Source organism: Gopherus evgoodei, chromosome 2, assembly GCF_007399415.2.
Source record: "Gopherus evgoodei ecotype Sinaloan lineage chromosome 2, rGopEvg1_v1.p, whole genome shotgun sequence".
Classification (NCBI taxonomy): domain Eukaryota; kingdom Metazoa; phylum Chordata; order Testudines; family Testudinidae; genus Gopherus; species Gopherus evgoodei.
The window spans coordinates 152,363,285-152,507,463 of NC_044323.1; the positions used below are offsets into that span (position 1 = coordinate 152,363,285).

At 45.4% G+C, this 144,179-nt stretch overlaps 3 protein-coding genes across 3 annotated transcripts; 2 read left to right on the forward strand and 1 right to left on the reverse strand.

Moving 5' to 3' along the window:
* Positions 1–2,568: 2,568 nt before the first annotated feature.
* On the forward strand, positions 2,569–30,091 carry NFU1 (NFU1 iron-sulfur cluster scaffold). Its single transcript, XM_030551976.1, has 8 exons — positions 2,569–2,647; positions 5,125–5,231; positions 9,554–9,689; positions 12,766–12,832; positions 14,190–14,304; positions 16,519–16,582; positions 23,240–23,414; positions 24,631–30,091. Exons 1-8 carry the CDS (start codon positions 2,598–2,600, stop codon positions 24,676–24,678), a joined length of 762 nt encoding a protein of 253 aa, XP_030407836.1. The 5' UTR covers positions 2,569–2,597; the 3' UTR covers positions 24,679–30,091.
* LOC115646301 (histone H3-like) lies at positions 8,515–9,544 on the reverse strand. The gene has a single exon (XM_030551977.1). The coding sequence runs from the start codon at positions 9,024–9,026 to the stop codon at positions 8,616–8,618; it is 411 nt and encodes a 136-aa protein (XP_030407837.1). The 5' UTR covers positions 9,027–9,544; the 3' UTR covers positions 8,515–8,615.
* Positions 30,092–32,862: 2,771 nt separating the features above from the next.
* Positions 32,863–110,603, forward strand: GFPT1 (glutamine--fructose-6-phosphate transaminase 1). The gene is given in 21 exon segments (XM_030551978.1): positions 32,863–32,952; positions 60,391–60,498; positions 60,817–60,924; positions 69,652–69,758; positions 69,760–69,778; positions 77,913–77,971; positions 79,693–79,827; positions 81,370–81,431; positions 84,732–84,811; positions 84,921–84,974; positions 88,757–88,862; positions 89,933–90,096; positions 90,513–90,608; positions 91,121–91,218; positions 92,689–92,809; positions 101,135–101,292; positions 105,126–105,240; positions 105,627–105,754; positions 106,530–106,697; positions 107,387–107,548; positions 108,862–110,603. Coding segments are annotated over 21 exon segments (2,100 nt in total). The 5' UTR covers positions 32,863–32,945; the 3' UTR covers positions 108,907–110,603.
* The last annotated feature ends 33,576 nt before the right edge of the window (positions 110,604–144,179 follow it).

Genomic DNA, 144,179 nt, shown 5'->3' on the forward strand with positions numbered 1-144,179 from the left:
TACTACCTCACATATATCTCTTTCAGGTCCTTCCCTCAGGGCAGAGTTGTTGAACTCAAACACAAAATTCACAAAGGAACACAAAACAAAGCTATTCCCCTGTTAGACAGGGGCCCAGAGACCTTTTCTTCTGCTCCAGGGCCAATACCTTCAAACCAACCCCTCTTGCAGTTCCCCTCCCTTACTCAACCACATGCAGGCTTTTATACTGTAATTGATCCTTTCCCAAGTGCGTCTGATAATGGGAGAGGGTGGCCTGGTCCCAGGCCCATAAAGGGACAGACGACTCTGTTACAGGCAGGCTTCAGTGAAGCTTACAGGGTGGACTTACTCTGTCAGCACAAATGGTGGCCAAAGAACAACAAAGCAAGCAGAACAACAAATAAGAAATTCAAGTGATGGGTAAATGAAACGCTCTCCAGTGGACGAAGGAAAGTCTGATAGGTAGTTTATTTGCTTTTTGTGCCACTGAATTGCTGCTTTCTTCTGAGAAGTCTGAAGCAGAAAAAACAGATGTGACCAGCCCAACCCTACGTGCTATTCAGTTCACATTTGGCAGGAATACCGTATATTTAAGAGGCCAAGTTTTACAGTAATGCCCTTTAAATTAATCACAGGTGTATAGACTGCTAATCTCGGTGAGATTATTTAGGATTCAGATGCTCCCCTTGAAACAAACACACGCATGTGCGCGCACACACGTCTTTATTCATCAGGATAGCTGTACACAGTACTGCCCAAGGGGTGAAATCTGCACAACAGACCCTCTGTGTCAAAGACTCTGCAATTTAAATGAATAGGTTAATGTAATACGCTATTCTCAGACCAAATAGGTCTCTGGCAACCTAGCTGGAGGAGAGTTAAGGCTGCCAAAGTCTTGATGATGAAATCTAGTCATAGATTTGTGCAACGTCTATTCTCCTGGGCTACTGCCAAAGGACAGTTACCCCTTTTTGATCAGAGTAGTTAGCCAAAGTGCAGGACCTTGCAGGTTGCTTCCATTAGGGGAAGACCTTGATGGTGGAGTCAGTTATCTCTGAAGTGTTCCTGTTTGTTTACAAAGAATGTACAAAGTTCTGTTTGCCAGAACACAACAGGAACCAAATAGCAGGAGGCCATTCCTGTGCTCACAGTGTCTAGCTTATTTCAGCCAGCACTCAGCCCAAAAACCTCTCTGTAGCTATTCAAAGGGCTGCGTTTGCAGTGCTGGTGCTTCCTTGCTGTCCACTCTCTATGTTCACTGGTCTTTCTGCTGTTTCGTACACACATACCTCCACAAAACAGTGTGAGCCAGCAGCACCCTCCTCCCTTGTCATTTCTCTAAGACACAGGTTTTATGTATTTTAATGATAGAGTCTAGCAGCAGGGGCCTGGGTTCTCTAGGCACTACTGCACTGCAAGTGCTATGTCTATTGTAGTCCCAGTTTGAGAGGGCAGTGTGCAATGCAGAGGTGAAGGGCTGCACTTTCTAAAATGGCCACTGATCATACTGAAACAAAATATGTAACCAAGCAAGAGTGAGGCAAAAACAAAAAGGATCAGTTCTCTGGAATAGACACTCTCTGAGCATTTGACCAGCACTCAGCCCAGTGGAATGAATCCTGATCATGGCTGGAGTCCAAGGGTACTGTTTTAACAGAACTAATGAATACAGTGTTTGTCCCAATGGGGTTTTGTTAGTTCTTTCAAAGCCAGAGCTTCTGGAATGATGTAACTCTTACATTACAGTTTTAATTAAAAAAAAAAGTTAATTTCTAGCCCTCAGCAGGGCTGGAGAAGTATAAACACTAAAAGCGCAAAATCTAGAGGGTACATAAAAAAGAAAACCAAAAAGTTTTTGCATTTTTTAAACCCTACTCCTTTTAAACCAACCTTATGATCTTTGGGGAGCAGCAGCCTAATTTTTGAACACTGAGTGTTGGAAATATTGCAAATAAATAATGGAGTTTTTCCACCCTAAATAGGAAATGTTTTGTTCCACTATGTTACCCTACGGTATAAAATGCTACTCTTTTTTTTAAATGGATAGGGCCTGCAAACATTTCTAAGCCAACCACTGGGTGCCTGGTGGGGCACATGGGAGCACGGTAGCAGTGGGTTTTGCAGAAGCATTGGGGTTGCTCCTTCTGTAGTGCTAATAAAAGAGAGAGAAGCCTGGGCCCATAAAACTGGACAGGTGGCAGCGTGTAGGGAGCCCCTTGATGGCTCTCCCAGGCCCGGTACCCGAGCAAGGGGCAACCTGGACAGGTGGGAGCCCCTGCCCCTACTGGCACCTGGGAGCCCCTTTCCCCACGGTGTGGGTGTAGCCATGTAGCAATGCTGCTCCCCAAGGCTGCAGCGGGAGGAAGCTGGATGCCCTGGGCCAGGCTGTGGGGTGCGCGCGCCCCATTTCGTGGCCTCTGCTGCCCCTGAACTCCCCCCATCCCCACCCCTGCCACTAGCAGGCCTGGCCGCCAGCGGAGCGCTCGCTGCAGTTCCCCCTGCGGCCGGCAGAGGCCGCCGCGGCGCCGCCGACTCCTTCCTAAGCAGGCGGCTGGGCCTGGCAGCCCCGCGCCAGGGGTCCTGAGTCCGGCCGCCGGCGCCTCGGGAGAGCCAAGATGGCGGCAGCGGCGCGGTGGCTGCGGGCGGCGGCTGGGCTGGGAGGCCGGTAGGTGACCTCGGCCCGTCGCAGCCCCGGCCGGGGGGAAGGAGGGTCCCCCCCAACTTCTTCCCCCGCTGGTCACCGCCTTCTCCCTCCCCCCCCGCGGGCCACCTCCTTCATCTTCCACCCCCCAACCCCCCCCCCCAGCGGGTCACCGCCCGCATCTTCCCCCCAACCCCCCATTATCTTCCCCACCCTCGCGGGTCACCCCTCATCTCCTCCCTCCCCCCGCTCTGGCGTGTTGGGGGCTAATTCCGCCCCCCTCCCCGTGCAGTGGAGAAGCAGAGGAAGAATAACTGATCACAGTGGTGTCCTCTGGCGTGAACTATTGACCTGATCCGCAAACCCCACCCAGCGTGTGACTGGGAAGATGATTTTATTGTTTTTCTGCGGAGGAGCCTTAGTCATGGGTCAGGACCCCGTTGTGCTAGGCAGGGCGCAAACACAGCATAAAAAGATGGCCTCTGTCTCAGAGAGCCTGCTGGGGCGCAGGGGGTGGGAATTGTTTCCCTCCAGCCCTCTGTGCAGGTTGGCAACTCCACCATCAGTATATGGGAGAGAGAAAGAAGCAGCTCAACAGATGCATGAGGGAGGAGGGTGCTACCGGAAGCAGGATGCAGTTGTCTACTCACCCCACTTTGTGCTTGTGAGACATGAGACCATAGTGCTAAAATTAGTTAAGGTTATCACTCACCCTTAACATTAAGTCCTAAAATACCTTAAAGACATCTGGACTTCCCTCAGCATCCATGCCCTTCCCCACTGTATGGGGGAAGTGGGCGAAAGGGATACTACAGCAGGTCACCTTATGCTCCCAACCCTGGTGTGTGTTGCTGTGTTTGAGGGGGACACACCATGAGAATGAACTGCTACTGCTAATGGTGTGTTAAGTCTACTGGGTTTGTATGTTCTAGGGGTGTAAAATGTTTACTCTTTAATTGGTAAGCATTAGTCTTACCGGTTAACTCACCTTAATAGTTAAGTGTCAGGCTGGCCAGCCAGCCCAGTGGCCCCACACTGGCTGGAGCAACACTGTCCACTAAGAGCGCCCCCAGTAGTGGCCATGCCCCCGGCTGGATCAGCCCTTTAATGAGTTAACTGTTTAAATGAAATACTTTAAATCGTTTAAATGGTTAACTTTTTTATTTATATCCCTAGTGTGTTTCCTGTGAACTATAACTGAAAGGCTGGGTAACTTCTACCTCTCTACAGTGATGAAAGAGTTAAAAGGACCCTAGTAACTCAAAATTATCCCAATTGCTAAAATTTTGTAAACAAACTCATACAAAAGTTGTTTAAAAAGATCAATAACCTCCTGCTGAGATCTGAAAGCAAAACTGACTCTAAGTATGAAACTGACCATCTGTTTTCATTGTCTAAACCCAGAGAAAGGGAAGCAAAGAGTAAGCAGCGTGAAGAAAGAAATCTGGATTAAATCTTAAAATATTTTTGCTGTAATAATTCATGGTGCTTGTTAGTAACAGATCAAGAGATCTGTCACCATATAATTACAACATCCATTGTCTGAAGACTCTTGGAAGTTAGAAGTCATAGCTCAGATTTTCTAACTGTAGATATTTTCATGCCAAGTTTGTGCATGTGATTATAGTGATTGCACAAAACAGGTATTTGCATGTCAAAATGAACAGTTTTTTGTGTTCCTGTTTATTACCTATATAATCATGGTAATTATTGAGTACAAATATGCACCTAAACTTTTGAAAATCAGTTTAGTTCATCTTTTCACCTCTTCAAGTTTGTTCTTCTCAGCATATTCTTCACTGTTTTGTCCACTCAAAGTCTGTGTGTCTCAACAAGATGGGTGATGTGGTTTACCTGACCAGCATCAACAAGAATTTTTTGTTATAGCTAGCCTGGTTCCACTCCAGGGCCCTGGTCTCCTGCTGCTGGATACGAATACACTTCTACCCTGATATAACGCGACCCGATATAACATGAATTCAGATATAACGTGGTAAAGCAGCGCTCCAGGGGGCGAGGAGGGGAGGCGGGTCTGCGCACTCCGGTGGATCAAAGCAAGTTCGATATAACGTGGTTTCACCTATAATGCAGTAAGATATTTTGGCTCCCAAGGACAGTGTTATATCGGGGTAGAGGTGTAGCTCTGTTGACACACTGCTTCAGTGGAGCTGCTGTCCTTTCTCCACAGCAGTGGCCTGGTGAATTTTTTAAATCAAGGTAATTGCTGTGTAATGATTACTTGGCCATCTGGAAATTGAGGGAGAAGGGATTGAAACCCCATTTTCCCTTCTCCCCCAACAACTATGTGGGGAGGAGGGGAAAATAAGCCTATAGCTGATAGCTAGTCTACATTACCTGTTCTCCTTCAAGAGGGAGGAAACTGGTTAAGCAACTTGCTGAAATCCAGAGATATTAGGTGCATACAAAAGTCTCTTTCCTTGAGATATGGGAAAAGCTAAATTCTTAATTGAGATGTTGTTAAAATCTGTATCTTTTTTTAGGTTCTGTCGCATGACATTAAAAAACGTTAATTTAACAACTGAACAGCCTCTCTGCCAATTCGTACGAAGGAAACCGTTTCTTCCATCCACCGTAGCACATAATACAGGTAAATTTTATTTTGTCATTAAGTAAAGTGCTCATGAGATTTTTCTCAAGATGGTGAAAGAATAAATTCTCCTTTTTACTGAAATCTCAAATTATGCAATATTCTAGGTGATTTTTTGTTAGTAGAAAGGTAGTTAAGTCATCATGTGGTCAGAGTTTAGAACCAGGATTTAGAGACTGTATTCCAGATTCTAGTCATTGTATGACGTTGGGTAAGTCCATTATACTCTGCACTTCAGTTTCCGCATCTGTATAATAATGGAGATATTTCATTTGGTTGCTGAGGCTTGTAAAGAGTTTTGAAGATGTAAAGCGCTATATTTGTGCTCATATGTATTAGTTTAACTCCTTCTTAGTGTAAGATCATTCTGAGACCACCAGCTATCCAGTGTCCTGTTCAACAGCTGAAATCAGCAAGACTGGAACTGCTGACCATCCCAAGATGTAATCTTGCAAGGGTGGAGGCATAGTGCCTTTACCGGAGGGAGGGAGGGATAGCTCAGTGGTTTGAGCATTGGCCTGCTAAACCCAGGGTTGTGAGGAGGCCATTTAGGGATCTGGGGCAAAAATCTGTCTGGGAATTGGTCCTGCTTTGAGCAGGGAGTTGGAATAGATGGTCTCCTGAGGTCCCTATGATTCTATGATCAGGAGCAGTCTGCTCCTTAATATATCCTTCTGTACGTCTCTGGCCATCTTTGGGGCAGAAATTTAAAAGCTTTGTTTTAATTTTGAGTTGTCTGATTAATTGTAGATGTTGGGGAGATTTGAGGCTTGAAGTGATTTTACTCTTCCTATCTGTCAGTTTGTTAGGCATGTTGCCCAATTCTTTTTTAATTTGTCTAATGCCGTATTGAGGCACTGAGAAATTAAAATGGACTGAAATTACTATTTTGCAGTTTTTAATATTAACCTAGAAATTCACCTCTTACATTAGTTTGTCTGAAAAGCACTTCAGCTGCTAAAACTTGTAGTTAGGCAGCTCATGGGATTGTAGTAACATATATAGATTTTCAGCTTTGGATTTCTGGTTCAAAGCCAGTCTTTGTTAGTGATAATTTTTAGTTTCTTGTGTCTCTTCAGTGATCTGTATAAAGTTAGTTTTGTCACAGAAAAGGGTTTGTAATACACGTTCACCATAATTGGCACTAACCATTAAGCAGTTTCAGGAGAGAGGCTAAGGATGATTGGATTATGAGGATGGAGAGGGCTCCTTCTTTTGGACAGATCTGCGGAACATTGGAAGGGCAACCCAGAGAGGTTTGAACTGCCACTGCAAATGTTGTATGTGTGTGTGGACAGATGACTTCAATAGCCAGGTCTGTCAATCCAGCACCTTTCACTAACACTAAAATTCCCACGCACCAGGCACAATTAATATCGTCTGCAAATGTAATCTGAAAACATGAAGGTTGGAACTCCAATTTACTGTATCTGCGCCTACTATATTTTGTGCAACTCTGTGCTCAGCAAAAAAAAAAAAAAAAAAAGAGATTCAGTTGCCTTTTGTGCTGCTGAAAATTGCAGATCAGCTTCTGCAGCTGCCTGGTGGATTGAACAACTCTGCCATGCCGTGAAGAAAGAGATGTGTATATATATACATTTTTAATTATGCAGGTGCCTGTTGTATAGAACCAACCACAAGTGGAAATATTATTTAAATGAGTGTCTCAGTGCCCACTGCAGCAAATGCTTTTTGATGCAAATTCCAGAGGGCCTCAGACCTACCCAACTCAGAAATGAATTTTGTTAAAATTCAGATTTAATCAAGCAGTTGACTCTGAGGGTTCTAGTCAGCTGCATACTGATCTAGAAATGTCCTTTAAATTCTGTCTTTTTTCTGTCTTTATTTTTCACATTAAATAAATGATCAAACAGAAGAAAGTACATGGTATAGTGGTCAGATAATTGAAAGAAGCAATGTGTTTATTGTGTGTGCATGATGCTACTTAGAAACTGTAGATGATGATAAACTTGGTTATTCACAGTATATACAAAGAGTTCCAGTTTGGCTCATGAGAAAGAAACATTGTTTTTTGAAAATTATCTGTTTTCTTAACTTCAGAAGATCCTGGGTGCAATAGCTACCCTCATCTAATCAGGAAGATGTTTCTAGCCCTTGTGGATGGAGTTCTGTGACAGAACAGAGAATGTCTGTTAGTTGCTAAGTCAGGACTATTTCTAGCATGTTAGCACTGAGTGTCTCCGTGCTAATTCTTTTATTCTTTCTCTCAAAACTTAAGAGCTTGCGTGTGTGGTGTTGGTGTGGGTTAAAGACAAATGAGATGTTGTCATGACAGACACCTGCAGAGGAAATTTGGCAATTTATAAATAGCCTGGTTTGTCATCTAATACTAGGAGTCATGATCAAAATTACTGTTTAGGAAGTGAAAGCTTCAGCTCTTTTTTGTTGCTTTAAAAATAACAAAAATAATTTTCCCTAAGCCATATGTTTCTGAAGTTAAATAAGCTTGCTTCCCAAATATTATGTGCTCAGAATTTATACGTATTTTTAAAGTTTTCTAATTTAAAAAAATCAGTGTCCCTTTGCTGAAGGTGATGTACTGTTTTGAGAATCCTAATCATGCAATGAATTATGGCAGTGAAGGGATAGGAGAGTGATCTAGTGGTTAATGTAGAGAATAAGGAGGTAGGGTTCTATATCCAACTCTGACATTTACTTTCTGTGTGACGTCACGTGTCCTTTAACCTCCCTGTACCTCACATTTCCAGTCTGTAAAATGATTATTGTAATACCAACTGCACAGCTCCATTGTGAATCTTAAATAATGTTTGCAAAGCACTTTGATATTCTTGGGTAAAAGAATATACCATTTCTTTTTATTAAGGTTTGGCCGGTCCAGCAAAATCCCATTCAAATAATATTATCTGAGTAAACAACTAAATACTTTTTTCATAAATGTTGGTTATATTTTTACCAGCTTTTATAAATGATTTTAATATCAACTGTTAATATAAAATGTTTGCTGAAAGTCAATAAGCACGATATCAGAGCCAGCTTAGTTAAACTGATTGAGCTGTCCATTCAGATAAGATAGTTTGGGTGATTACAAATAATACAATGCTTGCTCTGAAAGGCTATGCAGGTTTCCAGATTACTGCAATTTCTTGTCCACACCAAAATGTCAGAAACACTCCTTACCAGGCTGCGTGTTCATTTTTTACAGTTATTTTCTGTGATACTTTTTTCCTTTTTGATAATGCTGGAAAAGGAACAAAAAGATCTTAATATTAGAATATCTACAACAGAGCGTTAGTACATCTGCCCAAATCCTGCATTTGGAATGTTCTCCGCAGGAGGGTGATGATGGTGGATCTTTGGTAATAGTTTTCTAGTTGCCAAAAACTGGTGGGTGTAAGGAAGCTTTTAAGCTCTCTCACCTCGGATATGCCGGGCTAACTTAATGTCCTTGGGCATGATAGCGACTCTCTTGGTGTGAATAGCGCACAGGTTGGTATCCTCAAAGAGCCCCACCAAGTAGGCTTTGCTGGCCTCTTGCAGGGCCATAACGCCCGAGCTCTGGAAGCGCAAGTCGGTCTTGAAGTCCTGGGCGATTTCACGCACCAGGCACTGGAAGGGCAGCTTGCGGATGAGCAGCTCAGTGGATTTCTGGTAGTGGCGGATCTCTTGCAGGGCAACAGTGCCGGGCCGGTAACGATAAAGCTTCTTAACTCCCCCGGTTGCAGGAGCGCTCTTCTGGGCAGCTTTAGTGGCCAGCTGCTTACAGGGGGCTTTGCCACCGGTGGATTTACGGGCGGTCTGCTTGGTCCTGGCCATTCTCAGCAACCCTCACTCACAACCCCGGGACAAACAGCACAGAAGAACAAAGTAAGTGGAGACCCCACATAATGCTCAGGTACCAAAGTGGTGAGCATGGAATAGCAACCTGAATAGAAAAGAGAAGGGGCACAAATCTTATCTCAGTGTGGATGTTAAAAAGAGAGCCTCTGAAAAAGGATGGGGAGAGTATTAGCTCTGTTCAGATAAACACAGAGAATGTGAGCAGCAAGTTGCTCAGGGAATAAAGCTGAGATTAAAACTAGCTAGGACAGGGTTTCATTAAGATTTTCATCTGTGTCTTAAATTTAGTGAGTGACTTTGTTGATCTTCATGTTAATATGGGTACTTTGATGGAACTCATTGAGCCATGCTTGATAAATTTCAGTTTTCCACAGTCCTCTGTTTTTAATAAATCTGTGTTGTGCAAACAAAACCTTGCCTGGCTAAATAAACAGGATCTCTGTTATTCCTTATATGAGCCACTTCTCTTTTTTGAACTTTTATTTCCTTCTTTCTCTTTTCAGTAAGATGCATGTTTATTCAGACTCAGGACACTCCAAATCCAAATAGTTTGAAGTTTATTCCAGGAAGAGAAGTACTGGAGTCGAGGACCATGGATTTTTCTACACCAGCTGCAGCGTTTTGCTCACCTTTAGCGAGGTATGTTCAAACATTACATACTTTGTTCAAGGGACTATCTATGTTAGTTACTGAAACACATGTATATACAAGTGTCATCATCAATGCAGCTGAATGTTAAAGAGCAGATTTGTTGCATTTCCATTGTGGATCCTGCTTTTTCTCATAAAGTAAATTGAATGCCTAGAGAGATTACTTTGGCTATCGAGATTTTTATACTGTGCATGTCAGTGTGATAACTAAGTTCCTGGTCATCTATTTTATTGTTCTGAATCAAATCATGATAACATTCATTATTCCTGAAAAGGAAATATGCTGCTGTTCATGCCTGTGTTCTGGATCCTGCAAAACTTTACTCAGGTGAATAGTTCTTATGCTAGTAGTCACATTAAAATCATGCCAACTCACAGTGTAATGAAACAATTTACTAATTTTGGCACAGTTAATAACTTTTAACATTAGCTTCGAAGCCATTGAGTTTTTCTTCCTTTAAAATATGGGTGTGTTAGAAACAGTACAGGGGAAAAATTAAAATTACTCAAGTTTGTAATGAACCCTTTTTTCTAGTCTTATTCATGTATAATCTTTTGCAAAGGTCCTCAGTGCCATAGATCTGGAATATCCATAGTGAAATTTACTTGGACTAATACATTTCAATCCACTTGGACTATGAATCATTATTACAGTTTATTTTCCATCTAATACTTTCCTATATTTTCATTGGGTAAAAAAGGGCTGGGACACCATTAAAGGTCTGTCTGAAAGTGGGGACTGGGATGGGAAGGAGTCATAGGAGTCTTTTGCCTGCTGATGGTGATGAGATGCATTGGAGAACTTTTGCAAACTTGCTTCCTGGGGAAAGTGGGTGTGAGCACTGCTTCTGGTATCTGCTATTGCATCAATAGCAGCCTCTGGAAATAATGCTCCTTATACCTGCTGTGTATGTGGGTGGAGAGGCTGCAGTGGGAGGGTGAGATATGGAAATGCCATAATGTTACTTTCCCAAGATCATAGTTTAATTTGTTCTTATACGTGATGGAAATACTGCACACAAGTGAAAGCAGCTTAATGCAGCCCTCTCTCCAGGAAACATAGTGTTATCCAGTGTATTGCTATAATATTTCCAAAATGCTATAGGAGATTTGTAACCAAACAGGAACTTTTCATTTTAAGTTCTTTAGCTCAAAGGTAGTATAAATGCCCATATGTCTAGAACAGCAGATGCAGTGTGAAAGGTATTTTCATGCATCCAGTAGAGATTGTTTACAACCCAAGATCCCATTAGCAGAGTGCTGAAATACCGAGATGTGTATAAGCCAAATTATATTAGACTGCAGAACACACATAACTGGAGGAAAATGATTTCTTTGCAATATGTCTGAAAATGAACTTCTATATAGGAAACCAAGAACAGTACATGCTTAGGAAGTATAAGGAATACTCATATCTTGTGATTCTGTGTTTAATGCTGCCCTGCCTACTGGCACAGTTAAAGTGTTTACTGCAATACCATTAAAATCTTAGTTTTCATGCCTTGTAATTGGGATGCCCATTTGTTTTGGCATGAGAATATAAATCTTCCAAAGAAATAATATCAGCTATGCTAGCTTTGGATGATTTGGATTGCACGTGTAACTCCAAAATATTTTTTTAAGTAAAATTTTGGCACCGTTAGTCCATCAAGCAAATTAGAGTGTGGTGATATTTAAAACATACACACAACATGCACAGCTACATTTTTAACATTTAAAAAAATTGTTACATGTGTAGGAAAGTTCCTCTTTGCCATACATAAACTGTGGTAAAGTATCTGCTTTGTGCATCTCGAGTTGTATAGATTTTCCCTTTAAGATAGTCTATTTTTCAGCTATTAGTACTACTGAAAATGTATTCTGTCTCTGTTTTTAAGATTAGGGTTTCCTACAGTGTTTTGTATGAAAATGCCAGATTTAACTTCTGTTTGTTCTAGATATTCTTTATCATATCGCTGTGGGTGACAACAGACAGTCATTTAATCTGTGGTCTAGGTATTAAGATTGCATAGATTTGAAATCACTGACTCCTGTGGCCACACAAACAAAACTGAGCATTTGTTGAGCTTGCCTTTAAAACTCTTATTCTATTATTTTATCGTTAGAATAGTTTGTAATCAAAGTGTGTTCTTGTTTCTTGTCTGGTTCTAAAGTTTTAGTGTGTTGGTCTGAATTTGTGTGATGATTGTTTAAATATGGTATACCGAGGTAGTGAGGAATGAAGTATCAAGCTTAGATCTCTGAATATTTAGTTTTAGAATTTTAATAGTGTTTTAATTGCACTAAGCAGCTGAAGGTAGCAAAATTAAGTGAAACGGATATTTCTATAAACTCTGATGTCCTTGCTTTCCGAGTAACCGCAACTTCAAATTCACCAACGTCACCATGGCGTCATTCACATACCATAACAATGAATAAAGATTTGAAGATGCCTTACACATTAAGCTGGCCTGTTAAAACATTGTGAGCTACTCTGCACTGAAAAGTTATTTCAATGAACAGCAAGTGTCGCCAGAGTCCTAGTTCAATTCATTTTGGGGGAGTCTCTATGGAAGGAACAAAATTCAGAACAGCTTTTAGTAAAATAGATTATATTTAAAAGTTTTCAGCAACCTAATCTACTATTCTAAAGAAGAGTCCCTGTCCTTTCACAGTTGCATGCCAGGAATGTTGGTGTGTGTGTGTGTTGGTCATCCTTGATGCTGATCCAGTAGTTTTATGGATAAAGAATAGCCTCTTGGCTTCAAACAGGAGCAAGAGACATGAGCATTAACTCTTTCATTCTTAACAGGAAAAAGTAACATGCTGTATGTTCAGTATCACACTCCATGATATGATGTTTTCTACTTATGACAAGCTGCAGAATTCCATTGCCATGGATAAAAAATAGAAGCACTTAAACTGTAGAAGAACCCTTTGCCAATCTCCTTTAATGGTTTTATTTTCTTACATGATGATTGTCCTCTAGAAATGTATTCTTGTAGGAAAGCAAGAAATACAGTAGAATATGATTGATAAAAACTTTTAATTTAGAGGGTTTTTTTGTGGTTAACTTTCTTTTGCAGGCAGTTGTTCAGGATTGAAGGAGTTAAAAGTGTCTTCTTTGGGCCAGACTTCATCACAGTCACAAAGGTAAGCAGAAAAGAGATTCTAATGGTCTCAGTATGAGCTGATGCTCGCCCATTCTACAGGGAGAGGTGGAAGGAACAGATCCTTCCCTGGCTTGCATAACATACACTAGAAATCTTACCTTTCTTTAGAATGTCCTCAAAATATTCACTACAAGGATTTAATTTAGTTCGTCAACATAATCTCTGTACAAAGTGAAATACAGTTACCATAAAGCTGTGAAGGCACACTGTTGTTCTACTTATGGCTTCTGAGAATACTGTCTCTTGAATCTGATTTTCAGAGCCGTCGAATGTCACGACTTCCCTTGACGTGAATTATTGAGTAAGTGCTCAGCACTTTTTCAGTTCTAATCAAAATGCTAAAAGTCAGCGGAGTAAACTTTTAATATAACATTTTGCCACTTCTGTGTTCCCTTTCCTCTAAATTTGAATAAAAGAAGCTTCACATTTTACAGATGTGCGTATTTACTATGGCATACTTAGTTAAGTCAGTTTCTGTAGCCATATATAGTGAGCTAATGGCCGAGCCAGAAATAGATCTTGGGAATCCAAATGGATGATGATAAAGGCATCACTGTTGTCTGATCTAGAATGCACATGGCATTATGAATAGAGCTTGGAACCATCTGCTCCAGAAATAGACCTTTACTACTTGAGCTAAAAGAGAAGTTCCATTAAATATTAAGTAGTAGTAAGGTTCATATCCTTTTAGGCTAGATAATAGTAGGTAACAAAATTACAAACACATGATGGTGAAAGTCTATCCAACAAAGAACAGTGATGCACATAAATGCAAGCAAGTGCATTACATATTGCCTCCATATCCCTCCTTTGCCCCCAGTGGCAAAGCTTATTCATCTGGGACTCAGGAGTTCACCCAATCCAGGAGGTATTGTGTAATAAATCCATAGCTGCATAAATACTATATAGTTGCTATGCCATTTAGTGGGCAGCACGTGAGATGTCAGTAATAGAGCACACAACCAAAACATAAACAGACTTCAAAAACAGTTTGTCGGTAGCAATAAATCTTAGCAGAATATCTGTGATTTTAGTTTCTTTTCATCTTATGTTGTTTGTTTTTATACGCTAATATTTTATACAGCAGTTGGCTTGCAAACATTGCAGGCAACTGCTTAAATCCAAACAACTAGACCTCTTTACTGAATATTTAAAATATAATTTTATGAAAACTTTTCTATTTCATATTGGATTTGGTAAAACCGTTGAATAATATTTAAATTTCAGGCCTAAATGCCCAGCAAGGTGCCTTTTAAAATGGACAAAGGGCCATGTATAAGATTCATCTTTGGAATGAGGCAGAAACACTATATTTGTCTTTTTAATTTTTTTTATAGGTGAGCGAAGATTGGGATTGGAATTTACTGAAACCAGATATTTATGCAACCATAATGGATTTCTTTGCCTCTGGTTTACCTGTAATTACTGAAGGGGCACCTCGTACAGATACAGGTAAATGAAACTCTTCATGACTGGCTTATGCCTGTATATGGTCTTAGTCCTCTCTTAAGTTGATATGTTTGATAGATCATGTTCAGGGGAAATGAACTTGCCCCACAGAAAAGATGTGAGAAGAGAATAACAGAAACAGTATAAATGGCTAAAATTAACACACAAGATTCAGTTATCTGCATAAGATGCAATTAAACTAATAATACACAAACAGTTCAAAGCAGTTGTGTGGCCATGAATATGGGACCAGATTCTCAGATAGTGCAATGCTGAGGCCAAATTTTATAAACTCATTGATTCCAAGGCCGGAAGGGACCATTGTGAATATTGAGTCTGACCTGTATAACACAGGCCATAGAACTTCCCCCAGATAATTCTGAGAGCAGATCTTTTAGAACAGTGGTTTTCAATCTGTGGTCTGCTGACCCCTGGAGTCCACAGACTAAGTCTAAGATTTCCAATGGGGTCTTCAGCCTCATTTGACATTTTTTAGGGGTCTGCAAATGAAAAAAGGTTGAAAACCATTGTTTTAGAAAAACATCCAACCTTCAGTGGCACTGACTTTACACCAGCAAAGGATTCGGCCAAGGCTGTTCTAGCTTTTTTTGGTTTGAAACATATTTTAAAAGTGTTTGGGTTTCTATGTGAAGAAAAATATTGGAGGTTGCTACAGAGTCTGCTTTTTACAAGCTCGCTATAAAGATCACTTTTCTCCTTTATAAAGTGTTGAAATGCCCCGTGTTAATGGATTAATTGTAAAATTGCAGTAGTGTTACAACAAGAATGCAGAGAAGAGTTGCTAAACTGAGCTGGAGGGAAACGCTGCCTGTGTTGAGATGTCTGGGTAGCCCATCTGTTGCTGTCAGCTGTTCTTTCAGCATCTTATCAAGAGAACTACCTGGAGTTTCATTTTGAAAGTAATGACTTCTGTTAAGTAATTTAGGAGTTTTGAGGTTTATAAGTCTCAGTTCCACTGAAAAGATGCCTCAAAAGGAAAAACAACCATCTTTATAACTGCTTTTCAGCCCTGTGGCTGGAAACAGTAGCCATTTGTCCTTCAAATAAAATTTAAAATGCTTTAATGAAGGTTACTAAGACAGTTGGTCAGTCAAGTAACTAATGTAGGTCTTGATACTCTAATAAACTTTGCAGTTGATAGGAATCTGGAGACAATTTATATATCTGTAATAAACCCTAGACAGAAGGAGAATTGTATAGCAGAACCCTGATGATCCTCCATTTCTCCCCCCACCTACCCACCCCCAATTCCTGTTATCTGATTCATGGCTGAACCTATAGAAAGAGAAGTGACATATAGCCATTGAGGAAATCTATATTGGTGTAACTTATGTGCTGAGGAGCCAGAGGGAGAAGTAGGTTGTAATACAGGGATGCCTGTGTTAGCCCACAGACCTGTGTCCCATGCTGTTAGTGGCTTTTCTTGCTACTCTGTGCTTCGAGAAGAACTGTGGTTATACTTGTGTGAGTAAAAGAGAGAATACTGAGGAAAATCTGAAAAGGTCTCATGTACGTACTGTAAATTACACCACTTTAGATTGAGCTGTGAGTTTAGCTCTCAGAATTGTCCTTTGGTGATGTATTGTTGGGGAGTAGTGGGGGCAAAAGACATATCTGGCTTAAAGATTAAGCTTGATAAGTTTATGGAAGGGATGGTATGATGGGAGAGCCTAATTTTGGCAATTGATCTTTGATTATCGCCAGATAGGTATGCCCAGTGGTTGGTGATGGGATGTTGGATGGGATGGGATCTGAGTTACTGCAGAGAATTCTTTTCTGAGTGCTGGCTGGTGAGTCTTGCCCACATGCTCAGGGTTTAGCTGATCGCCATATGTGGGGTCGGGAGGGAATTTTCCTCCAGGGCAGATTGGCAGAGGCCCTGGAGGTTTTTCGCCTTCCCCTGCAGCGTGGGGCATGGGTCACTTGCTGGTGGATTCTCTGCAGCTTGAGGTCTTCAAACCACAATTTGAAGACTTCAATAACTCAGGCATAGGTTAGGGGTTTGTTATAGAAGTGGATGGGTAGGGTTCTGTGGCCTGCTTTGTGCAGGGGGTCGGACTAGATGATCACATTGGTCCCTTCTGACCCTAGAATCTATGGATCTATGAATATTTTTTACAAGTATTTTACCACAGTAGTATTAATCATAATAAGTCCTTGTCAACATTTTTCTTTGCATGTGTTTTTCCCCTAAAGCTGCATCAGAAGATGACGATGAAGTTGTGTTAATGATTAAGGAACTTCTGGATACCAGAATAAGGTATCTTTAAACATTGCTAGTTTAAAGCATTGTCACACAGTAGGCACGTTTTGAATTATTTCAGAGTGATGCAATTCTAAATATTTTTAGGATTGCACAAATTAAATGGGTAACATGGCATATTTCAGCTTGGTGCATGGAGAAACCAGATTTGTTCATATTGTCTCTAATTCAAAATTGCACCTTGAGATTCCCTGTGAAAACTAGCTTTGTGCTGAACAGTGTTCAGTTCAGTGAGGGATCTGACTGAATCAAACTGACCCCTTTGAATCAAACTGCACTTTCCCAGATGCTTTTAGAAGACAGTAGGATCCTGCAACCCACAATAGAGTGTGGTTTTTTTAAAAATGAGTTCATTGGGACTAACCTGGTTATAGCTTTAGGTGCTACTGCAGTCTAAATCTCTAATAATAATAAAAATAACATGACAGATCTTCGATTTTGTGGTAAGCACTCTTTTTTTTTTCCCCCTTCATGTATTCCTCTCCCTTGTTTTTCACATTTTGCTGTTCTCAGTTGAGTTTCAAATCGTTTATCATTTCATTAAAGTAAAACTCTCTCATCTCAAATTTATCTCTCAGAAATTCACTCACAGAGGTAATCTGAGCTTCAATCAACTTTTATCCTTAAATTTTTTTTGCAACTGTTATATTCGGGTTTTGACACCGCTCAAAATTAGAATCTGGTAGTCAGTAATGTAGTGTTTAGAGCAGTTAAGAGATGTTTTTCAGTTCTTGTCATAAGGCAGCGCCACCTGGAGCATCCTTCTGCTGCAAGCTGTGGCATGACAGGCACACCTGCCTCAGTTTCCCTCCTTCATAGTCCTCCAAAGTAGTCCAAAGATTATTTGAGTGTAAATAGCCCTTGTGGGTTTAATTTATTACAAAAGAAAGTCCCATGCGCATAAATCCCAACACCATAATCCAGGCAATACACCTCTACCTCGATATAATGTGACCCGATATAACACGACTTCGGATATAACGCGGTAAAGCAGTGCTCCGGGAGGGGCGCATGGATCAAAGCAAGTTCAATATAACACGGTTTCACCTATAATGCAGTAAGATTTTTTGGCTCCTGAGGACAGCGTTGTATCGGGGTAGAGGTGTACATTGAATACAGCCCCAGCATGCCCTTGCTCTCCAGCACAACCCTCTCTGGCTCCAGCATTCTGATTCCAAGAGCCAGCTGGCATCTCCTTCTGTTGCTCTCAACCTTCTCTGGCCTTGGCACTCTTTGGCTCAGGAAGAACAGTTTTGGCTCGCCTCTCCGCTGGCTCCCTAGTCCTCTGCCCTTTTCAGCCTTGTGGCACCGGCTTTGGTACTTGAAAGTCAGCAAACTAGAACTTCCATTGTCTCGTAGCTCTCAGCCTTTTTCAGCCTCCCAGCACTGGCTCTTCAGCCCCGGAAGGTCAGCCGGCCAGCCCCTCCACTGGCTCTGTGATAATTTGTCCCTCTTTCGAGGGCGGGCCTGCAGCGAGTTTTCTGCTCTCTGCAGATTTTTCCAGAGACCTCTAGTGTCCTGACTATTCCTGAATGGTCTCTCTCTCCCTAATCTTGTATAGCACCTAGGTGCTGCTCCACCCTCTTAAATGACCAAACTGGGACTACCAGAGTGAACAGAAACAAATAAGAAATACAGAAACGTGGATGTGGGGAAATGCCTAATGTATTTCAGAAGTCCTCTTGTTCCGACGATGGCTTCTTCACAAATCACACATTCCAGGAGCAAACACACTTACATACGGTGTAAGTGAATAGAATTAATTCGCATTTTTCAAGAAAATGCACCAACTTGGGCTTTTTTATTTATAATTTCTATAAAATTCTGAAAGCTCTTATAAAAATAAATTATAAGGGGTATTTTTCAGCTGAAATATAGTGACAGTAAACTCATCCCTCAAAGATGAGGAAGGGATATAGAGGGGAGGAGAAAAATCTTATCTAATTATATGGATCTATGTATTGTGTGGGTATATATAGAAGTTTTCAAACTGTAGGGTGCATCCCCCTTTGTCTTCCCCACTATCCCCTTGGGGCATGCCAAGTTTTATCATGGGAGGCAGAGGACGTGACAGGGCTGGGCTGAGGGGCTGGGGTCAGGAGGAGGCTTTGTCTGGAAGGGGGAAGCACACAGGACTCTGAGCTGATGGTCTTGCCTGCTTTAACCAGGCTTTTTACCCATCTTACTCCCTCACAGCTGCAGCTGTGTCCACGAACTGGCAGGAGAGACTGTTGGGAGTTCTGTGAGTGGGAAGTTAGACTGTACTCCAGGGGTACTGGCACTCCCTTCCCCCAGCCACACAGAGCCTCCTCTTGATCCCAGCCTTTCAGCGCAGCCCCAAGGCTAAGAACGCTGTCTCTTTCCCCTGCCGGACAGAGAATGGGGTCATGCTGAAGTGCCAAGGTCGGGAGTGGGCTGTGTCTGGCAGGGAGGTCAGTACTCAAGGAGTGCAGCCTTTGGCAGTCCTTCAGCTCAGCCCATCTGCTTCCCCTGAGTGGGGTAATGGAGCAAGGCAGGGAGCCAAGTCCTAGTAGCTGCAGGGAGCGGAAGGCTTCCTCAACTACCATGTGGTGAGTACTCCCTCTCCAGCTGGCCCACCGCAGGTACCAAGTGTGATGCACATGGCAATCTTCTGCGTATCCTTGGGAGACCAGGTTGAATGAAATTTAAGTATCTTTGGGGTCCGTTGTGTTAAAAGCAGCATGTGTGGATTGGGATGGTATGTCACTCTCAAGGACAGAGATGGGATGTGAGGCATGAGAGTTCAAAGAACGATACTGAAAATGTGCTAGACGGGAATAGACTTTTGGGGACAATAAGTGTGAAGTGTATTTCCTGGGGGATACCTAGGGAGAGCTTAATGCAAATTCCCCACCTCTGGTTATGCAAAAAGCGAGCCTTTGGCGCTGCAACCTGAGGAATGACTTGTACCAGTTCGTGGACAGTGGCGATCAAAGGCCTAAGCTGCGTAAAGAAACAGCTGAACTGCCTAACCTGGGTTTGGGTTCTGGTTCTGAATCGAGACTGTTACAAACTTGTAACCACAAGGGAAAAACAAGTTGTGGGTTTTGAAAGAGTAATCACCCACTGGAACCTGAGGTTGGAGTTGGGGGTGACCTCTGGTAAGCTTTTTAGCATGCATGTAGGTTCTTTTCTTGTTTTAACATGTTTTCTTTGTAATGCTTTCACCTTAATAAATGTGCTTGCTTAGAAAACGCTGAGTGGCAACTTATATTGTGGCCAATATGCTGGTCAGAGTCTCTGGAGAGAAAGCCAAGTGCAGTCGCTGGCCTTTTAGGCCGCTGGAGATATCACATTGTAGGCAGAGAACTGTGCAGCCTTACTAATCCCCTGGGCAGGAAGGAGTGAGATGCAGGTCTCTGCCCAAGAGAGGTGATGGCTGAGGAGCTAAGAACCTAGAGTGTTGCCCTTGCTGGATCACGAGTGGGGAACACACTGTGTTGCCCTGAAACTGTGACACCAGGCACTCCTCCCCTCATTGCTTAGAAAAAGAGAGGTGTGCCTGGGACGTGAGGGTGGCTCATCAGAAAAAAGTTTGGGCGCCTCTGGTATGTAGTTATGATTTGAAAGACAGCATTAAGTAAGCGTTGCTGTCGTGGTTTATGGGGTTGCCTAAATCCCCTGTGCTACATTAGCCTTAATATTCACAGTTGCCTCTTTTATATTCCACAGAAGTTCTGTTAAAATTGTTTGTCCTCCTTCTCAGATGGCCAGGAGGCTGTTGAACAGACCTTTTGCAGTAGTCTATGTTGTTGTGTCAATATCATTACTGAATAGCTTCCAAGAGTTCTATATAAGCCCAGTGATAAATACAGAGCATTCATTGTTTACACTGAAGAACATCAAAAATAAAAGCCAAGAAATCAGAAACCTTATGACAGTATGTCTACACTGCAGTTAAGCACCTGTGGCTGGCCCATGTCAGCTGATTTGGATTTATGGGGCTTGGGCTACATGGCTGTAAAATTGTGGTGAAGACATTTGGGTTCAGGTTGGAGCCAAGCTCTGGGATCTGGATTGCTCAGGCTCCAGCCTGAGCCCGAACATCTACACCACAATTTTACAGCCCTTAGCCCGAGCCCCACAAACCTGAGTCAGCTAACGCTCTGGGAGGGAAAAAAGGAAGACTGGAATTGTGCTGTAACATGTTAAAATCTTGTTGTCAAATAAAGGAAGAATGAATTCTCAATCAGATGCTTTTTGTTTGTTGGCTTCCAGGAATTAAGGTGATTTGTTTAGAACAAGTTGTTGATGCTGATGTTAATAAATGTGACCAGATCCTAAATGATTCCAGCAGGGGTGAAGTTTTCAAGTGTTTTTCTGGGAATTGGTATAAAGAGCTTCTGTTCAAGTAACATGACGCTTTTTAGTTTGGCATCTGGAAAAATGTTGCTATGGGGATGCATTTATAAAGTTAGTCATTTGTTAGTTGTGACAGGAGACTAGATTGAGGAAATGTCAATAGCTCTGGGGTCCAATCCTGTGAGATGCTGGGCGCCTCATCAACTAACCAGATCAGGCCCATACATACGTTGTTTTCTTCCATACATTGAGTATACAAAGCACAACAAGCATTCAGAACCCTCTAGAATATGTCATAATTATTCCCCATACTACTACATTCAGTTTGTAACAAGCTCCAATACACAGAAGACAATTTTAGGAAGGAAAGTCCACCAGTTCTTCAGCTTACTGATGATTCTGCCTTAATACAGTACAGAGAGGAGGATGAATTGGTGACAATTAAAATTGATGCCTGTTGGAAAGTTTCCGGATGTTGCTGTGGGGATGGAAGTGAAGGCTGTTTATCATGGGAGTTAATTGTAACTTAGTTGTCTTGATAGGTTGTATAATATAAAGAAATGTGATTACTCAGTTGTTTTTGGTTGTGAAAAACCAGACAAATGTTTTACAAGCTTGTAGCTCTCTATTTCCATATTAACTTGTCAATTACAAAAATACTAGTTCAGAACTTAAAACTGACTCTTGCTCTCTTCCTTCACTAAGTATTTGCTACTAATTTTTTTTACTAATGGAACACATCATGGAATTCTCAAACTTTGTATAGGAATGGATGGCTAGGGAGTTGTAGAGCCTTTGTCTCTGTCACTAGCCCACATCAGAGTTGTCAACAGTTGGTGCTGTCTGATGGCTAACTCTTAGTTCTGTGTGACAGGGTTTAGGAGGGATTGCAGGCCATCTCCCAGTCACAAAACCCATCAAAGGAAACCCATCAAACCCATTGGCCAAGGAATAAATAGGCCTTAGGCTATGTGTACACTATAGAGCAGAGGTGGGCAAACTACAGCCCGCAGGCCAAATCAGGCCCATGGGACCGTCCTGCCCGACCCCTGAGCTCCTGGTCCAGGAGGCTTCCCCCAGCCCCTCCCCTGTTGCCTCCTCCCCCCCCCCCCCCCCCCCAGCCTCAGCTCACTTGCTCCGCCCCCGGTGCAATACTCTGGGTGGTGGGGCTGTGAGCTCCTGGGGCAGCGCAGCTGCAGAGCCCAGCCTGACCCGGTCTCTGTGCTGTGTGGTGGTGGGGGCATGGCCCGTCTGTAGCACTGCCAGCCACTGGTGCTCCAGGCAGCGCGGTAAGGGGGCAAGGAGTTTGGGGGAAGGGGTGGATAGAGGGCAGGGGAATTCGGGGTGGTGGGCAGGGGTGTGGGTCAGGATGGGGAAAGGGGTTGAATGTGGGCAGAGGTCCTGGGGAGGCAGTCAGGAAGAAGGGTGGGTTTGGATGGGGTGGCAGGGGGCAGTCAGTGGCAGGGGTTCCAGGAGCAGTCAGGGACAGGGAGAAGTGTGTGGATGGGGCAAGGAGTCTTAGAGGGGCTGTCAGGGAACAGGGGAGGTTGGAGGGGCAGGAGTCCCAAGGCTGGGGATATAGATAGGAGGTGGTTGCTGGGCCACAACCGCCTCCCCTAACTGGCCCTCCATACAATTTACGAAACCTGATGCGGCCCTCAGGCCAAAAAGTTTGTCTGCCCCTGCTATAGAGCTTACAGTAACATTGGTACAGCTGTGCAAGATCTCTTGTGAGCTGCTTTATGTCAACAGGAGAGAGCTCTCCCCTCAACATAATTAAACCACGCCCAGTGAGTGGCGGTAGCTATTTTGGGATGAGATGCCCTCCTGCCAGCATAGTGCTGCGCATGCTACCACTTATGTTGCTCAGGGGTGTATTTTTCACATCCCTGAGCAACATAAGTTTTGCCGACATAAGTGGTAATGTAGATATGGCCCCAGAGAAAGAACTTTGGTCCCTTCAGATCAGGGTTGGGGAATGTTGACCTGGAGCGCTCTAAGGAGACACTTCGTGTTAGTCTGTATCAGCAAAAAGAACAAGGAGTACTTGTGGCACCTTAGAGACTAACACATTTATTTGGGCATAAGCTATCGTTAGCCCATGAAAGCTTATGCCCAAATAAATTTGTTAGTCTCTAAGGTACCACAAATACTTCTCGTTCCTTTTTTGTAAGGAGACATTTGTCCTGTCATTGCCTATGTTGGACCAATGTAAAAAGAAAGGGCTAGAACTAACTCTTACATAAGCATTAAATGAACTCTTACAAATTTTTAGAACAAAAATTACCTGCAGTAATATTTTCTATTATAATAAATATTCTGTTTCCTCAGGCCAACAGTTCAGGAGGACGGAGGTGATGTCATATATAAAGGCTTTGAAGATGGGATTGTACAGTTAAAGTTGCAGGGTTCATGCACTAGCTGTCCCAGTTCTATCATAACGCTGAAGAATGGGATACAGAACATGCTGCAGTTCTATATTCCAGAAGTAGAAGGCGTGGAACAGGTATGTGAACATGAGGGTATGTTTTTGATTTATGGGGAAGGACGTCTTCCCCCTCAGAGGCATGTAGAGTTCTGCTCAAGTAATTTAAAACACAATTTTTTAAAAGTACATAATTTTGCAAGTCCGATGATACAGCATTTTAAGCAAATGGATACAGGGCAATATAAAAGGAATAACAGTATTTAACTCAGAAATGTCCATGCCATTGTGACTTACTGATACTTACAACAGGTTATGTCTGGTTTTTGTTTTTGTTTTTAATTTACCAAAGAAAAGCTTCATCTCCATGGGGACTGGACGCTGTTAAATGCCTCTGCTTCCTGCAGAACTTCCATTCTTAGAAGCTGCAACCTGCATGGGTCTCGGACCACAAATCAACTTTGAATGGGAAAACTTCTTTAATGAATTATAGGGAGAGTAGTCAGATTAAATCCCTAGAATCCACCTTCTTCTAGCATGGCTTGGCAGATCAAATAAGGTGGGGCAAAAAGCCCAACACGTTTTGTTCCTTGCACAGTTACAGCTGTTTTTATTTTTCCTCATCCTTGCATTTGTACTGTATACTCTAAATTTGGTAGTGTTATTTTGTTCCAATAACACAGCACATGAAGTTTTAGTTTTCCCTTTTTTATTGACTCTGTTTCAAATATATTGCTTTGCATTAGTCTCAGAAACATGGGATGGATTTTATAACTGGAAATTTTTTTGGAAAAACATTTTGGTTTTTTGGTCAGTGAACAATATTTTAGTGTTTTGGGGACATTCTTCTGATACGTATAATTAACCAGGAACAATTTTTTGCTCTCTATATACTAAGATAAGTCTGTGTCCGCAAAAATACAATTTCAGATATATTTTCCAATTAAACATCTGGTATGTGTCAGTGAATGTTCTTAATGCTTTTGTAACCACTTGGTCTGCTTCTTAGCATTACACAACCTTCTTATTTCAGTCAAATCTCCTCATGTCATTTTGATTGAAGTGAGTGGCTCACCTCTTTCATGTGACCATCATCATATAATGGCACTGAACAATTGCTACTCCCATTGCTTTCTCTGGGAATTACGTAGCTCTTAAGATCGGGTTTGATGTAATTAACTGTGTGAACAACAAATGTTGTCATTTATACTTATGGCTCTTCCTTGAGCTCTTGTGTTGTCCTAGTGAAGCAAAGTTGAAAATGATTACTTAAACAATGTTTGGGTTTGGGTTTTAGGTTGTTGATGATGAAGATGGAGTGGAGAAAGAAGCAAACTCTACCTGAGCTAACAGCATGTGTGAGACTCTAAATAGAAAAGTGTTCCTGGGGGTGTGTATAACTTAACCATGTCCTGAGGAACAACGAAAATTGCCATTCTCTACTTTAGAAAAATAGTTAAATTTTCATCTTTTAAAATGCTGCCCCTATTTAAAGATAATACACTGCTTTTTCCAGGGACTTACTATATGGTCTGCTTTCAAAAGAGAACTTGTTCCTTCTCCTGTAGACTTCATAACTGTTACGCGTGGTTAAGAAACAAATGAAAAAGGCATTTTTAAACAGTGATTTGTCGGTCTATTTCTATTTCACACACACAGGCTTAAGAATAAAAGTGGGAAGTGAAAAAAGTAAGTGAAATTGTTTAGAATAAATTCTAAAAGTTGTGCATTTTATATAATATCTGTATCAAATATTCTCCCTGTTCTGGCTTATGGGCTTTTGGAATGACTTGCAATCGTATTCTGAAGCTCTGAGATGTAGAGTTTATTTTTATGAAGTAAATTATTTTTGTTCTTGATTACTGTGTGAGAGAGTTGACTAAAAGTTAACCTGGTCACTTCAAATGTTTGTTGATTATACCCAGTTGTTAAATATAATAATATTGACTAGTTTTGTGATTTGTTATTTCCTTCCTTCCAAAATTGTATAGACAATGGCAACAAAATCAGATACAATTAGTTACAGATGTGAATCAGCTCTCTAAGAAAATAAAACCATTTTTAAAAAAGAGTTCATTAGATGATCCTTATCAGCCATGATAGTTGGAGAGACTAATGCACTTTTTTATAACTAAAGATTATCCAGCATATATTATTAATCTGTTTAAATTTGCAATAGGTCCAACCCTTAACATACTATTTCTGGGTGAGGAAAAACGTGGCAGGAGAGAACAGGTCAGTTTTTAAATGTTTGTAAAACTATGGAAAGGGAAGAAGTTGACTTTTTGAAACTGAAATCTGTCACTCGTGCATTTCAAGAGCAAAACATCTATTTCATGGGTACTTAGAGGCATAACCTGTTTCCAGTGCCCAGTCTGAGTAGATGACTTGGGTATTAGAGATTCTGCTTTCCAAATGAGTTGCTGTATGGCCATGACTTGGGCTTGTGGCTGGAAGAGTTCCTACAGTTTTTGTGCTCCCTCCCCTACATGCAGGAGTTGATTACCTGCTGCACATGCCCTATCTCCCTTCAAGAGCCACGGCTATGCAGGAAGCTTCCACAGAACTAGACTCCATGGTGAGTGAGCAGTACATAACTCCTGAAATTCTGCCTCCCTCCCATCCCATGCCCAATGGAACCAGAGAAGGTCTGTTGCAAGAAGAGCCCTTCATATCAATAGACAGGGTTTGGGGCAACACAGTGGTCGTCACTGAATAAGAAAAACAGCCTTAGAAATCCCTGCTCAGAGCAGTCTTGAGTGATCATTTTTGAAGAGCTGGGATTCCTTTAGAAAATTCAAGATCTGGTTTACTCTTCCAGATTTTTCAGTAATTATAAGTGTGCTACTTACAGCCTAATCACAACTGAGTATCAAATAGGGCACTGTAAGTACACAGTGTGAGGTAGTAAGGACCACATTTTCGGTTGGTTTAACTCCACCAATTTCCCGGATCTCATGAATTAAACCAGCAGAGAATTGTGCCCACAGGTCACAAAGCAGCATGTGGTAACAATGGACTTTATGCGCTCTCTCTTCAGTTTCAGGATAAATATTTATTTTAATAAAACAGCTGTTGGAACTCTGATTTGGAGTCATAATGCAGTGTCCTATAAATAAGAACCAGGATTTGGAGTTTGGAACTCCTGTGTGTTTTTGTCCGCCTCCCTCTTACAAAGTAAACAATGTCTAATCTTGCTAATGTATTTATAACAAAATTACCCCTAAGGCATACGTGTGCTCTTCAAAGGACCAGCTTGTGCACAGGCTAACGCCATGCTTCTTGCTTTCAGCAGCAAAGTACAAAATGGCTGGTAATGTTTCTGTTGTCTTAAAAATTGAGCTTTTTTGGCCTGATTTCAGGTCAGTTTCCTGACTACCTTTATATACTCATAGACTCTAGGACTGGAAGGGACCTCGAGAGGTCATCGAGTCCAGTCCCCTGCCCTCATTTGAGTATTTATAAACCACTAAATACTCAAATGTGAAATAGGTATATTGTGAATTAAATAAATCCTCTCCATTTGTCTGTCAGTGTGCTTTGTCTCTTTTGGTCAGTATTTTTATTAGCATGGGTAGGCAACATTAACTCATCTACACACTAAGGGCTCAATTCTGCCTCTGCTATGGATGCGTAATCAGTGCTGATTTCTGTGGGAATGGTATGTACACAGACGAGGGCTGAATTTGGCCTATTTTACACTTGAAGTTGAAGATTAATGAAGACACATTAAATCCCTGTTAGCTTTGTGGTTAAAGCACGGGGCTGGGACTCAGTACATTGGAATTTCAGTTCCAGCTGTGCCATAGACTTCTTTGTGACCTTGGCCAACTCACTCAGTTTCTCTGTCTGTCTTTTTTTCCTCTGTGAAATGGGCATAATACTTGCTTTCTCCCTGTTTTTATCTGTCTTGTCTATTTAGATAGCAAGCTCATTAGGGCAAGGATTGTCTGACTATATGTGCAGGACCCAGCACAATGGGGGCCCCTAGGTGCTACTGTAATACAAGTAAATATTCTACTGTTTACCCCTGGATAAACTAGGGGTATAGGGAGGCAGTTACTTGCCCAAGTTCACGCAGCAAGTCAATAAGAGAGCTTGGCACTGCAAATCAATCCTGATTCACAGCACCCTGCTGTAACCATTGGACAACATTTCCCAATAAAGGCTTCCCAGACAAAAGTAACTGAGGTCACTGTATTATTTGCTACTTGAAAAAACGTGTGTGCATATGTGGAAAAATTTACTTATGAAACACTACTTCAACCATTTAAAAAGTAATTGGTGGCTGTCCGTTCATATTCTAACTTTCTGTTAGTATGTAAATATAATAGTATCAAAGTGATGCTTACAAATGAATCTTTTAGCAAACAAACAAACAAAAGTACAATCACTGTTAAATTTATGTGAAAAAGGCATTGGTTCATTAAACTGAATAAAACAAAAGTTAGATGACAGTATAACAATGACATTATTACCTGTATTGCAGTGGCACCTAGAAGCCCCAGTTTTGAACCATTGCTCTAGGAGCTGTATAAACAGAATAAAAAGATGGTCTTTGCCCCCTAGAATTTACAATGCAAGTAAATTATACATTAATATAAATCTTTAACAGTAAATTCTGATTTTTATGATAGCCAAAAGTTGGTAACATTATCAGTTCAGATCACTGGGAATTTTACTCTGGATGTGCAAAGTTCTGCATGAAAGACATCAAGCTCCTTCAGAAGAGCCCTGCTTCTGCAACTTTCCAACAGTAGGAGTGCCAAACCCTGAAGACTGGTTTCTGAAATGGGTCTACTACAGTCTGCTGTAAGTACAATTCCAGGTGCCAAAACTGACGGTCACTTAAGCTGTATTTTGAATTGCTGGAGTTTGAAAAATCAAATTGGTACTATGGGATAGCGCTTGGATTAAATATATATTTAAAACGCTTATTACAAATTAAAATAGGATTCTGCTAGCAAATCTGTAATAAGAATATCGTACATCAGTACATTTATTATTCTGTGGAAAAATACAAGGGTTGTCACTGACACATCCAAAATATTCCTCAAGATTAAAAGAAAAAAAAAATCCACACATGCAAACTAAGCTAATACAGCTCTCCTCTTTTATAGACAGTCAGTTACAGCTGTCTAAATTCTTGCCATCTTGAAACTGTTCACAGGAGATAGAATACCTGTTTTTTCACAGGATGTGATTCATTCCAAGCCTCTGGAGGAAACTAGCTAATGTCTTTTTATATGACAGTATATCTGATAATATAACTGCTTGATGTGAAGCAATCAGCAAATATAACCCTCTGTGATTGGATTCATGAGGCAGGTATTTTCAGCCCAGCAACAGGAGGAAATAGCTCAGATTTCCTAATGGTCGCTTATTCAAAATGTATGTCATCAAAGATTGCAAAAGACTATATTGCTTTGGGGTTTTTTCTTTTGTGTAGCAGGTGCGTAGATAGCAATCTGAAGCTCAGGACTGTAGCCAAAATTTATATGCCAAGTAAGATTACTCCATTCAGGGTTTTACCCAGAGCACTGCAGTTAATGTTATATTTCCAAAGTCTGCATTTGTCCGACAGGTATATAAATGTTTTCATTTGCTTTTTTCCTGCTGGTAATACACTTGGGCCATATCTCCACTAGAAAGTTATACTACTTAAACCATATCGGTTCCTGTACAGGAATAAGCTATGCTAGTATCAAACATCTTCATATTGGTATGACTGCATTCATAGTAGGTGATACTTATATTTTGGTCAAAAATCAGACTCCCTAGCTGAAATAGTTATACTGGTTTAAAAGAAGTGTACAGAGCAGGGCTTGGAATAAGAACAAAAACCTTGTGGCCTAATTTTGGCCATTGAGGGGGGAAATGATGTAGCCATTTCAAGAATGAGTACACAAACAGCTTGCAAAAGCACAGTCGGCAGAAGTGGCTAAGCAGGGAGAGGTGGAAACGAGTCAAAACATTCAAATGGCGCAGCTGTACAGTGCCTCCTGGACGCTGGCACCCACGATGACTGCCCTTCTTGCCCTTGGACCCGGACCCTCAGTGTCGTCGTATGTGTATACTGTATTTAGGTAACCCAGTCTACAAAGTTATATGTACCATTAAGGATCCACACAAGGGTTGGTGTATGAAGGCCATTACTAGTTCCTGGGGTGTACACACCTAGAACCATGGCCTATGCCTTCTACCTATTCAGTTTCAGCTTAGAATACGCTTGGCAAGACATCTGTCTATAGTTTTTCTAAAGTACCTATGTGGGTAGCATTTTAGCAATAAGTACACTCAGGATCTACGGTGGTACTAATGAACACAGTATGCATTTCGTGGGTGCTTTAGTCCTGCCCCTGCTCCCACTCAAGTTGACAAAACTCCCATTGACATCACTGAAAGCAGGATCCAGGTCCTTCATGCCCAATAAATCTAGGCACCTCTCAATTCATTGTTGCCATTGGCTTGTACTAAATTCAGCAGTGAGTTTCAGCATGGAGAACTGCAAGTCTCAGCCTAAGTCAGCACGGAACAGCAAAAAAAAGCACAACTGTGAAAGAAGTGGATGGATTGAGTCTGTTTCACACAGTGTGAAAATGTGGATGGTGGTGCTTTGAGGTTAATGGAGATGACATTCTTGTATCATTGGCCAAATAGATCATACGTCAGTGAGTTAGGTGACGGAAGGACAGTTTATTTCTATTTGTTCTCAGTTGTGCTATAATGATAAATTGGTAGATTCCTTGCGCCCCCCCCACCCCAAAAAACAAACAAACAAACAAACCAAAAACAAAAACCTCGGTTCTTTCATTGTCAGGAACTACTCAATCTTGTAGTCTGTCCACTCAGAATCTGGATTATTGCTCTGTCAAAGGGCACACCATTTCTGTTGTCCCTTAGTTAAAATCTGTTGTTAAGGTAGGATCATATAGAGTCACAGAAAAAAGTGAGTAAAATAAAAATTTAAGGTCAACATTCCACCTTTAGAAGGAGTGGGGAAGGGGAACTAAACAGCTTTATTTTAAATAAATACTCTACTGAAAAGTCATGTTGTAAAAATGTGTTAATTTAGTTAGATTACTTGTTGCACCATACTCGATGAATGATTATGGAATTTACTTGTTGCTATGTATCCTGGGTGTTTACTTTTGTATTTTTCAAGTCAGGTTCAACTTAGAGCTGCAAGGCTGGTTTTCAAAATCGGAATGGGGTATTTTTTTTTAATAAAACTGCTGTCACTGGAATTTTTTAAATTGTAGGAAATTTCCTTTACTTTTGTACTTGCTAAAAGCTTGCTTTTTCAGGATTTATACATAGGAACACATGTTGCCTGTCTTTTTCAAGAATGGCTTCTTCAGCTTTTTGCAGTGTACGGTCTCCATTTACTGCTGTTTAAACAGTTCTTTTGTATAGTATTTGATAAAGATTATTTAATTTTTAGATGCATATGGTTTATTCTTTTATATGTTTAATATTTTGTCACTATACTAGAGCTCTTCTGCCAGCAATATACGTCTTATTTTCAACTTTGTCATTATTTTACAGTGTTATCTAGGGGTTAGAATGGGGGAACTGGCAGTTAGGAGTTCCAGTCACTTTGTGAATTTAAGCAAATCACATAACTTTTCAGTACCTTAGTTTAACCATCTGTAAAATGGGATAATACAAATAATAAATGCTGAGGCTTAATTAATGCTAATGAAGTGATTTGTGATGCCTAGATGAAGCACCACCATTAACACCATCACTGACTTAAAAAACAAACATACCCTTCCCTTACTGTTATAGGTGGCCTCCTGCCATACTCACCTGCCACTCAGTGTGTTTGGACTTGTTTCATTCCCTGCTGTCTAGTCAAAGTTCCTCCCCACTAATGGTGGTAAATTGGGTAGTCTGTGTCAAGCTTTGGCTCAGAGCTAATTACCAAGCCTGAGTTCTAAACTCCAATCCCCAGGGAATGCAAAAAGTGTGATGGGTTGCTAGGGTTGTGCCTGAGTGCACAGAAATCTAATTGTGACTTTCTAGCAGTCACATGACTTTTCTTTTAATCATGTATGTCAAGTCCTTCATTTAGGATGGGCAGGGCCAGATCATCTGAGTTACTTATGTGATTTCAGTTTATAGTACAGCATGGCCCTTAGCCATATTCTATAATCAACCAAAAGCTTTGATCAGTCCAGGACTTCATTAATAATCTAACCAAGCCCCTTCTCCCCCTCCCCTCCCATGATGTCTTGGTCCTGCCTATCCTTGATCATGTGGTGTATAATATGGCTTAAGTGTTATCTATCCAGGGTTTTTAGACTATAATTTCCTACAGGCAGGGATTGTATCTTCTTTGGTATTTGTACTGTGCTTTGCCTGGCAAGTTCCAAAGAGCTTTTCTTCAGCTGACCTGAAAAAAAGCTCTATGTAGCTTGGAAGCTTGTCTCTTTCACCAACAGAAATTGGCCCAGTAAAAGGTATTCCCTCACACAGATTGTGGTTAAATAACATTAATAATAAGGTGGTGTCTAAATGAAACTCATTTTCTAGGTTTCATAGTTCAGACCCGGAAATTGGATGAGGCCCAATTAATATCCCCTTACTTCCTCCACACCGTCTGCCTCCTGTTCTCTCTTCCCCGCCACCCCCTGGATGTTTGCTGTAACAGAATAGTTCCTGGCTTTTGTGGGGGGCACTGACACTGTTCCCTTGCAACAGAGGGCATGCTTGGGCATAGCTTAGTGTGCCCACCAAGTCACAGGCTTCCACAAGGCCTGGTTAAAGGTAGAGCTTTTCTTAGGTGAGGACATGCAGTGTTAGTAGAGGCTAGGAGCAGACTTTTCCCATGCTGCCCTCTAAGCCTTGTTGTAAAGTGCTGAGGGGAGTTTGTAAGGGAGAGGTAGCTGTGTTACTCTGTAGCCACACAAAAAAAACAACACGTGTCCAGTAGCGCCTTAAAGACTTGCATTTATTTGAGCATACGCTTTCATGAGTAAAAAACCCACTTCTTCATCTACAAGAGGGGAGTTTTGTTTCCAGGCCGGGTCAGACCTGTCCTCAGTAGGGTGACCAGATGTCCTAATTTTATAGGGACAGTCCTGATGTTGGGGTCTTTTTTTTATATAGGCTTCTATTACCCTCCTCCCCCCGATTTTTCACATTTGCTGTCTGGTCACGCAAGGTGACAGTTAGTGCCAAGTGTGGCCCTTCCACTGATGCGGGAAGTGGCCCGAGACCCGCCAAACTCATCTCAGGTGGGCCAGGGGCTCGGTTCATTTCTGTCAGGGGCTGGTCCCACGTTTCTGCTGATGCTTTTCCTCTCCCCAGCCCCTATCCCCAACCCCCCCTCCCCACAGCCTCTCCTCTCTCTGCTCCCCTTGTTTCCCCCCACCCCTTCCCATCCCGGGGCGGATGCGGATCCGGCCTGCCACGTCCCAAGCGCCACGGCACCGCTGTGGGCGGGGCGGAGCGCGCCGCGGCGCGGCCCGGACCCAATGGCGGGAAGCGCGGGGAGCCTGCGTCCCTGGGCCCCGGCCTGCCCCGCCCCCGGCCGCTGCCCCGCCAGGAAGAGCGGCTCCCGCCGGCCCGCAGAGCAGAACTGGGCTGTCCCCGGGCGTAGGCACCATGTGCGGTAGGGACCCTGCGGGGAAGTGGGGGCTGTACGGGGTTACGGGGGGGCGGATATACACGGGGTGTGGAGGGATAAGGGGGGTCGGAATACATAGGGGGTGTGGGGGATATACACGGAGTGTGAAGGGGGCGGAGGGATATATGGTGTGGGGATATACAGGGGGTCTGGGGGCTATATGGGGGTGTGGAGGGATATGGGGAATATACAAAGGGAGGTCAGGGGGATATACAGGAGATGTAGAGCATATAGAGGGTAAGGGGCGGGATTGGGGGATATGTAATGGGAGCAAAGGGGTGGGGTATGTGGTGGACACGGCAGATATTTTGGGGAGCAGTGGGTGGGGGACATGGGGATATATGGGGAGCTGGGGTGCAGGGTGGGGGGGAACTTGGGGAACATGAGGGATATATTGGGGATGGTGGGGGATCTCGGGCAAATTAAGGGAGAGCAAGGGTGGGGATTTAGAGGGAAATGAGTAGGGGTGGGGGAGTGGGAGGTAGGGGTCTGGGAAGGCTAGACTGAAACATTGGGAGAAACATGGAGAGCAGGGGATGATTGATATGGGGAAAGTACTGTGGGCAGGTGTTAGTAATGATGAAGGAGGACATAGACAGTTTAAGGAGTAAATGTGGGGGGAGCCCAGAAATGATTAGTATAGGATGAAACACTGCATGTTTGTGACTGTGCATGTTTGTGACTGTGAGACTTATTAGGAAGTTGGTGGATGATGATAGTTGGGGACTCTTGGGGGCACGGCAGATATACATGATCTTTAAATGAATATGTTTTCCCCACACAGTAACTTTTTCAAATCTGGCCGCTTAATGTTCATGTGCAAGTCTCCTGCTTCAGGGTATATGTATGTTTCCTTTATATGCTTCTTTGTGGGTAAAGCATGGGATAGTGGGCGGAGTCAGTGTTGGCAACTAGATTAGAAAGTGTGTGTTTGGCTTATCACTGATGCATCCCAATTTCCTTGCGGCCGGGATAGGGTCCTTTGCATGGCAGTTCTTTGTGTCTGAGAGGTACAGGAAATTTCCAGTTGATCCTTGCTGGAAAGAGATGTCCTTGCAAGTCTGTTGAAGTGAAATAGAGCTAATAGGCAGATGATACAGGCAAAATTTTACACTCACAATTAAAATAATCATTCCCTAGTTGGAGTGTGTGCAGCTAATTTTAGTATAAAATGAAGGTGATGAATTATACATTGACTGAATGTTCCTCACTTATTTTAAGATTGGGAGACATGTCTATTTATTTGAGAGATGACCATAAATACATGTACAACAGTTTCCTCCCAGATCAGAAATTATTTAACCATCTCTGTCTTTAAATGACTTTGTTGGCATGAAATGCTATACAATGCTTTCCAGAAGTATAAAAAGGCTGAGACGTTAAGCAGTAGTTGTGGAACAAGCATGTGCACAAGAGGACTACACCTTGTGACCGTTTGTTGGTTTTGTTGATATCTGACTCAGCGACAAGTTGTATGAAGGGTGATGCTACTTTTGTCCTCTGTCTCATCCAGGGGGTAAGGTGGGATTTTAAAAAGCTAGAAGCACAGTGAAAGTCAGTGGAACTAGGGTTTTCAAAAGCACCTAAGGCCTGGTCTAAACACACAGTTGCACATGTTTAGCTAAAAGTGTGATTTTTGAATTGGTGCAAACACAAACACAAAACACAAACACAGGGATTTGCACCAGCTCAACTAAACCAGTTTTTTAACCTGTGCAGCTCTGCTGTGTAGACAAGACTTACGGTGTTTCTGTACTGCATTGTAAATCCCGGTCTGTGGGACCGGGCTTCTGGACTTGGTGCTTCCGAGTCCACACTTGCGTGTCACACTGCACTGTAACCCTGTGTTTACAGTTGCTGAACCTGGGTGTCTCAGTCACGTTAATGCGTCCAGCAGACCTTCTGATTAGGGGCTGCATCTTGGGCTGCGTCCACACCGCAAAACAACAGGGCTTGAACAGCTCGGGCTCTGACCTCATCTAGCAGGATCCTAGGACCCTGGTCCTGAATTCGTCCTGACGCAAGTCAGACTGATTTGTGTGTGAGTCAGAGCCTGGGCTTAGAGTGCAGTACAGACATATGCTTAGAGTACAAGTCATTCCCTGCACACCCACCCTCATTTGCTGTGGAGCTGTCGAAGCTCATCTCCAGTTGGCCCTCAATGCCAGCCTCCACTGCCCACTTGTTACATTTGAAAACAAAGACCTTCAAGCTTTCTCCTGTGCTGTTCTGTGGGCTTCTGAGGTGCTTTCCGTAAACATCTGCAAAGCTAGCTCATTATCCACTTTGAAGTACCTCCTCAAAACTCTCCTTGCCCATGATGCCTACAAAACATCTGAGAACTGTTAGGAAGCTGGCGTGCTGATGTTACTGCCTTCTAGGATGATCAGTATTGTCTCATTGTTTTCTTTTGTTCCCCCAGCCATTTGTATCAATCTGTTGTCTCTTGTCTTATACTTGGATTGTAAGTTCTTTGGGGGCATGGATTGTCTTTTTGATCCGTGTTGCTATAGTCAAAGTGCCTAGTACAATATGGTCTTGGTCTATACCTATGGCTTCTAGGTGCTATGGTTAGAGCCCTGCGCAGATACAAATTTGTATCCATGGACATAGATGGATATCAGCGGAACCGCAGGGCTCTCCCAGGAACTGCAGCAGCAAAAGGAGCAGAACATGGGGCTGCTACTCCCAGAAGCCTGTGCCCCATGCTAGCAGCTTCTCCAGTGAAGCTGTACTGACTCCAGACAGGAAACACATACAGCTGCGTGGAAGGGCTGAGATGGTTCAGCCTTGCCAGAGGAGCTGCTGGCCCCGGTGGGGCCCCACATTCTGCTCATTTCACCGCTGTGGTTCCCGGGAGAGCCCTGTGGTTCCGTGGATACTGATTTATATCCACAGAGGGCTCTAGCTATGGTAATACAAATAATACATAATAAGTCAATGGGGCTTAAGTGCTCTTAAGACACTTAGACACTTTCCAAAATCCCATCTATAGTCAGATTTCCCTTATCGATGAGATGATATTTGAAAACATCTTTCTTGTCCTGGTCCCCATAGTTTGGACACTGGAGTAGAAAAAAGTCCCTCTGTTCCAATTTTTCTTTTGTTACATTAGTTTCACAGTTGCGTCTCTCTGGAGATTCATGCTGTATTTTTTGCTTTCTGGTTTCCACCTTTTAGTTTTTCTACATCTTTATTTTTAAATTAAATCCTGTTGTTGAACTAAATTAGTTTTTATATATTTTATATCTGCTTTGCATGCCTTCACAATTTCTTCATCCTGTTTGGGAATAGAGGATTTTGAATTTTTAATGAATTGTTGTCACAAAGGTTACTAGGTATCTTAAAGGGAGTATAAGGGGTATGAAGGGCTACAGTCAGTAATGTGTGTTCCATCTTAAATTATGCTAATTTTGTCTCAAAGTGGAAAGTGGGACAATGCTAAGAATAGACTAGATAATTATTACTATAAATGGTTTGCTGCAAGTATGGTGCTAGTTTTGGTGCAGTGGGAGTCTCTCTCCTGGGAAATCCAGCCTTTGAGATGTGCAGTATTTTGCTATATTTTAAAATTGTTGTGACCCTTAAAATTCTGTGGGTCAGTGTTTAGCGTGTGCCCTTTGGATCTGGATACCTGCACAAATATTTCCCTCCTGTTTCAGTACAAGCAAAACTGTTCCTGGATGTTGGAATGTCTTTTTCAGTAATATGAAAAGTGTCAGAGATTTGGCTTTGCATCTTGTTCCTGGTGAAGCAAAGAGATTTCCGAAGAAATGAAAACAGAGTACAGAAGAAGCATTAGCGTAGTTGTAAAGTAACGTACAGTAAAGTGAAAATATAAGCATAGTAGGATCTTCCTCCCTCCCTCTATGCAAACGTTGAAGCAAAGATCAGAAGCAATCTACAAATTGGCCCTCTGTGAGAAAACTATGTTGAATTCCAAAAGAAACAGTTAGATTGCAGATTATCATCAGAGCCAGAATTAAAGGTGAGGGAGTGTTTGGCCGCAGGGAATGCATAAAGGTAGAAAGAATTGGTTTGCTTTTGTGGACAATTCTCCTCTGTTGGATGGAATCTGAACTATTTAGTTGCATGTTCTTGGTCCTGTACTAACAACAGTAGTCAGCTTCTCCTGTAGGTCAAGTGGCAGGGGCCTTTGCTTTTGTAGCAGGAGGGCCTGAGTTCTATTCCTGCTGTCACTATGCAGTTCTGAGTAGAGCTGGTTGGAAATGTCATTGAATAAGACTTTTAGATTCCCAGCTTGTTAGCAAGAAATTTGAAAGCACCGACTCTTTGTATCTAGCCTCCAATCCTGCAGCCTGGAAATCTTTGGGGAGGGGGAGAGGGAGAGGGCTCAGAGCTTTCAAGCTTACTGACACAGTGCTGGGAGCCTGAAGGTCCTGGGACAGGTTTCCAGTGTCTGTGGATCTGGTAACAGCCCTGGGCCAGGGAACCCCAGCGTTTCCAGACCCTTGAGCCAGCTTGCTCCCCAGGCTACCAGCTTGTGAGCTGGCTAGCCTGAATAGCTAGCTGGCCTGGGAGACTGAGGCCTCAGGATAGTCTTTGAGGAGGAGCTGCCCCTGAGCCATAAACCCTAGGAACTTGGGTAGCTCCTGAGTGAAATTGAAATCCTGTGTTTCAGCCCTCTCTAGTTTGGAGTGGTCGTGTTATTCAACATAGCAACATCTGTAAAGTTCTACAGTGCCACTGATTTATTGTAAAAATTAAGGGTAGCTAAAAGTTCTAAGTTCTTACAGGTTGTACATTTATCTACTTTAATATCTCGTCTCTGACTTCTTAAACTAGTTTAATTCACTAAATGTTTTAGAAGGCATTTTTATATTAGGACAGTGTGAATAAGAACCTAAATAGAGCATAACAGTTGCTGTTAACTTTACATTCCCCCGTTTAGCTCTGCTCTCTTGGAAGTGATGGTTCTGAAATCTCAATGCACTGATGACTTAAAGTTCAAATACCTTAAGGCAAGTACTGTGTGAGGAAGTCTGCACCTGTTTGATTGCAGCCATAGCAGTGATCTAGTCTTTGTAATGCTATTCCCCTCTTGCCTGGGGCAAGTAAGATTTTTGGTTTTTGTTAAGAATAAAATATTATACTTGCCCATCACAATCACCATGGCAAGGGGCAGATGTGTGGATTTGGTGGTTGGACAGGTAAGGTTTGGTTATACAAGGCTTCTATAATGCAGTATTCGCAGGGCAAATCAGTTTGCTGGCTGTTATCTGGATGGATGAAGTGAGTCTGTGGTGTGGATGCATTTAACCAGTTCAGGCTGACCTCAGAAATAGTTTGAAAACAGGTTTTGGAAGGTGATCTGGCCTAATTGTCTGTAAATAATCAAACCAGTCAGATACTACAGCTGGATTTTTTTAAAGGCTGAATAATTTTAGGTCTAATATTATTTGTAGTTATTCAGGCTGTAATCTGACTGATTGCTGTAAGAGTCAGGAAAGAGGGTTTGTTTGTTTTTTTTTCATCCCATTAACACCATTGCACAACTAGTTAGATGCTTTTCTCTGAGGATCAGCTAATGGCAACTACTTGAGGTGGGATGCTAGATTTGATGGAATAATAATCTCCTCTAATTTGGAAAAATCTTGTCTTTCATATATAAGGATACTTACATGTATTTGAGCAGTAAAGAAACCATCCGGTGCACAAGTATTGTTCCTCCACAAAATGGATGTTTTTCCTGCTGTCTTTCTTAGTTACTTTGAAAAGCTGATGATATCAAAGTAAGGCCTTGGCTACACTTGGAGGTGTGCAGCGCTGGGAGTTACAGCTCTCTTCGTACAGCTGTGTAGGGACAGCGCTGCAGTGTGGCCACACTGACAGCTACCAGCGCTGCAGTGTGGCCACATTTGCAGCATTTGCAGCGCTTTTGGGAGTGGTGCATTGTGGGCAGCTATCCCACAAAGCACCTCGTCCCATTTTGGCGCCGTGGGTTGTGGGAAGGGGACGGAAGGGTGCGGGTCATTCCGCTTTCTGTCCCAACGCCCCGTGGTGCATCGCTTCACATCCCAGCAGTCACTATTTTTCTGTCCACGTTTGGCGCCATCGTGAGTCTCCCAGCAGTTTCTATGCAGCGCGATTTCTGTGGGAAATGGAGCCCGAGCTGCTGAGGAGTTTGCTGATGAGTCTCGCCAGCACATCATGTTTGGCAGTTGAGCTATTCCTTCAGCTCCAAAGTGACAGTGAGGAGTCCGACGATGATATCGATTCGCCTGATGGGTATGACACTAAATTGCTTGTGGCAGTAACAGAAATGCTCAGCACAGTGGAAAGCCGCTTTTGGGCTTGGGAAACAAGCACTGAGTGGTGGGATCACATCGTCATGGAAGTCTGGGATGACGAGCAGTGGCTGCAGAACTTTTGGATGAGAAAAGCCACTTTCATGGGACTGTGTGAGGAGCTCGCCCCCACCCTGCGACGCAAGGACACGAGATTGAGAGCTGCCCTGTCAGTGGAGAAGCAGGTGGCTATTGCAATCTGGAAGCTGGCAACTCCAGACAGCTACCAATCGGTCACGAACCAGTTTGGAGTGGGAAAGTCTACCGTTGGAATCATGTTGATGCAAGTTTGCAGGGCCATTAATCGCATCCTGCTAAGAAGAACCGTGACTCTAGGAAACGTGCAGGACATTCTGGATGGCTTTGCACAAATGGGGGTTTCTCTAACTGTGGAGGGGCAATAGATGGGACACATATTCCTATTCTGGCACCACCCCACCTGGCATCCAAGTACATTAATCGGAAGGGGTATTTCTCTATGGTTCTCCAGGCGCTTGTGGATCACCCTGGGCGTTTCATTGACATTTACACAGGCTGGCCTGGAAAGGTGCATGATGCACGCATCTTTCAGAACAGTGGCCTGTTCAGGAAGCTGCAGGCTGGGACTTTTTTCCCAGACCGGAAGATCACAGTAGGGGACGTCAAAATGCCCATTGTGATCCTTGGAGACCCTGCTTAGCCGTTAATGCCTTGGCGCATGAAACCGTATACAGGGAAGCTTGACAGGAGCAAGGACCGGTTCAACTACAGGCTGAGCCAGTGCCGAATGACTGTGGAGTGTGCTTTTGGCTGTTTAAAATGGCGCTAGCGATCTCTGTATGGGAAGCTAGACTTTGGGGAAAGCAGCGTCCCTGCGGTTATATCCGCGTGCTGTACCCTCCATAATATTTGTGAAGGGAAGGGTGAAACATTCAATCAAGAATGGACCTCCGAGGTTCAACGCCTGGAGGCTGAATTTGCACAGCCAGAGAGCAGGGCTACTAGAGAGGCCCAGCACAGGGCTGCAAGGATTAGGGATGCCTTGCGGGAGGAATTTGAGGCTGAAAGCCAACAGTTGTGTTTGGTGCCTTGCACGGGAGTGAAGTGCAGTGGTTACAATGATTTGCAGTGCCTGTTTTTTCCTTTGGGTACGGTATCTTTCACTGTCTGCAATAATAAAAACTGTTTTAAAAGCCAAGAAATCATTTATTGAAAAGAAAGTAAGTAAAAGGGCAGGGGGGTAGGGTGGTGAAATGTACAGTCAGAGGTTTGAATATGTCCTGCCTGGAGTGCTGTGCAATGACTGCTGCACTTCAGGATGAAAATGCTGCATGGTGATGGGGGTTGAGTGCAGAGGGTAAGGGTGGTAGTTCTCAGAACTGGTAGGTGAACGTACAGGTGTTGGGGGCAGCTGGTGGTGGTAAGAACCTGGATGCTGGAGAAGGGGGTTTTGAGCTGACATTGGGGAACAAGGGAGAGAGCTTTGGGGGATGAGGGGGCGGCACAGTAGTGCTTTGCCTGCATGGCTACGAGTGACTGGATACAGTCCGTTTGGCGTGCCAGGATGCTTATCAGCTGCTTCGTGCTTTTCTTCTTAGCCAATGCCTTTCTCCTGCTTTCTCTTTCCCTCCAGTGCTGCATTTTCTCTCTCCAGTCCTGCAGCTTCTTACTCTCTCTGGCAGACTGATTCATAACTGCTTTCACCTTATCTTCTTTGCTTTTTCGTGGCTTTTTCCTCAGGTTCTGTAGTCTTTCAGCAGTCTCTGATACGGCCAGTCGAGTAGGAGTAGTAGTAGTCAAGGACACTGTTATTAGAAAGACAAAAATTGAAACATTTAACAGAGAGGCAGAATTGTGTATAATCACAGTGAAGGAGTTTACAATCTCACTTTAGCATACTTTCCATATACCAAACAGAGCACAGAGAGCCCACAGCAGCGAAGACATGGTGAGTAAGGGGGAATGAGTGCAGGAGTTAATTAATCCTGGAAGCTATCTCACTGCTGCAGGTCACCTGGGAAGGGGGACTGATTGGTTCAGGGCTGCACTGGGGTTTCTGTGCGTTGGGGAAAGCAAACAGCTGCAGGGGGACCTACACTGAACAGTCTCCCTACATTTTCCACAGGAGTTAATCCTGGAAGATATCTCACTGCTGTGGGTCACCTGGGAAGAGCGGGAGGGTCTTCTACAGCAATGCGGATTCCGCCCTGGCCCCTATGCAGATTGCCTGTGTACAGCAATGGTCCCCCAACCCCTCGCGGCACAGTGACGCGGACGCGTTAGCCTGACTGGGACAAGGACCACAGTGGCTCTCCCTATAAACTTGTGCAAGTGCATTGCCCACGCTCTGGCTGAAACTTTTGAGGAGATTACCGAGGCCAGTTACCGCGACGTGATAGACCACGTCAATGGGCTATTCCACATCTAGGCATGCATGCAGCCCTAACCCCCCCTCCTCTCCCAAAACATTTCCATCATGAAAATACAAGCCGTTTACCAGGAACCCGCTCCTCTGCTTGTCCTTCACCACGTACCAGCTGCTGTGACTGGCTACCTTCCTCCTGGCTTGAGAAGAGCTCCTGGTTGCATGCCTCCTGGGACTCAGGGGTGTCTCCCCCCAGCCCAGTACCCTTACTCTCGGTCCCCCCCCCCTCCTCTCCCCGCTCTGAACTGTCCATCATGGTCATTGGATTGGCAGTAGGGTCACCCCCAAGTATTGCGTCCAGCTCCTTGTAAAAACGGCAGATCGTGGGGGCAGCACCTGAGCGACAGTTTCCCTTGCGGGCTTTGCAATAGGCACTCCCCAGCTCCTTTACTTTAACCCTGCACTGCACCACGTCCCGGTCATGGCCCCTTTCTAGCATGGCCCTTAAGATCTGCCCATAGGTATCGTAATTCCTACGGCTGGAGCGCAGCTGTGACTGCACAGCTTCCTCCCCCCAAACATTGATGAGGTCCATCAACTCGCCATTGCTCCATGCTGGGGCTCATTTGGCGCTTGGAGACATGGTCACTGATTGATTGCCTCCACACCTGGCTGAGCAAACAGGAAGGGGATTTTTAAAATTCCCGGGGCATTTAAAGGGCGGGTCACCTGAGCCCAGGGCAGCAGAGTGTGAACTGATGAGCAGAGTGGCTGAACAGGCATTCTGGGATACCTAATAATACCCTGGAGGCCAATTACAGCGCTTTTGGTGGCCACACTTGCGAAGCAGCACTGCATCACCAGCGCTGCACTCCTTATACCTGAGGCAGAGCAGGAGTACGGCCAGCGCTGCAGCCAGGGAGATGCAGCGCTGTATGTGCCTTGCAAGTGTGGACGGTGAGTAAGTTGCAGCGCTGGTGGTGGGTTTACAGCGCTGCAACTCTCCAGTGTAGCCAAGCCCTAAGCTAACTAGCCTATCTGTAGGCTGCAGCCATAATAACAAAGCATCTGCTCATTTCTGCCCATCAGTTGACTATCACTACACAGACTGAGGCCATGGCTACACTCACACTTTACAGCGCTGCAACTTTCGTGCTCAGGAGTGTGAAAAAACACACCCCTGAGCGCTGCAAGATACAGCGCTGTAAAGCCTCAGTGTAATCAGGGTGGGAGCGCGGCTCCCAGCGCTGCACGCTACACGCGTAAAGGATGTGGTTTACATGCAGCACTGGGAGAGCTCTCTCCCAGCGCTGCCGCTTCGACTACACTCACACTTCAAAGCGCTGCCGCGGCAGCGCTCTGAAATTCCAAATGTAGCCATACCCTTAGTGTCTTCTCAGGACTCAGTGGTTCACAGAGTTTTCCAGTTGAATGTAGCAACCAGCAGGGATCCAGTCCTGCAGGATGTTGAGCACCCTCTACTCCCACTGGAGTAAATTGAAATTTAGGGTGATGAGTACCTCACAGAATTGACCTTTAGTTAAAGAAGCATAGAAGTATAGGGCTGGAAGGGACCTCAAGAAGCCATCAAGTTCATCTCCCTATGCTGAGGTAGGATTAAATTATACCTACCTTATGTACTACTTTCTTTTGGTGCCTAGGTTTTGTGGTTAATATTAGAACATGCTTTGGCATTTGGTTTCTCCATCAGTTTCATTTGTAGAGAAGTCCTTGCTTCCCTCCCCTCTCCCAACTTGTAAGGTGTTTTTATTTAACCAGATGTTTGTTTGATCTCATTTAGGTCCAGCTCTTGCAACAAATTCTGCACAGACAGAACTTGTTCCAAGATCAATACCTTAATCATTATCATTAGGACAAAGGAGTCCTTTAGTGTTAGTGCATGGATAAATTGATAGCGAATTGCTGTAAAAATGTAAGGCAACCTTATAGCATGGTACAAATATACAGTAAATTAACATTGCCTTAGAGCTTGTGTACATATGAAGTCATCCAGGAACAGTTGGTCTTGAATAACTCCATGTGAGGACACTCTTATTGTAGAACAAGCATCCCTTGTTCCTGTTTAGCTTAATCCAAGTGGGTTAAATCCTGTTCCTGAATAACTCCTTGTGTACACAGTCCTATATATTGTGATTACTTGCAGTAGCAATAATGGTTTGCATTGTGAGCTGTCTGAGGCAGGGACATTTCCTTTTGTGTGTGTACAGGTGATTAGCATGTGGCTGCTGCTATTAGAAATAAATAATGCTTCTGTAGGATCTCAACACATTAAGCTTTACAGCAACTGTTTTATAGACTCAGTTTACCCATCACAGAGAAATCAAGTAACTCGCTCAAGGTCACACAGTGCTAAGCAAGGCATAGAACTCTAATTCAGGGGTGGGTGATCTGCGGCCTGCAGGTCAGATCGGCTCATCAAGGCTTTGGATCTGTCCCACGGGATTCCCACCCTTGTGGCGCTGCGGGCCCAGCGCTGCTTCTGGAAGCAGACGGCACCACATCCCTGCGGCCCTGGGGGTGGGGAGAGGGGGCAGCATGTGGAGCCCTCTGCTCACCTGCAGGCAGCACCCCCCGCAGCTCCCATTGACTCGGAATGGGGAACCATGGCCAATGGGAGTTTTGGGGGAGGTACCCGCAGGCGAAGGCATTGCACGCAGCCCTCTGCCTCTCCCCCTTCCCCTTCCCCCGCCCCCCAGGGGCTTCAGGGACATGGTGCCAGGAGCGGTGCGGAGCCAGGGCAGGCAGGCCCTGAGCCCCCTTCATACCCCACATTCCTTCCCGCACCCCAATCTCCTGTCCCAGCCCTACATTCATGGCCCTCCACTGCATGCAATTTCCCCCAGGGGCTTCAGGGACATGGTGCCAGGAGCGGTGCGGAGCCAGGGCAGGCAGGCCCTGAGCCCCCTTCATACCCCACATTCCTTCCCGCACCCCAATCTCCTGTCCCAGCCCTACATTCATGGCCCTCCACTGCATGCAATTTCCCCACCCGTATGTGGCCCTCGGGGCCAAAAAGTTTGCCCACCCCTGCTCTAACTGCTAGTCAGTAGTAGGAGACAGGACTTCTCTGGTAAGAGCTCTGCAGTAAATAATTTGTTCCAACTTCCTCTAAGGGCTTAGCTACACTCAAAACTCCAAAGCGCTTTGAAGTGCGAGTATGGATTATCTTACTCCCAGCGCTGGGGCACTGTTTACACTGGTGCTTTACAGCGCTGTAACTTGCTGCGCTCAGGCGGGTGTTTTTTCACACCCCTGAATGAGAAAGTTGCAGCTCTGTAAAGTGCCAGTGTAGCCAAGGCCTAAGTCAAATTAGTGCTTTGTGTTTATTTCAGAAAAAATGTGGATTCAGTTTATTAGACTAGATTTCTAAAGGAACAGTATCAAAATTTCTAGACCCTGAAATGATCTGCCTTGATTGTAATCCTAGCCAGAATTTTTTTCCCTTTCCTAATATTTTTTTTTTGTTGTTGTTGAAAATTGCAGTACTATCATGCTAATTGCCTGGGGAGAAAAGATGCATAAATTAATCAGACATGATTGTTTTTTATTAAAGTGCTAGTGATCATATCAGGAAATCATGTAGATGCATTTTTAATGTGCTTGCAAGGATCTGTTGGAAAATTCCTGGAAGATGCTGTTTTAAGGAATGCTGTGAAGTTGGATGATTTTTTTTTTTTATCCCAGTATTCTTGGCAGTGTTCTTTTTGAATATGAATGAGAGGAAGAAAAGAGCTTGGTTTCAGGGAACATAATTTGTCATTCTTAATTGAATGCAATGATTAACTCCCTTGTGATGTTTCATTCGTGTTTCCTTGTTGCACCATAGTTTGTCCTATCAGAGCGAGCTAATGATCTCAAAAGAAGTCTGTTTGTTTGTATGATATCCTTGCCAACACAGCCCAGCCATTAATAATGCCAACAGCTACAGTGTGCACTGACAAAGATGCTTGTCTACTCAAAACTATTGAGTAACACCTTTCTCTGTTTCAGTACAGGAGTGCTAGAAACCCATACTTAGGGCTAGTCTACACTGGCAACACTAAAGCACTACCGTGGCAGCACTTTAATGTGCCTCGTGCGGTCGCGGCAGAGTGCTGGGAAATAGCTCTCCCTGCGCTCTTAAAAAAACATCTTAACCAGGGGCATAGCTCCCAGCGCTGGGACACTGTTTACACGGCTGCTTTACAGCGCTGCAACTTGCTGTGTTCAGGGAGGTGTTTTTTCACCCCCCTAAGCGAGAAAGTTGCAGTGCTGCTAATTGCCAGTGTAGATAAGCCCTAAGATAGGGCTGAGCATCTGATGAATTGAATGGGAGCTGATATTTGGCAGCACCTCTGGCCTGGGAGAATAGGTTGTGTTTCAAACCCTATTGTTAAACATGTTTCAGCTGATAGAATTTTAAATAGGACTGTGTACCCAGCACAGACAGGACAAGGTATGCTTAAAAAGATGTACAACCCGCTGTGTTGTTGGTAATCCATTGCTAATGATGATGATTATATTGTCGCAGTTCTCATCTATGGCTACGTATGATTCTGAAGTCCAAAGCCTGATGCACAGAGTAGGCTTCACATGGGAAGTCCATGTCCATAATGTTTGATGATGCAGATCTGTGGCACCTTTCACATGCAGCCTGGAGATAATTTCATTGATCCCACTTGAACTTGTTGCAGGCCGATCTTGTCAGAGGCCACCAGTGAGTACTGTTCTGAGCCATTTGCTCGGGTTCTTTGAGACTGATGCCAGCCCACTGGAGACTACTCTCCAGATTATCTCTGAAGCACTTATACGGGCGATCCTTCTTTCTTTTGCCCTGACTCAGCTCCCCATACAGGATCTGTTTTGGGAAACTGTTTTTTTCCATTCTGATGACATGCCCGGTCCACCTACATTGTGCTCTCAATAACATTTCTTCAATGCTGGTTGTGTTTGCTCTCTCAAGGACCTTAACATTGGTCACTCTGTCCTGCCAGCAAATGCTCATTATTGAGCAGAAGGTGTGCATATGAAATTGCTCAAGCTGTTTAATGTGTGGTCAATAAAGAGTCGATGTCTCAGATCCATACAGGAGAGAGGTTAGGACCACTGCACTGTAGATCTTCAGTTTGGTGGAGAGGCAAATGTTGTGTTGGTTAAGGACTTTTGTTTGAAGTCGGCCAAGGGCCTGGCTGGCTTTACTGATTCTGGAGGCAATTTCCTTATCAAGGAGACTGTCACTAGCGACGGTGCTGCCCAAAGACTTGAACTGATTCACGTTTTTCATCTGTGTGCCTTGGATCAAGGTGGCTGGCACTGGAGCATTGGAAGTGCTGGTTGGAACAAGACCAGTCTCAGTAAGACATAGATGATGAGATCAAAGAGCTGGGATGCTGCTAATGTGTTTTTAAATGCACCTTGCACTGTCTACACTAGATGCAAAGTCCTGTTTAAAAGTGAGTTGTGCTAACATGTTTTAAACACATATCATGCCCATAATCAATTGCGGACGGATCTGATTGTATCTCCTGAGCCTCTCAAATCTCCTGTGACTTAAATTAGCACAAGTTAGGACCTTTGGTACTTTTTTTTTTTTTAATGCAAGTTTTATGAATATATTAAAAATACCCTTCAGGAACTTGCACAACTTTCTTGTTCGCCATGACATTTATTTCACCTAGTGTTGTTAGGTTAGAATATCAGCTTATCAGTCAGTAACAAGGACTTTCTCCTGTTTCACTGTAATCTTCAGTCTTTCTGATTCACTCCAGAATGCCTTTTAATAAGGGTGTGGGCACAGTCGCATTCTTACACTGTGAGGCCGCACCTCCAGCTCAATGACACTGCTGCTGCTTTAGTTACCTAAGCGTGACTGGGAACTGGAATTCCTGTTCCTCAGGAAATTCTGAAACTTCAAATATTTTTCTTCCTGAAATAGAGCAAAAAATGAAAACTTTTACATTTCCAGAGGTACAGGACTTTAAAAAAAAAAGGGGGGGTGGAGGGAGAACAACACTCTGTGTTGACTTTTTTGTAAAGTTTCTGCATATCCCAGCACCCCTGCAGCCTGCTCAGAGCTCCCAGGGTTTCTGGCAAGGAGCCAGGACCATGGTAGTTCTGAGAGCCCTGTCTGTGAAAACATGTTAGTTGGAGAGAGGATGGATAATGAGCTGAGCATGAGCTCCCAGTGCCATGCTCTAGCAAAAATAGCTATTGTGATCCTGGGATGCATAAACGGAAATCTTGAGTCAGAGTAGAGAGGTTATTTTACCTCTTTATTTGGCACTGATGTGACCACTGCTGGAATACCGTGTCCAGTTCTGGTGCCCACAGTTCAAGGAAAATGTTGATAAAAGCCTTTGACAAAGTCCCTCATCAAAGGCTCTTAAGCTGTCATGGACTAAGAGGGAACGTCCTCTCATGGACTGGTAACTGGTTAAAAGATAGGAAACAAAGGGTAGAACTAAATGATCAGTATTCAGAATGGAGAGTAATGCACGTTGGAACACATAATCCCAACTATACATTTAAAATAATGGGGTATGAATTAGCTGTTCCCACTCAAGAAAGAGATCTTTGCTTCATTGTGGATAGTTCTCGGAAAACATCCACTCAATGTGCAGCGGCAGTCAAAAAAGCGAACAGAATATTGGGAATCATTAGGAAAGGGATAGATAATAAGACAGAAAATATCATATTGCCTCTATATAAATCCATGAATACTGTGTGCAGATGTGGTCGCCCCATCTCAAAAAAGATATATTGGAATTGGAAAAGATTCATAAAAGGGCAACAAAAATGATTAGGGGGTTGGAACGGCTTCCATATGAGGAGAGATTAATAAAGCTGGGATTTTTTTCCAACTTGGAAAAGAGATGACTAAGGGGGGATATGATTGAGGTCTATAAAATCATGACTGGTATGGAGAAATTAAATGAGTGTGTTATTTACTCCTTCTCATAGGAGTTACCAAATGAAATTAATAGGCAGCAGGTTTAAAACAAACAAAAGGAAGTATTTCTTCACACAACGCACAATCAACCTGTGGAACTTTTGGCCAGAGGATGTTGTGAAGGCCAAGACTATAAGTAAATTCATGGTGTATAGGTCCATCAATTGTTGTAAGCCAGGATGGGCGGGGATGGTGTCCCTAGCCTCTATTTGCCAGAAGCTGGGAATGGGTGACAGGGGATGGATCACTTGATGATTCCCTGTTCTGTTCATTCCCTCTGTGGAACCTGGCATTGACCACTGTTGGAAAACAGGATACTGGGCTAGATGGACCTTTGGTCTGACCCAGTATGGCCGTTCTTCTGTTCTTAAATTGGAGAGGGTTTCAGAGGAGAGCCATGAGAATGCTTAAAGGATTAGAAAACATGCCTTAATAGTGATAAATACAAGATGTTCCTTGAGTCTATCTTAACTCAAGGAGAAGGTTAGGGGTGTCTTGATTACAATTTGTAAGTATCTATCTGGGAAACAAATACTTGATAATGGCTCTTCAGTCTAGCGGAGAAAGGTCTAACAAGATCCAGTGGCTGGAAGTTGAAGCTGGATAATTTCAGACAGGAAATAAGGTGTATGTTTTTCACACAAAGTAATTAGAACAATTTGCCAAGGATCATGGATTCTCCATCGTTGATCATTTTTAAATGAAGATTGGATTTTTAAAAAAAAATGTGTGCTCTAAGAATGATTTCAGGGGAGCTCTCTGCCCTGTGACCTATACTTGCATGGTCACAGTGGTTCCCTCTAGCCATTGGAATATATGAATCAGTGCAGTTTGGCAGGTTCCCTGGGACACTGGTAGCCCCACAAGAGTTTGGAGTCTTCCCTGCTCACGTGCATCCGACGAAGTGGGTATTCACCCATGAAAGCTCATGCTCTAAAATGTCTGTTAGTCTATAAGGTGCCACAGGATTCTTTGCTGCTTTTACAGATCCAGACTAAGGCCATGTCTACATCTAAAATTTTGCAGCGCTGGTTGTTACAGCTGTATTAGTACAGCTGTATAGGGCCAGCGCTGCAGAGTGGCCACACTTACAGCAACCAGCGCTGCAAGTGGTGTTAGATGTGGCCACACTGCAGCGCTGTTGGGCGGCTTCAAGGGGGGTTTGGGGAACGCGAGAGCAAACCGGGAAAGGAGACCAGCTTCGCCGCGGTTTGCTCTCGCGTTCCCCGAACCACCCTGCAAACCGCAGGGAAGGAGACCTGCTTGTTCGGGAAACGCGAGAGCAAACCGCGGCGAAGCTGGTCTCCTTTCCCGGTTTGCTCTCTCGTTCCCCGAACCCCCGAGCAAGCAGGTCTCCTTCCCTGCGGTTTGCAGGGTGGTTCGGGGAACGCGAGAGCAAACCGCGGCGAAGCTGGTCTCCTTTCCCGGTTTGCTCTCGCGTTCCCTGAACCACCCTGCAAACCGCAGGGAAGGAGACCTGCTTGCTCGGGGGTTCGGGGAACGAGAGAGCAAACCGGGAAAGGAGACCAGCTTCGCCGCGGTTTGCTCTCGCGTTCCCCGAACCACCCTGCAAACCGTAGGGAAGGAGACCTGCTTGCTCGGGGAACGCGATAGCAAACCGGGAAAGGAGACCAGCTTCGCCGCGGTTTGCTCTCGCGTTCCCGGAACCACCCAGCAAACCTCAGGGAAGGAGACCTGCTTGCTCGGGGTTCGGGGAACGCGAGAGCAAGCTGGGGAAGGAGACCAGTTTGATTACCAGAGGCTTCCTCAGGTATGCTGGGATACCTGCTTATTCCACGGAGGTCAAGAAAAGCGCTGGTAAGTGTCTATACTTGATTACCAGCGCTGGATCACCAGCGCTGGATCCTCTACACCCGAGACAAAACGGGAGTACGGCCAGCGCTGCAAACAGGGAGTTGCAGCGCTGGTGGTGCCCTGCAGATGTGTACACCTCCTAAGTTGCAGCGCTGTAACTCCCTCACCAGCGCTGCAACTTTCTGATGTAGACAAGCCCTAACACGGCTACTCCTCTGATACTTCCTGGCTCTTGACTCCCCAGCAGGGCACCAGAGTAGAGCCAGTAGGAAACCAGATGGGTGGGGTTTCCCTTAGAATTCCTTGGAAATTAACATGTCCCTGGGGAATGTTTAGATTTCAACAAAATTAGCATTTTCTGACAAAAGAATACACTCCTTTCTGACCAGTACTACCCATAACACTCCAAACAGCTGCAAAGAGCTAATTAGCTGTTATCTTTTGATCTGCTTGAATGGGGGTGGAGGAAACTGACCATCAGAGAGAGGGAAAGTCCCTACTGTGGCTTTGCTTTTGTGACAGTGGTATGATTCTGGTACTAAGAAAAAAATGGTTTTTATAGCCTACACTGGAGGTTCTGTATGATAGAAGTGGCAGCATTTTGGTGTTCATTGAAATGATCTCTTTGCTCAGTTTACAAATAAAAAGATGTTCTTTCCCTTAGCTGACCTTACCTGGGCTCAGAGAGAAATGACTTGTCTTCATCTCATTCATTATCACCAGAAACAAAGGTTCTGCAGGCCAGATTATTCTTTCAGATATGGCTGTACAGCCTCATTGTCTTCTAAGGGCTTGTCTACATCAGAAAGTTGCAGCGCTGGTGAGGGAGATACAGCGCTGCAACTTTGAAGGTGTACACATATGCAGGGCATCACCAGCGCTGCAACTCCCTGTTTGCAGCGCTGGCCGTACTCCCGTTTTGTCTCGGGTGTAGAGGATCCAGCGCTGGTGATCCAGCGCTGGTAATCCAATGTAGACACTTACCAGCGCTTTTCTTGACCTCCGTGGAAGGAGGAAGCCTCTGGTAATCAAGCTGGTCTCCTTTCCCGGTTTGCTCTCTCGTTCCTGGAACCCCGAGCAAGCAGGTCTCCTTCCCTGCGGTTTGCAGGGTGGCTCCGGGAACGCGAGAGCAAACCGCGGCGAAGCTGGTCTCCTTTCCCGGTTTGCTCTCTCGTTCCCGGAACCCCGAGCAAGCAGGTCTCCTTCCCTGCGGTTTGCTGGGTGACTCCGGGAACGCGAGAGCAAACCGCGGCGAAGCTGGTCTCCTTTCCCGGTTTGCGCTCTCGTTCCCGGAACCCCGAGCAAGCAGGTCTCCTTCCCTGCGGTTTGCAGGGTGGTTCGGGGAACGCGAGAGCAAACCGCGGCGAAGCTGGTCTCCTTTCCCGGTTTGCTCTCGTGTTCCCGGAACCCCGAGCAAGCAGGTCTCCTTCCCTGCGGTTTGCAGGGTGGTTCGGGGAACGCGAGAGCAAACCGCGGCGAAGCTGGTCTCCTTTCCCGGTTTGCTCTCGCGTTCCCGGAACCCCCCTTGAAGCCGCCCAACAGCGCTGCAGTGTGGCCACATCTAACACCACTTGCAGCGCTGGTTGCTGTAAGTGTGGCCACTCTGCAGCGCTGGCCCTATACAGCTGTACTAATACAGCTGTAACAACCAGCGCTGCAAAGTGGCCACACTTACAGCAACCAGCGCTGCAAGTGGTGTTAGATGTGGCCACACTGCAGCGCTGTTGGGCGGCTTCAAGGGGGGTTCCGGGACGAGAGAGCAAACCGGGAAAGGAAACCAGCTTCGCCGCGGTTTGCTCTCTCGGTCCCGGAGCCAGCCAGCAAACCGCAGGGAAGGAGACCTGCTTGCTCGGGGTTCCGGGACCGAGAGAGCAAACCGGGAACGCCGCGGTTTGCTCTCTCGGTCCCGGAGCCAGCCAGCAAACCGCAGGGAAGGAGACCTGCTTGCTCGGGGTTCCGGGACCGAGAGAGCAAACCGCGGCGAAGCTGGTTTCCTTTCCCGGTTTGCTCTCTCGGTCCCGGAACCCCGAGCAAGCAGGTCTCCTTCCCTGCGGTTTGCTGGGTGGCTCCGGGACCGAGAGAGCAAACCGCGGCGTTCCCGGTTTGCTCTCTCGGTCCCGGAGCCACCCAGCAAACCGCAGGTCTCCTTCCCTGCGGTTTGCTGGGTGGCTCCGGGAACGCGAGAGCAAACCGCGGCGAAGCTGGTCTCCTTTCCCGGTTTGCTCTCTCGGTCCCGGAACCCCGAGCAAGCAGGTCTCCTTCCCTGCGGTTTGCTGGGTGGCTCCGGGACCGAGAGAGCAAACCGGGAAAGGAAACCAGCTTGATTACCAGAGGCTTCCTCCTTCCACGGAGGTCAAGAAAAGCGCTGGTAACTGTCTACATTGGATTACCAGCGCTGGATCACCAGCGCTGGATCCTCTACACCCGAGACAAAACGGGAGTACAGCCAGCGCTGCAAACAGGGAGTTGCAGCGCTGGTGGTGCCCTGCAGATGTGTACACCTTCAAAGTTGCAGCGCTGTAACTCCCTCACCAGCGCTGCAACTTTCTGATGTAGACAAGCCCGTAGACATGGCCAAAGTGTATTTTTAGCTATACCACCATAACAGCATTCCTTTACCTGGGCTTGCACAGGTATAACTGAAGGTGTGATCCGAAGACAATGAGATTGTATAAATACGGGGTGGTGGACGTGTAATTTGATCTGCAGAATCTTTATTACTGGTAGTTAGGAAAAATAAAATCTTTCAGCTGCAAACGGAGCAAATTTGATAAAGAAACCTAACAAACATAGAATTCCATTCTGATCCTTTTTTAATCAGTCACCACCCAGAAGTATGTTTAAAAACAAAAAAGATACAGAACCTAAATATTGCCAGAAACCCCCTTTAAAAATATTATAAGAAACAAATCTCAAATGAAAATATTTTTTACATTTGGATTGATGTCTTCCCTTGCAGTGCTGTGAAACCAAAGGTTCACTGTGTTAGTGCATGAAAACCAGAAAGTGAAAGACTAAAAACTTATTCCAAACAAAAGTGAAATTGAAGTCTATTTTTTTTTATTGTTACTACATCACTCAGCATGGACAAACAGCATACACAGTGAAAGGATTTTTCAAATGTTTAGTTTTTTAACTGCTAGTTGTGCTAGTAACATTGGTAAGGAAATTTATTCTTTAATCACTTTTACCTGGTATATCATATTTTTAAAGTGATTAGACAGTCTGTGCTGCTTTTTTATTTGTATTGTGTTATCATTCTGCCTTCCTCTCTCTTAGAAGAGTTTTGAAACCTGTTTGTCCTACTTTTCCTCTGCCTTGATCATTGGTTAGTTTTAGAAATTTTGGTTTACTATGAAGGTCTCCATTATCCTCCCAAGTGGGATGAGTTCATCCATCAAGATAACGGCTGAAGCCAACCAGAACTGAATCTGTCTTTGTATCCTCTTCCTTTTGGAACATCTAAGAACATAAGAACGGCCGTACCAGGTCAGACCAAAGGTCCATCTAGCCCAGTATCTGTCTACCGACAGTGGCCAATGCCAGGTGCCCCAGAGGGAGTGAAGCTAACAAGCAGTGATCAAGTGATCTCTCTCCTGCCATCCATCTCCATCCTCTGATAAGCAGAGGCTAGGGACACCATTCTTTACCCTTCCTGGCTAATAGCCATTTATGGACTTAGCCACCATGAATTTATCCAGTTCCCTTTTAAACATTGTTATAGTCCCAGCCTTCACAACCTCCCCAGGTAAGGAGTTCCACAAATTGACTTTGCGCTGTGTGAAGAAGAATGTCCTTTTATTTGTTTTAAACCTGCCACCTATTAATTTCATTTGGTGACCCCTTGTTCTTGTATTATGGGAATAAGTAAATAACTTTTCCTTATCCACTTTCTCCACATCACTCGTGATTTTATATACCTCTATCGTATCCCCCCTTAGTCTCCTCTTTTCTAAGCTGAAGAGGCCTAGCCTCTTTAATCTTTCCTTATATGGGACCCTCTCCAAACCCCTAATCATTTTAGTTGCCCTTTTCTGAACCTTTTCTAATGCTAGAATATCTTTTTTGAAGTGAGGAGACAACATCTGTACACAGTATTCGAGATGTGGACGTACCATGGATTTATATAAGGGCAATAATATGGTCTCAGTCTTATTCTCTATCCCCTTTTTAATGATTCCTAACATCCTGTTTGCTTTTTTGACCGCCTCTGCGCACTGCGTGGACATCTTCAGAGAACTATCCACGATGACGCCAAGATCTTTTTCCTGACTTCTTGTAGCTAAATTAGCCCCCATCATATTGTATGTATAGTTGGGGTTATTTTTTCCAGTGTGCATTACTTTACATTTATCCACACTAAATTTCATTTGCCATTTTGTTGCCCAATCACTTAGTTTTGTGAGATCTTTTTGAAGTTCTTCACAATCTGCTTTGGTCTTAACTATCTTGAGCAGTTTAGTATCATCTGCAAACTTTGCCACCTCACTGTTTACCCCTTTCTCCAGATAATTTAGAATAAATTGAATAGAATTGGTCCTAGGACTGACCCTTGGGGAACACCACTAGTTACTCCTCTCCATTCTGAGAATTTACCATTCATTCCTACCCTTTGTTCCCTGTCTTTTAACCAGTTCTCAGTCCATGAAAGGACCTTCCCTTTTATCCCATGACAGGTTAATTTACATAAGAGCCTTTGGTGAGGGACCTTGTCAAAGGCTTTCTGGAAATCTAAGTACACTGTGTCCACTGGATCCCCCTTGTCCACATGTTTGTTGACTCCTTCAAAGAACTCTAATACTAAGGCACGATTTCCCTTTACAGAAACCATGTTGACTATTGCTCTCTTCAATTTCTTGATGTATTCTGTATTAGTTCTAATGACTGCATTTTCTGTAACTGACCATTATGATTCGGGAATTCGACATTTCTGATGTTGAGAGCTATATTTTTTTCTCTGCCTCTTGTGACGTTTTTAGCCTTGGATCCAAATTTCTTCTCTGCTAACTTCATGAGTGAGCTGTTTATTTTTAAAACATTAGTACATTTTTAGAGCTGAAGACAAGTGCCAGATCGACAGCTTTACAGATGAAAGTTTCCTTTTAGCTACAGAACAAATAGGCAGCAGTGTGTCTCAAGCCTAGTCCAGATGAACCATCTCTAGGTGAGGGAGGATAGTTTGGTCTTGATGCTCATTCAGTCTTTGGAATCTTGTTAAAAGTGCTGTAGCAGTTGTGATTCTGTGGGGTAAATACCTATCCACTAGAAACCAGACAAAGACCATGAGACCACCGACTCATTTTGCATATGAATGGAAACTAAACAGCCATTACATAGTAATTTTAAATTTCTACTGATTTGGGCTAGCTTTTTGACCTGGAGAGATTTGGAAGTCAAAAGAGTTAGAATTATCTGATCCTTACATTCTGCAAATTTCTTTTCTCTTCTGCACCCTTTGGTCTTTAGAATCTCTCTCACTAGCTTGGGAAGAGAATCAGAAAGCATTTCATATCTGTGCCTCTGCACACTAGCGCTTTCTCAGCAGCAGCCGTCTGAAACAGCCTAAGATTACATGCGGCTTTTTAGGAGTTTACTAAAGTAAGGCTTCGTTGCGCAGCCTTACATGTGTACTGATCGGCAATAACAATGGAAGGCCATGTTTATGCTGCAGTGAAGGCGCTTCAGCTGAGCCGCTGTAGCGTGGATGCTTCCCTTATCAGTGGAAGTGGTTTTCCATTAATCCATGTCTCCGAAAGGCGTTAGGTAGGCTGATGAAAGATTTGTCCTTCTGCCAACCTAACTGCTTCTACGCCAGGAGTGAGTGTGACCTAACTGTGGTGCTGAGGGTGTGAAATTTGTCACAGCCCTGATCGATGTAGCTAGGTTGACTTGAGTGTTAGGGGTAGACTAGGCCAAAGCAAGTGTGATCAGAGGAGCGCTGGGATTGTAAGACTGGAAGTTATTTAAAGGTTTTTAGGAGGCCAGAATGTAGTTGAAATGTGCTATCCCTTCAGCCTCAGGGCTTGGCTACACTGGAGAATTGCAGCGCTGGTGGTGGGTTTACAGCGCTGCAACTTAGGCCATGTCTACATCTAAAATTTTGCAGCGCTGGTTGTTACAGCTGTATTAGTACAGCTGTATAGGGCCAGCGCTGCAGAGTGGCCACACTTACAGCAACCAGCGCTGCAAGTGGTGTTAGATGTGGCCACACTGCAGCGCTGTTGGGCGGCTTCAAGGGGGGTTCCGGGACGAGAGAGCAAACCGGGAAAGGAAACCAGCTTCGCCGCGGTTTGCTCTCTCGGTCCCGGAGCCACCCAGCAAACCGCAGGGAAGGAGACCTGCTTGCTCGGGGTTCCGGGACCGAGAGAGCAAACCGGGAACGCCGCGGTTTGCTCTCTCGGTCCCGGAGCCACCCAGCAAACCGCAGGGAAGGAGACCTGCTTGCTCGGGGTTCCGGGACCGAGAGAGCAAACCGGAACGCCGCGATTTGCTCTCGCGTTCCCGGAGCCACCCAGCAAACCGCAGGGAAGGAGACCTGCTTGCTCGGGGTTCCGGGACCGAGAGAGCAAACCGCGGCGAAGCTGGTTTCCTTTCCCGGTTTGCTCTCTCGGTCCCGGAACCCCGAGCAAGCAGGTCTCCTTCCCTGCGGTTTGCTGGGTGGCTCCGGGAACGCGAGAGCAAACCGCGGCGAAGCTGGTCTCCTTTCCCGGTTTGCTCTCTCGGTCCCGGAACACCGAGCAAGCAGGTCTCCTTCCCTGCGGTTTGCTGGGTGGCTCCGGGACCGAGAGAGCAAACCGGGAAAGGAAACCAGCTTGATTACCAGAGGCTTCCTCCTTCCACGGAGGTCAAGAAAAGCGCTGGTAACTGTCTACATTGGATTACCAGCGCTGGATCACCAGCGCTGGATCCTCTACACCCGAGACAAAACGGGAGTACGGCCAGCGCTGCAAACAGGGAGTTGCAGCGCTGGTGGTGCCCTGCAGATGTGTACACCTTCAAAGTTGCAGCGCTGTAACTCCCTCACCAGCGCTGCAACTTTCTGATGTAGACAAGCCCTAAGTAACTGTCCACACCTGCAAGGCACATCCAGCGCTGCAACTCCCTGGCTGCAGCGCTGGCTGTACACCTGGTCTGCTTGGGGTGTAACGATTGCAGCGCTGGTGATGCAGCGCTGCTCAAGTGTGACCACCAAAAGCGCTGTTGTTGGCCTCCAGGGTATTAGAAGGTATCCCAGAATGTCTGCTCACAACAAACCAGAAGAATGGCTGAACTCCGAGCTCCCCCAAGCTGCTTTTCTAAAAAAAAAAACACAGCTCCTGTTTGCTCGATTGAGCAGAGGCAGGCAGGGGAATTGCTGTGGAAGGTTCACAGCTGTTTGCTTGAAGAGAGAAGTCACACGGCAGAGGGGGAGGAGGGAGTCCGTGTTGAGCAGCTGCTTATGTGGTCTGAAGGCTATTTAGGAGTGTGTAATTTGCATTTAGTGAATAAGAGAGGGGTGGGGGAAGGGCTCAAAACTTTTTTAAATTGATTGCAGGTTGGTGCTGTGTATCTTCCAGTCCTTAGAACTTGCAAGGCAGGGAGCTGACACAGCATCACCTCCAAAAATCCACTTCTCTCTGTCTCCCCCACGCTCCCTGTCACACTCCTCCCCACCCCCCTCTTTTGAAAAGCACGTTGCAGCCACTTGAGCACTGGGATAGCTGCCCATAATGCACCACTCCCAACAGCGCTGCAAATGCTGCAAATGTGGCCACACTGCAGCGCTTTCCCTACACAGCTATACAAAGACAGCTGTAACTCCCAGCGCTGTACAATTATAAGTGTAGCCATACCATCAGTGTCTTGAGATGGCAACTTTCTGCAGTCTGGTTAGTTGCAGAGAGGGGCGTGGCTGTGTACTTAAGGAATGCAGTTCTGGAAATATAAGAAACTAAATATATCTAATTAGCCAACAGTAAAATTCTAGGCCAGATGAGAGGGAAGGGAGTGGAAGAGGGTCAGGAAGGGAAATGTTTCGAACTGCAGCAGAGATAGATATCTTATTGATTGCAATGTCATCCCTACTCACTCAGTGCTACAGGAAGTTCCCCTGCCACACCTCACCCCAGCTGGCAGCAGCAGAGTGGAATTTACAAGAATCTTGTTCAGAATGTTCTGAGCAAAATCAGTGAAACTGACAGGACTGTTGTAAATTGCACTCTCGCTCTGAACACTGAAGGTACCTCTACAGATAGGGTGATGTGTCGAGTACAGACACTGCAGGCTCCGCTAGCCCCAGTATGAATAGCACCGTAGACAGTGAGGCATGACTTACGGGAGTAGTGTGCCCTGCACACCTGAACCCTTGGGTATGCACCCTATGCAGCTCTGTATGCACCCAAGTGCTGCCTCCCACTGTTCTTTTCAGCAGTGTAATGTCCTACTGCCAGAGCCTTTCCCTGTCCCTGTGAAAAACTCTGGCCATGGTGACAGGCTCCAGCAGCTCCTAGCTGTCTCCCTGCTGACAGAGCTTTTCCTCAGCGTAGTGATCAGGGTCTAGGTCCATGGTACAATACTACCTTGCTGCAAGTCCCACATGTCTGCTTGTCTGCCTCAGGGACATAAGTACCCGGTAAACATTTTAAGGCTTTGTAACATGAGATTTGCTGCATCTGTAAACCTAGAATTCTCTGCTCATACTTCTCAGTATAAAAAGAAAACAATTAGAGGATTTTGAGTTATCTAGGATAACAGTAACACAAGCCGTTTTTAAGGGCATGATCTTGCAGATGCCTACTTATATGAATAGTCCTTATGTATACAAGTAGACCTATGGTCTTTGAGGTCTTCTTGCGTGCGTGGAGACTGTTTAGCTGAGTATGGATGAGAAGGATGGAGACATTGATTAAAAATATAGCCTACTTTTTCTAAAGTGAATTTGGAGTGCCCATTTTTGAGTGATCTTAAAAATAATTAAATTTTTGGCAATAATTGAGCATCCATTTTCTGAAGAACCCTCTAAGGTGTCTCATGTCGGGAACTCAAAATCACTAGTCACATCTGGAAGTTTATGCTGTGTAGGGGTATAGATGTATGTTTTAAATTTACAAACTTGTCGCACTTTTATACTCACTGATGTCTTTTCTTTGCTAAAATCTTAGGGCAAGGTGAAGGAATAGTTTCTAGTACAAATGATCTTCATCCCAATAAATGTGGTCATGTGTTGCTGCTTTATCACAGTAGCAAGTGGAATCTTTCTGAAAAAGATCCAGATAGTTAAATTTTCATTATAGAGCTAAGTACTTGCATGCCTCCATCACTATAATATCTTAGTGCCTGCCAAGTGTTTAAAAATAGAAATAACAATTTATCTTTCTTCCTTCCCAGCCTAAAGGGGAAATAGCTTGATTCATTTATAAGGATTTTAGTGTGTCTGAGTCAATGGATGTGTTGCCTGTCTGTGTGCACAACTCATTGAGGGGAAGCTGTGTTGAAGAAATAAGTTCTGCATGTGGGTCTCAGTTCAGGAAAATAATCCTATTCAGGACAGTGCTTAAATAGCTACTTAAATTAAGCATTTGCTTAAGCAGTTTCCTGAATCTGAACTTTAGTTTGGAAATAGTTCAGTGGTGGTTCTGTCTTGGGGCAGTGAGTTCCATAGTCAAAGTCCAGCTCATGTTAAAGTTCAGGCCCCAGATCTACCAAGCTTCTCTCTGTTGGTTGACTACTTTGTTCAGCTGGTTTTAGTGCCATGTAAATAGTGGGTCCGCTGGTTTAGTTTTGGCTTCTCAAATGTAAACACTGTCTCTGCCCTCAGAGAACTTAGAATAGGTGTGGAAAGGATAAGAATTTAGTGGTACTTTCCTGCAAGAGAATTATAACGCACAATGGCAAGGGTTAAATTCAGCATGGCAGATCTTGCACCTTATCCTTTGTGCCTGTGGAAATCCAGCACAATGTTCTGTCATTTGGTGCTTTGTCATCAAGTTAAATGGCCCACTCTTAGAATATATCTTTCTTTTCTCTAGGCATCTTTGCTTACTTAAACTACCATGTTCCCCGGACCAGACGGGAGATCCTGGAGACCCTTATCAAAGGGCTTCAGAGACTGGAGTACAGAGGATATGATTCTGCAGGTAGGTCATGCGATGAAGTACCAATTATTTTTCTCTTTATATTGTAAATTGTCATTTTACTGGTATGCTTGTTAGGCAGGTGGTCACAAAAAAGTCTCTGCTTTCCGCTGCCCTCCAGTTTTCGTGAATTAAAACATTGTTGCACCAGAATACATAAAAAGTTTTCTGAGTAGTAATTGCAGATTTACATAAAAATATTCTCAGTGCCTTTCATTCAAGGATTTGAGCGTGCCTTTTCATAATATAAAACACAGATGGTGCAACATAAATTTCTGTGCTTCACAATTTGTTTGTTTGTTTTTTGCGGGAAACTGTTAGGTGTGGGAATCGATGGAGGAAATGACAAAGACTGGGAGACTAATGCTGGCAAAATCCAATTAATCAAAAAAAAGGGGAAAGTGAAGGCTCTGGATGAAGAGATTAACAGTATGTATTACACTCCTTTCCAAAAATATCTTGAGAGTCTTTGCATGTTAAGTACCCTTTAACCTCAAACTCATGTATATTGAGATATTCGTATCGTATGAGTTTGTCCTTAGTATTGTTTGGGGGTCACAACTTCTGAACAAGGAAGTCTTTGATCTGTCAAGCTGAGTCCTAGTAAAATCATCAGCTATCTGCTGGTATGCTGCTATACGCACAATGGTACAGTACTGTTTTACATGGGAGAAAAATGTCTTTACTAGTGGAAGATGTAACTGAAAAGTATTAATAAACAGCTTAGGGTTTTTTCTAGGGAAAGTTTAAATATTCTTTAAGGGTTTGTTCATCGTACAATCTGAAATTCACAAATTTGACTGATTATATTGTGTTAATCTCTGTGTTGTATTTATTAAGTGGAAATTTTCAGATCAGTACAGTTTAAGGCCCAATCCAGCAAAGTTCTTAAGCACATGCTTAACTTCACACTAGGGCTGTCAAGCGATAAAACAAATTAATCGCGCAATTAAACAATAATAGACTACTATTTATATAAATATTTTTGGCTGTTTTCCACATTTTCAAATATTTTGATTTCAGTTACAACACAGAATACAAAGTGTACAGTGCTCACCTTATATTTATTTTTATAGATATTTGCACTGTAAAAATAAAATAGGATTTTCAATTCACGTAATACAAGTACTGTGTCAAATCTCTTTATCACGAAAGTTGAATTTACAAATGTAGAATTACGTACAAAAAATCTGCGTTCAAAAATAAAACAATGTAAAACTTTAGAGTCTGCAAGTCCACTCTGTCGTACTTCTTTAAAGCCATCGCTCAGACAAATACGTTTGTTTACATTTGCAGGAGATAATACTGCCTCCTGCTTGTTTACAACATCACCTGAAAGTGAGAAAAGGTGTTCTCATGGCAGTGTTGTGGACCGGCGCTGCAAGATAGTACGTGCTAGATGCTCTAAAGATTCATATGTCCCTTATGCTTCAACCATCCATTCCAGAGGATGCGTCCATGCTGATAATGGGTTCTGCTCAATAACGATCCAAAGCAGTGCAGACCAACGCATGTTCATTTTCATCATCTGAGTCAGATGTCACAAGCAGAAGGTTGATTTTCTTTTTGGTGGTTAGGGTTCTGTGGTTTCTGCTTCAGAGTGTTGCTCTGTTAAGACTTCTGAAAGCATGCTCCACACTTCGTCCCTCTCAGATTTTGGAAGGCACTTCAGATTCTTAACCTTGGGTTGAGTGCTGTAGCTATCTTTAGAAATCTCACATTGGTACCTTCTTTGCATTTTGTGAAATCTACAGTGAAAATGTTCTTAAAATGAACAACATGCTGGGTCATCATCCGAGTTCGCTATAACATGAAATATATGGCAGAATGTGGGTAAAACACAGGAGCTGGAGATATACAATTCTCCCCCAAAGGAGTTCAGTCACAAATTTAATTAACACATTATTTTTTTAGTAAGCGTCATCAGCATGGAAGCATATCTTCTGGAATGGTGGCCAAAGCATGAAGGGGCATACGAATGTTTAGCATATCTGGCATGTAAATACCTTGCAGTGCCACTACAAAAGTGCCATGTGAACATCTGTTCTCACTTTCAGGTGATGTAAATAAGAAGTGGGCAGCATTGTCTCCTGTAAATGTAAATAAACTTGTTTCTGTTAGTGATTGGCTTTAAAAGTAGGACTGAGTAGATTTGTAGGCTCTAAAGTTTTACATTGTTTTTGAGTGCAGTTATGTAACAAAAAAAATCTACATTTGTAAGTTGCACTTTCATGATAAAGAGAATGCACTACGATATTTGTATGAGGTGAATTGAAAAATACTATTTAATCATTTTTACAGTGCAAATATTTAAATAAAAATAATATAAAGTGAATACTGTATACTTTGTATTCTGTATTGTAATTGAAATCAATATATTGGAAAATGTAGAAAAACATCCAAAATATTTAATACATTTCAATTGGTATTCTGTTTAACAGTGTGACTAAAACTACGGTTAATCACAATTAATATTTTTGAATTAATCGCGTGAGTTAACTGCAATTAATCAACAGCCTTACTTCACACCAAAGAGTAGTCCCATTTCATCACTAGGATTCACAAGTGCCTTGTAAATGTTTGCTGGATTGGGGCCCATTTATTTTGGTAAATTTGAAATGAAGTTCTCAAAATAAGGAGCAACCCAGTGACGTAGCCAGGTTCTCTAAGTGCGGGGGAAGCAAACATAAAAAAGGTGCCCACCCTTGGCTCCTCCTCTGGCCATGTCCCCTTTGGCTCCTCCTCCGGCCATTTCTCTTCCCCTCCTCCCCTTGGCTCAGCAACCTTTTAGAAAGGGAATTGACTGTGTATTAGTTTCTCATCTAAATAAAGCAAAATAGTGAAAATAATATTACAACATTAATAAGAATCCATCTATATATGGATATATTTTATTTCCATTCTAAAAAATAAACTCCTTCCTCCCCTGCAAGCATGAAAAAATCATCCATTAGGACATTTTGAATTTAGCCTTAATAAATTGACTTTACATTTCTGAATAATCTAAATATCTTGTAGTGCAAACCCTAGTTTCATCTTGAGGTGCGCAGTAGATGAGCTAAGGAATTGGTGTAGAAAAAATACTAATATAAGTGGAACTGACAAATTGATGAGAGAGCAGGAAGTGAGGTATTCTGCTTTCTATTTCTAAACCCTTTTATGTCCTGGATAGAATTAGATTTTTAAATTAGTCAAATCTCTGTAGGAAACAGAACTGCAAACAATTGTTTTCTGTAAAGTTTAGGTAAGCACTGCATGAACTTGCAGGTATCTGCCACCATAGTTGATGATTGTTTTTAGTTAATATCCTGATTTTCAGGTGTTAGTAACTTCAGTTACAGCATATTTATTTAACTTAAAGGATTCTTATATATGAAACTTAGAGAAACCGATTCTGTAGCCTTTTAATGTAACTTTATCATTACTAAGATAAACTCAAGTCTATTGTAAAACCTCATTGATCTACATGAAATGTGTGGACCTGACCTTAATTCAGCTAAGTCCAAAGTCTGAGTAAACAAGGTTATACTGTATATATTCAGTAGAAAAGAAAGACACTGGAATAATGGTAAGATTTAAGCACTTGTGGTAAAATCAATTTAGAAAACTATATTATGGTCTATGAAAAGCTGCTAAGAAAAACAGAAAAGGTAATCTCTGAACAAGAGGATGAATGTCTACCAAGAGAAGATTAATTTGATACTTTCCAGGCACTAAATTGTTACTGTTGGGGATTCTAATTTAATATTGTGTAAGGTGATTATGCTTGGTCAGATAGAGATAATATTTCAATAGCATCAGAGATGATGGGCCAACACAAGGGATGAAAATAAAATTGGGTGACTTGTTAAAGGTTATTTTCTCTCTGAGAATAAAAAGCAATGGAATCACCAGATGAGTGAGACTTACAAATCAGCCACGTGAATCATTTTGTTAATGTATCTTTATAGGTATGTGAAGTAAACTGAAAGCCATATAGTAAGTTGTGAGCTTTTACTCAGTTTACCAGTTCCCACCCTCTTCTCACTAAAGCTTTCCTTTTTAAGGCTTGATAGGCTGGAAACAAACAATTGAGAACACTGAGTAAATGATTGTCCAACATAACAGGTTTATTCTTTACTAACAAGTGCTATAAACTTCTTAATAGCTCCTGAAGTGTACATTTGAGAATTATGGTCCTAGTTTTGTAAGATTCTCCCATTGATGCACAATCATGTTCCCATTGGCTTATTCGTTAATAAAAGCATGCGAAAGCTACACAAGTAAAATTCATAGATATTTCCTCAATGTGCAGGAGAAAAGATTATCAGAGTTGAAAATGTTTTCAGGAGAAAATATATACAGTATAAACAAGTGATGCTGTCTAATTGCTTCTTATTGAGGACTCAGTTTGGCAAACAAAGATGTTCTTGCTGAAGAACTGAATGATTTGTGAACTTGTCGGAAATGCCCTGGTGTTGGGATACTTTTTGCCCAAAGAAGAGCTTAGAGAATATTAACACCTGCCCAAAACAGTTTTGGCGTTAATAGGCAATACTTGGAATGCTCTGATTTTTGTGTGAGTGGAGAGCCTAAAAGAAAATCATGTTGGTAAATTTATTAAAAGATCGGCAGCTAATTAAACATCTGATATTTGATACTGCAAACCTTTATATGTGAGTCAGCGGTACTAATCAGTATGTGGCTCAGAGGAAAGGATTCCCAGGATCAGGCTGTGTATCTCACATGGAAAGATCCTTCATCACGTGAGAAATCATCAGTTTATTGGCTTGGGCTGTGGCATGGTCTAGACTGCCAATGGCCTGGTCCACACTACGCAGTTAAACCAATTTTAACAGCGTTAAATCGATTTAACGATGTCCCCGTCCACACTACAATGAACTTTATATCGATTTAAAGGGCTCTTTAAATCGATTTCTGTACTCCCCGACGAGAGGAGTAACGCTAAAATCGATATTAACATATCGATTTAGGGTTAGTGTGGCCGCAAATTGAAGTTATTGGCCTCCAGGCGGTATCCCATAGTGCACCACTGGCCGCTCTGGACAGGAATCTGAACGCTAATGCACTGGCCAGGTATACAGGAAAAGCCCCGGGAACTTTTGAATTGCATTTCCTGTTTGGCCAGCGTGGAGCTCTCATCAGCACAGGTGACCACGCAGAGCTCATCAGCACCGGTAACAATGCGTCTCCTGAGAATAGAAAAAGGCACCAGCATGGACCGCACAAGAGGTACTGGATCTTATCGCTATATGGGGAGGGATTCAGTTGCTAACAGAACTGCGTTCCAAAGACGAAATGAAAAAACTTTTGAAAAAATTTCCAGGACCACAGGGACTCAGTGCAGTGCAGAGTGAAAGTGAAGGAGCTCAGACAAGCCTACCAGAAAACCAAAGCAGCAAAGGGAAGATCAGGGTCAGGGCCAAAAACATGCCGCTTCTATGCTGAGCTGCATGCAATTTTAGGGGGCTGCACCATCACTGCCCCCCCTTGTCCGTGGATTCCGAGGTGGGGGTTATAATCTCAACCATGGATGAGGATTCAGCGGAGGGGGAAGAGGAGGAAGAGCTTGCAGAGAGCACACAGCACTCCATTCTCCCCAGCAGCCAGGAGCTATTTGTGACCCAGACGGAATTACCCTCCCAAGCCACTAGCCCAGACAGTGAAGCCATGGAAGCGACCTCTGGTGAGTGTACCTTTGTAAATATAAAACATGGTTTAAAAGCAAGCGTTTTTTTTGATGATTGATTTGCCATGAGGGCTTTGTATGCGTTAGCAGCAGTAAAGCTACTGGAAAAGTTTAACATGTCTGGGGATGGAGCGGAAATCCTCCAGGGACATCTCCATGAAGCGCCTCCTGGAAGTACTTCAAAAGCCTTTGCAGAAGGTTTCTGGCAAGGCAGCCTTGTTCCGTCCACCATGGTAGGACACTTTACCACGCCATGCATGTAGCAAGTAATCGGGTATCATTGCATGACAAAGCATAGCTGCGTATGGTCCCGGTGATTGCAGGCATTAAAGAAACATCCGTTCTTTATCTCGCTCTGTTATCCTCAGCAGAGTGATATCATTCATGGTAACCTGGTTGAAATTAAGGAATTTAAGTAAGGGGACAGAGAGATGGGGGAGGGGAGGAAGGATAATGCTGAGCTTTTTAGCGTTTGGCCAGCAGGAGTCTTCCCAGCTACCAGCCACACGGTGTGGGGCGGGGGGAGAAAGGTTGGTGATTAGCAGTGATCTTCCATGATACCAGCCATGCGGTGGGGGGACGGGTAAAGCAATTCTAGAGAATTGGATTGAGGGGTTGGCGTCTGCTGCTCCTTGTTAACAGGAAAGAAACAGCAAAGGTAGAAGGTATGCCTTACCATGACGCATGCAAGCTGAATTGTGATGCCCGGACCTGCATCTGTGTTGATCTGTAACACCAGAGCCGTAGGCACTCAATATTAAAATATTCCAATGCGACCTTGTAGTGAAATCACATGTGCTATGTAAGGTGAATAGTGTTGTTCACTGTGAAAGAGTATAACCATTGTTCTGTAAAATGTATCTTCTATATCCTTCTCTCCCTATTTTCCCCCCACTCATGCAGCTGCACATTTTCAAGCCTCCCTACTTCCATCCCCAAGGATAGCTCAGCTAAGGCGGAGGAAGAAAAGGACGCAAGATGAAATGTTCTCAGAAATCATGGAAGTAACCCGCAATGAAAGAGCTCATCTGAGGGAGTGGAAGGACATGGTAGCAAAGTACAGGAAAGATGCCAGTGAACCTGAGGATAGGAGAGAGGCTTGAGATGAGAGGTGGCGGCAGGAAGATCAGCGGTGGCGGGATGCAACGCTGGAGCTGCTGCGTGATCAAACTGACATCCTCCGACGTCTGGTGGATCTTCAGGAGGAGCAGTGGGGTCACAGAGTGCCGCTGCAGCCCATGTTTAACCACCCTCATTACTCACCGTGTTCCATGTCTTCCTCACCCAGACGTGTAAGAACGCGTGGGGGAAGGCTTTGTGCACCAGCCCACTCCACCCCTGTGGACAGTCCAACCAAAAGGCTTGTCATTACATTGAAACGTGCTTAATGGCCTTTTCCTTCCCTCCTATCCTCCTTCCCAAACCACTCCCGGGATACCTTGTTAATTCTCTTCCTCTTTTTATAATTACATGCTTTTTAAACGAAGGGGGAGAGTGGGTTGCTTACAGGGAATGACTTTAAGAAAGAATACATGCTTTTTAAACAATAGTGACTTTATTTCCATAAGCAAGCTGTAATCGAAGGGGGAGGGTGGGTTGCTTACAGGAGGAGTCAATAAAGGGGGGGAGTTCATGAAGGGGAAACAAACACAGCAGTCACACCGTACTCTGGCCCGTGATGAAACTCGTTTTCAAGGCTTCTCTGATGCGCACCGCTTCATGGTGTGCTCTTCTAATCTCCCTGGTGTCTGGCTGCGCGTAATCAGCGGCCAGGTGATTTGCCTCAGCCTCCCATCCCGCCATAAAGGTCTCCCCCTTACTTTCACAGAGTTGTGGAGCACACAGCAAGCAGCAATAACAAAGGGGACATTGGTTTGGCTGAGGTCTGAGCGAGTGAGTAACGTTCGCCAGCGAGCCTTTAAACGGCCAAATGCACATTCTACCACCATCCTGCACTTGCTCAGCCTGTAGTTGAACAGCTCCTGACCACTGTCCAGGCTGCCTGTATATGGCTTCATGAGCCATGGCATCAAGGGGTAGGCCGGGTCACCCAGGATAACGACAGGCATTTCAACATCCCCAACTGTTATTTTCTGGTCCGGGAAGTAAGTCCCTTGCTGCAGCCGTTTAAACAGAGCAGTGCTTCTGAAGACGCGAGCGTCATGAACCCTTCCTGGCCATCCCACGTGGATGTTGGTGACCCCCCTTGCGGTTTATGTACTGGGTGCCCTGGTGCTCCGGTGCCAAGATAGGGATATGGGTTCCATCTATCGCCCCCCCACAGTTAGGGAATCCAATTGCAGCAAAGCCATCCACTATGACCTGCACGTTTCCCAGAGTCACAACCTTTCGTAGTAGCAGCTTAATGATTGCTTTGGCTACTTGCAACACAGCAGCCCCCACAGTAGATTTTCCCACTCCAAATTGATTCCTGCCTGACCGGTAGCTGTCTGGTATTGCAAGCTTCCAGAGGGCTATTGCCACTCGCTTCTCCCTGTGAGGGCTGCTCTCATCTTGGTATTATGGCGTTTCAGGGCAGGGGAAAGCAAGTCACAAAGTTCAAAGAAAGTGCTCTTACGCATGCGAAAGTTTCGCAGCCACTGCGAATCGTCCCACACCTGCAAAACTATGTGGTCCCATCAGTCTGTGCTTGTGTCCTGGGCCCAAAATCGGCGTTCAGTGGGTAGAACCTCCCCCATTACCAGCAGGAGCTCCAAAGCGCGGGGGCCCACAGTTAGGGAGAATTCAGTGTCCATGTCCTCATCACTCTCGTCGCCGCGCTGCCGTAGCTGCCTCCTCCTCGCCTGGCTTTGCAGTTCATGATTCACCATAGACTGCACGAGAATGTGCGAGGTGTTTAGAACGTCCACGATTGCGCTGTTGATCTGAGCAGGGTCCATGCTTGCTGTGCTATGGCGTTTGCTTTCAGTTCACCCAGGAAAAAAGGCGCGAAACGGTTGTCTGCTGCTTTCAGGAAGGGAGGGGTAAGGCTGTACCCAGAACCACCCGCGACAATGATTTTTGCCCCATCAGGCACTGGGATCTCAACCCAGAATTCCAAGGGGCAGGGGAGACTGCGGGAACTGTGGGATAGCTACGGAATAGCTACCCACAGTGCAATGCTCCGGAAATCGATGCTAGCCTCGGACCATGGACGCACACCGCCGAATTAATGTGCCTAGTGTGGACGCGTGCAATTGACTTTATAATATCTGTTTTATAAAACCGGTTTAAGTTAATTCAAAATTACCCTGTAGTGTAGACGTACCCAATAACTGTATACCTGATGTTTTGCTTGCTTTGTGCTAATAGTTTTAGGATTATATTTTTACTCGAATATTTGTCTCCATGTAACTTACTGCATTGCCTGTTACGCTCTGAGAGCCTGACCCATCTCTTATGTTGCTTTCAATGTGAATTGGATCAGGTTTCTGATAATGTAACATTTTTAACAACTCCATCTGCAGAACAACAGGATATGGACCTGGACATCGAGTTTGATGTACATCTTGGCATCGCACATACCCGATGGGCTACCCATGGTGAGCCCAGTCCCGTCAATAGCCACCCACACGCGCTCAGATAAAAATAATGGTAAGACCCTGCACTGCTGGGCAAGTATTTATTTGTGTGAATGGGGAGATTAATGGCTGTTAGGAATTCTAAGCGATGAATATGCTCTTGCAAATTGCCACTTAGTTGAGTACTTCATACTAAAACTCCATTGGTGCAGTGCTGCCTATGCCTCTGTGAGAGCACGTGCTTGGAGGCAGGGGCGCAGGAATCATTATTCTGTTTCAAGCCATGATCCTAATCTTGCTCCTTTTGATCCCACCAGAGTTTGGTCATTGACTTCAATAAGAACAGCATCAGACTATTTTTTATGATGATGATGAATCACTTTTGCAGTAAGAGGCAGTCGTATTAATTATTTGCATTGTGATGGTGCCTCGGGACTTCAGTAAATCAATATTGACTGCAAAAGTAAGATCTCAAGGCCTACAGTAAACTCTGTACAGGTATTTTCCCAACCATCATAATAAATGGGATGTTGCTAACAAATGGGGTTTTTTATAATGTAATTTTCTTTGTTTATTTCTCTCTTTTGGCCGTCATTTGGTAAAGGTTGCTTTGTCCTTTGTATTGCTGCAGAAGGCAGCTTGGCTCTTATCTATGCACCAGCTCAAATCTTAAAAATACTTTATGAACTGTGGTGAACCTATAATTGTTAGCATTCTCACTTACAGATGGTGGTTTGTGGAAGAGCTGGGTAATAACAATATTTACCTCTTACAGAACTTTCCATTCCGAGATCTCAAAGCGCTTGACAAAGTATCCCCACTGTACAGACGGGGAAACTGAGCATGAGAGGTGACTTGCCCAAGGCACCCGGCAGGCCAGTGACAAAGCTGGGAATAGATCCTAGGTCTCCTATTCTGTGTCCTATGTGTTAAACACAAGACCATCCTCCATCCCTGCTAAGCTCATCCTGGGAGATTTAAGCGTTGTCAAACGATGGTTCAGTGAAAACTGACTGGATTAAAAAAAAAAGCCCAAGATATTTAGAATTCCAGGAGACATTACCAACCAGTTTCTGATGATTTTGAAATAGAACCACTTTTGGCTCTAACTATCTGATTTTTGTATTGTAAAACAAAACAAACCAACCAAGCGAGATACAATAATAGCTCGTGTAGAAAAGGATCATCGCTAATTGTATATTGTTTAGATGAGCACTGCACATAAAAATGTTACAAGTATATAATAAATATATTCAGTAATCTTCTGGTTACAAACTTCTGCAAAACTACTTTGTCCACTCCTTCAAATGTGTTGTGATTCTGAATGCTTGAACGGAAATATACAGCCATTGACTTGGAAAATGGTTTGTACATGTTTAAAGTCCTGAGCACTAAGACCTGATGTGATTAACATGTATAGTAATTTAGGTAATGGCACACACGAAGGCCTGGCCTAGATTCTCATCTTTTACATTAGGAAAATTATCTCTATTTTGTATTGCATGCAATGGTACTAAGAAGGCATTGTCATAGGAATTGGTATTTACTAATACACGGCATATCATAATGGCAGCTGGATGCATTAAATACATTTTTTAAAATTCCATGGAAGTTAAATAAACCACTCTCAAAAGATGACAGATTGAGTTTTCTTTAAATATTTGCTCTCAACAGGTTATTCAATGCTCTACTTCTAACACAGGCCTAATGAGGAAGGCACTTATGTTTCTGTACCTTAAATTCTCCATCTTGTAATGAGATTTATTGATGGAAAGGCATCGCATAAGTCCTAGATCAGTGGTTCTTCTTCGAGTGATTGCTCACATCCATTCCAGTTAGGGTGTGCGCGCTCGTCGGAAACTTTTACCCTAGCAACTCCAGTGGGCCGGCAGGTCGCCCCCTAGAGTGGCGCCGCCATGGTGCTCGATATATACCCCTGCCGGCCTACCCGCTCCTCAGTTCCTTCTTACCGCCGTGTCGGTCGTTGGAACTGTGGAGCGCGGCATTGCTGTCCTCCATGTCCCTAGCTCTCCTTGTTACTACCGTTGTTACTACAGTTGTTAGTCGTAAGTATAGTTAGTTAATTAGTTGTAGTGTAAATAGTATTTGTATATAGTTGTTCGCCGGTCCTGGGCTGTAGCCCTTCCCGGCACCGGGCTCATGCCTGGTTCGCTGGGCTTTAAGCAATGTGCGGCCTGTAAAAAGCCTATGCCAACCAGCGACCCTCACGACGCGTGTCTAAAGTGCCTGGGGGAATCGCACAGGTCGGACAAGTGCCGCATTTGCAAGGCTTTTAAGCCCAGAACAAAGAAGGAGAGAGACCAGAGACTCAGGACTCTCCTAATGGAAGCGGCACTTGACCCAGCAGCTTCGCAGGCCGTGATCTCGACGCCGGCACCGGATCGCACCGGCACCGGAAAGACTCCCCGGCACCGATCTTCCCCAGCACCGGGTGCAGAAACGAGACCATCAACGTCTGCTACTCCAGCCAGGCAGACTCGAATGGAGCGCCCGGCATCGACATCGGCCGCGGCACTACCGGCACCGTCGACTCCGGGTCCGTCGAGTCCGGTACCACCAAGCTCCCCCATAAGATCTGGGGTTGAGCTATTGGTCCCATCCACTCCAGAGACCTTCGCCTCGGCATGGGACCTTATCGCCCTGACTGAGTCGACTCAGCTGCCACCCCCGGTACCTCCGGTGCGGGTAGCATCTAGGGGCAAGCCCATGATGACGGCACCGTCTCGGGACTCATGCTCGTGATCGAGGTCCCGACGCCATGGTCGCTTGAGATCCCGACGCCGCTCGCAGTCCCGGCACCGCTCCCCTTGGCGGTACCGGTCGCACTCGCGGCACCGATCGACCTCCAGGCGGTCACGGTCTGACTCCAGCCGTCGATACCGGCACCGTGAATCTAGGAGCCAGTCTCGCCTTCATTCACCGCGCCGGTCGACCTCCCGGCACCGAGCTGGTGGCAGGTCCCGGTCCCGGTCGACCTCCCGGCACCACGTCGGTGGCAGGTCCCGATCCCGGCACCGAAGCAGCGGCCGGTACCGGTCCAGATCCCGGCACCGAGACAGAACCCGGTCCCGATCCCGGCGCCGCTATGACTCCCGGAACCGAGAAGATCTTCGGTGCCGAACCGCGCAGATTCTTATCAGCCGCGGTCGGCCCCGCCATGGCCTTCTAGACAGACGTCGGTGTCATCTCAAGCGGACAATGTATATGCGCTGGGCACCGACAGACAGGCGGCATTATTCCAGGACCCTCCGCAACAGGACCAGGGTCCGCAGCAGTGGGGGTTTTGGACACCCTGGGCGTACCATCAAGCCCAGGGCCCCCAACAGCTTCCTGCTAGGCCTGCAACGGCGGAGCACAGGGTGCCAGAGGCTTCGTTGTCTCGCCCCCCTCCCTCCCCTGATGGAGAGGAAGGATCGAAGCAGCAGGACCCTGGTCTTGCTCCTGAGACAAAGGCGAGGGCTGAGGGGGACCCCCCACTGGACACTTTCTTGCCAGGGGTCTCCTCATCCTCCTCCCCCGACGAAGCGGTGGCTGGCACTTCCTCCAGTAGCCCTCCTCCGCTAGATCTCAGGGCACACCAAGACCTCCTTAGGCAAGTAGCACAGAATCTGAGCTTGCAAGCCAAGGAGGTCTCTGAGATCGAGGACCCCATCGTCACCATCCTCTCATCCGATGCTCCCACCAGGGTCGCCCTACCCTTCATTAGGACGATCCAGGCCAATGCCAATACAATCTGGCAGTCACCGGCCTCCATCCCCCCTACGGCGAGGGGCGTCGAGAGGAAGTACATGGTCCCCTCCAAGGGCTACGAGTACCTCCACGTTCACCCGACACCGTGTTCCCTGGTGGTGCAGTCGGTGAACGAGAGGGAGGGCCACGGACAGGAAGCCCCAGCCCCCAAATCCAAGGAGGCCAGGCGTATGGACCTCCTCGGCCGCAAGGTCTATTCGGCTGGGGCCCTTCAGCTCAGGGTTTCAAATCAGCAAGCCCTTCTTAGCAGATATGCTTTTAACTCATGGGTGGCAGCGGACAAGTTCAAAGAGCTGCTGCCACAGGAGGCCCGTCAAGAATTTGCGGCCATTCTGGACGAGGGCAAGAAGGTTGCACGAACCTCGTTACAGGCCTCTTTGGACGCTGTAGACTCAGCTGCACGCACCCTCACCTCGGGGGTAACGATGCGCCGCATCTCCTGGCTTCAGGTTTCTGGCCTTCCACCGGAGCTCCAATACACCATCCAGGACCTCCCGTTCGAAGGCCAGGGCCTGTTTTCAGAAAAGACAGACCCCAGACTGAAAAGTCTTAAAGACAATCGGGTCATTATGCGCTCCCTCGGGATGCACACGCCAGGAACGCAGCGCAGACCCTTCCGGCCACAGCAGCAACAGCAGCGTAGGCCATACCCCCAGTTCCGCCAACGGCAGGACCTTAATAGGCGCCGCGGCAGGAATGGAAGGCGTAGACATTCGGGGAACCAAGGGGGGCAGAATCAAAGCTCCTCCAAGCCCCCGCCTGGGCCCAAGCCTTCGTTTTGAAGGTACGCCCGAGGGCGCAATAACAGTTTCCCCCATGGATCCTTCCCCCCCGTTTTCCAACCGCCTTTCGTTTTTCCTCCTGGCGTGGACCCAAATAACATCGGACCGCTGGGTCTTACGCACGGTGCAGACGGGATACCGCCTGCAGTTTATATCATTTCCTCCTTCCCACCCCCCTTCCTCGTCCCTCTTCAGGGACCCCTCTCACGAGCAATTCCTTCGGCAGGAGGTACAGATGCTCCTCAACAAAGGAGCGATAGAGGCGGTTCCGGAAAACGAGAAAGGCAAGGGGTTTTATTCCCGCTACTTTCTGATCCCCAAGGCCAAGGGAGGCCTCAGGCCTATCCTCGACCTGCGAGAGCTCAACAAGTACCTAGTGAAGTTGAAGTTCCGCATGGTATCCCTGGGGACCATTATCCCATCTCTGGATCCGGGAGACTGGTATGCCGCCCTCGATATGCAGGACGCTTATTTTCACATTGCCATTTGGCCACACCACAGACGTTTCCTTCGATTCGTGGTGGGCCGCCTTCACTACCAATTTGCACTCCTCCCATTTGGCCTTTCTACGGCTCCGAGGGTATTCACAAAATGCATGGCTGTCGTTGTGGCACATCTTCGGCGCAGTCGTATCCACGTGTTCCCTTACCTAGACGATTGGTTAATTCGGGGCACGTCGGAGCTACAGGTTTGCAGTCACGTCCGCAGGATCACCGACCTGTTTGCTACCTTGGGCCTCATGATCAACGTAGACAAGTCCACTCTGCTCCCCACGCAGAGGGTGGAGTTCATCGGGGCCATCCTGGACTCCACTGTGGCCAGGGCTCTTCTGCCGTTACCAAGGTTCCAGGCGTTGTCGGCGATCGTTCAGCGATTGCGGGCAGCCCCCTTAACATCAATACGGACATGTCTAACCCTGTTAGGCCACATGGCAGCATGCACATTTGTGACCAGTTACGCTCGGCTCCGCATGAGGCCCCTCCAGTCGTGGCTCATCGCACATTACCGGCCGGCAAGGCAACCACTAGACATGCTGATCACAATTCCCCAGGGGGTGTTGGATTCTCTCAGCTGGTGGCTAGACCAGTCCGTAGTGTGTGCGGGGCTCCCATTCCACCCACCCCAGCCCTCGGTGTCCCTAACGACGGATGCCTCAGATCTTGGCTGGGGGGCCCACCTGGGATCCCTGAGAACACAAGGCCTGTGGTCCCTGCAGGAGGTGAAGCTGCACATCAACATGCGGGAGTTGAGAGCGGTCCACCTTGCTTGTCAAACGTTCTGTCACCAGCTTCGGGGTCGTTGTGTCGCGGTGTTTACCGACAACACGACGACCATGTACTATATCAACAAGCAGGGCGGCACCAGATCCTCTCCCCTATGTCACGAGGCGATGCAACTCTGGGACTTTTGTGTAGCCCACTCCATTCACCTCACGGCTTCCTTTCTCCCCGGAGTACGGAACACGCTGGCGGACTGCCTGAGCAGATCCTTCCTCTCACACGAGTGGTCCCTTCGCCCGGACGTCGCCTTCTCGATCTTCCAGAGGTGGGGTTATCCCCGTGTGGACCTCTTCGCGTCCGGGGGGAACAGGAAATGCCAGGTGTTCTGCTCTTTTCAGGGCAGGGAACCCGGGTCTATAGCGGATGCCTTCCTTATTCCGTGGACGACCCACTTGTACTACGCGTTTCCCCCATTCCCGCTGGTCCACAGGGTCCTTCTGAAGGTGCGCAGGGACAGGGCCCGCGTGATCATGGTAGCCCCGGCGTGGCCCAGGCAACATTGGTACCCCATGTTGCTGGACCTGGCCATAGCCGACCCAGTTCCCCTGCCCCTTCACCCGGACCTGATCACCCAGGAACACGGGACTCTCTGTCACCCGGACCTGCAGTCGCTGCATCTAGCGGCGTGGCTCCTGCATGGCTGACCAGTTCTGAACTGCGCTGCTCCACCCCGGTACGGGAGGTACTCTTGGGCAGCAGGAAGCCTTCCACTAGAGCGACATACTCGGCCAAGTGGAAGCGTTTCTCCTGTTGGTGCGTGGAGAAAGGTCTCCGCCCGATGGAAGTTTCGGTGGCCAATATTTTAGACTATATTTGGTCCCTCAAACAACAGGGCCTGGCGATATCGTCCTTGCGGGTCCACCTGGCGGCTATCTCCACCTTTCACCCGGGTGGGGATGGCCGCTCCGTTTTTTCTCACCCTACGGTGACTAGATTCCTGAAGGGGCCGGAACGTTTATACCCTAACGTCCGACTCCCTGCTCCAACCTGGGATCTTAACCTGGTGTTGTTTCGGCTCATGGGGCCCCCCTTCGAGCCGTTAGCTACTTGCTCCCTACTCTATCTCTCTTGGAAGACTGCCTTTCTAGTAGCTATCACCTCAGCTAGACGGGTGTCGGAACTCCGGGCTCTCATGGTAGACCCCCCGTATACAGTCTTCCATAAAGATAAGGTGCAGCTGAGGCCACACCCGGCCTTTCTCTCCAAGGTGGTCTCAGCCTTCCACATCAACCAAGAGATATTCCTCCAGGTTTTTTTTCCCGAAACCTCACTCTTCAGGCAGGGAGCAACAGCTCCACTCGCTTGATGTCCGTAGGGCTCTCGCGTTCTATGTGGAGAGGACCAAACCGTTCCGCAAATCCCCCCCAGCTTTTTGTGGCAGTAGCGGACCGCATGAAGGGGCTTCCCATTTCTTCGCAGAGGTTATCCTGGTGGGTAACGTCCTGTATCAGGACCTGCTATGACTTGGCCCACGTCCCTACGGGCCGTGTGACTGCGCATTCTACCAGGGCGCAGGCGTCGTCGCTGGCTTTCCTCGCCCGTGTGCCCATCCAGGAAATCTGTTGGGCAGCGACCTGGTCATCGGTCCACACCTTTGCTTCCCACTACGCCCTGGTCCAGCAGTCAAGAGAGGATGCGGCCTTCGGATCTGCAGTGCTCCATGCCGCTACTTCTCACTCCGACCCCACCGCCTAGGTATGGCTTGGGATTCACCTAACTGGAATGGATGTGAGCAATCACTCGAAGAAGAAAAGACGGTTACTCACCTTTGTAACTGTTGTTCTTCGAGATGTGTTGCTCACATCCATTCCACACCCGCCCTCCTTCCCCACTGTCGGAGTAGCCGGCAAGAAGGAACTGAGGAGCGGGTGGGCCGGCAGGGGTATATATCGAGCGCCATGGCGGCGCCACTCTAGGGGGCGACCTGCCGGCCCACTGGAGTTGCTAGGGTAAAAAGTTTCCGACGAGCGTGCACGCGCGGCGCGCACACCTAACTGGAATGGATGTGAGCAACACATCTCGAAGAACAGCAGTTACAAAGGTGAGTAACCGTCTTTTCTCAAATGGGGGGTCGATAAAGGGGGTGTTGTCGCACACAGAGAATTGCTATGTGAAAGGGGTCACCAGTAAAAATGTTTGAGAGCCAGTGTCCTAGATGGTATTAATGCATACAGTTTAGAACAGTTCTTGCTAACAGAGAGCAATCTGTGCAGGGTAATTGCAGTGAATTATAGAAGCCGATCACTATTTTGATGCTTCTACTACTGTGTAAATATGCTTATTAGAATAAAATGCTTCATATGGTGTTTAAGGTATGTAAAATATTCACATATCTTTTAGAATTAACACTTACTTTTTTTTTTTTACTCTCTAGAATTTATTGTTATCCACAATGGCATTATAACCAACTACAAAGATCTGAGAAAATTTTTGGTGAGTAAAACTAGCTGTGTGTCTAAGCTCTGGAATAAAGTTATAATGGCACCTAGTGCTGGTTAAATCTCAAAGTCCTTGATTAGTTGCCTACATTTCTTGCTACTGTGGTGTGGAAACTACAGATGGTAATAGTGCCCAGTGATTTTAACATTCAAAGCTGGAGATGCTTCTGAGACAGCTGAAGACTTTATGGCTTTCATGGTGACCATGGGATTATCTCAAATAGCCATAAACTCAGCTCATATGGCTGCCCATGCTTAGATCTAGTTTGTGGGTGGAGAGTAGAAATTGAAGGGATGGAAATTACCCCTCAAGTCTCATGGACTGATCATACCTTCATGTGTATGAGGTTGGGAATCTTCTCTTCCAGGTTGAAGGATCTATTCTGATGCTCTGGCCTTTGGAGGGTAATGGAAATTGCATTGCCAGCTGACCATTCTGCTAACAGGACTCCATAATCCTTTGATCTTTGCTATTGACAGAGTAGCTCCCCCGTGCCCTGTACCCAGTTTCATACATCCACAGCACCCTGATATATGGGTAGCATGAGACAGATTATACAAGAAAGAAGACTGTTGTGGAGATATTTGTTGTGCACGAGATTGGTTGATAAGACTTATGAATTCTTGTGTGAATTGTTTTTCCTTACTTAGTGAACTGCTTAAATAGGGACAGTCTATGCAGTTACTGTTTTTGTGTGTCCTGCAAGACTCTCCTCTGTTGTCTACATTAACAGTGAACAGCCCCATCACATCTCATCTGCAGATCTCCCTTGCATCCACTCTGATTCCATCCCTTACTCTTTTCCTTTAATTTCTCACTCTGCTCTGTCTCCTACCCTTCACAATACAAGCACATTTTAGTCTCTCCATCTTAACAACAAAAAACCTTGAGCCCATCTGCATCTCCAGCTACTTCCCCATCTCTGCCTCATCCTTTCATCTCTAAGATATTGAATTTCCTGTGTAAATCACTGTCTAGAGTTCTTCTCCAGTCCTGTTTTTGCCCCTTGCACTCCACTGAATCTGTTCCCACCAAGGTGTCTAATGTCCTCATCTCGTGTCTTGATTTACTACATTCTTGTCTCTAGCCTTGACAAATATCCATTCAGAATCTGCTCCTATCCGTTCAGAATGCTGCTGCTGCCAAGATAATTCTTCTAGCCTATCACTTTGACCATGTCATCCCTCTACTGCTTCCCCTTTCTCCATCTCATCAGACATAAGCTAATTGTCTTCATTTTCAAGGCCCTACACTGCTTAGCTCCATTCAACTATCCTCTTTCATTCACTATCGACTTCCACCTCCGATTGGCCCATGATTCCAGCCTCCATCATCCACTTGTTACATTTTCTAACTAGCACCTTAGTGCTTAAAAGAAGCTCCTTGTAAACATCTGCAAAGCTACCGCCCTGTCCGCCTTCAAAACCCTCCATGATACCTACAAAAAACTTGATAACAGTTAAGGTGCTGGTGTGCTGAAACCCGCTGCGTATCAGGCTGACCGCTGTTGTCTCATTATTTCCTTGTACTCTTCTATCTGTCAGTATCAATGTTTGTCTCTTGTTTTACACTTAGATTGTGAGCTCTTTGGGGGCAGGGACTATCTCTCTTGAGTTTGTACAGTGCCCAACACAATAGGATCCTGGTTTAGCACTTCTAGACATTACAAATAATGAACGATAACAACAACTTGGGTTTTTTTGGTTTGCTTTCAGGAAAGCAAAGGGTATGATTTTGAGTCTGAGACCGACACAGAAACCATTGCCAAGCTTGTCAAGTACATGTATGACAACCGCGAAAGTGATGACATTAGCTTCACCACCCTGGTGGAGAGGGTTATCCAGCAACTGGTAATATAGTAATTAATTTTAAAAATTGGTTGATTAAAACCTTTTTTTTTTTTTTTTAGACCCAGAGGCAATGCTTCTGGTGGTGTCTCACATGAAAATAAAAGCTATGCTAAAATATTTGAAAGTCGGAACACTGGAATTGCAATACTCAGCTGACTAATGGTCAGTATAGTCCAACAGGCTGTCTGTCTTCCATATGCTTCAGTGAGTAGTGCAAGAAATCCCAGAATGGACAATTGAAGAATAACCTGTGCGGAGATGTTTCTTCCAGGCAATCAGTGTTTGGTTTATCTCGTGAAGTGCAAGAATTTATATTCTTATCTACTGCAACTATGGATATTGTTCATGTAAATGTTTAATCCTGCTAAGCTTGTAGGCCAGATCTACATTGTAAACTTTTGCTGGCATAGCTTTGTCAGTCAGGAGTGGGACAAGGTATGATCCCTGCCCGACTTAGCTGTGCTAGCAGAAGCCTCTAATGTAGAGGCGCAGCTATGTCAGCAAAACTATGCTTTTATCAGGAAAGATGGTTGCGCTTGCAGGGATGGTTTTACTGTACTGGTACAAAGCATAGCTTTGCTTGTATGGCTGGGTCCTTACTAGCAGTGCTTAGCTGGTATAGTATGCCAGTATTCCTATCTTGATAAAGTGCTTCTAGAGTAGACATGGCTATAGACATGAGATATTGTGGCAATGAGTTCCACAGTTCAAGTATGGATTGTGTGGGGTTTAAAAAAAAAAAAAAAGGCATAAGATTATTGGTAGCAAAAGGGCTCTCCACAGTGTGTGTGTTTGCAGTAGTACATATATTTCTTCTCTAAGTCACAATCTAAAGCCCTGTCTTAGGAGAGCATCCCTGTTTAAGACAGAATTTAAGCTTGTGCTCGAGTCCCACTGACGTCATTAGGACATACTTAAAGTTAAGCCTGTGTTTCCTTTGCTGAATCTGGACCTAAGGGTGGTTGGTTGTAAAACTCCAGTAATGGAAGAAATGCTGACCTCTTGTGGAAACTTTCTTGAAAAGCATGTATGTTTACCTAAGATTTTTTTATTAATATTATGGACAGTCCTGTGCGTAAAAAGAGTAGTTTACTTCCTCCTGGTGCTATTTTGTTCTGGAGACAATTAAGGTTAATAACCATGGAATGCCAGGAAAATGGCAGCAGCCCGAGGCCATGCACAGATTTTCCACGGTATGTGTTCCAAGTGGCAAACAATTTTGCGAACAGACGCAGGTGTAGTACGTCAGCTCACCAAATTCTGAATTGGTGTAAGAGCTTTTATAGTGGTAGGCAGTTAAGCCTAACCAGGGAGTCCTGTTTTTTAAAAATAACTGGCTTAGAACAAGAGAATTAAGCTGGACAGAGTCAAAACTAGGCACCCGAAATAATCAGTGACCATGAAATATGTGCCACCGGGCAGTTGTTTTGTTGAACAAGAATGTTCTTATGGGTGAAAGTTACATGCTGGTGTTTGAAACATGTGGCTGTAAGTGTAGTTTGAAATGGTACAATAATTTGTATATTTCACCTTTCTTTCCAGGAAGGTGCTTTTGCCCTTGTGTTTAAAAGTGTCCATTACCATGGTCAAGCAGTTGGCACCAGGTAAAGATTGCTATTGTATCTCTCAATAGACAGTATTCCCCTTTTAATCACAATAAAGCAAATATATTTTTGGAGGGAGGGATAGCTCAGTGGTTTGAGCATTGGCCTGCTAAACCCAGGGTTGTGAGCTCAATCCCTGAGCGGGCCACTTAGGGATCTGGGGCAAAATCAGTACCTGGTCCTGCTAGTGAAGACAGGGGCTGGACTCAATGACCTTTCAAGGTCTCTTCCAGTTCTGGGAGATAGGTATATCTCCATATATTATCCCCTTTCCCTTCTTGCTGATGATGGCTGGTGTATAAGTCAGAGGAGAGTAACATAGAGGATGATCTTTCTGTACTCTGTGAGAATCTTAATTTTCTGTGTTGCATACTTTTTTCTCCTCTCTTTCCCCCATCTCAGCACAAAACTCTTCAACAGGCCTCTTTTGGAGAAATACTTCAATACCAGATTTGTGGTCAGAATCTCGCTTATACTCCTGTACAACTGGTCTGAAATAACCTAGGTCTCTTGGCCTTTGGGGCATGCCACGAGACAGATCTGTTTGTGAAGGCTGCTGTGGAGGTGGGCCTTGGAGAGAGAAGTCAGATTTGTGGGTCGGGGACTTGTAATGTATGGCAATGGCACCTAAAGCCTTGGAGGGACACCCCTTTTATTTAGTTACTTTACTTATTTTTAATAAATTGAGTTAGTTTGATTTTCAAGTGTATCATGCAAGTGCCTTAATAGGACCTCTAAATCCCACACTTAGACTTTCAAAAGCCAACCAAGAGATTTAGCCACACTATTCCCATTAATTTTAATTAAAGTGTGGCTAAATTCCTAATAAGCTTTGAAAACCATAATTTTAGTATCTGCCATTAGGTGCATATAATGGGTAATAACCATTCAAAGCACTGGCTTGAGCATGCAAGTGCAGGATTTCAGTGCTCATGTTAGGGAATCTTCCCTAGTTTTAAGTCTTTGTTGCTTTTAGCCTTTGCCTTCATATCCCGTTGTCTAGCTCTGTTCCTGGAAAGGGTGAACGCTAAATTGGTATTTTCGTTTGGGGAAGGTCAGTGTGTAACTGAGATCAGAATTTTTTCCTATAACTTGCAGCCTCCTTCACTTTCTTCATAATTCATTGGTTAATGAGATTCAATAAAACCAGCTGGATGAGGTTAATTGGTTTAGATACATTAGTGTTGAACAGCAGTCCCTCAGGGTTAAGGTTTCTTTGTTGAAGCTCGGTGTATCAGGCCTGATCTACACTATGCATTTAAACCGAATTTAGCAGCATTAAACCGATTTAACCCTGCACCCGTCCACACAACGAGGCCCTATATAGCGATATAAAGGGCTCTTTAAACCGGTTTCTGTACTCCTCCCCAACGAGAGGGGTAGTGCTGAAATCGGTATTGCCATGTCAGATTAGGTTTAGTGTGGCTGCAAATTGATGGTATTGGCCTCTGGGTGGTATCCCACAGTGCACCACTGTGACCGCTCTGGACAGCAATCTGAACTCGGATGCAGTGGCCAGGTAGATAGGAAAAGCCCCGCGAACTTTTGAATTTCATTTCCTGTTTGGCCAGCGTGGAGCTCTGATCAGCACAGGTGGCAATGCAGTCCCAAATCCAAAAAGAGCTCCCACATGGAGCGTACGGGAGATACGGGATCTGATCGCTGTATGGGGAGACAAATCTGTTCTATCAGAGCTCTGTTACAGAAGACGAAATGCCAAAGCATTTGAAAAACATCTCCAGGCTATGATAGACAGAGTCCACAGCAGGGACTCAGCGCAGTGCTGCGTGACAGGCGTAACGGAAAGCCAAAGAATCGAATGGTCGCTCATGGAGGGAGGGACGGGGTACTGAGGACTCCAGCTATCCCGCAGTCGCCGAAAAGCATTTGCATTCTTGGCTGAGCTCCCAATGCCTGTGACGTCAAACACATTGTCCGGGGTGGTTCAGGGTATATCTCGTCAATTTACCCCCCTCTCCCCCCATGAAAAAAAAAGGGAAAAAAATCATTTCTTGACTTTTTTCAGTGTCACTGTATGTCTATTGCATGCCGCTGGTAGACGCGGTGCTGCGGCACTGAACAGCAGCATCCTCTCCCTTCCCCGGTGGCAGACAGTACAGTGCAGAAGGACTGATAGTCGTCCTCGTTATCATCCCGTGAGTGTTCCTGGCTGGCCTCAGGTGAGGTCGGCTGGGGGCGCCTGGGTAAAAATAGGAATGACTCCTGGTCATTCCCGGCAGATGGTACAGAATGGCTGGTAACAGTCTTCATCATAGCAACTGGGGGGCTGAGCTCCATTAGCCCCCCCCCCCTTTCATGTCTAAAGAAAAGATTCTGTACTGTCTGGACTATCATAGCAGCTGGAGGCTGCCTCCCCCTCATTTTATCTCACTAAAAACTCTGTTTCTTATTCCTGCATTCTTTATTACTTCATCACACAAATGTGGGGGGACACTGCAACGGTAGCCCAGGAGGGTTGGGGGAGGAGGGAGGCAACGGGTGGGGTCGTTGCGGGGGCAACCCCCGTGAATGGCATGCAGCTAATAATTTCTGCGGGGTCTGACACGGAGCGGCTATGCTCTCTGGTTCTCTGGTACACCGGTTCTCTAGTACACTTGCCCCATATTCTAGGCAGGACTGACTCTATTTTTAGATACAACATAAAGGAGGGAATGACCCAGGGAGTCATTCCCGTTTTTGTCTTTGCGCCCCCGGCCGACCTCAGCGAAGGCTAAGCCAGGAGCACCCATGACAGCAGCAGACAGTAAAGAACGACTGATAACCGTCTCTGTTATCTTGCAAAGGCAAATGAATGTTGCTGTGTAGCGCTGCAGTACCGCCTCTGTCAGCGACATCCAGTACACATACAGTGACAGTGACAAAAGGCAAAACGGGCTCCATGGTTGCCGTGCTATGGCGTCTGCCAGGGCAATCCAGGGAAAAAGGGCGCGAAATGATTGTCTGCCGTTGCTTTCATGGAGGAAGGAATGAGTGATGACATTTACCCAGAATCACCCGCGACACTGTTTTTGCACCATCATGCATTGGGATCTCAACCCAGAATTCCAATGGGCGGGGGAGACTGCGGGAACTATGGGATAGCTATGGGATAACTACCCACAGCTCGGTAAATCGACGCTAGCCTCGGTACATGAACACACACCACCAGATTAATGTGCTTAGTGTGGCCGCGTGCACTCAATTTTATACAATCTGTTTTACAAAACTGGTTTATGTAAAATTGGAATAATCCTGTAGTGTAGACATACCCTCAGTTACAGCTCCATGTTTCGTTTGCAGACGAGGAAGTCCCCTGCTGATTGGAGTTCGAAGTGAACACAAGCTCTCCACTGACCACATTCCAATACTGTACAGAACAGGTAAATTAGAAGTGACTGGTTCTCTTTTAAGTTATATTGTTACACTATTTAAAATTATTATTTTCCACTGATTGTGTGAAGTTATTTTTCTTTCTTGTTACATTTTCAGCTATGCAGTCTATGGATCATTCTGTTGGTGGAATATCCATAGAAGTGGAGAAAGGTGCCTACTTGAGACATCTCTTTAATACTACAAGTTCTGATGGTTTTTTCTTAGCGAAAGAATTGAAAATAAGGGAAATTAGAACTGCCCCTTTAGTATGTGATTATTGCTTTCCATGCAGCAAAATGAAACAAACCAGAAGATAGGGATTTCTTCTTTATAAACACCACAAATAAATACAAAAAAACCCACCTTTTCCCCAAGTGTCAGTGTTCTAGTGATTCTGAACATGTACGTAGTACGTTGTGAGCGTTAACTTAGCTAACTGATGTTTTTGGTATAGGTTCTTTCATGAATTCCATGCAGCATTATTCACTGCACGAAAGAGTGAATAAGTTTAAAAACAGTGAAATTAAACTCCATTGGAATTAGAAACCACTTTGATGCTGGGAAATCTTGTCACCGAAGCAGAACTGTGTTTTGAGCAAAACGTAGTTCATCTGATCTACAGTACATCACGGATACAATGAGGTTCAAATTGCAGCTTTTGCTCCTTGTATCCAGACTCTTTTACGAAAATCTGTTTGTGTGTTTTGAGTTTGAGGTGTGCCTTTAGCTGCAATGAATCATTAGATTGTTAATAAATAATCTGTTTTCTCAAGTACTCGATTTCTGGTTTAAAAATAACCTTTCACTTACGATCTGACAAAGTGTTCAGCTGTGTTAGGAGAGTTCTCTATTAAAGGAAAAGGATGGGGCGTGATACTTACCTGGTGTAAATCAGTAGGACATCATTGTCAGTAGCATGTGGTTGAAATGTGTGGGCTTGTGCCACTGGAGAATTTGAACCTCAATGCTGTTGAAGTTCTTCCTGTGCCAATAGCTCATCCAGGTAACTTTTATTAACTACATCCCCTTGTAACCTGGGGAAAACTGATTATTTGAGTAGACAGTGGTTACCATTATATTTAATACAAGCCAAAGGAGAGGTGGTGTGCAAAAGTTTGTTGTGCCACATGTTCAACAAGTTTCCCTGGAAGTTAGTGTTAATGGGTAAAAATTGCCTGCATCCCGTGTTCAAAAGTAACAGGCACTTAAAAACCCAAGTCCATTGACTTTAAGCGGGACTCACTTTCTTTGAAAGTGTCTTTGACTTTTGACAATTTTACCCAAAGCCTCAAGTTAAAAAAGAGGGGGCAGGGGGAGCAACCCAGAACTGACCAAAATCTGCTGAAAGTGCTGTCTTTGGGAAATATTGAGAGAGGCAGATTTGGTAAGCCTAAGATTTGTGCTGTAGCGCAAACCTACAAGTACAGTGTGCTGACTCCACAAGGTGCTAAGATTTCATAGTTGCGTAGGGCTGAATGTAATTTTATGTAGGTATGTCATAATGGGATGCACATGGCTGGAATAGTGAGTGACCTCAATAAGATGGCTGTGATAGGAAGTTTTTGAGGGTTTTGAAGTTACGGAGGCAATCATGGTCTAGGTGCGGTAGGGATCCTAGTTCTTGTTAACTCTTGAAGTGTAAGGAGTAGGCGATTTCTGCTTCCTTCCATCTTTGTACGCATAGATAAAGACTCTGTGGCAAGCCACAGTCTGTCTAGTTAAAATGCAATAAATTGGTTGATTTCTCACTTTTCAAAAACATTTCACACCAGTGGTAAGAACTTCTGCTGACAGCCTAGGCATGATGCGCAGCTCTTCCTTTGTTAGCTGGCAGTAGGGTTTCATATTATCCCTAGGAATTATCTATAATGGACGGTGGTTTTAGTCAAAGACAGTGACATTAACATATGCCACTCGGTCTTTGCAAGTGCCTCTGAAAGCAATTCAAATGTAGCCTTGCTCAAGTAAGCATAGAGAATATCTCATATTAAGTAGAAGCTAATATTAATCTGTGCTATGTTAGCATTTTAAAACGAGCATATGCTTATAATTGCTATAGTGGAGGTTGATATGGTATCAAAATATGCTCAGCAGTTTTTCCTCTGAGGGATTTTGAAGCACTTGTTTTATTCTCTCCACCCCTCCCCCCCCAATTGTCTGTGAAATCTCCCCCTTTTTTGGGGCTGTGATGCAAGCCCTGAGTGGGTGGTAGCAGTCAGTGTTCTGAAGGTGAGAAATTGTTGCTGTTAGATCCTAATAAGTGGCAGCCAGGCAATCCTTATCACTGAGACATCCACTGATGATATGCAGCTGGCCTTGGTTTGCTGAAACTGACCTTCTTAAGTGCTGATGACGAAAAGATTGAATCTAATGGAAAGCAATGCTGACATAATAAAGATGATGCAGTGAAATGTCCTGCCTGGGGAAAGACCATCTGCATGTTTCAATCAAGGGTGCGCGATTTATTTGGAGAATGGCCACTAGCATCATCACTGCTCTGCCTTTTCTGGTGGTTGTGTTCTTTTGTTTTCTGATTTGCAAACTGAAAGGAACCTAGAAATCTGAAGCGCTCTGAACTGTTGGTTTAGTGGAACTTCCTTTATTTTCTCAGTATCAACATGAAAGCAATATTTTTGATTTTAGAGAAAAGTTCTTGGAAAACTTAACTAAATTGCAGCTGTATTGATCTGAATATTAATACTATTGTTGGGGGGAGGGTATTTAAATCAGTGAAGTACATGTTCTGTAATTAAAATGTTACCCAGTTTATACTATTTTAGTACAAGTGAAATAATCAGGCCTGTAGAGTGTATTCCTTATATGTCAACTTAAAATTTGTGATCCTTTAATGTTAGACAGAATAGAAAAGAGAAACTTGTAGAATAACCCATCTATCCTCTGTGACTTCTCTTTATCACTCCCTGCCGATGCACTGTAGCTCTCTCTGACATGTTTAGTGTTTTGTCCAAGTTCAAATGTTAAGCAGCCGGTGTTAGCCACTTTCTCTCAGACTATACCACAGTCTTAGTCTTCACTGGTAAACAATTTTCTTGAAGTTAAGAAAAAAAATTGAAATACTAGAGAGAATTTTCAGTGAAATTTTAGGCTTTTGGAAAAATTTCTACCAACATCCCCAAAATGTCTCCTACGGCTCATTGCTGTTAGTCACACCTCCTTGGACCAACAGAAATAATTCCTATGAGCTGTTAAATCTGATTGCCCAGACTGCAGGCTGCCAATGTTACAAGCTTGGACCAAAATTGTGAGAAGTTCATTTGTCAGTTGCTCCACTTCTGGTCTCGCACAAACAGTACTGAGCTCTTGTTCTCCATGGCCATTGTACGAACGCCAATAGCAAATGGACCAGGAGAAAGAGAGTTTGCTTTTGGTTTGGAGAATTTTTATTAAACATGGGGATGTAAAGTAGAGATAGAGTCCCGCTTGCCTCTCAAACACCACGATGAGTGTGCACAGCAGTTAAAAAAGAAAAATGTTTAAACCTGTAAGCAGGACAGAGTGAGTGGAAAAAATCTTGGGATCTAATAAATGTGAAACCTTGTGAAATGATTTTTGAGTCATTGTTCACAGTAGAATCGTACAGACTTCCTAGTTTAGTTCTTTTATTGAAGTGCTCTGTAGATACACTACAAGTATGGAACATATCTATAGCGTGTTTAATGTCAAGTAAAGTCACTCCAAAAAGCTTTTAGTGCCATGTAAGCAAACTAAGAAAGGGAACAAATAATGTTACCCAGAAAAAAAAATCCTGATTGCTTTCGCTAAGCCTATTTTCATCAGTGTTAAATTGACCGTAGCCTCTTGATCTCAACCAAAATGTGAAGTGTTCAAAATAATGCTTCATGTTAGTACTGTGAGTTGGGAACGGTGATCAAGATTGACACATTGCAGTGTGTATGTGATACTGATTGCTAATCCAGTGTATAACATGACAGGTAAAGACAAGAAAGGAAGCTGCAGCCTCTCCCGTATCGACAGCACCACCTGTCTTTTCCCTGTTGAAGAGAAAGCTGTGGAGTACTATTTTGCTTCTGATGCGAGGTGAGATTCTTCAGCATGGATTCCAAGACAACTGTTGACATGCCCTTTAAATTTAGAGCCCTAATGGGTAACCTGGGTTACAGCTGTTACTTCATCTATACTTAGCAAAGGGTGTGTAACAACTTTCATAGTGTCTTACAGACATCAACTAGATGTCACGTACTTGCCATTCATAAATTGCATGCCCCTCTTCACTGATGCTGGGGAGGGGGGTGAAAGGCAGCTTAATGAAGACTTGTATTATTACTGTGGTATTGTCCTAGTACAAGTTCATGAGTTAACGATTCCAGAGGTGAGTAATGGAAATCTTGTGAAGATAGTGGCCTAAATTAAAAAGACAGACACAGAAATTGAGGAGAGTTGTGCAGTTCTTCTAAGAACACTGTGCATGCCTTATTCCCTGTATCTCCGTAAAAATTTTTTATGTTAACCCTACTGGAGGGTAAAAGCTAATGGTAAAAAACTAACTTTGTTGAATCCTTAGTGAAACCGTCGGTCTTCAGCATTTTAGTAAAATACCAGTGTTTGTTCCAGAAACACATGCAAGTGTGACCATAATTGCTTTCTGCAGCTCCTTTCATCTGAGAGTTTTGAAGAGCTTTAAGCATACAGCCTTAGGATACCCATGTGTCTTATCCCCCTTTTACACAGAGATTAAGTGACTTCCCCAAGGCCATTTCTATGCTAGGTAAACAGGGTTAACTATAACCAGCTGATGTATTTAAATATGGTTTTCCCTGTCCAAAGTCGTGTTTCAAATCACATCAGATAAAAGCTTGTATTTTCAAACCTATTTTTCCAGTGTAGAAATGGCCCAAGTCAACAGCGGAGGTGGGAATAGAATCCAGTGCATGGCTTGCAATGATTAGACTACGCTGTTGCATGATACATTTTGCCTTAGAAATTCATAGAGACTTCTAAAAGTGGGGCCTTAAATTAATCAAATAATGACACACTAAAAAGTGAACTGTGCAAGTTCTTTAAATAAATGGCACGTTAGATTATGGACTCAGTTCTAGCCCCCATCCTCTTTGTATTGTTCTATGGCAACTGGTCTCTTCTCTTTATAGTGCTGTCATTGAGCATACCAACAGAGTGATTTTCCTTGAAGATGATGACGTAGCAGCTGTGGTGGACGGTCGTCTTTCTATCCACCGGATCAAACGCACAGCGGGCGACCACCCTGGGCGTGCAGTCCAGACTCTGCAAATGGAACTTCAGCAGATCATGAAGGGTGAAAGTTCTTCACCATTTCCTCCATTTAAATATGGGGCCATTCCCTGCCATCGGGAACCAGTAGTTTAATAACCAAAACTGTGGGGCTGCGGATTCTCTCTCCCATTCAGAAGCATCCCTTGTTTCCCAAATTGGTCCCCAAGAGAAACTAAAACTTGCCCTTTTGGATCAGACCATGAGTCCATCAAGTCTGGTGTCTGATCACCAGCAGTGACCAATTCCTGATACTTTGGTGAAAGGTGAAATACAGCATCATGCACCTTCCTGTGACACGATGATGTACAGGAGTGAGAAAAATCACTCCTGACCATTCTGACGATTAGCATGTTTGCTCCCCTGTGTTCACCTGTTTATTGCATTAATGGTATAACAAAGTTTCCATTGTGTGTGTGTGTGTGTGTGTGTTTTTTTAAGGTAACTTCAGTTCATTTATGCAGAAGGAAATTTTTGAGCAACCAGAATCTGTTGTTAACACAATGAGAGGAAGAGTCAACTTTGATGACTACACTGGTAATTTAAATTAGCCCTTTTACAGTTTTAAATCTAATGCCTGCCAAATTTGGGGTGGGGTGATATAGAGACGATGTGTGGCCCAAGAGAAGTAAGTCCTATATCTATGTAAGAGGAAGTGCCATTACGTAGAAGGGGCCTTCCGTAGCTGTGTCAGGAGAGTTCATTCTCTCTGCTGACAAACTTGCCATATATGTCAAGTATCAGAGGGGTAGCCGTATTAGTCTGGATCTGTAAAAGCAGCAGAGAGTCCTGTGGCACCTTATAGACTAACAGACATTGGAGCATCCGACGAAGTGGGTATTCACCATGAAAGCTCAGCTTTGCTGCTCTTGCTATATATGATAGCTTCTACTATGTTGGCACCTTCTCTGCTAAGAAACAGACTGAGACGCTTCAGCTCTTTTAAATAAGATGATATACACCATCAGAGGGGCTCTGGAGATCAGTGTGTTATGTGTGTCCCTTGAGCCACTTGGCCATCGTGACTTCTTCATCCAAATCCATTACAGTGAATCTAGGTGGGTTGAAGGATCACATCAAGGAGATTCAGCGGTGTCGGCGTTTAATCCTGATTGCTTGTGGGACAAGCTACCATGCTGGAGTTGCGGTAAGTGGTTGTCACTATTTCCTTGCAAACCTTGGCCAAATTAGCTGCTGCTATTATGAATATTGAGCAGGTTAATGACCAGTCAGTTGTACTATACAAATACACACTCTGGGGCCAGATTTTCAATGATGTTTAAGGAACCCCAGTCCCCAGGTCATTTTTGAAAATTGCACTTAAGTGCTTATGAAAAGTTTACCTGTAGTTTTCTTGATTTCTATAGCAAACTTCTGAAAACAAAACTCATCATATGGTAAAATTGGCAAGGAAAGGGACAATGTAATAATAGTGAGAAGGCTTCAGAAAGTTAAAAGCTGTCAGAGGGGCACATCTGGCTTGCTCCTTTGCTATTTATATATGTTCTATGGCTTGTGTTGTACAGGAGGTCAGACTAGTTGATCACAATGGTTCCATCAGGCCTTGGAATCTACGCAGGCTTTGATGGGACATTGTCAGAGAAAGCCAATCACAATGCAGTGGTCCTACTTTATGCCACAGCATTTCATAAACACTTGCAAGTTCAGGGCCGAGTTCAAACCACCCTGCTCCTCTGAGATATGATATAATCGTGGGGCACAAAGGTACAGCTCTAATTCAAACATTGTTGAGCTGCAGCATGAGAGCCTACATGCCTGAGAATCAGGTAATCCATACATTTGCTAAGGAATTAACTTTAAGGAAGATTGGACATTTACAAAAAATCACACTTAAACTGAGTTGCATTAAATTAGTTCTTGAGAATGAAACGGACACTCATCTGGCTAGTTTCATGATCCAGAGTAAGGGTCCCTATGTTGAGGGGCTATTTGTGGCTTCTGGATTTGTACAGTGAGTCCTGGTCTATGGCTAAAGCCCCTCTTGTAATACAAATAATTATAGAAGACCATCAAGGGCTGAAATGGGTTTTCAGTTTTGCTCTCAGTATCATAGAATATCAGGGTTGGAAGGGACCCCAGGAGGTCATCTAGTCCAACCCCAGACAGATTTTTGCCCCAGATCCCTAAATGACCCCCTCAAGGATTGAACTTGCAACTCTAGGTTTGGCAGGCCAGTGCTCAAATCACTGAGCTATCCTTTCCCCCCACGTAATGTTATTTCCTAATGAATGCCCAGGCTGGAGTCTAGACGTTCTCTTTGGACAGGTTGCAGTGAAACAGGTTTTGTAAAATAACTGTACTTTTTGATATAAGCAGCTGTGTGGTGTTTGTCAATAGTACTCTACTCTACTCTACTCTACTCCAGTTTGTGGGTCTGCTCCTATAGACCGTTTTGCAGTGTCAAGGTCATAAGTAACTTTTCTTATTACTGATCTAGTGTGATTTTGAATCTAGGTCTAGTCTTGGATTATATTTTCATTAACCTGCATAACGATATTTTGACTGTAATATAGTCCAGTGGTTGGCAATTCGAAGGTTTCTTTTGTTAAAATGTGTTTAAACACATTGTAACTTCCTGACATCTCTATTTTATCAGACACGTCAAGTGCTAGAAGAATTGACTGAATTGCCTGTTATGGTTGAACTAGCCAGTGACTTTTTGGACAGAAACACTCCAGTCTTCAGAGATGACGTCTGCTTTTTTATCAGCCAGTCAGGTAGGGTCACTCTTGTACTACTAAAGAGAGATCCATAGGACCAAATCCTGCTATCTGAGAGTAGCATTGCCTGGGGTGTACACCAATGTAGAAATTGGCCCATAGAGATGGAAAGGCTTATCTCATCCATCTTCATACCAGTGCAGGATTGATTCCTACCATACATGTACTAATGTGTTTTGTCTAGTCCTGTGGCAAAAAATTGTTGTACCCTTTTAAACACTGATACATTTTCCCTTTTTAAGTGTTTTCTTATTGTTCCTTTAAACAACTATAGGGGCCTCATCCAGTGGCTTTGAAATACGTAATTTAACACGGAATCGTTACACAAAATAATAAATCACACATTGGAATGGAGCATAAGCTAAAACACACACTTAGGCTAAAGAATAATGGTATCCTTAATGGGCTACACTACACTGAAACCAGATGGATATATTTTTAATATTATAGGGCATTTGCAATAAAGCAAGGTGATTATTCCCTAGCGTGATGTCCTGTTACCTTGAATTTTAATATGAAAAGGCATATTGGAGGAAATAGTTTTTTCCTTCTCTTTCCCGCCACTATACATTAGAGAAAAAAATGCAATGAAATTAAATTGTGTTAACATACAAAAGCCACCAGGGACCAATTTAAAGAATTTATTAATACTTTATCTTTACTATCAGAAAACTCTACTGAATAACTAACTTGTTCTTCTTCGAGTGATTGCTCACATCCATTCCAGTTAGGTGTGCGCGCCGCGCGTGCACGTCGTCGGAACTTTTTACCCTAGCAACTCCAGTGGGCCGGCAGGTCGCCCCATGGAGTGGCGCCGCCATGGCGCTCCATATATACCCCTGCAGGCCACCCTGCTCCTCAGTTCCTTCTTACCGCTGTGTGGTCGTTGGAACTGTGGAGCGCGCACTAGCTGTCCTCCACGTCCCTAGCTCTCCTTGTTAACTCTCGTTATTGTTATAATTGTTTGTTAGATCGTTAAGTGTAGTTAGTAAGTAATTAGGTGTAAATAGTGTTGTAGATAGTTATTGGCCGGGGGCTGTAGCCCTTTCCGGCATCCGGCACCGGGCTCATGCCTGGTTCGCCGGGCTTCAAGCAGTGTGCGGCCTGTAGGAAGCCTATGCCTACCAGCGACCCCCACGACGCGTGCCTGAAGTGCCTGGGGGAATCGCACAGATCGGACAAGTGCCGCATCTGCAAGGCTTTCAAGCCCAGGACAAAAAAGGAGAGAGACCAAAGACTCAGGACTCTCCTTATGGAGGCGGCACTTGACCCGGCGGCTTCGCAGGCTGTGATCTCGGCGCCGGCACCGGATCGCACCGGCACCGGGAAGACTCCCCGGCACCGACCTTCTCCGGCACCGGGTGCAGAGCCGAGACAGTCAGTGTCTGCTACTCCGGCCAGGCAGACCCGGCTGGAGCGCCCGGCCTCAGCATCGGCCGCGGCGCCGCCGGCACCGTCGACTCCGGGCCCAACGGGTCCGTCGAGTCCGGTGCCGCCGAGCTCCCCCATAAGATCTGGGGTTGAGCTATTGGTCCCATCCACGCTGGAGACCTTCGCCTCGGCACGGGACCTTATTGCCCTAACGGAGCCTACTCAGCCGCCAGCCCCGGTACCTCCGGTGCGGGTCGCATCTAGAGGCAAGCCCATGATGTCGGCACCGTCTCGGGACTCGCGCTCGCGATCCCGGTCCCGACGCCACGGCAGATCAAGATCTCACCGCCGCTCGCAGTCCCGGCACCGCTCCCCTCGGCCGGTACCGGTTGCACTCGCGCGGCACCGATCGACCTCCAGACGGTCGCGGTCGGACTCCAGCCGCCGATACCGCACCGTGACTCCAGGAGCCAGTCCGCCATCACTCACCGCACCGGTCGACCTCCCGGCACCGAGCTGGTAGCAGGTCCCGGTCCCGGTCGACCTCCCGGCAACGCGTCGGTGGCAGGTCCCGGTCCCGATCCCGGCACCGAAGCGGCGGCCGGTACCGGTCCAGATCCCGGCACCGAGACAGAACCCGGTCCCGATCCCGGCACCGCTATGACTCCCGGTACCGATCCCCGGCACCGAGAAGATCTTCGCTGCCCGACTCACGCAGACCCTACCAGCCAGGGTCGGCCCCGCCGTGGCCTTCTAGGCAGCCGTCGGTGTCTTCGCAGACAGACAGCGGGTATGCGTTGGGCACCGACCGGCAGGCGGCGCTTTTCCAAGACCCGCCGCAACAGGACCAAGGCCCGCAGCAGTGGGGGTTTTGGACCCCATGGGCATACCATCAAGCCCAGGGCCCCCAACAGCTTCCTGTTAGGCCTGCGACAGCGGAGCACAGGGTGCCGGAAGCCTCGTGTCTCGTCCTCCTCCCTCCCCGGATGGAGAGGAAGGGTCCAAGCAGCAAGACTCCGCTCTGGCTCCTGAGACAGAGGCGAGGGCCGAGGGGGACCCCCCATTGGACACTCTCTTGTCGGGGGTCTCCTCATCCTCCTCCCCTGATGAAGCGGTGGCTGGCACCTCCTCCAGTAGCCCCCCCCCGCTGAATCTCAGGGCGCACCAAGACTTCCTTAGGCGAGTAGCGCAGAATCTGAGCCTACAAGCCGAGGAGGTCTCTGAGATCGAGGATCCGATTGTCACCATCCTCTCGTCAGATGCTCCCACCAGGGTCGGCCTACCCTTCATTAGGACGATCCAGGCCAACGCCAACACAATCTGGCAGTCACCGGCCTCCATCCCCCCTACGGCGAGAGGTGTCGAGAGGAAGTACATGGCCCCCTCCAAAGGCTACGAGTACCTCCATGTCCACCCGACACCGGGTTCCCTGGTGGTGCAATCGGTGAATGACAGGGAGCGTCATGGACAGGAAGCTCCAGCCCCCAAATCCAGGGAGGCCAGGCGTATGGACCTCCTTGGACGCAAAGTCTACTCGGCTGGGGCCCTGCAGCTCAGGGTTTCGAACCAACAAGCCCTGCTCAGTAGGTATGCGTTCAACTCGTGGGTGGCAGCAGACAAATTTAAAGAGCTGCTGCCACAAGATGCCCGCCAGAAATTTGCGGCCATCCTAGACGAGGGCAAGAAGGTTGCACGAACATCGTTGCAAGCTTCGTTGGACGCTGCAGACTCGGCTGCCCGCACCCTCGCCTCGGGGGTAACGATGCGCCGTATCTCCTGGCTGCAGGTCTCTGGCCTTCCTCCGGAGCTCCAACATACCATCCAGGACCTCCCGTTTGAAGGCCAGGGCCTGTTTTCGGAAAAGACAGACCCGAGACTTAAGAGTCTCAAGGACAATCGGGTCATTATGCGCTCCCTAGGGATGCACACGCCGGGAACGCAACGCAGACCCTTCCGGCCACAGCAGCAACAGCAGCGCAGGCCATACCCCCAGTTCCGCCAACGGCAGGACCTCAATAGGCGCCGTGGCAGGAATGGAAGGCGTAGGCATTCGGGGAACCAAGGGGGGCAGAATCAAAGCTCCTCTAAGCCCCCGCCTGGACCCAAGCCTTCATTTTGAAGGTGCGCCCGAGGGCGCAGTAACAGTTTCCCCCACAGATCCTTCCCCCCGTTTTCCAACCGCCTTTCGTTTTTCCTTCCGGCGTGGACCCAAATGACATCGGACCACTGGGTCTTGCGTACGGTGCAGACGGGATACCGCCTGCAGTTTACATCGTTTCCTCCTTCCCGCCCTCCTTCCTCGTCCCTTTTCAGGGACCCCTCTCACGAGCAATTCCTTCGACAGGAGGTACGGACGCTCCTCGACAAAGGAGCTATAGAGGTGGTTCCGGAAAACGAGAAAGGCAAGGGGTTTTATTCCCGCTACTTTCTGATCCCCAAGGCCAAGGGAGGCCTCAGGCCTATCCTCGACCTGCGAGAGCTCAACAAATACCTGGTGAAGTTGAAGTTCCGCATGGTATCCCTGGGGACCATTATCCCATCCCTGGATCCGGGAGACTGGTACGCCGCCCTCGACATGCAGGACGCTTATTTTCACATTGCCATTTGGCCACACCACAGACGGTTCCTTCGTTTCGTGGTGGGCTCCCTTCACTACCAATTTGCAGTCCTCCCATTTGGCCTTTCCACGGCCCCGAGGGTCTTTACAAAATGCATGGCAGTCGTTGTGGCACATCTTCGGCGCAGTCGTATCCACGTGTTCCCTTACCTAGACGATTGGTTAATTCGGGGCACGTCGGAACTGCAGATTTACAGCCACGTCCGCGTGATCACCGGCCTGTTTGCTACCTTGGGCCTCATGATCAACATGGACACGTCCACCCTGATCCCCACGCAGAGGGTGGAGTTCATCGGGGCCGTCCTGGACGCCACCGTCGCCAGGGCTCTTCTGCCGTTGCCGAGGTTCCAGGCATTGTCGGCGATCGTTCGATTGTGGGCAGCCCCCTTAACATCCACACGGACATGTCTAACCCTGTTAGGCCATATGGCAGCATGCACATTTGTGACCGGTTACGCTCGGCTCCGCATGAGGCCCCTCCAGTTGTGGCTCATCGAACATTACCGGCCGGCAAGGCAGCCGCTGGACATGCTGATCACAATCCCCCAGGGGGTGTTAGATTCTCTCGACTGGTGGCTGAACCAGTCGGTAGTATGTGCGGGGCTCCCCTTCCACCCGCCTCAGCCCTCGGTGTCCCTGACAACGGATGCCTCAGATCTTGGCTGGGGGGCCCACCTGGGAACCCTGAGAACACAGGGCCTGTGGTCCCCACAGGAGGTGAGGTTGCACATCAACATGCGGGAGTTGAGAACGGTCCGCCTTGCTTGTCAAACATTCTGTCACCAGCTTCAAGGTCGTTGTGTCGCGGTGTTTACCGACAACACGACGACCATGTACTATATCAACAAGCAGGGCGGCACCAGATCCTCTCCCCTATGTCACGAGGCGATGCAACTCTGGGACTTTTGTGTAGCCCACTCCATTCACCTCACGGCTTCCTTCCTCCCCGGAGTACGGAACACGCTGGCGGATCGCCTGAGCAGATCCTTCCTATCACACGAGTGGTCCCTTCGCCCGGATGTCCCCCTCTCCATCTTCCAGAGGTGGGGTTATCCCCGTGTGGACCTCTTCGCGTCCGGGGGGGAACAAGAAGTGCCAGGCGTTCTGCTCCTTTCAGGGCAGGGAACCCGGGTCTATAGCGGATGCCTTCCTTATTCCATGGAAGACCCACTTGTACTACGCGTTTCCCCCTTTCCCTCTGGTCCACAGGGTCCTTCTGAAGGTGCGCAGGGACAGGGCTCGCGTGATCATGGTAGCCCGGCGTGGCCCAGGCAACATTGGTACCCCATGCTGCTGGACCTGGCCATAGCCGACCCAATTCCCCTGCCCCTTCACCCGGACCTGATTACCCAGGAGAACGGGTCTCTCTGTCACCCGGACCTGCAGTCGCTGCACCTAGCGGCGTGGTTCCTGCGTGGCTGACCGGTTCTGAACTGCGCTGCTCCACACCAGTACGGGAGGTGCTTTTGGGCAGCAGGAAGCCTTCCACGAGAGCGACATACTCGGCCAAGTGGAAGCGTTTCTCCTGTTGGTGCGTGGAGAAAGGTCTCTGCCCTATGGAAGTTTCGGTGGCCAATATCTTAGACTATGTTTGGTCCCTCAAACAACAGGGTCTGGCGATATCGTCGTTGCAGGTCCACCTGGCAGCTATCTCCACCTTTCACCCGGGTGGGGATGCCCGCTCCGTTTTTTCTCACCCGACGGTGTCTAGATTCCTTAAGGGGCTGGAACGTTTATACCCTAACGTCCGACTCCCTGCTCCAACATGGGATCTTAACCTGGTGTTGTCTCGGCTCATGGGGCCCCCCTTCGAGCCGTTAGCTACTTGCTCCCTACTTTATCTCTCTTGGAAGACTGCCTTTTTAGTTGCTATCACCTCAGCTAGGCGGGTGTCGGAACTTCGGGCTCTTGTGGTAGACCCCCCGTATACAGTCTTCCACAAAGATAAGGTACAGCTGAGACCACACCCTGCCTTTCTCCCCAAGGTAGTCTCGACCTTCCACATCAACCAAGAGATATTCCTCCCGGTTTTTTTCCCGAAACCTCACTCCTCAGGCAGGGAGCAGCAACTCCACTCGCTTGATGTCCGTAGGGCTCTCGCGTTCTATGTGGAGAGGACCAAACCGTTCCGCAAATCCCCCCAACTTTTCATGGCAGTAGCGGACCGCATGAAGGGGCTTCTTATCTCCTCACAGAGGTTATCCTCATGGGTTACGTCCTGTATCAGGACCTGCTATGAGCTGGCCCATGTTCCTACGAGCCGTGTGACTGCGCACTCTACCAGGGCGCAGGCGTCGTCGCTGGCTTTCCTCGCCCGTGTGCCCATCCAGGAAATCTGTCGGGCAGCGACCTGGTCATCGGTCCACACCTTTGCTTCCCACTACTCCCTGGTCCAGCAGTCAAGAGAGGACGCGGCCTTCGGATCTGCAGTGCTCCATGCCGCAACTTCTCACTCCGACCCCACCGCCTAGGTATGGCTTGGGATTCACCTAACTGGAATGGATGTGAGCAATCACTCGAAGAAGAAAAGACGGTTATTCACCTTTTGTAACTGTTGTTCTTCGAGATGTGTTGCTCACATCCATTCCACACCCGCCCTCCTTCCCCACTGTCGGAGTAGCCGGCAAGAAGGAACTGAGGAGCGGGTGGGCCGGCAGGGGTATATATGGAGCGCCATGGCGGCGCCACTCCAGGGGGCGACCTGCCGGCCCACTGGAGTGCTAGGGTAAAAAGTTTCCGACGAACGTGCACGCACGGCGCGCACACCTAACTGGAATGGATGTGAGCAACACATCTCGAAGAACAACAGTTACAAAGGTGAGTAACCGTCTTTTTCAGCAGTGTGTTTTCCTGGGTGTATGTGCTGATTAAATTAATCTTTCAGCCAGTTTGACTCTTCCAACTTTCACTCATGTTTTGAATACACATGTAGCTGCTGTTTTTCTCCAGGAACAATGCCATCTGTTTCTAACATGGTTCCTGTTTGCGAGTGTACCACAGGCACATGCGTCCCCTTAAAATTTGGATATAACCAATTAACAGGATTCCTCTGATATCTGCATTATTCTTGCTGTCTCCTGAGAGCAGAACACTGCTGAATATCTCCGGATGCTAGAAAATCCAAGTAAATGTTGAGGTCACAATACCCCTCCCTGCATTGTTGCTTTAGCCTTTTAAAAATTCTTCAGTCTGGTGATCTAAGCATTATAGCATGCAGTCAAGGATTTCCGAATATTGCTACATCATGATAATAGTAGAATCTACTTATTGAACCTTATTTTTATTACTTCTTTGATACAGCTTATACTGTACACATACAGTTAGAGGGAATGCCCTGGGGTATTATTTAACACATTCCAGTAAGACATGGCAAATTAAGGGATTTTTTCTTTCTGATATTGGCTCTGGGGTGTAGCTGTGCGTGCAGTAGAAGTGGATCACCAATACAATTTTCTGCTTAGTTGAATCAAGTTGTTCAGAGGTTGTAAATAGCTGCAGAATTGTCACACTGTGTCTCCAAAGAAACCCTGACACACACTTCTTCCCCTCTGATGTAAACAATTGACTGAGCCAGCCCCATCTCATATAGTGCACACCCTAGGCCTTTGAGAGATTTGTTTTTAAAAGGTTAAAATTGCATGTCATTTAAGTCAGACCCAGGCCAGATTATGGGGCTGGTCTAAGTGGAGGGGTATTTTGGTCACACAGTTTTCTACAGGTAGTAGATACAAAACCATGTTTTTTAGAGGAGAGGAAATTTCTGGAGGAAACAATCAAAATGTAGTTTTGACAGATTGCAGCAGAACCTTTGTAATAAAGAATAATAGGGGTTATAAGTATTCAAATATGACTAGGAATAAGGGCTGTCGTATGGGCCCAACTGTTTCCTTCTTCCTCAAATTGCTTTTAGAGTTTTTTGGCAGTAGATCATTTTGAATTGGTTCATAGCAGAGTATTATAAATTATAGGACATTTATCCTGTGCATCTAAATGTTAATGATTTAAGATATTGCACAGGTAGTATACTTGGCCCAAATTAACTTGCAACTATATATTTATTAAAAAGTATAGTGTTCTTTACTCATAACCAAGGCAAAAGAAGAGATCCATTTTCATTATAATTTTCAAGATAGTTGCCATTCCTGCTGAACACTTTCCATTACACTAAAAACTAATGGCACTCAAAGCATTGGGTAACTGCAAACTACAGTATCATCCTGAAACTTCCGCTGAGCTATTTGACTGTGTCCTCCAGTGCAGACTAGTAATAAGGCGTGCAATGATCTTGCCTATAACTGAACTTAAATTGTGACCATGTAAATTAATCTTTGCAGGCGAGACAGCAGATACTTTGATGGGTCTTCGATACTGTAAGGAAAGGGGAGCCCTCACTGTAGGAATAACTAATACTGTGGGCAGTTCCATATCCAGGGAGACAGACTGCGGTGTCCATATCAACGCAGGACCAGAGATTGGTGTGGCCAGCACAAAGGTGAATTCCAAATAGATAGTTCTCGCATTCATTTAAAAGTATAGTTGACTGTGCTTTTTATTGTAATGAAGCTCTTTAACCATACTTAGACTGCATGGTACTTAACAGTGTGAGATTTGTAGCAGTTTATGTATTAGCCAGCTTCTGCATATTCAAAAAACCCCTGCCAGTTGTGTTGGTACAAACTGATTAAGACTAAAACGACTACAGACTTCCATTGAAGGTCATGACAGAATAGTCTTAAAATGTTAAGTCAGGGAACAAAGCAAATTCATTCTCTGATCCAAGGATATGTAGATAAGAAAAAAATATTTAAAAATAAGGCATTAGTTTCTAAAATCAAGCATTTTATTTTAAACTGTTTCAATCTTAGTACGTGAGTCAAAGGAATTAAAAATAAAATAGCTAAAATTGCTCTGTACACAAACAGTAAATCTGAATATATACACTGCCAAAGATTTTACATTGCCCATAACCAAAACAACATATCTATTGCGCATTTAAGATGGATGCATCTGTCACTGAGTAGAGCAGGGTTGCAGACTGCTGGGAAACATTTTTAAGGGAATCAGGGAGTTATAACAGAAGGGAATAGAGAGAATTGTGGGACACCTTGTTACTACTTGGGTGGCTAACCACCATCTCGCTTTTCCTTCCAAATCTGTCCATATTTAAAGAGACCAGCTGTTTTTCTGTAAAAAATAAAGTTAGTGAAACCCTTTTTTTGTTTAAGCTTGTTTAAAATGTGCTAATTTAGTACATGTGCACATGTACAATCCAGATTCTGCTACAAATCTGGAGTAATCATTCAAGTTGATGGAGTTACTCCTGTAAAAGTGAAAGGAGAATCAGTCCTGTTAACATTAAAATCTTACTGTGATTCACTTCGTAGTTCCTCTAATCCCTCCTGCAGTTAAGACTTTCCAGCTGCCTCTTCAGGGACTCTTCCATGAAGCAAGAGATGTAAATCAACCTTTACAGCATGGTGTAATTTATCAGGCTGGATTGTGGTGGACTAACAAGTTCCAAATTTGAGGACCCCTCCTTAAACTCCATGTTTTCAGCCCCTTCCCATTTAACCCAAATGCTGTGATATTACAAGGAAAGGGGAGGTCGCTGCAGAACAGAATTGTGCAGACAATGTGCCTGCATAATTCACAGTGGTCTTGGTAGACAATTTACATCTCTACTCTTCCACTTCTCTGTGGTTGTTGTTGTAGCATAGTTATAGCTTGTACATCACCTTCATGTTCATACAATATCTGCCCAATCTCTCACTGGGGCTGAGTAAAAGAAACGTATGAGAAAATGAAGGAGGCTTCCTCTAACTGGTGGACGAGGAGGAGCAGGCTTATTTACCCCACAAACTGCTATCTCAGGTTCATTTCCAGAGCTGATTGGCAGAAAATGTTTTGAATGTTTTTCTAGTTTTTGTCGGACAATTTTCCAACATTTCTCTCATAGTTTGCCCTGGGTGCTCGGCACAAAAGAGGGGATTAAATGTCTGAATTATTCCCATGAAAGGAAATAGTTTCACTTAACGGCATACTAAAGGTAGTAATTTTGGTAAATGGCTATGCACTTAAAGAAAAAAAGACTATCTACTAACTTTGGGGCTTAGTTGCCCAAGATATAGTGTAAAATACTTGCTTTGCTGCATTTGCTTGATAAACCAGATTTCAAAGTGCAGAAGCACTTTGAGAGAGATGTCAATCTGCTGCATAAATTCAGCCAAAAACCACAGCTGAGTTTAACAGTTCACTGGGGAATTTGATGATGGAAAATTCATGACTCTCTTGCAAAAACTCATGTGAGCTATTTGTCCATAGGCATTTTTGCATTTCCAACACTGTACCGTTTTCAGGTCACTGAAGACTTATTTTCTCTCTAGTGATGCAGAGACTTACCTGTATGTGCTGCTGTTTCAACACAGATTAATGATCAGCTGTAGAAGACATTGCTCGGAAAGTCCATTTGAGGACATAAAAATCCAAGCACTGTTAACTGTACCAATTAATACAAAAGAGCAATGTTAACCTTCAATTGTATGCTGCTAGGTCTTAGATTTAAAAACTTAAGTCATGCAGCCAAGTTTTATACCTTCTGCAGCAAATTAATTGATAAACTTGTTTTCTATAAATGATGATGGATGCATAGCTACAAAACTTTTTTCTTCGTACAAACAGGAGAGTTAAATACATTTCTTGATTCTGCTAGTAGTAGAATGCTTGAATAGCAAAAAAGTCACAGGCAAACCCATTGATTGATTTATTATTATTATTATTATTTGCAGTTATATTACACCTTTCTTTCAAGAATTTCAAAGCACTTCACAGATTAAGCCTTGTAAGAGCTATGTTTTACACTATTGAAGCAGAAGCTTGTTTAGGGATAATTACTTTCATTTGAATATTTAGCTACAACCTATGAGTTCACTTGTTGTTGAAGTTGCACATAGTTTTAATTCCTGGTTCGCTTTGCAGCCAGAAATGCAAGTTGTTATCTGTTTGTAAAGTGTTAGGCTGTATAATAAAGTAAAACCCAAGAAAGATGTAAAAGCTCAATCTACAGTTCCCTGGCTCATTCTGTGCAGTTAAATATTTACCTTATGACAATTTTAGTTGAGCAGTTGTCCTCCTCCCTTAATTCTTGTTTTATAAGAAGTCAGTTCAAAATTGCAAGGAGAGATTGTTCGCTACTATCCACAAAGGCCAGACAAGGGGAAATGTTTGTTAGTCAAACTCTTTGGATTGAAATATCTTGATTTAACTCTCAGATCAATAATCCAAAATTTTGCTAGGAAAAAAAGCTGATGTTTAGCTGTTGGAGTTTTAATCTTTTCTTCTTTTAATGGATATATCAGAATTTATTACCCTCGAGAAGGAGAGCATAATAGTCCTACTTTCATCCTAGTCCAGCTGAACTCAATGGGATTTTTGCCATTGACTCTAATGGTATCAGCCTTTATTCAATAAGTGCAATAAAAAGTAAATTCTCTCATTATAGGATATCAAATCTTCCACTTAATTATCTCATGGCATGTTATTTACTTTGCACTATTCCTGAACACTAGATGTGTGTGTTAGCTAAGGCAGTTCTCTTCAAATTGTGCAACAATTTCATCCTTATTAAGTAAGGAAGCATGCAAGACAGGAATGAAAGGTTCATTTTTATAGCTTTAAATGACTTTCATGATAAAAGCGGAACAAGCAGTTTCAGACTAGTCTTTGATTTTAAGAGGACCTTCAAAAAGAAAAAGTGCCCATTAAAAACTATACATTTAAACCACAAAACTAGTGTTTTCTCCCTTAGCTGCTGATCGCATTACAGCTGCATACAGTCCTACAGCAGTGCTGTCTTAATTGTGGTCTCCAGCTGTTGCCCAGAGTACATTAATTTCACAAAGCCATTGTTTGAAATACGGCACCTTTACAATACTTTTTAAATCTTAGCTATTAAAAATTATCCCAAAGCCTTGGACTTGATTTTCACTCATGTTACATTCCTTTTATCACACTGACAGTGTGAATGGACCTTACCACATATGCTGGTTGGGATTTTCAAAGGTGCCACTGAAAACAGGCATCTAACTCCCTTAAACCCCCAGACATCATTCTTTTGACAAGTCCAAGGTGATCTTGAATAGCTTGTATAAATGCATGGTCCTGGAAATACAAATGTCAAAGTATTAAATTTGTGATACTTGGGCATATGAAGTTCTGTACGTCTTCAGACTCTGTATAGACTGGCTGTCTAATTCTAACAATCATAGTCAATCAAGTAATGCCATCATATTTAGAAGCATAAAAGATTTATCTGTCTCTCCTCTTTAGGCCTACACTAGCCAGTTTGTTTCTCTGGTGATGTTTGCCCTCATGATGTGTGATGATAGGATTTCTATGCAAGAAAGACGCAAAGAAATCATGCGGGGGCTGAAGGTCCTACCAGGTATGAAGCATCTTTTCTTAATATTGTATTTACACTGTTCTTGCTGAATGAAATTTATCTCTTGATAGAGGGCTGGCACAAGATCCATGCAGCATTTAAGTTCCACTGAAAAATAGGGCATGAGGGTAAGATGAAGATAGCTGGTATATCCACATTTCAGTGTGAACTTTGGACCCGATTCTCATTCAGAAGCATACATCGGCAGAGTAGTGTAAAGGGGCTTTGGTGCCAGGGGGAAAAAAATCAGGCTCAAATCAATCACCACTGTAAAGTTGCAGTTAAGGAAGGCGAACATGTTTGTTTGCCCCTGGTACTGAGTAAATGTGTGTGTCTGTCTCTTTAGTGTTGTATTGTGGATTAACCCTTTGCCTCATCCTAACTAATAGACTTGATTAAGGAAGTGCTAAGCATGGATGATGAGATCCAGAAACTGGCAACAGAGCTTTACCATCAGAAGTCCGTCTTGATTATGGGACGTGGATATCACTACGCTACATGTCTTGAGGGAGCTTTGGTAAGGAGTTTCTCTTCCTTTAAAACCCCTCTGAACTGCCTTGGGTAGATCTGGCTGATAAATGCACACCCACTGGCACTTAACGTGGATCTGAGGATTGTATGAACTTTAAATATGGGTACCCATTGACATTATTAAACCTCAGGGCCCTCCATTAATGCTGGATGGACTTTTACTTGTCCAATCACTGTGTTACCCAATGGCATAGCTTTAGTGCAGTGAGTTCCTTTAATGACTGAGGGAATTTCTTTCAAGAGTGCTCAGTACCCATGTAATCGGGGCCAGATTTTTAAAACTGACCAGCACACCCTACGGTGCCCATTGAAAAGCTGGCCCTGTCTTCAGCAGGAGTTGTGTGCTGCTACTATTGACACTTAATATTTCCTCTTCTCACACTTACACAGAGGATGACCTTTTCAAGCCCTAATACAAACTTTAAGCCATAGTGCTCCTGGGAAGGAAGGTCGGTATTAGGGTTTAAAGAGAGAGACACTGACTTAGGGGCAAGGGCAGCTGTGGATATAGAACCTCTCCTCTCCTTTGAGCCACTGGACCCAGATCCAGGTTTCCAGCCTGCTTTAGCTGACTTATGCAAACAGACTGGTCCAGAGTTCACCAATAAACAATTTAGTTAAATCACCCTTCCCCTGGAATGTGGAGGTAGCATTAGTTTCTTCCTATGATGGTGCATAAGCACATCCCTATGCTTGCTCAGTGTACTGCGCAGGGGCCAAACTGTAGCTTGATTAACAGGGATATCCTTATTCCTCTCTAGAAAATAAAAGAAATCACATACATGCACTCGGAAGGCATAATGGCGGGTGAGCTGAAGCATGGTCCCCTCGCCCTGGTAGACAAATTGATGCCTGTTATCATGATCATCATGAGGGACCATACGTATGCCAAGTGCCAGAATGCTCTCCAACAGGTTATAGCGCGGCAGGTGAGTAATTGGAGATGGACGTGAACGGCATCATCCCAAGTCTAGAAGTTTAAATTGTTCCTTTCATCGCTAAAAAGCTCAAGAAATGTTAAGATTCGGATCGCTAGATCTACTGTAAGCATTTTTACGGTTCCTTTGTGGGATTTTAAAATGCCAGTTCAAGTCCAGCAGTAACAACTTGAATACCATCAAATGACTGTTTGGAAGTCTCGGGCCAGTTAGAGCCAGTTCACTCTGAAGTAAATAGTCTGTTGGGGCTTTTAAGTGTCAGTTTCGACGAGAGACCTAAAAAGGTAATAGTCTAGTGTATGGCTTATTGGTTTAAAGAGGTTTATCTTGAAATTCCAAAACAAGATAATGCATCATCTTTTGTGAAGAAGACTGCTGCAATTTTAGAAAATGAAATAGATGGTTCTCTCTGTGTGGAAGTTCTAAGTAATGAAGGAAAATGCAGGTTAGGCTCAGGCTTTTTTAAAAAGCAGTATGGCAAGTGTAAAATACTCTTGATATTCTCACTTGCCTTGTTCTGGATTATTTTTTAAGTGAAAGGTTCCTGCCCTTCTTGAGATCAGTGGGAGTTTTGCCAGGGATTTCAACAGAAGCAAGAAGGAGCCCTATCAGACAACCTTTCTGGAGTATTTGTGTATCTGACTCTGCCTGTTACTTGTTGACACTTCTCTTTCTTCCAGGGGCGACCAGTAGTGATTTGTGATAAGGAAGACACAGAGACAATTAATAATAATAAGAGGACAATCAAAGTTCCTCATTCCGTGGACTGTCTGCAAGGAATCTTGAGTGTCATCCCTTTACAGCTTCTGGCTTTCCATCTTGCTGTTCTCAGAGGATATGATGTAAGTACTATACTACCTTTAAATATCTTCCTTCATTGTCTATATACTCTCCAAAAGACTTACAGTAGATCTAGTATACTCAACAGAACCCTATACAGTTCTTTGAACTTCCTAGCACCTTTAATCTAATAGGGTTTTCATGATTAAGTCAGTGGAGAAATAGTTATGGCAGATAAGACTTGTTCCCCGCTTTTACCATTGAATACTCTTTTCCCTGACTATAAACCTTCACACATTGTCTTTTTTTGAACAAAGGAGGGATGATTTAACTTCCAGCAGCAAACTATGGTTCAGATATTGCTACAGTGCATGCCAAAGACTCCTGCAAGAACATGGGCGAATGCAATACACTTCACCCGTGAGCTCTGTCACACTCACTGCTGTCGTTTTTGCAGAACTTCCATAAAGAGGTCTGTCCCTCTGCTTTTCTCCCATCTCAGGGCATGTCTACACCAAGACCTTGTGCACGGCCAGCCAGACTGTAAAACCGCAGTATGTCGGATTCCACTAGGGAACTTTAAGGAGCCATGTGGACTCTGCTATAATGCACGAGTGTGGCTGGCTAGAGTGCTGTCAATTTACATCCTGGCTTGCCACAAACAAAGTCTTGTGTAAACAAGCCGCCTGGGTGCAGAAAATTAAGCTTAATTGTCACTTGAGCTAGATCAGGGACCAGAGCAGTTTCCTGTATTTTGATTTATTTACACAATTCTCTTGGCTGAACTACTTGCAAACCCTAGTAAAGAATGTTTGAAAAAATAGTTTCTCAAACTCAGTCACAGTTTGTGGCTGTTTCAAAAGAAAAGTGCTTATAAGTTCTCAAACTTGTAAGACTTAACAATGAACTTGCAAAGTACATTTTAGTTGTGTGTGTCATGTAAGTCCAACATTCAGTACAGGGGTTTGTTTTTACTGGTAATGTAAACCCTGATTACCTTTTCATGCTAAAATTGTAAAATTAGTTTAGAAGATAAGGGAGACTGAATAGTTCCCTGCAGTAACTTATGTCTTCTCTAAAAGGCAGACTGTGTATCCTGCCCTTTATGCCTCAGTTTACACATCTTAAAATAAGTAAATATTTTACAAAAACTAATATTTTGAGCCTGTGCTACATAGATGCAGGAGAGGCCTAGCAAGAGCTGTTTTGCAAACTGCAACTGGTATGAAATTTTTTTCATGAGATGTTATGCTTGTTTGGACAAAAGCCTGTTAACAGATGCCAGTAGCTTTTTAATATTGTCTTTCGTGAAGTATAAAATAGTGGTATGTGTGGTCTTGCTCACAAAAATTCCATTTTTTTTTTCTTTTTACAGGTTGATTTCCCAAGAAATCTGGCCAAATCTGTAACTGTAGAGTAAAAGTGCATCTGAATCTTAGGGGTATGGGGAAGTCAATGGAGAGACTTTTTGGGTACCAAAATACCTTGATTTTAAAGTCCCCTAGATCAAATAATCTTTTGCTAAATCTTTGTGTATGAAATCACCATAATTGTTACATTAGTGATTGTCAAATTAACTCCATATGCCATGTCAATAGCTTTGTTTTGTTGAAAGGTGTTCATTAAGAGACTTGGTAATCTTTTAAAAGAAGCAGTTGGTGGGGCTCTTTAATATAATGAGATAATTTAGGTATAAAATGAACCTCAGTGAGATAATGCAATTGACTAACGTATCTGTAGTGTCTCTGCTAGTGAAGGTACGTGCCAATGTCCGACACTGAAATCAGAGCTGTAATAGGCCGTGAATGGTTTAGAAGAGATTATGTAAACTGGGCACAATTTGACCTAAAGGGAAATCTAGTGACTAATCAGAATCTCTCCTTTTATGTAATTTGGTTAGCATGCCTAAAATTAGCCTCCGAAAGGATCTGGTCTATGCCAAATGCCTAGCAACTGACAATCCTGCAGAGGCTGGGCCAAAATCTGCTGTTAAGACAACATAGTTGTTGCAGCTCATTCAAAGTGAGAGCAGCATCTGACCCAAAATAGAAGGAACACTGGCAAAGTTCAAAGCCCAGCATTTAATATTTGCAAACAATATCATCCCCTTGTTGTTGGGGGGAGAAGGAGAAATCTAGTGCTGCTGCTGTTATACAAGAAACTTGCTCTATGTTCCACAGCATCCTTGTATATTTCACAAGCCTCCCTGCTTACTCCATTCTATGTGTCCTCATGAATGGAGGGAATGGCACTGCACGTGACAGTGTCCATCCAAGGATATTGACTGTGGGCCAGGAGAGTTGCCGGGAACAAATGCATGGCTTTCATTTCTGCAGCTCAGGCTGCTGTTACTTAGTGTGAGTGACAGCAAATAGTTTCAGTGGCATATATGATTTGGGTTTGAGAATTGGGTTAGACCAGGAAAATTAACAAAGCTTCTTGCACAAGACTACAAACAATATTTTAAGTAGCTTGCAGAAGATGTTAAACAGCAAAGGTACCTTGAACTTCAACAAAAGTCTCACATTGCAAAAGGATGAATTTCATATGGTCAGTGGTGGGTTTGAAGTAAACAGCCAGAGTTAAGAACTGTGTAGGATGTAAAGTGAAGTCTGGAGCTTATTAATGAAACATGAAGGTCACTCTGCAACATTTAGGGACTTTTTTCTTCACAAATGTAATATTTTGACCTTTGTAGAAGTCTGCTTTACCAGAGAGACCGTCCAACACTAGGGTAAGAACTTGGCTCTCTGAGTGAGTATGCTGTAGTCGAGTGCTGAATTGCATAATCCAGGTTAACTCAGACAATTGCTCACACAGGTTCAAAGAACTGTGGCAATGCCATCTGTCATTCTTAAAAAAGTGATATTAACTGAAGTAAATAATTTAAACTTCCTGAATTTTTGTATCTTATTCATAGACCTGTTCACTGCTTAGTTTTACCATCTTAGCAAGAACTGGAAGCATATGTTCAACTAAACCAATAATGACTTGAACTTGATTTTTCTTTAAAATGACAAACTTGAGTACAGTTACTAATGCGTTGTATGCAGGCCATGATTTGTGCTGAGCTATTAATTTGTATTTGGGAATGAAGTAATAAATATAGCAATTTAATTCCTACAGTATTTGCTTATTACAATAGATGCTAATTTCATTAGACACCTCAGCCTGAACTGACAATTGAGACTTTCCCACAGTGATTTACAAACAAGCAACATTTTTTGTATAGCCAAGCACTATGTTAGTTAAAGCCAGTTTAACCTTAACCTTCCTCCTGTGACTTGCCTTAGCTTATAGTAGTTTCATTTTTAAAAGGGAGGGAGCTGCTGTTCAAGCAGTTTAACTTAGAAGGGCTGAAGTCAAGGGGAGAACATGCAGGTTAGAATCACTGCAAACAAGGACAGAGGATCTTAATGTAAGTGAGGCCCTTAAAGGGGGAAGCATTTTGAGTATGCTATTGTACCCATCGATTTCCTGGAGAGGAATTGATTTGGAGGGCTTTCGCTAATCAACTTGGAAAATTAGCTACAAGTGCTTGTCTAGGTTGGTGCAGATGAGATTTTATTTTAGAACTGCTTCTCCACTGGTATAGTAAGAATATGCTAGTTATATTTAAATATGAATTGATGTTCTCAATCTGATTTGTGCCCTGTAGCAAGTGCTTACTATTTATGAAAAGAAGATAGTTACATTGATACAAAAGACCAAAGAAATAGAAACTACAGCTCTTTAATTTAGTATCCTACAGAGTTGTTTTATCTTGTGAGATTTTATAAATATTGCAAAGTCACTCATTGAGTTTGATAGGACGGACAGCCCCTATTCTTCATAAATGTTAAGGCATGTAACCTATAAGACTTACTACACAAACTTTTCACTAGTTAGAAATTAACCCCAACCATTAAATTGAGCTTGCTTTTGTAAATTGCATTAAGGTCCAAAACTCAGTCTAGTCACACATTTCAATTTTAGTAAGCTATCAGATATTGCAATGTATAATAATGTTATGGAGCACACTCACTGTGAAGAATTTTTTTGAATGGATTATGGTAAGATATCCTTAAAGCATCTCAGTTTTACCACTGTGCTGAGAGATTGTATACAGGATTTTCTTATCTCGCTAGATATATTGCAGTTTGATGAAACAATGTTTGTCCATCTCCCCTCCCAAACTAGTTGATCCTCTTGCTGCTAGCTGGAAGTTTTAGACTGTCTTGTGCTCTCTGAAATGAATGTTTAGATTACTGAGCCAGTAACATTAATTCCTTCCTAACTGATGTATTCTTAAAAATTCAGTATCCCTCTCCTTAAGATTGAGCCTCAGATCAATCAAATGCATAGGCTCATCCTTGCTGTGTGACTATCAGCCATGTACTGTTTCCATAAACTTGTCTGAAAAGCGTTTTTACTAAATGTTCACTTTTGTTTTAGTGCATATATTCTCCTAATCTGTGTGCATAAAGAGTTGAACAATAATTCCTACTGCTGCTATTTCAAGAGAAGAAATTGAAGGTTGCCTAACAAATCCAGAGTGTTTTTAAACTTACTGAAATACAGAACTAGACAATTTTTCAGGCAAAGAACTCTGCTCTTCCCTGTGGAAGTACTATCGTATTGGGTGAGCAGGTCTCATTCAAGTTCACTCCTGGAACTTGATACCAGGGTATACAGTAGCAGAAGTGTTGTCACGACTGGAAAAGGTTTAAGCCATTCTGTCTCCCCTCTCCTGCTAATCCGCACTGCCCAGTGTTAGAGTGTTGCATAAAAGGCTGCAAGAGGAAGCCCTGCGTGTGTTTAAAATCTTTGCTGCCCTGCCATATTTACCAGTTTAAAATCTGCATGTGTTTAAAATCTTTGCTGCCCTGCCATATTTACCAGTACAATGGCACTTAAAACCTTACCCTGGGACATGCTCTAACTGGTACCCTCTGTGTTTGTGGACTCAGTTACTCTGATCTGTACTTTGCTCAGAAGGAAAGCTCTGCTACTGGGGATAGTCTTTGGGCCTCAGCTTTTACTGTACAGCAAGACCCAAAGGCAACAAACCTAGCCTCTCAATTATGTGCCAATAAAGAGATTGAAAAACTGTTCAAATGTTTTTAGGGCAAACGTAAATTAGATTCCAGTCTGATCCCTACCTAGAAATAATGGTGATATACTTCTGGCCCTTGTGTGTTAAATGAAATATCCTTTGACGTGTTTCGTTTGCTCAAAGGCAAATTGTGCAATTTTTTAAAATTACCATTCATACAGGGAGGTGGAGGGGAGAAGTAGCAGCTTTAAAAATCTTCACCCAATGTGTATTTTAACACAGGAGACAAAATCCATAGGAATGTTAGGAATTTGGCTCTGATTTTTTTTTTCAATGTTCCAGAAGCAAGTCATGGGAACATGATGGAGCCTGGTTCCTGTGGTAGGTTACTAGACTGCCAAAAGGGGAGACTGAGTGCAATACACACACACACCTTTAGTGGTGTTACTGTAGCACTTCATACCTGAACTAGCATGGATCTAAGTAAAACTAGCAGTGAAGCTGTGGCTATCCAAGACCCAGAGTCTGTGTCCTGCAGCTTCACTGTTAACGTTATTCAAGCTAGCTCTGCTATGTCTACATGTGCTGCAGTGGAGACATACCCTGGGATTGGTGATGCCTTCAGTGTGGCATGTTGTACTTCTTTTGTATAGCTGTTCCCTCCTAGTCCTTCAGCCCACAGGCAGACAGCAACATGAAAGATGAAGGGCTCTGCAAACAAAGTAAGCCACACTAAAGCAGATTGTGAATGCTTAGTTGTGGCAAAAGCTAGACCTTTTAGACATTTACCTCAAGACATGAGATCCCTCCCCAGTGTGAGAAAACTGACAGAAAACCCTTGGTATGTGTCTGAATTGAAGGTTATCTTAGTTTCCTTCCTTCGTCAGTGTGTGTAAATAGACATTTGAAGTGGCAAATATTACCATATCTTCCCTGCTAGCATTGTTTTCCTTTGCATGTACATATCTAGCTGGCTTGTTTTATGGGGACCATTCTGTATCTGGCTTCCTGTTTCATGCTGTCTGCAGAAGATGTTTTAATTTTGTGTGTAGTATTTTATAATTTGGGTTTTGTCTTTTCCTTACTTTTTGTATCTCACCCTTTGAATAAAATGAAGTGCCCAACATTAATTGAAGAGATGTCATCTTTATTGAAATCCATCTTCACTTCCGTCATGTGAAATTTTCTATTACTAAAAAGATGCTGAGCATTATTCTCAAAGTTTTAAGTAAACCCCAATATTCATTATATGATTGAACATCTAGTGGGAGTTTTACAGACTCAAGTCACTGATTTAAGCAATACAACAACTTCACCCTGAGGGCATTTGTAACTTCTACGAATATAGTAATTGCCATTCTTGATCAGAAGAGCGCCATCTACCCTGCACTCAGTGTTCCAGTTAGAAATATAACAAGCTCTGCAAGGGACAAATATAGGAAAGCTTCCTGCACCAACGCATGAGTATTTTTATCCCTTCCACTCTAACCGTGCTCATTATTCATATTTGAATATAGATTTAAAATCCTGAGTTGCAGATACCCAGCAACTGAACTGATTCCATGAGGTATAACAGTAAAAGTTTATATGTTGCTGCTGTATTTACACCCTATTCCACCTAGAACCTCATGTCCCCAGAAGTGACTGAATCCTACCACATGCTTGGCATCACTGATCTCTTGTGACAGATTCCAGAGAATAGTCAGACCCTACTGCGTTTTAGCAGTTTTGAATTTGTCACCTTTCAGTGGGTTGGCTACTTGCTCTTTAATACACAAGGACATAAATAGGATAGGAGTAGTTGTGACACCTTAGAGACTAACATTTATTTGAGCATAAACTTTTGTGGGCTACAGCTCACTTTATCAGAGGTATAGAATGGAAAATAGTAAGAAGAGATATATACACACATACAAGATAGAACAAAAACCTCACAGCAGGAATGCCCCTAATAAAACAGTACAGAGTGCCAAGATCATGCAGTTAGTTGTAGTTTCTCATAAGACAACAGCTGAGAGATGATCAAGATAGTTCACTAGGAAATGCCTGCCATGCCTAGACAACCCAATAAGTTAGACTCTCTTGCTTTTGTGGGTTTAAGTCTGAAATTCCATCCTCCAAGTCAAACCCATAGATATTTGACCAATGCCTTTTGTGATTTACTGGCCTCTGGTATTCTCCCCTGCAAAGATGAGTCTGAATCTCTTACCAGCTACTATTGTTCCTTGGTTAGATGTACAGCATTTAAGGTTGCCACTTTTTGACAAGCATTTGATTCATAATATCAGGGGCCAGCCTTTGCATGGCTTGTACTTCTGGCACCAGCTAACCTATGCATTTCCCTATGCAGCTAAAACACTACACTTACCCAACTATGAAGTACTGTACAGTGAATACATTACTAGCATTGCCCATGGTCCAAGTGTCAGTAGGAGGGAACTACCTTCTCTTAACCAATTGCACTGAGCAATTAAGTACTACCCAATATGGCACTGACACTGCTTGGTCCTCTGGTTATTTGCATGCCTAATTCACAATAGTAACTTCGCTCAGGACCAGAATCGGAAGTATGTTACAAGAGCCATCTAATGTAACCAGACAGGTGTATACTAAGCAGGCTTACGTTAACTTGCTACAGTCAGAGAAGTCTTCATTTAAATTACTCCATTGCACAGAGCTCCAAAACCTCACATTAAGCATAGGAACAGAGAACCTGGGCCATATTTATAGAATGGGGGACTATCATGGGAAGTAGTAAAGATTTGGGGGGTGACTGGACAATCGGCTGAGAACGAGCCCTGAATGTGACCAAAGCTAACATGATTCGGGGAAGCTTGAGATTATTTGACCTCTGTTTGGCACTGGTGTGACCATTGCTGAGATCCTGTGTCCCGTTCTGGTGCCTACAATTCAAGAAGGATGTTGCTAAATTGGAGAGGGATCAGAAAATGTTAAATAGATTGAGCTCTTTGATTAAACTCAACAAAGAGGAAGTTAAAAGGATGACTTGATTACAACCGCTGGGGAACAAATATTTGATAATGGCTCTTCCATCTAGCAGGGGAAGGTGTAACACAATCCAAGGGCTGGAAGTTGAAGCGAGACAAATTCAGACTAGAAATAAGGTGTACATGTTTAACAGTGAGTAATTGATCATTGGAACAATTTACCCCATGGGTTGTGGTAGATTCTCCATTCCTAACCCTTTTTAAAAATCAAGATCAGATGTTGTTCTAAAAGATATACTCTAGGAATTATGTTGGCAAAGTTCTCTAACCTATGTTATACAAGCAGTTAGACATCACAATGGTTCCTTCTGGCCTTGGAATCTAAAACATGGTTGCCAATATGCGTCACATGGTGACTGAAAAAACTCAGGTCTTGCCACTTGGCCTATTGGAAAGGCTCTTACAGCAGCTGTAGTTCCGATTGAGTCTAGTAGAGGGCAGCGATGCACCCATTAGCCTGTGAATGCATGCCCTAAGCACTAACAGTTGTTAAAAGAAATGGATCATTGCTTGAGTTTCAAGTGGCTGTTTTGACTCTCAGCCAAATTCATTCCTAACACAACTCCATTGACTTAAAATGGACAAATCCTCCAAACACCAGCTTAGAAGCATTGCCAGATCACTAACCCGTATGAGTAGTTCTCAGTGATTTGCATTACAGATTTTGCAACATCTAGAAGCCACAACCAAGAGCAGACCACCCTCACACTAGGGCAAGATATACACTAGAGCAGTAGCTCTCAACCTTTCCAGATGACTGTACCCCTTTCGGGACTCTGATTTGTCTTGAGTACCCCCAAGTTTCACCTCACTTAAACTACTTGCTTATAAAATCAGACAAAAATACAAAAGTGTCTCTGCCACACTAGTACTAACTTCCTCATTTTTACCATACAGTTACAAAATAGATCAATTGGAACACATGCACACACACCCCCCATACACTGAAATATACAGAGCAATATAAAGTCGTATGAAATTTTAGTTTGTACTGACTTTGCTAGTGCTTTTTCTGTAGCCTGTTGTAAAATGAGGCAAATGTCTAGATGAGTTGATGTAGCCCTGGTTGAGAACCACTGTACTATAATACACTCTAAATGTACCTATGTAACAGGTCTACAACAGAAGGGGAAAACAAAGGGTTGTATCTAAGGTCAAATAGTAGGTCAGTAGCACAGCTAAGGATGGAACTCAGGTTTCTTAACTTTAGTCCAATCCCTGTCCACTTAGGCCAGGCTACCTCCGAAATCTTTGCTTGACCACACGTTGTGGGATATCTACAATGAAGGCAGCATTGGGTCCAGCTCCTGCCAGCCCTCTTATGCACAGAGTGCCCTTTGAATTCAGTCAGAGTTCCATCCACTGCAGTTTTGGGCCAGATTTTTAAAGGTATTTCATACCTGTCTAATCAGAGAAGCATCTAGTTGCCTAGCTCCCAATGAAATCACCAGGTGCCTATCTGCATCCTTAGGCTCCTAAATACCTTTAAAAATCTGGCCCTTTGTGCTTAGTTGTTATTCCACTAAATCAGAAAAAATCCATTTATTTGATCGAAGAGTTGCTGCTTTTGTCCACTACAAGCTTTTGGGGACTATAAAACAGTGCATCTTAGAACACTTTCACAGCACAGGCATCATCTTAAGGCTTGTCTACACAGGTGCAAGTTCCTCCAATATAGCTACATGGATTTATTTACAAGACCATTAATGTCAGTACCACACACAGGTGTTAACCTCTGCTTATAACAGGGCATTGGATCTATTTTAAGGGATTCCATTAGTGTAAATACCAGCAGTGTAGTTAGTGGTGCAAATTTACTGTAGAAGAAGATAGAGCCTTAATGGGGAACATTTAGAAGCACTCTATAGAAACCTCTCAAGTTAGGATGACTCCAACATACTCATTCCTATTCATCTACAACTTCTAACCTGCTGCCCACTGGTCTCCTGCATATTACTCTTTGCTACTGTCACTTCTAGTTCTAGTATTGCAAATCTTGAGTCATGGTGCTCCCAGTTCTCCCCTCATGTATCCTACTCTATTACAAATTGTACCTCTAACAACTGCAGGAGCTTGAAGGGATAGTGGTCAAGGTGCTATCCTGGGATTTAGGAGCACCTGCCCCTGTTCTACCATACTCTCGGTATGACCTTTGACAAGTCACGTAAGTCCAGATTCTCAAAAGATGTAGGCACCTAACTCCCACTGAAGTCACAGAGTTAGGATCCTCAGTGTCTTTGGGCCTCAGCTCTACCCTCTGTACAATGGAGATAATAGCACATCCCTCCCTCACAGGGGTGTTGTGGGGGTAAATACATGTAAAGAGTGTTTGATGCTTAGATCTCACAGTAACGGGGCCATGGATAGAATGCCAGGATGACTGGACTAATATTCCATTCAACTTGGGTGCTGGTGTTTGTACATGGACTGCCACAGGTCTTAGAATCTGGGTCCCCAAGATTTTCTAAAAACAAACAGAGAATCTGGTAATATCAGATTCTGTAACAGGGGAAGGCCTGCATGGTACTTCTACAAGGGGTGTTTTAGGCTCAGATTTAGAGACTTTAAGGCCAGAAAGGACGATCATGATCATCCAGTCTAGTGGGTTTCAATCTTTTTTCATTTGCAGACCCCCTAGAAAATTCCCAAGTAAGGTGTGGGTCCCTTTGGAAATCTTAATCTGCAGACAGCTGCGGGTCCCTGGACCACATGTTCAGAACCACTGATCTTGTCTGACCTCCTGCACATTGCAGGCCACAGAACCTCACCCCTCTTGTAACAGACCCTTAACTTCTGACTCAGTTACTGAAGTCCTCAATTCATGATTTAAAGACTTAAAGTTACAGAGAATCCACCATTTTCATGTGTTGTTCAGATAGCAGGAAGGCGTAAAGGGTGTCTGAAACAAGGGGACTGTGCTCTATCAGATCTGCCCAGTTTGTTCATGAGGAGCGAGATCCTCACTCACTCAGCAACAAAGAACGCTCGCCGTTGGGTGAAAAGTTAGCTCCACAAATTACCTGACACTTTGTAAATGTAAGATGAAATAGTGCCCTCACAGGTTAAGACATGCCAGTGTAAACAGTTTTAAACAAATCTCTGCCCTAGAGACAATCCAAACACTGCAGAGATGGCTAGCGCACAAAACAATGCCTTGTCTATACTCATGGGCTAAGCTCACAATAATGCAGCACACTGAAAAGCAAGGCAGACTGATAAGTCCCACTTACCTGCTATATTGGAGGAGCTTCGTGCTGCTTCACCGGAACGCAGCATTGCTAAAGCTGGTGTAGCCAGCCATAGGTGCATGACCTAGCATACAGGGATGGAGCTTCTGGTAGCACAGAGCTGATGTAGCGGCACCAGTCCCCATCCCTCCAGTCAGCAGAAGGGCTGTGACTGGGGTATCCCTGTTTGCCAGCTCTTTACAGCTTCCGCATAAGCCCATTGGGCTTTAACCTAAAGCAAAAAGAAGTCTGCTCTAAATTATGCAGCTGGGTGAACAGCAAGTCCCAGGTATGGAGGAGAAGGGAGGTTAGGTCAACACAGCCCTTGAGTTATGCTCCTCGGGAATCAGGGGCTGTACCCCCTCCACCCCAGCTTTATGAACCTCTGCGCCCCCAGCAGTACTGGGAAAGTTTGGTTCTGGAAACAGGACAATGCTGCAGGGTAAAAACTAATTCAGGCAAGTTTTTACAGTGTCTCCTCCCGGAGGGAGCAGGGTTTTGTTACATGCATCAACCAGTCATTTAAAAAACAAAGCAGATGCCAGCGGATGAGAAACACCAACCTTCTCATTCAGACTCTGATCACTGCTTTACAGGCCTGTTCAAGTGTGGGGAGCAGCAGCCTGTTTGGATTCCTAGGGAGCTTTCTGCCTGCAGAGCGCCCACAGCATGCGAGTGAGTGCTTGCCTTCACCTCCTCTGTGGCTTATCTGAGACATGACTCATACCCCTCCATCATGAGCAGACACCACAGGATCTGCCCCGACAGTTATTTCACATACTATACATAACCAGGGGCGGTAATCAACCACACAGCTCCTGCAACGCCTGATCTTTCCTTGGCCGGAGAAAACACAGCTCATTACTGGCTTAAGCTACCAAAAATGTGGTTTAATTCAATTTCTAGAGTCCTCAGGAGGAGGAGGGTTGCCATGTGGCTCTGTGTGTGTGTGTAATTCAGAGGCGGTCTCCATGCTACGCTTGCCACAGGGCAGAATTCCACATTTGCTGCAAAACCACTCTGCTTTAGCTGGGGGAGAGGGCAGGTAAGGGAAACAGACCGTCTTTAAAAACTTGACCTGTACAGGGGTGGATTAAAACTCAGCAGAAGCAGTTACCAGCAAAATGCCACCAGATCCATCTTCTAACCTAGATCCTTTGCTCAGCATAGCCTGCCTCTCTCACAGACTGTTCCTCCTCCTAGATAGATGCAGGATCCTCTATCCTGCTTGAATCTTTGATCTTCATCCTAAGCTAAGCAGCCCAGTCACACTCCAGCAGGCAACAAGCCAGCAGCAATCAGCTGTACTCAGTTCAGACTCCTGCTGCTCACTCTCCCATTAATATCCGCAGCCACAGAGCAAAGATCATGACAATCCACCCCCTGGCACTTTAATTAAAGATTCCAGATTCTGTTACTACACAAATATCCTTCTAGTCCCATTGGGGTCCTTCAGGACTTAGGTTCTACAGCTGGCTGAAACTTTTTCCATCACAGCTTTTTTGGTCCCCCTCCCCTTTTGACAAAACACATTTTCATGAAAATTCCCATTTTCGTTGTGTTTTTGGGACGGTTTTCACTGGGAAAACAAAACAAATGCATTTCCCTTCTCCAGAATGGGAAGCAAAGTTGTTGTTTTTCTGACAAAAACTTATTCCCCCCACTCCCTTTTTTCCCCCCTTTGGTGCAGCAAACAAACTCTGTTGGTTTCCCTTGGTGTTTGTCTGTAGGGTGCCCGCTACAAATGGAGCTAAGACCTGGTAGCTCTGAGCCCATGCAGGTCTCCTCCTGGAGCTATTACATGAGCAGCAGGAAAAACATGATTCATGTAGGCCTGCCACTAGCAGAGCCAACTAAGACCTAACTCTGGAGCCAGGCACTGGGATTGCTGAACCCAGAAGGACAGGGAATTGAAAAGCAGCAGCACATACAATAACCAAATGCAGGACTTGCCTAAAGACTCGGGAGAGCCACTCGAGACAGAGGCAGGAGATGCCCCGCCAGCTCTCACTCAGCTGCAGGGAGACACTCCTTTTGTATTCCTTGGAAAGCAGTTTTTGAAGCATCTTCCCTGTTAAGGAGGATGGATGCTACTGGGCATATCTGTGAGGTTTACAGCCGTGCTCTGCCTGTAAAAAAAAACAAAACCCAAACAAGTCTTCCTTAGTCAAGTAGCCCCAGCTGGCCTGCACTGTAGGAGGGATTGGGAGAACTCAGGGCGTACATATTCAGAGTCAGACAGTTATATTAATGCAAGATTAACCCTACAAAGCCAGCCACTTCTAAAGGATTTAGGGGGCTGTGCTGTGCCAGGAATTGCTGAAAGCCGTGCAAATTCCCACCTAACCTCACCAAAAGTCCCAACAGTCAGATTTTTTTGAATCACAAGGCAAACTAGGGGGCTTTGCTTACTAAACACTTTGCTAAGTAAGGGGTATCAGAGGACGGTGTTTGTTTAGATCACAGTCTGGCTTACAGAACCACTGCACCATGTAAGTACTTAGTCGGACTGGCAGACTTCCTGCAGGAAGGACTCAAGGATGGAGCAGAACATGAAGAATGAATGAATCAGCTCAAGAAAGGCCACTTTTGCAGGGCTGTGTCAGAGTTAGGGCAGGGGAGGACAAACACATTACGGAAATGAAATGAACATGGCAGGCAATAGAGAGCCATGCCGATAAACTCCAAACTCCAGTTCCTAGCACTGGATTGTCCAGCCACAAAGTAACGTGACCCAAACTCAGTGTGAGCTTGCAGGGGACAGAAGGGTGTCAGCTCAATGTCTTGGGACACTGAACACTGGATCAGGGGTGCATATGGGGGAAAAAGGGCTTGGAGGTTTATATGATTAATTCCAATACCACGCTCTGGGGGTTCTCCTCATTCCAAGTACCCTTTCCTACGTCTCTGACCTGGCTTTGGTTCCTGGTGATAAATTGTAATAAATCCCTCGAGGACAATCCCCCTGCGAACTGCACCTGCACTGTCCCTGCAGTGTCAGTCTGCCAGGGTCACACCCGAGCCCTGGACCCGAGCACCATCCCAAGCTGTGCTGCTCAGAACATGCTGCACAGGAGCTGCCAACACAGCTGGAAAAGTTTCAGCTTGAAAAATACTGTTGGACATGAGTGAGGCTGTTTCAATCTGGATGCTGCACAGACTAGTGAGGTTGACATGAAGTGACCTAGCAATGGTGTGTGAATACAGGATCGGAGCTCTTCTCTGAGTGCCGCAGAGAGCAGGATTTGAATGGAGCAGAAAACAGCATGAAGCGCACCGTGCCAGCATCAGCTGAGAAACAACTGTCTGAATCCAGGGCTTTTGGGTTGCTCAGCGAAGAGTAACTTGAATGAGAAATGAGGGCCCTGGCCAAAGTCACAGAACCCACTACCAACTAGATTTTGAGGCTCAGATTTGCGAGAAGTGTAGCTACAAACAAATCAGTAGATCTCAAAGCATTTTACAAAGGAGGTTAGTCTCATTATATCCTTATTACAGATGGGGACACTGAGGCACAAAGACGGGACACGACTTGGCCAAGGTCACCCAGCTGGCCAGTGGCAGAGCCAGGACTAGAACCCAGGTCTCCTGAGTCCCAGTCAGAGTCTGAGGCCAGAAGTGACCAGATCATTTAATCTGACCAGCTGCATAGCACAGGCCACTACCACCACCTGAATACTAAATCAAATGGTTTAGTCCAGTGCACTCTCTTTTGTACTCTCCATTTAATTTTCTAATAACTGCTTGTGTACCGATACAGCAGCCATTTTCCCCTCCAGAATAGCTGCAGTCTCTTAGAGAGGAAATACACACCGTGTTCTCTCTCATCACACGCTTCTTTCCCTTATTCTAAGCCAGGAGATCTCAAACTTTGTCACAGTGTGGACCACAATTTTCTAGGGCAGTTGTCTGCCGCAAACATCCCCCAATTTATATTTGCGGTCTTCTGTTCAGCCATTAGATGTCACTGTGGGTAGTCCCTGGTAAACAAGAGAGACAAAGCTAGGACACAAGCCCGTTGTGCCTATGGCTGGTTTTGTGTTTTTTTAAACATCCTTTAAGAAAGATTCCATATATCATGACACTCCCCCTCCTATTTGGAATCACAACATGCCCAACTACAGCCAATGATTCTACAGAAAAGTAATAAGGAAAGTCATGTCTTCAGAGTGGCCTTGAATTTAATGCAACAGCTGGAAACAAAGACAAGCCAGAACCATGCGACCAGCCAGTGCTCAGCAGCCAGCACTTTATGGATAACTGGAGTTTCATAGACCATTGCTCTGAAATGAATCCTTTTAAATGCCAGGTATGGGGCTGCTCTTTGCACACGGAAAAGAAACCTTTCAAAATGACCCTAGAGGTGAGTCTTAATTTGTTGGTTCAAAAACAAAACAATAAAACAAAAAAACCAAACACCCTAGTGAGAGAGGAATGAAGAGGTAAATGACATTGGGGCAGACTTCATAAAAGGAAGGATCATCCCTGTTTTACAGATGGGGAAACTGAGAGACAGGAGGGGAAGTGACTTGTCTAACGTCTGGCATTGGATTCAGACTTTAAAGCCAGAAGGGACTATTATGATAATCTAATCTGACCCCCTGCACATCACAGGCCACAAAACCTCACTCACCCACTCCTGTAACAGACCCCTAACCCCTTTCTTGAGTCACAGAAGTCCTTAGATCCTGGTTTAAAGACTTCTATTCCCTCTGCTATTCCTTGAACCCAGGACATCTCCTCCCCCTATAGGAAAGGATTCCAAATTTGAATTTGTATGTTTCCCCGCTCTAGTAACTGGGCTCAGAGCCTCAGATGCATGTGCACATACATGCTTTATTAAACAAGCTGCATTAGGGAGTGGAGTCACGTTCTAAGCTCCACCCACATCACTACATTCCCACCGCCTTCCTACGGACTGGATGCTGCCAGCAGCACTCTCCATGCTGAATGGACAGCTCCAAGACTTAATACAATTCAGCCTTTGGGAAATCCCAGCTGTCTCCAAGGCAGCCTGACACAACTGCTACCCTAAGCGGTGCAGTTTGCCCAGCTTTGGCACAAACAAAAACAAGCCTGTGTTCACCGGGGGAGTCCAAGGAGCTGAAAATCCATCTGCATGGCATACTTAGTGAGATAAAACCCTGTGGGAGGGGCTGGGGAGGTTGAAAAAAGTCTTGGCCTTGCTTCTTGACTCTCCCTGGGCCTGTAGGTTTATGGGAGGGGCTGTTTCCACACTCCCCACTAGTTTTCCTGTTTCTAGGCAATGAATGGAAGAGCAGGCCAGACAGATTGGAGAGCTGATCCTGCTGCTAATAAGATCAGTGGTGAGACCACCATTGGCTTCAGGGGCAGCAGGATTAGACACTTGCCCAGCACTTTTTGAATGTAGCCATTTTAGGAATATCCAAGGATCCAAAATTTCACCTCTCCCTGTGTGTGACTGCCCCGTAGCCACAGTTGACTTAAAAAAAAAAAGAAAAACAAAAAAAAAACCACAACCCTGGCCCTCCCACCATACTTCTGAGACTTGTTCTTTTGTGGACAACTTGGGGGTGGGGGGAGATTTAGGGCCTGATCCTGCAGTCCTTACTTGGGCTAGACTCCCACTGCAGTCCCCGGGATGGAGAAGGGTTCTTTAGCCTAGTTGCACTGATACATGGACTATTCTTCTTCGAGATGTGTTGCTCATATCCATTCCAGTTAGGTGTGTACGTGCGCCGCGTGCACATTCATCGGAAGATTTTTACCCTAGCAACCCCGGTGGGTCGGCTGGGTCGCCTCCTGGAGCGGCGCTGCCATGGCGGCGGATATATATCCCTGCCGACCCGACCGCTCCTCAGTTCCTTCTTACCACCCTTGTTGGTTGTTGGAACAGTGGAGTGCGGCTCAGCTGTCCTCCACTCCCCTAGCTACTCCTTGTTCTTCGCTATCTTGTTGTATATAGTTGGTTTTATCTATAGTTATAGTTAGTTTAATAGTTCTTAGATAGTTAGTGTATATAGTTCAGCGGGGTTTGGGCATTAGCCCTTCCCTGCACTTGGTGCCGGGGCCCATGCCCAGTTCAACAGGGTTTAAACCATGCTCAGCCTGTCATAAGCCGATGCCCACAAGCGATCCCCATGACTCGTGTCTAAAGGGGATCTTGGGGAATCGCACATTACGGATAAGTTCCGTATTTGTAAGGCATTTAAACTGAGGACAAATAAAGAAAAAAAAAAAAAAGAGACTTTCACTTAAAGAATCTCCTCATGGAGGCAGCTTTGAACCCTCCGTCCTAGGCACTGAGCAATCTGCTAGCAGCACTCCTCCGGCACTGGACCGTCCCGGCACCGCCAAGACACCGCGGCACCAGCCGTCTCCGGTGCAGAGACCTGCTCGGCACCGATCTCTCTCCTTGAAGCAGAAGAGGTCAAAGCCCTCCACTACCTCTGTGTCCTTGACACCACAGTTGCAGCCTCGTTCGGACCACCCGGCACCTACACCTGCCGTCAAGTCTGGTCCCACAAGGGCCATCGAGTCCGGTCCCTGAGAGCTCCCTGCCGAGGCCTGTGGTTGAGCTTAAAGTCTCCTCTACACTGGAGACATTCTCCGCAGCCATGGACCTTATAGCCATGATGGAGTCTGTCCTGCCTCAATCCCCGGCACCGCCGGTGCAGGTACTACACTCCAGAGGCAAACCGGCTATATTGAGACCTCCTTCCGTCAGCATGGCAAACCGGCACCAATCACGATCCAGGTCCCGGCGCCGTTCACGATCTCATGGATAGTCCCGGTCCCGATGCCGCTCACAGTCCCGGCATCGCTCACCTATCCGGTACTGGTTGTACTCGCGGCACAGATCAACGTCTCGGCCTCCGATCTGGTACCCTCGGTACCGCTCCAGCTCCCAGCACCGCTCCCGGCACCACGACTTTCGCAGCCGTTCCCGTCACCGACGTTTGAGATCCAGGTCGACCTCCCGACACCGCGCCGGTTGCAGGTCCCGGTCTCGCTCTCGGCACCGGTAGGTATGACTCCAGGTGCCGATCCCCAGTGCCAAGGAGATCACCGATGGTGAGACAGAAGGACACTTATCACGGTCTCTCAGCTCCTCCCTGGCCGTCCCGGCACCCGTCCATGTCTTCCCAGGCGGACAGTGTGTATGCCCAGGACAGAGACGCTGATGTGCCTGCTGCGTTATTCCATGAGCCCCAGGCTCAGGATCACGGACCTCAACAGTGGGCATTCTGGACACCTTGGGCATACCATCAGGCCCAAGGTGCGCATCCAGGCCTATCGTGCTCGGCCACATCAGAGCACTGGGTGCCAGAGGCCACCATTAGCCGCCCTCCTCCTTCTGTTTCAGAGGAAGTGTCGACCCAGCCACAGGACTCCGACATCCCAAGCGAGACAGAGGCTGTCCACCCAGAGGAGCCCTCGACTGACCCGCTTGTCCCGGGTCTCTCCTTATCCTCCTCCCCTGAAGAGATGGTAGCCAGAACGTCATTGGTAGGCCCTCCCACCGATCGACCGAAGGGCCCACCAGGACCTCCTCAGGCGTGTTGCGCAGAATATGAACTTGCAAGTCGAGGAGGTCCCGGAGGTGGAGGACCCAGTGGTGGACATCTTAACATCAGATGCCCCCATGAGAGTGGCCCTCCCCTTTATACGGACAATCCAGGCCAATGCCAACACAATCTGGCAGTCTCCGGCCTCTGTTCCACCTGCTGCCTGGGGAGTGGAACGTAAATGTATGATGCCTTCCAAGAGCTACGAATATTTATAGGTCCATCCCCCTCCTTGCTCCCTTGTTGTCCAGTCGGTCAATGAGAGGGAACGCCATGGCCAGCCCCGAAATCAAAAGACGCAAAGTGCATGGACTTGCTGGGCCACAAAGTCTATTCCGCAGGGGCGCTCCAACTCCACGTGGCTAATCAGCAAGCCCTCCTTAGTCGCTATAATTACAATACCTGGGCAGTGGCGGACAAATTCAAGGAGTTGCTCCCGCAGGACTCCCGTCAGGAATTTGTGGCCATCCTGGATGAAGGAAAAAAGGTGGCTAGAACTTCCCTCCAGGCTTCCCTGGACGCGGCAGACTCTGCAGCCAGGACCCTAGCCTCCAGGGTGACTATGAGGTGTATATCTTGGCTGCAAGTCTCAAGCCTTCCCCCAGAGCTCCAACATACTATCCAGGACCTCCCCTTTGAAGGGCAAGGCCTATTTTCAGATAAAACTGACCCTAGGCTGCAAAGCCTAAAAGACAACAGGGTCATCATGTGCTCGCTGGGCATGCATACGCCAGTGACTCAGCGCAGGCGTTCCGTCCCCAGCCACACTGCCCTTACCCTCAGCCCAGTCAGAGACAAGACTTTGCTAGAAGGCGGGGTAGAACCGGTCGCCGGAGGCAGTAAGGCAATCAAGGGGGCCAGAACCAAGGTCCCTCCAAACCTTCCACAGGGCCGAAACCCTCCTTTTGAAGGTGTGCCTGAGGGCATCATACCAGTATTGTTAAACGATCCGTCCCCTCCTTTCTCCAACCACCTCTCCCTTTTCCTCCCTGCGTGGTCCCAGCTAACATCAGATCGCTGGGTCTTACGCACGCTGGAATTTGGGTACCACCTCCAATTCATTTCACCCCCCCTTGTCCACCCCTCTTCCTCGTCCCTCTTCAGGGACCCCTCTCACGAGCAACTCCTCCTCCAGGAGGTGCAAACGCTCCTCACCAAAGGAGCCATAGAGGAGGTACCAGAACACAAATGGGGCAAGGGGTTTTACTCCCGCTACCTCCTAATCCCCAAGGCAAAAGGGGGTCTCAGACCTATCCTGGACCTGCGGGAACTCAACAGATACATGGTAAAGTTGAAGTTCCGTATGGTATCCCTGGGGACCATCATCCCATCCCTGGATCCTGGAGACTGATATGCCGCCCTCCACATGAAAGATGCGTATTTTCACATAGCCATCTACTCACCTCACAGGAGGTCCCTCCGGTTCGTAGTCAACCGCCAACATTTTCAGTTCGCAGTCCTACCGTTCAGCCTCTCTACAGCCCCAAGAGTATTTACGAAATGCATGGCTGTAGTCGCTGCCCACCTCCGCCGTCATCGGGTACATGTTTTTCCATATCTAGACGACTGGCTCATCTGAGGAGCCTCCGAGGCACAGGTGACACATCACGTCGGCATTGTCAAGGAGCTTTTCCTACATCTAGGCCTAATGATCAATGCAGAAAAATCCACTCTGACTCCCACTCAGAGGACAGACTTCATTGGTGCCACCCTGGACTCCAACCTCGCCAGGGCCTGCTTACCGCTGCCCTGGTTCCAGGCAATGGTGGCCATCATCCAAAGTCTGCAAGCTGCTTCATTGACTTCAGTTCACACTTGCCTCCGTCTCCTGGGTCACATGGCGGCCTGCACGTTTGTGACAAAATACGCCAGACTGCGCCTCCGCCCCCTCCAATCGTGGCTCAACTCAGTGTACCGACCAGGCAGGGATGCCATAGGCATGATAGTCACCATTCCGCCAAGCGTCCTAGGCTTCTTCGAATGGTGGCTGACCCCATCCCTGGTGTGTGCAGGGCTGCCATTCCGTCCGCCCCAGCCCTCTGCGTCCCTGACGACGGACGCATCATCTCTCGGCTGGGGTGCTCACCTTGGGCATCTACGCACTCAAGGCCTTTGGTCATCTCAGGAACTGGCCTTGCACATCAATGTCCGGGAGCTGAGAGCAGTCCGCCTTGCTTGCCAGGCGTTCCAACAGCACTTGCAGGGCCATTGTGTGTCGATATTCACCGACAACACGACAGCCATGTACTATATAAACAAACAGGGCGGGACAAGGTCCTCGACCCTTTGCCAGGAGGCCTTACGACTCTGGGACTTTTGTATAGGCCACTCTATAGACCTCATAGCATCCTTTCTCCCGAGGGTTCGGAACACTCTGGCGGATCGCCTCAGCAGATCCTTCCTTTCCCATGAGTGGTCACTTCGCCTGGACGTTACTCTTTTTGTCTTCCGGAAGTGGGGATTTCCCCATGTAGACCTCTTCGCATCCCACGAGAACAGGAAATGCCAGATGTTCTGTTCCTTTCAAGGCCTCTCACATGGTTCAATAGCGGACACTTTCCTTATACCGTGGACGACGCACCTGCTATACGTCTTTCCACTGTTCCCGCTCATCCACAAGGTCCTACTGAAAGTACGCAGAGACAGAGCCCGCTTGATCACGATCGCTCCAGCATGGCCCAGGCAGCACTGGTACACCATGTTGCTAGACCTGTCAATAGCCGACCCTATCCCACTACCTCTGCACCTGGACCTGATAACTCAGGACCACGGCAAACTGCATCACCTAGACCTGCAGTCCCTCCATCTCACGGCATGGATCCCGAGTGGCTGACCCAGTCTGAGTTGCGTTGCTCTGCCCCAGTGCAACAAGTTCTCCTGGGAAGCAGAAAACTTTCTACTACGGCAACGTATCTGGCCAAGTGGAAGCGTTTCACATGCCGGTGTGCAGAGCACAATGTTCTTCCCGCCGAGGCCCCCATCCCTACCATCTTGGACTACCTCTGGTCCCTTAAACAACAGGGCCTAGTGATATCATCTTTGAGGGTGCACTTGGTGGCCATCTCTACCTTCTACCCAGGGGAGAATGGCCGCTCAGTGTTCTCTCATCCTATGGAATCTCAATTCCTCAAGGGCTTGGAGCACCTTTACCCCCAGGTACGCTGCCCCGCCTCAACTTGAGACCTCAACCTGGTTCTTACCAGACTTATGTCAGCCCCATTCGAGCCATTAGCAACTTGCTCCCTTCTCTACCTGTCCTGGAAAACCGCTTTCCTTGTAGCCATCACATCGGCGAGATGGGTTTCTGAACTCCGGGCTCTCGTGGCGGACCCTCCATATATGTCTTCCACAAGGACAAGGTGCAGTTGCATCCACACCTGGCCTTTCTCCCCAAAGTGGTATCGGCTTTCCATGTTAACCAGGAGATCTTCCTTCCGATCTTCTTCCTGAAGCCGCATTCATCGCGCAGGGAGCAACAGCTGCACTCCCTAGACATCCGTAGAGCGCTCGCTTTTTATATCGAGCGGACAAAGCCCTTCCGCAGAACCCCCCAATTCTTCATCACCATGGCAGAGCACATGAAGGGCCTTCCCGTTTCCTCACGAAGGATTTCATCCTGGGTGACATCGTGCATCCGCACCTGTTACGACTTGGCTCACGTTCCATCGAGCCACCTCACTGCACCTTTGTAACTGTTGTTCTTCGAGATGTGTTGCTCATATCCATTCCGCACCCGCCCTCCTTCCCCACTGTTGGAGTAGCCGGCAAGAAGGAACTGAGGAGCGGTTGGGTCGGCAGGGGTATATATCCGCCGCCATGGCGGCGCCACTCCAGGGGGCGACCCAGCCAACCCACCGGGGTTGCTAGGGTAAAAATCTTCCGACGAACGTGCACGCACACACCTAACTGGAATGGATATGAGCAACACATCTCAAAGAACAACAGTTACAAAGGTGAGTAACCGTCTTTTTCTGGCTGGAGAGGAAGTCACACCTCTACCTGCTGCACATTTTACCCCCAGAATTCCTGTCACATTATGTCCATTCTACCAGCACTGAGCACATATTGTGCTCCTTAAAAGGGAATATTTTTCTCACTGCATAGTTGTGATGAGCTAGGAATGTTCTTAATGTTTTCTCTGAATACTGTGTTGGTGCCTCAGTGTCCCCATGGCAGTTTTTAAGTATCTGGCAGAGCAAAGGGCCAGTGCACCTAAATGCCTGACACACTGTCTCCTAGCAACTGCAGGGGAGGGGCCCAGGCCATCAAAGGTGCCAGCTGAAGGTGTTGGAGACACAAAGATCAGGTGACCTCATGTCCTGGGAAAGGAGCTGAGCAGAGAGAAGGGGATAGGGGGGGGTTGTTAGTCTGGAGCTGGCTGGGGACGAGGAGTGAAGTGCAGACGTGAGGGGTCTGCTTCACTGCCCCCAGAATGGACCCAGCCAAGGGGTCTGGTTCGCTGTACCTACAAGCTCTGTGTTAGACCCTGTTCCTGTCATGTAATAAACCTCTGTTTTACTGGCTGGCTGAGAGTCACATCTGACTGCGAAGTGGGGGTGCAGGACCCTGTGGCTTCCCCAGGACCCCACTGAGGCGGGCTTGCTGTGGGAAGCGCACAGAGGGGCAGAGGATGCTGAATGCTCCAAGGAGAGACCCAGGAGGTGAAGCTGTGTGAGCTTCTTGCCCTGAACAAGTCTGCTCCAAGGGAGAGGAGGCTCCCCAAAGTCCTGACTGGCTTGGTGGGGAGCAGTTCCAGAGCATCGCCTGGTGACTCCGTGACAATAGTTCTCCGTAATTAGCTTATGGAGTGAATATTACTTTAAGAGTGGAATTATTCTACTCCTAGGCACAGGAAAACAAGCATACCAAATTCTTCTTTGTTTAAAGCAAAGAATTAAAACCAGTACAGATCTCTGATCTCAGAAAGCTTCGAAATAATGCATTATCTTCCCTGCTTCACGTAGCATCACAAATGGCCTGATTTTCAAGAGGGCCCGACTTGCCATTCCTTAGAGGGACTTGATTTTCAAAGACCACTTTTTGAAAATCAGGCCTTTTAAGGCATCTCAAGTGAATATCTCCAAAGTTAAGGCATCCAGAAGTCACTATGGACTTTTGAAAAACTTGGACTAAAGATAAACATTTTTATAACAATCTTCATTCCCCACTCCCTCCAACCATTAAAAAAAAAAAGTTTTAAAAAGAAAAAGAAGAACATTTGTGCTGAAATGCATCTTTCTTGGCTGGCTCCGACCCCTCTTGGCTCCTAGAACCCAAGAAACACAGCTGAGGTCAGGAACTGTTTGACAAGTATGCAATGAGATTCAAGGGCAGAGACAGAATGTAGATGGTTTTGGTGCATAACTAAATTTTATGCCTGGGCTTAAATTCCATGCCTTTCCCCATGTTAAAATGGCCAGGAAGTGCCTTTGTGGAGCTCTCTTAGGTTTCAAGTATTACTGATCTTAAAGCTGAAATGCAAAGACTGCCTAGCTAAAGGAAAAATCAACTCCAATCAGTGTGACATCATCTCCTTGCGAGAATTTGGAACGGGTTCTTCCAAACAATTCCATGTTCTTCTGGGAAGGGGTAACCAGAGGTCACTGAAAAATCCAGGAGTGAAATCCTGGCCTCCTTGAAATCAGCAGCAAAACTCCCATCGACTTCAATGGAGCCAGGATTTCACCCTCTGTCTGTTTAGATGAATTTATTGGAGATGAAAGGAAACCCTGGAGATCTAAACTCCTTTGTTTATCGGCAGTACTGGGGCAGGGAATGACAATCCACATTTCCTCTACTAGTGGGTGCCAGCCGTGACCCAATGGAGGAGAGGTTTTCATGGCATTCTCAGGTTGCCCACCCCAGAAGGGGAACTACCACCAATTTCCCTTTTTTCCTGTTCAAATACAAGATGCCACCAATCCACTGCACTAGCCACCTTGGGGAGGAAGGAGGCTTATGGGGCTAGCCTGGGATTCATTCCCTGCTCCTCCACTGCATGACCTTGGGCAAATCACTTAGTCATTCCGTGCCTTCGTTTCCAATCTGTAAAGCAGAGATGACAGCCCTGCCTCACAGGGTGTTGTGAGCATAAATACATTAATGATGAGGTGCTCATAAACTACTGTAACGGGGGCCATGTAAGTACCCAAGACAGAGAGATAAACAGAATCTGCCCAACATGCTCTAACATGCAACAGGAATGTTGGTTTAAAAGCAATAAACACCCCCTGCCTCCCCGACTGACCCTCTGCCCTCCCCAGGAGGCCTTCCAAGCATGCCTTGAATTCAGTTGATTTAGGCCACACCAAGGAGGGCCCCAGGCTCTAGAGCTAAAGGGCCTCCCTGAGAATGCCCTGTGGGCAGCCCTGTCCTTTCTGCGATGAGAGGGATCAGTAGCATGGTGGGGCAAAGAGGTGTTTTTGGGTACGCAGGTTCCTAACCACTCAGGGCTTTATTGCTACAAGAAAACACTTTAAAAACTCTGCCTGGGAACCAATAGGTTGCCAGCACAGCTCAGAGCATTGCTATCCCACGTTCCCGGCAGTGCTGGCTGTCAGGCGGCCAGGTTCTGTACCAGCTTCGGTTACCCAGTGAATTGAAGCTGTGGCGTGACCCGTGGGGAGCACGTTGCGGTGAGAGGAGCATGGATGACAGCAGCAGGGGTTTCCTTCAAAGGAAGGGACCCTGGGCAGACACAGCTGTACAGACAGCCATCCTGCTGTAATGGAAGGCCGTGTGGCCTAGTGGATAGGGGACTGCACAGGGAGCTAAGAGTCCTGGGGTCACCCAGCTCTGCAACTGGATTTCTGAGTGACCTTGGGTAGGTCACTGCCCTGCGCCTCAGTTTCTCCATCAATAAAATGGATCATGATACTGCTCTCTTTTGTAAAGTGCATTCTGATGGAAAGCCTTGTAGGGTACTATGATAATCATGTAAATGCCACGGCCAAACCTGAATGAGCAGGAGTGGCCAGGGACCAGCTGCTGCATGAGGGCTTCCTCCCAGGAAGGCTGGGCTGGATGGACCTTTGGTCTGACCCAGTATAGCCATTCTTATGTGCTTATGTCCCCTCCCAGGGATGAGGTGTCACTGCTCTAGGAGGACAGGCTAAAAGGCAACAGCTGAGCCTGGCATTAACTCACTGGGAGAAGCCTGGGGGCCAGCCGCTGCCTGGCTCCATGGGGGTACCTGGGGGAGCCCTGGAAGATAACCTCAGCGAGCATGCTTCGAATCTTAGTGCCAGCCCTATGAACGACCCAGCAATACCCCTGGCACACAAGGAATATCAGAGACAAATACAACTGCGTTGGAAGGGAAATTTGATTGCACACACCTCATTGTAAATCCTTCAGAGTATCTGTCCAAGTTACTTACTGGCTTTGGGGTTAGATTTATTCTGTCTGCTTGCACAATCGGTTGGAGGAGACAGGAAAAAACCCAAAAGGAACCCCTAACATTTCTACAGAAGAAAACCAGGCTGGTGCCTTCTGAAAGTCACCCAAGGCCACTCAGTGATTTGCCCCCTGGCTCCACTCCTGGTGAGAGAAATGCAGCTGGAATATTTATGGCAAGCTCTTGGGAAGGGAAAGGAGCAGCATTTAACACCCATTGAAAGCAACAGGAGTTATGTGCTTTTAAGGCTAACATTCTCCAAAGCATGCATGCCTCAATTCCCCATCTATAAAATGGGGGTAAGATTTCATTTCTGTCATAGTCTAAATAAACGAGACCAAAGTTCTTCAGGACAGGAACTATCATGCATTTGTACAGCTCCAAATACAACAGGGCACAGATCTTGGTTGGGGCCTTAGGCGTTCTCATTATACAAAATAACCACCAGATACAGGCAAGTCAGGCTAGTCCTGGCAAGGAAGGAGATCACAGGATTTTTATGTTGTTTTAGCCATTATGTGTGGTAATGGTTTTTAAAGGCCCTGTTCATTCACCTGGAGCAGACTAGCAGGAGCGTTTAATCAAAATAAGAGAAGTTCCCTCTGTCTTCTCTGTGCTTTCACCACATCTGAGCCTCACTCAAGCGCCGAATCTGCGATTATACTGAGAACTCCAAAGCATCAATTGTTTCTGCTCTTCCTGAGCCCTGCCCGGCCCTCAGACTCACCAGGGAAATGGCAGGATCTGCATCGCTCAAGTCACTGGAACAGATCACCCTGGAGTGACCACGCCTGCATCAGCCTGGTGACCTCAGCTCTCCAGTGCAGAGTTATGATACGCAAAACACATCTTCCAAAAAGTGAGAAAGAAAACCCTGAAAAGCAGCTGTTATTTTTCTTAGCTCCAAGTCTGCCATTTGCCCAAGTGAGTTCCTCTCTGCTCCCAAACCATTCCACCGCATCAGATCACAAAACCCAGGGCTAGGAAAAGAAACCTCTCCACGCTTTTTGCCCACCTTATTCCCCTGAACTAAACCAAACAGCAGCCAGTTAGTTTTAAAAGCCTTTTTAATGGGAACCTCTACTTAGGTGCCTTCTTAAAAGGCATTCCCTAATTCATGGTGGTCCAGTGCTTCACAAACATTCATCACCTCTAGAATAAAAAACAACAAAAACCCAATAGTAAAGCCTATCTCAAAGCGCCTCATAATCTGAAAGTTTTTTATCCTGAGTGCTATTAGCCCCATTAACAGGTGGCAAACTGAGGCACAGAGATAAGGGACTCACCCAAGGTCACACAGGAAGTCCATGGCAGAGCTGGGAATTGAAGCCGGGGCTCCCACGTCCTAAGCATCTCAGTGTACATCTACACTGCAATAAAAGACCCACTGCACCAAGTCTCAGAGCCCAGGTCAATTGACTGGGTCCCATGGGGCTCAGGCTGTAGGGTTAAAGATAGCAGTGAAGACATCTGGACTCAAGCTGGAGCCTGGGCTCCATGACCCACCCCCCTCAGCAGGTTTCAGAGCCTAGGCTCCAGCCTGAACCTCTACACTGCTATTTTAGCCCCGCAGCCTGAGTTAATTGACCTGGGCTCTGAGGGCTTGTCTACGTCACAAAGTTGCAGCGCTGGTGAGGGGGTTACAGCGCTGCAACTTAGGAGGTGTACACATCTGCAGGGCATCACCAGCGCTGCAACTCCCTGTTTGCAGCGCTGGCCGTACTCCCGTTTTGTCTCGGGTGTAGAGGATCCAGCGCTGGTAATCAAGTGTAGACACTTACCAGCGCTTTTCTTGACCTCCGTGGAATAAGGAGGTATCCCAGCATACCTGAGGAAGCCTCTGGTAATCAAGCAGGTCTCCTTCCCCGGTTTGCTCTCATGTTCCCGAACCCCCGAGCAAGCAGGTCTCCTTCCCTGCGGTTTGCAGGGGGATTCGGGGAACGCAAGAGCAAACCGCGGTGAAGCTGGTCTCCTTCCCCGGTTTGCTCTCGCGTTCCCCGAACCCCCCTGCAAGCAGGTCTCCTTCCCTGCGGTTTGCGGGGGGGTTCGGGGAACGCGAGAGCAAACCGCGGCGAAGCTGGTCTCCTTCCCCGGTTTGCTCTCGCGTTCCCCGAACCCCCCTTGAAGCCTCCCAACAGCGCTGCAGTGTGGCCACATCTAACACCACTTGCAGCGCTGGTTGCTGTAAGTGTGGCCACTCTGCAGCGCTGGCCCTAAACAGGTGTACTAATACAGCTGTAACAACCAGCGCTGCAAAATTGTAGATGTAGACATACCCTGAGACTTGGCACCGCAGATCTTTTATTGCAGTGTAGACGTACCTAGTCAGGTAAGTTTGGGGTGTAGAGGAGGCAACAGGTGCAAAGAGGTTTAAGGCCTGATTTCCAGAGGTGCTGAACTCTCACAACTACAAGTCATTTGAGTTCTAGTCGTGCCCGGTGGTGCTTAATGAGATCAGCCTCCACTGTGCTGGAGGCTGGACATATTCTCTGTTCCAAAGACCTTACAATCTAAATAGACACAACACATGGGGGGGAGAGGAGGAATGGGGACAGAGAGGTGACTTGCCCAAGGTCACACAGGAGATCAGTGGAAGAGCTGGGACTGAATCCAGATCCAAGTCCCTGTCCAGTGCTTTAGCCACTAAATCACGCAAGCAGAAATACAAACACAGAAGCAGAAATCTTGCTGTCCTTGAAAGCAGTAGAGTTATTCACTTGGATAAAACAAACAGGATTCGGTTAGAGTATTCTGCCATGCAAGTCACTAGCATTATGTATTGATGCTGTATAGTAACGATACTGACAACTTTTTTGTCAAATGCTTTGAGAGCTACTGCTGAAAAGCACTTTCTGAGAGCTAGGTATTATTAGAAATTGTGCAGAATAATTCCAAACATTTGTAAATCGTGATACTGCCTTTAAAATTATGAGAGTTGTTTTTAAATTGAGTTTTGGAATCTTTTTATTTGTGGGGCACAGACAGTAGGGGGTCAAGTTTTCAAGCTTCTCTCCTCAGCCGTGGGACTAAAATTATTATTATTTTTTTACATTGAAAACTGAGATTCTCACATTGTCACCTGATCCCAAGAGCTGAGGCTTTAAGAAAATACCGAATATCAATGAGAGCTGACAATAGTTACGTTCACAGCACACACAATGAGGTGGGGGGGGGGGAGAGAAACATTTACGCTCTTCCAATGGAAGACTGCTTTATTTCTTAGAATTTAGAAGATAGCACACAACGACCAATTACAGAGACACACAAAGCAGGCTGGTCCCTAAGGCAGAAAGGTACAACTCAAGCAACCTTGTTCTGGACTGATCACCCTTTTGAAGACCCAGATCGCATGCCCTCTTGCCTGCAAGCAGGATCAGAAACGCCCTCACAATGTAAAGTGGTAGCTTGTAATGCTAACGCAGTTTCTAATACACCACACCCCTAGAGGTACCCAGCCTTAAGATAGGAGCACTGTCAACCAGAGCAAACAAGCTGTGAGTCCTCCTTGCTCATGGGGACAACAATTTACCTACCTCACAGCCTAAATCAATTTCATGTTTAGAAAGTGTTCAGCGATCCCTGGATGAAAGGTTCTGTGCAGGCTCAGAGATGACCAGGTCCTTGCCAGAAATGAGAGTGACGGACTTTTAGTTAATAATGTTGCTGCTAGAGCTTAATCCTGGCGAGACTGATGGAGATAAGGAGTCAGTGTGGTTTTCCACTATGAGCAGAGGGGAAATATATTACACACGACGTATGTATCACCCGACTGGCTAACTCAGCTGTGTAAAGTCTGGCGGAGCCAGCGCTCCTCAAGGGTGTGGAAAGCTTCTGCCATCTGTGCAGTTCTGGGCTATTAATTTTCCCCCACACTTGCCTGAGCATAGGGAAGGGATTGTATTATTTTGCTTGCAAATCTCAGTTCAAAGACTGAGCCACTAAAAAGTAAAAGAAAGTTAGGCTGGGCTGATCCCACAATGGAAGTATCAATCCAATAGTCTAGTGACATCAATGGAAAAGCTCCCACGGGGGTTAGATCTGGCCCTTACTGCACAGATCTGGATTTCTTTATCTAGTGTCCTCTATTTAGATTGTAAGCGGTAGAGGGGAATTCCTGACTCTTTGGGTACGTCTACACTGCAGCTGGAGGCCTCATTTCTCCAGAAGCGGATTAAGCTAAACCGCAAGCAGGCACTCTTGGGGTATGTCTATGTCACACATTTCTTTTGGCAGTGTGCGATGTACACACACGGGTCTCCCCCTTAGCACAGGTATAAATAACAGCACAGATGGAGAGGCTTGGCTTGGGTGAGAAGAGACATCTGAAGAGTGTGGGTACATACCTGAGTACCTACCCAATACAGTTCTCTACTCGCCTAAACCGTGCTGACATATCTACTCTGTTCTTTTAGCAGTGAAGCATTCCACTGCCTCCCACCACCAGAGCCTTCACCGATGCGTGTAGCTACACATTGCAGTGTGTGGACCCAGATGGCTTTTCATTGTGGCATGTAGTTACGCAGACCCTGCATGCAGCTGCCAACGATGCGTACTGTAGACATAACCTTAGGCAACACAGTCCCACAGCAAAGATGCAGCCGACACTGATGGAAGGGTTTTTTTCTGCCAGAGTAGGACCACCACCTTCTGGAATGAGGTTAGTTACATTGATGGAAGCGCTCTTCCATCAGCATAGCTGTGTCTACACTGTGAGTTTTGTTGGCATAGCTATGTCAGTCAGGAGTGTGGTTCTTAGCTATACCAATAGGATATTTCACTGTGGGTCAAGCCTTAGCACAGAATAAGCGTGTCCACATTGAGAGCTAGCACAGAACAGCGAATGCACTTTAAATTCACACCCTAGCTTATTTTTCCAATAGCTTCCCCATGCAGACAAGCCATAACTAACTGAAGCAAGCCTGGTTTAGAGGACAAGTGCCACGCAGCCTTTTGTGCAAGTTTAATTAAACCTGTTTTAAAAAAAAGTCACATCTTAACTTAAATTGGTACAACTTGGCATGTAGACAAGCCCTTTAATAATGAACTAATTTACCTGAGAAGATGGAAAATGAAATATATACTTCCTTACAACATTTTAATTTCAGGTCTGGAGCCCTAGTAATAATACCTAGCTCTCATATAGCATTTTCCACGCATAGATCTCAAAGCACTTTAAAAAGGAGATCAGTATCATTTCCATCTTACAGATGGGAAAACTGAGGAAGAGAGAGTCGAAGGGATTGGCAGGCCAGTGGCAGAACCAAAAATAGAACCCAGGTCTTCTGAACCCCAGTTCAGTGTTCTGTCCATTAGACCTTGCTGCTGCAGCTTCACTGTTTGGGACCCGAGTTAGCTAGATTAAATCTACGTCGCGTATGTCTACTGCACAGCAATCATACCCAGTGACTGGGATATAGACGTACCCTTTGAATCTGTCCAACTTGCAAGCCCTGGCTCACAAATATGCCAACATACACAAATGTTTGTATCAAGATCCTAATGTGCCAGTCTTCTCCTGAAAGTCACTCTCTCCCCCTACAGCTCGAGGAAGTTGGGAGATTTTCCTGGTGCGTTGGCAGTTGAATGGGACAATTGTTTAGCTTTCTTGTCCTCTGTCTTCAGTGTGATCCTGCTAATGGGTGGATGGGCAGGGAGTTAAAAAATTATCTGAGTTTGCCAGATTGTGGTTCTCCTTCTAAATGGAGATTAGTAAACTCTTAACGTTTCCTGCTAACACGGACACATTAAAGGTTCCCCAGGCTAACAACATCTCTGCCTACACTTCTGATCAAACTCAGCGGTTAATCCATCGAGTCAAGCAATTCTTCTCTGGCTAGCTTCCAGCAATTCATGCCTCCTTTTATGCTTTCCATATTCCAGTCTGTTTTCTATTTGTTTAATATTTATGTTGTGAGAACCTAAGCTGTGCCCAGTAGATTAAACCACTGGTCTGGGTGAGCCAGCACCTGGCCTCCGCCAAAGCATGGCCAAATCATGCAGTCCTTAAACAGGCAAAACTCCCAGTGACTTCAAACCCAGGAGTGGAAGGATGGCCCAGTGGTTAGAGCATTAGCCTGGCATTCAGTTAATTTTTCTGCTCTGCTGCAGGCCTCCTGAGACACCTTGGGGTAGGCTGCCAAGACACTGTGCCTCAGTTTCCCCAGCTGTAAAATGGGGATTATACTGCAGATTAACTACTACTGATTAGGATTAAACTAATTCAAAATAAGGCATTCATATTTTAGAATAAGAACATCCACCCATGGAGTTAATCAGGATTACCTACTCTGGAATAACTCTTCATGCAGTACAAGAAGTGTGTCCACATGGGAGGGGGTGCTGAATAGCTAGTGCACTTCAAAACCAAACCCTAGTTTATTTTATAACAACTTCCCCACGTAGACAAGCCTATAGTCTAATGCCTTCTCTTCCTATGAAACCGTATCAGTGCCTGGAACTTTTGAAGCCTGTTCTTCTCCAACAACTTTCCCAGTAACATAGAAGAGGCCAGTGTGTCATTGATAAGATTCAGCCTAAGAGAAAACCAATCAATCAAGCTCTTTCTATTGGATGGCCCTGGTGCCTGGCTTTGTGAGCGTCACTGTGGGAAAATGGCTTTCAAACACTGCCTGCATATTTAGCATTCCCCTGACATTGGTGTTTATAGCATCTTGTTCATATGCAGGGGTAACAATGAATGAATCCTCCTGTTCTAAAATCACCCAGTAACAGAGAATGCTGTGAACCTGAACTGAGGCCATGTCTACATCTAAAATTTTGCAGCGCTGGTTGTTACAGCTGTATTAGTACAGCTGTATAGGGCCAGCGCTGCAGAGTGGCCACACTTACAGCAACCAGCGCTGCAAGTGGTGTTAGATGTGGCCACACTGCAGCGCTGTTGGGCGGCTTCAAGGGGGGTTCCGGGAACGCGAGAGCAAACCGGGGAAGGAGACCAGCTTCGCCGCGGTTTGCTCTCGCGTTCCCGGAGCCACCCTGCAAACCGCAGGGAAGGAGACCTGCTTGCTCGGGGTTCCGGGAACGAGAGAGCAAGCCGGGGAAGGAGACCAGCTTCGCCGCGGTTTGCTCTCTCGTTCCCGGAGCCACCCTGCAAATCGCAGGGAAGGAGAACCGCTTGCTCGGCGGTTCGGGGAACGAGAGAGCAAACCGGGAAAGGAGACCAGCTTTGCCGCGGTTTGCTCTCTCGTTCCCGGAGCCACCCTGCAAACTGCAGGGAAGGAGACCAGCTTTGCCGCGGTTTGCTCTCGCGTTCCCGGAGCCACCCAGCAAACCGCAGGGAAGGAGACCTGCTTGCTCGGGGTTCCGGGAACGAGAGAGCAAACCGCGGCGAAGCTGGTCTCCTTTCCCGGTTTGCTCTCTCGTTCCCCGAACCGCCGAGCAAGCGGTTCTCCTTCCCTGCGGTTTGCAGGGTGGCTCCGGGAACGAGAGAGCAAACCGCGGCAAAGCTGGTCTCCTTTCCCGGTTTGCTCTCTCGTTCCCCGAACCGCCGAGCAAGCGGTTCTCCTTACCTGCTTGCTCGGGGTTCCGGGAACGAGAGAGCAAACCGGGAAAGGAGATCAGCTTGATTACCAGAGGCTTCCTCCTTCCACGGAGGTCAAGAAAAGCGCTGGTAAGTGTTTACATTGGATTACCAGCGCTGGATCCTCTACACCCGAGACAAAACGGGAGTACGGCCAGCGCTGCAAACAGGGAGTTGCAGCGCTGGTGATGCCCTGCAGATGTGTACACCTTCAAAGTTGCAGCGCTGTAACTCCCTCACCAGCGCTGCAACTTTCTGATGTAGACAAGCCCTGAGAAAGGGAATTCAAATCAGCAAAGGGCCAAGCAGAGTTGATTGTTTGGTTCCAGTGTTTCAAGGAGTCTGCAAGACTGGGCTGGGACTCATGAGAATATGTTCTCTCCCAAAGCCGCAGGTGCCCCTAGTTTCCTCTCTCAGCTACAAAGGTTGAAAGAACAGTCTCCTTTTCAGCACTGATGATCCTACTCAGAACCCAGGAGTGTAACTTCCATGTCAGGAAACCCCCATTTAGCCAAACACTTCAGAGCCCCAGTGAAAGCTCCATGCTTGTTTTTATTAAGCGAGCTGCAGAGAGAGGCCTGAGCTGAGCTGAACTACATAGACGAATGTAACAGAGAAAAAGGGAGATTTTGTCATCTACAGAAGCTCCTGTTCATAGGGAGCTCTCATGGAAAAACAATGCAAAAACACCACACATGAAAGGCTATAAGGGATCTTCAAAGAACATCCCTGAGATGGCCTTCATGGCCAATATTCCCTACTGCTGTGGCCATTGTAAATACACAGAGTCTTGGGTCCTCGCAGCTGATAATGAGAAACATGTGGTTCTAACCCTTGAGCCTATAAACATTTGCTGCAGAAGAGCAGAGAGAGAAATATGTATTGTTATGGCAGGAGTCACCAGATGGTGCTAGGACATGTAGTCCTACAAATTCAAGAGAGATGCTGTCTTTCAAGAAATACTGTGTTAGCTGTGTGAGGTAGGTTCTCGGGGGGCGGGGGGAGCTGCAGCAAGCGAGTTTGTCTGCCTTAATTGTTCTAACTACAGTCAATTTGTGGGACAGAGGTGCTTGGGGAACTGGGCTTTGGACTGAGATCCCTGAAAGAAGGAATTGTCTGTGCGCTGTTTGTGACTACCTCTGTTCCAGGATTGGTGTATACAATGTGCAACAAACAACTTACACTAAGAATATACCCAGTATCTGTGCCACTAATTTCTCCATTTCAAGGAAACAGATCTGCCTGGCCCCAGTATCAGCTACTGCTCAGCAGAGGGGAGACACTATCACACACATGCTCTCTTGTGTATTTCTGTATGTTTAGTTCATGATCTTCTTTGGGTTTTTTATTAAAGAAAGTACAGTCTGCTGATTGGAGCCCAGGACCTAGGGAGAAAGGACCCAAGGTCTATCCTCTGGTTCCTTCATGGGGTAACCTTTGGGTCATTAACTTTACTTTACCAATCTTCAGAATGGGCAGAGATCCTCATTGTTTTCAGCGCATGTCAAGATCCTTTGGTAAAAAGAGTTATGCTGGGTCTCATGCTGCCTCTCATGCTTCGGAGAAGCGCCCCATAGCCATCTGCAAATGCCCCCCAACTTTTAAAACACTAGCATTTTCCTTTCATTTGTTTCCATGACCAAGAGTAATCCCAGGGAATTTCAATCTTCAGATGGAAACAAGACTGCCTTTTGTATCAGTAGTGCCCAAAATACCTCTAATGATTAGCAGCCAGAGCAGGGCTGTTCTTGGTTGTTATCTCTGATGTCTTCCATTTACAAAGGACACCCTTTCAAACCTTGCCAATTTTGCCTCCGACAAGTAGATAAAGTTACTTCCATATGTGGAGCATTACCAAGTTTCCTCTGCTTGCTATAGAGAATGCCGGGCTATTTAAAGAACTGGAAGACCTTTAAGGGGGACTGATCACTGTGTTTCTTTTTCAAAGACCTCCAGTACTCCTGTGGCAGGGACCTCTTTCCAAACCGCCTTTGCACATGGAAAGCTCCTCAGAGCAGTCACTAGGGCCTAGATGGAGCTACAGAGATTTATACCAATCGAGCATCTTGTTCCACATCCTTAGTGTGTCTCTATGGGGGCATTGAGCACCCTGCGGAATGCCCAGGGAGAGAGTAATATGTTCTACAGGAGACTTTGCTGTTCTCCCCATGTTCTAGTTCTGCTCCCACGGACTTCAGTGGAAAATTGTGACCTTGAGATTTAAAGGGCGTTGCGGCCGCTGCATCAAAGAGTTTAGGCCTTGCAATTGGATCCACGTGGGTGCAAAAGTCTTTCCCTGTGGATCTGGGCCTTAAATATGCATCAGTTAGGAGTCGCTCTGTACTCAGTATGACCAATTGTTAACTAGAGGAGTTAACGGAGGTATGTCTACGAGATGGTTGGCGAAGAACTTACGGGGTAGAAAAGGGGCTGGGAAGGAACATATTTGAAAAACCAAGGAGGAGGGCCTTGGCAGTACATTACTAAGCTGTTTGGCCTGGGTTTGGAATTCAGGTCAGAATCAGGGAGAGTGCAGTCAGCATCACTGCATCATAAGAGCCACATCTGCTAAAACAGTGCGAGATGGGCACTTAGATAAAAGAACCTGATCTCCCAGGCACCTCTTCCTGTGTGGCAGGAGAGGGGTTCATCTCTCAGCTTGCTCCTGGAGCCCCAGGGTCAGACAAGCCTCCAGGATTTGAAGCAGCTCACTGAGGACTAGGTGGTGGCTACAGTGCAATGGGTTTGGGTGTGGAGGTGCATTGCAGCACCCAGAAGATGGTAGAGGGCCTTTCAGGGAGCTATGGGGAGGCTCAAGGCAGCCTGATTCACCCAACTCCCTAGTGCCAGCAGCCAGCGCCCCAGCCAACCATGGCCCTCCTTGAGCGTGGAACACCTGGAGCGCTAGAATTCTGGCTGACCTCTGCACACCAGGACAGG

Coding starts and splice junctions, on each gene's coding strand:
- NFU1 (XM_030551976.1), top strand. CDS start 2,598: ATGGCGGCAGCGGCGCGGTGGCTGCGGGCGGCGGCTGGGCTGGGAGGC. Junction 9,690..12,765: donor TTTTGCTCACCTTTAGCGAG/GTATGTTCAAAC, acceptor TTTCTTTTGCAG/GCAGTTGTTCAGGATTGAAG. Junction 23,415..24,630: donor AAGTAGAAGGCGTGGAACAG/GTATGTGAACAT, acceptor TTTGGGTTTTAG/GTTGTTGATGATGAAGATGG.
- LOC115646301 (XM_030551977.1), bottom strand. CDS start 9,026: ATGGCCAGGACCAAGCAGACCGCCCGTAAATCCACCGGTGGCAAAGCC.